This window comes from Rhineura floridana, chromosome 5 (genome assembly GCF_030035675.1).
Source record: "Rhineura floridana isolate rRhiFlo1 chromosome 5, rRhiFlo1.hap2, whole genome shotgun sequence".
Taxonomy (NCBI): domain Eukaryota; kingdom Metazoa; phylum Chordata; class Lepidosauria; order Squamata; family Rhineuridae; genus Rhineura; species Rhineura floridana.
The window spans coordinates 180,666,339-180,788,234 of NC_084484.1; the positions used below are offsets into that span (position 1 = coordinate 180,666,339).

General features: G+C 43.8%; 1 protein-coding gene and 1 pseudogene across 1 annotated transcript; both read left to right on the forward strand.

The window, feature by feature from the left end:
* The first annotated feature begins 30,240 nt into the window (after positions 1-30,240).
* On the forward strand, positions 30,241-113,763 carry GUCY2F (guanylate cyclase 2F, retinal). The gene is made up of 20 exons (XM_061629734.1): positions 30,241-30,976; positions 34,169-34,470; positions 36,335-36,706; positions 37,305-37,362; positions 45,698-45,705; positions 49,286-49,322; positions 53,101-53,174; positions 54,244-54,375; positions 66,281-66,361; positions 68,111-68,287; positions 70,316-70,472; positions 72,174-72,323; positions 73,552-73,700; positions 77,219-77,382; positions 84,112-84,304; positions 84,961-85,135; positions 95,256-95,354; positions 108,751-108,845; positions 110,171-110,256; positions 113,670-113,763. Exons 1-20 carry the CDS (start codon positions 30,241-30,243, stop codon positions 113,761-113,763), a joined length of 3,339 nt encoding a protein of 1,112 aa, XP_061485718.1.
* LOC133386431 (5S ribosomal RNA) lies at positions 89,216-89,334 on the forward strand (annotated as a pseudogene).
* Positions 113,764-121,896: the final 8,133 nt, after the last annotated feature.

Sequence of the window (121,896 nt, forward strand, 5' to 3'; positions counted from 1 at the left end):
TCGTTCATTTTGTTTGCTGGGAGGTGGGGTTATAGATCCATGAGTGTTCATCCTGACTTTCTTGTGGCGTTAGTCATTCACTCACCTGACATGCTCCGTTGCATTTCCCTGTCATTTTCCAAACTGCAAAATGTCTTTTTTTTAAAGAAAAAGTGGATTTGTTGTGCTAAGGCGACAGAACCCTTTAATCCACTTTAGACGCAAAAACCTATAGTTCTGGTATGTAACTGAATCCTTCCCACAAAATAGTCACAATCAGAGCTGCTGACAGCTCGCACTGGGGCCAGGGGAAGATGCAGGATCAGACCCCCCCCAAATCTCCATAATCCAAATGTTACTCCTTTCTTTAGGGATGTTTTAAAGTGACTTAGGTTTAACTGACGTGTAATAGTTCTGTGAACGGGAGTCTTGTAGTCAGGGCTGGCGAGAGGGGGTTCCGGCCCCAGTGAAAAAAATTTTTGGGTCCCCCAGAAAGGGCAAACTGTCTAAAAATCTTTACATGGGATTTATTTATTTAAAATATTTCTACCCCACCCTTCTACCCTACAATAGGGCACTCAGGGCAGTTACAATAAAATTGCAGACATAATAAAATACACAGTAAAAACACAAACATTACAGTAAATTAAAATGTATAAAATACTATTAAATTACATAAAATGCATTATGCATAAACATACAAAAATAAAACATGTATATATGTGCATACACATATGAGGGAGTGAGAATAAAAGAACTTAAAAGATAAAAAATAAAAGATAAAAAACTTAAAACAGTGTCAGGCTGACCCATCAGTCCCAACCAAAGGCTCTCTGAAACAAATAGTTTCCGGAAAACCATCAGAGAGGGAGCAAAGCGGGCTTCTTGGGGCAGGGAATTCCAAAGTCTGGGAGCCACAATTGAAAAGGCTCTCTTCCGCATGCCTGTCAGTCTAGCTTCTTTCATTCCAGGCACGCAGAAGAGACCCGAGGGAGATGATTTTAAAAGATTTGTAATGACGTGCCACCCCCCCCCCAAATATACCCTGCCTGGTATACATATGAAACATGGAATATGTAAAGAAAACATTTATTCTTAAAGAACATATAAAAATAAAAAAATAAAGTTATAAAAAACAAATCAAAATTACATATATCACATAACAATTCACATAGATATGATAAAATCCGTACCTATTGAGAATACGAAGATCCTAACGACTAATATCAACAATGTAAGCACCCACACGATCATTGCTGAACTAACCATACACTTTAAACGTTAAACGTGTATGTGCAACGCGACACGCATGTCACACAACAACTTTGTTGTATTCGCACGGTGTTCGCTATGACAACATACAAATGCGGCTGCGCATAATGAGATGAGACTGCGCTGTCATACTGTCAAAGTGCAGAAGCGAATGTTCGTATAGAGTCGGAAATACTAGGAAATGCTTGGTTCACGGCACAATTTCACAAGCCATTATTTAGAATTGTGCGTGCATTGAACATGAAACATCTATTTTGTTAAGAATTACATTAATATATAATTATATTCTGTTCTTAACATGTAATTTGTAGTTCTTTGGTTGATTAGAGTCTATATTGGCCGATAACTGACAGAATTTTGTATATCATTATTATTGTCTTTGAAATTCACCGATTTTACAATGGATGTCAAAAACAACCAAGAAATAATGATACTACCCAGAAAGACAAAAGCATATGCAACATAGTCGGGCGCCGGGCTCCCTTCCAGACTGCCGCCCCCTGGTAATTTGTACTGGGTTCCCCCCGTCTTGTCGGCCCTGCTAGTAGTTCTGCACTCATGGTGTACATTGCACCTTTGCATGTCTGAATCATATTAATAAATGTTGGTGCTTATAGAAGACTTTGATATGCTGAGATTTAGCAGCAATTACTATAGCCACTTGCTGGTCTGTTGAGACACCAACATTTATTTCGTTATGTATTGTTTGTTTTTTCACGATCCAGGCCCCCAGAAGAGGCCTGGGGCCCCAGGGGCCCCAGAAGAGGCCTGGAGCCCTGAGGATTTTGCTGCCCCCTGTCCCCCTTCTCTTCAAGCCTGATGACAGTCTGCTGACCCGAGTGGTGTGTGAGAGTGAGAAGGGATAGGAAAGGAGGGGGAAGAGCCTGATCTTTTATTATCTATTTAGTTATTTATATTTTTAATCAAATTTATATTATATCATGGCCTTCCTCCCAGAAGGAGCCCAGACTGGCAAACAAGTGATAAACACTAAAAATCTATAAAACTTCTTAAAAACAATTCCAACAGAGATGCAGACTGGGAGAAAGTCTCTGCTTAAAAGGCTTGTTGAAAGAGGAAGGTCTTCAGTAGGCACCAAAAAGATAACAGAGATGGTGCCTGTCTAATATTTTAGGGGAGGGAATTACAAAGAGAAGGTGCCACTACCTAAACGTCCATTTCCTATGTTGTGCAGAACGAACCTCCTGATAAGATGATATGTGCAGGAGGCCCTCACCTGAAGAGGGCAGTGATCGACTGGGTATATAAGACAATCTTTCAGGTATCCTGGTCCCAAGCTGTATAGGGCTTTGTACACCAAAACCAGAGCCTTGAACTTGGCCAAGTAGCTAAGTTCTATTCTAATGCCTTTTAATATAGCAGCTTGGGCATTTATTGAAATCAGCAGGTAAAGCTTTTTGCAGCATGGAAATAAACATGACCACCTCCATTCATGAAGCTAGTGCTTAAGATAAAGAAACTGGTTGGAAATTTGGCTGCCGTAAATAATTTTGCCCCGTCACTCACAAACACTGGCTTTCATGGCCTCTGTTCAGGCTATGGTCTGCAGGACCCCAGTTGGGTCCCTTTTGCCCTCAAACTTTAAATTCTTCAAGAGCAACAAAAGGTAGGGTTTCAGTCCTCGTGGATGTGCTGATGACATTGTCAGCATGCAGCAGAACAATTATGGAGCCAGAACATTCAGCCACACCTGGATTGTCCACCTCCAGTTTTGGATTCAGTCAGTGTGGCAAAAAAAGATATTCTGAGAAAACTGGAGGGCCATAATCAAGCCGAGGGAATAATTTATGATTCATATGTTGAAGGATAAGTGGCCATTAGTCATGATGGCTCTGTTCATAGGGTTTTTGTGGTAAAAGGTATTCAGAGGTGGTTTACCATTGCCTTCCTCTGAGTCTGGATGCATCTTAGTCTGGTGTCTCAGCTTTGACCATTCCGCCTTGGGTGCCCCTGCTAGGAGTCTAGCCTCTTGGACTAGACTCCTGACGGCATTGCTCTCAGCTTCTTCAACACTCTCAAACCCCCTCACCACATTAAGGTGTGCATCCTAGAGGGGGTGTCAACATATTTGTCAACAAATATGGAAAACTAAACAATGGCCCACAGACTGGAAGCGTTCAATATGTATCCCAATTCCAAAGAAAGGGGATCCCATGGAATGCAGTAATTATCGAACTATTTCCTTAATATCCCATGCAAGTAAAGTAATGCTCAAGATTCTACAACAATGGCTCTTACCATCCAAGCTGGATTTAGAAAGGGAAGAGGCACCAGAGATCAAATCGCAAACATACGTTGGATAATGGAACAGAGCAAGGAATTTCAGAAGAAAATCACCCTGTGCTTTATAGACTACAGCACAGCCTTTGACTGTGTAGATCATGTAAAACTATGGAATGCTTTAAAAGAAATGGGGGTGCTACAGCATCTGATTGTCCTGATGCGCAACCTATACTCTGGACAAGAGGCTATTGTAATGACAGAATATGGAGAAACCGATTAGTTCCCAATAGAAATGGGTGTGAGACAGGGGTGTGTTTTATCACCCTATTTGTTTAATCTGTACGCAGAACATATCATACGGAAAGCGGGATTGGACCAAGATGAAGGAGGTATGAAAATTGGAGGGAGAAATATCAATAATTTAAGATATGCTGACGATACCATACTAGTAGCAGAAACCAGTAATGATTTGAAACAAATGCTGATGAAAGCTAAATAGGAAAGCACAAAAGCAGGACTACAGCTGAACGTCAAAAAGACTAAGGTAATGACAACAGAAGATTTATGTAACTTTAAAGTTGACAATGAGCCACAGACCTGAACTTACAAGATCTGAACAGGGCGGTTCATGACAGATGCTCTTGGAGGTCACTGATTCATAGGGTCGCCATAAGTTGTAATCGACTTGAAGGCACATAACAACAGCAACAAAGTCATGATGACCATGTTCTCCCTCCACCCTTGGAGGCAGGATGCCTCTGAATACCAGTTCCTGGGAATCACCAGTGGAAAGAGTGCGGTTGTCCTCAGGTCCTGTTTGCAGGATTCCCATGGGCATCTGGTTGGGCACAGTGAGAATAGCAATGCTGGCCCAGATGACCTGTGGCCTCATCCAGCAGCCAGGCTCTTCTAATGTTCTTATGATTTCCCACCCATCTTAATCAGTCATGGTTGCTTTTTCCAATAGTCCAATTTTATATTGCAACTGTATAAATGCAACTGATAAACCTATTTCGACAATGGCTGAAATTTATTTCACTTGTTTTTCTAGAGTGCAGTTTTCGAAAAGTGCCAGTCATGGTTCCTGCTTCCCCCCCCCTTCTTTCCAAAACCCAAGTCTGGTTCTCATTTTGCAAGAAAAACGGTTTTGGCTGATGGTGCTTCTGTTAAGTAAATGATTTCTTACAGCCCAGATGATTGGCCGCTGCGTTATTCCGTACGGATCCAGCAGCTCTACTGAGAATAATAGCTCCTTGCTGCTGGAACAGCCCAAATGAAAATGTTATCTTGCTCCAACTCATGAAAGTACACGTGCCCACAGTGGAACATTGTGTCATCTGCCAAAAGAGAAGAAATGAATCCCCAAGCCATTCAATTGTTTGAGAAGCATCATTAAGTGAAGACTGGCCTGCCAAATGTGTGGGACTGATCTTTCTTTCTTTTGCTTCAATAAATCAGGAATTTCTCACAGTTTTAACAATCACATTCATATCCCATCTTTCCTCCAAGGAGTACATGGTGCTTCCCCCTTCCCCATTTTATCCTCACAACAACCCTGTGAGGTAGGTGAGGCTGAGAAGCAATGACTGGCGCAAGGTCACCCAGTGAGTATTGTGGCTGAGTGGGGATTGAATCCAAATCTCCTGGCTCCTAGTCTGACAACCTGACCTCTACATCACACTGCCATGTCCATTGCTTTGTCCATTCCCCTCATGAAGAAATGTGAGCAATGGGCACCCTCACCTCAAATCTGTGTTTTATACCAGGAAACTCAGCTTCTATTATCTTAATTATGCTGACTCGGGAAGAATCTGACATAGGACATGGTAGATCCACAAACAGGATCTCCCACTTAAAAAAAAAAAGATCAAAGCTGCTGAATTAAGTCCCTTGTGAAGCTGGCTTTGAACTCTTTTCATCATAGAGAGAAAACAGCTGCATAGATCAGTCCGTATTTCCCAATGTGTCTGAATATATATTTTTTGAAGAGAGAAAAAAGTAGCATCACACAAAACTGCATTTTGCATGTCCAGATGTTAACCATTCTTGCATTCTCAGAAGTAACTTGACTGTCATTTCCCTTTGCAGGAGAAGCCACACTCCCAAGCAGAAAGCCTAATGCTGTGCTTCTCACCTGTCAAGACAATGCTCAGTGATCAATAACACATCTATTCACAGACCAATCAATTTAATTTAATGGGCTCATTTCTAGAGCCTATTGTTCAGATGAAAAACGGCCTGCTTTGCAGGTGATATGCCTCATTACCCATATTCACAATAAACACACACATCCATACACACACCTGCTTTGAAGATGGTATATATTTTCTCGCATGTCAGTGGGCAAAAATGGCCAAAGAACCATGAAGATTGTTAATAGAAGGACAAAGCACAGAAATTAGTTCGGATAATCTTATGCCTGCATCAGAAAGAGCTTAGCTTGGATCAAGACAGCCAGGCATTAAAGAATCAAAATAAATCACCAACAAGCCTGTTGCACTGGACTCTGGTCTATTGTTGGAATCAAAGTGATGTTCCATTCAAATTCTTGACCCCTGAGCAGAGCTATCAGCTGGACAAGGGGGAACAAGGGCTTGGGATGACCTTAAAGGTCAACAGAGGGCAACATCAATCTGCCAGGCTACCCTAAAGAGCTCTTTGGATGTCAGTTTATGAAGTAATGACTATTTAAGGCAACATTTCTCTTTGAAGTCCAGCAAGGGAAAGAGGATTGGGAAGCAGTGGGAGGGCCTTGTGGAGCTCTGGTTAATCCCGAATGCTTCATTTTCTGGACACATGGGAGGCTGGGATGCGTTCCCTGTATAGCATGCAAAATCCGTACAGGAGCCACTTGGCTGAGGTTCGAGCGGCATCTTGGTATGGGCTGACAATGCCCACATTGTCACCATGGATGGCAGTGCTTCATTTACTGAGCCAAAGGGTTGCCATGCCATCCCTTCTCTCCCTCTCTTTGTGAGATAGCTTTCGCTATTGTGGGGCGGGATTCCATCAGGCACAAACCAATTTAGGTTGCACAATTAAAGTGGATTTAGAGGACTGGTGCAAAAACCTTCCGTGAAACGACTGGACTTTTTGCGAGAAGGAAAGTGACTGGAAAGTGTGAAATAGAGATGTGGGAGAAATTTGATTCAGTTTGCATTTAATGGCAAACTTACCAAATTCGCAATTTCCAAAACAACGCATGAACCAAAATATAGCTATCCTTTGGAATTCACAGTTCTCTAAATTTTACCATGCAGTTATCCAGGCAACTAATGTTTACAAAAATGCGCATATATAAATGCATATTAGCAGTAGTGTAGAGGCGAATTTAGAAGTGCAGGGTCCCTTCATGATAGCCACAACCTCATCCCCTCCTACGTTCCCCCCCTTTTTTTTTCTTGTGGATGAGAATGAGATCCTCTTCTCCCACAACAAAAAATGCCCCAGGAGCCAATAAGTATTAAAGGGGAGAGTGTTAGCTACTGAGAAGGCTCATCTCAGTGAGAAGAGTCTTCTCAGTGGCTGACTCACTCACCTCTTTTCACTCTGATTGGCTCCAATTAGAAGCATAAGACTCTTCTTGGTGGCTAACACACTCCCCTTTCATAGGATGCTGGGACCCTGCTCCCCCAAACATAAGGGGTCTAAGATCCTCTGAGACTCTAGATGACTATACCCCTGCATATTAGTGAAAATACCTTTCACCTTTACCATTCCTTTCTCTCAGCTTTCTGATGATCCCTGTCCTGCCCACAGCAACAAAGCAATTGAGGAAGACAGATTTAACAAACGCTATTACAAAGGATAAGAGACCAGATTCTGTTTTTGCTAAAACGTGGTGGAGGGGGGGCTGGGTTATAAATGCAGAAGAATTGGATGGAAAGCTATGAGTCCAATAGGACTGAGCTTGTAGGTCATGTTCACTTGTACATTTTTTTAATTGCTTGATTATTGTAACATCAAGTGACACTGTGCATATATGAATGGAACCATCACAGAGTCCTTTTCCACAGGAGACAGTTTGCTCTGGAAGTTATCAATGAGTTGCCAAGTGGTTTCCATGCACGTGTGAGCCAGCCCTCCATTTCTCAGATTTCGAAGTCCCTGGAGAATGGTTGTGTTGAGTTCAGATGCATCCCCTGAAGGTCCACAGAAAGCTTGCTGGATGACTGTGTGCATCTCCCATCCCAGTGGCAACAAATTGCTCCCCGAGGAACACTCGGCTGTTTGACGATTGCAAATGAGTCATACTCACCTGCAGCTTTCCTCAGTGCACATCCTTGCTCGAGCACACAACTGGCCCAGGAACACTTCCAATTATCTGCATACAATAGTGTATCCAATTCTGATTTTGGCATTGGCAACAGCCTGGAGACTTGTATCTCCCCCTAAAGATGTTGGCTTGCTGTTCCTTCTCTGCAAGCAGTGGGGAATTCATGACACAGTAATTAGAACACTGGTCTAGAACCCGAAAGGTCAAGGATCAAGTCCCTGTTTGGCCATAAAGCTCCATGGGTGGACATCGCTCAGCCTGGGTGTATGTATATATATTCCCCAACAAATAATTTAAACACAGGCTGATATAATGGCTTATAACTACAGCCAGCATTGGTGAGCTGGTCAGCGATACATGCAAGAATTTCCCCCCTCTTTGTTACTCCATGTTATGATATTTTAACATCAAAGCCTAAGGAGAGCCTGGCTGCTGGATCAGGCCAAAGGGGGCCCATCTAGTCCAGCATCCTGTTCTCCCAGTGGCCAACCAGATGCCTCAATGGGAAGCCTGCAAGCAGGACCTGAGTGCAACAGCAACACACTTCCCACTTGGGATTCCCAGCAACTGGTGTTCAGAGTCATACTGCGTAGTGTGAAGCAGGCTTTGCCAGCCTGGTGCCATCCAGATGTTTTGGACTCCAACTCCCATCAGCCCATGCTGCAGGTGCTGATGCAGTCCAAAACCTCTGGAGGGCACTGGGTTGACAAAGGCTGTACTAAATTACTTCCTGATTATAGTTAAACTAGAGAATTTGTTCACACAAGAGGTATTGATGGCCACAGCGTGGATGCTGCTGCTGTTAAATTTATTATCTGATCTTCACCAGAAGGCCCCAGGGCAGGTCACAACAATGTAAAGGACAATATTAAAACAGTTTTTTTTAAAATTACATTCACAACTAGAGAGGGTTTTAAAAATATACTGTACGTATCATACGTCAAAAGTCAGGGTGAAGAAATGTGTCTTTAAAAGAGGTTTGGACAATTTAATGGCAAATAAGGCTATCAAAGGATCCTGGCCATGATGTCTTTGTTGTCTCTCCACTTACTACTATTATTTTAATAAATTAAATTTATATCCCACGCTTCCTCCCAAACAGGAGCCCAGGGCGGCAAACAACAAGTAATAAAACAATAGAAACATCTTTAAAACATATTCAGTAGTCCAATATAGAGGCAGACTGGGATAAGTTCTCTACTTAAAAGGCTTGTTGAAAGAGGAAGGTCTTTAGTAGGGATTGAAAGGAGGGAATTTCAAAGGGTCGGTACCACCACACTAAAGGTCCACTTCCTAGGTTGTACGGAACGGACCTCCTGATAAGATGGTACCTGCAGGAGGCCCTCACCTGCAGAGTGCAGTGATCGACTGGGTATATAAGAGGTAAGACAGCCTTTCCCAACTAGTGGGCCACCAGATGTTGTTGGACCACAATTCCCATCAGCCTCAGCCAGCATTGCCAATGGTCAGGAAAGATGGGAATTGTGGTCCAACAACATCTGGTGGCCCACTAGTTGGGAAAGGCTGAGGTAAGACGATTGTCTTTGAGATAAACTAGACTTTCTAACAAGAGAATTCTCGGTCTCCTGATGAAACAGTTCCCAGGATTGTTTGAGGGAATCTCAACAATGTTTCCATTCCCCCCTTCAATTCCTTTACGGTCCCTGCATCCCTGCAATCTCTTCCTCCTGAAGGCCAGTTGAACCAGAAAAATTATTTCTGGAATTAGAGTGCACACCATTTGCTGCAGTGTTTCCCCCCCAGTGAACAGCTTCTCTTTTTCCTTCACTCATAACCATCTTATATCCCGGCCATTAACGCTGCTGTATATGTTTAAACTGTAACGAATAAAAACAGCTATTCTGTTGTAAGTACTGCCAGATTCATTGTGAAGGTTCAGCATTTAAAAGCCTTTTTAAAAATAAAAATCTTATGATCTTGAATTAATGATGCATCCCCAGCCCTGCTATGAAGCTGACTGGATGGTGGCTTGCGAAGATTCAGGGTCTGAGCTGAAGTTCTGGGGTGTCTTCCTCCTACTCAGGAAATGAGTAACATCTCGAGGTGAGGGGAAAGCTATTTTCTAATTAGCTTGAGGGGTTTTGTGATTAGCCCAGACTCCACCCCTGAGGTACCAGGCACAGCCAGGCTCCGCCCCTTGAGTTTGCCATGTGCTTCCCCCTCTGTCCACATCAGGTGCCATTAGGTGCCACCCCCATCTCAACAGGCCACACCCAAGGACTTCAGCAGCAGGTCCCAGGCACTATGTAGGGTTGCCAGGTTCAGGGCCTGAGACTTGATCCTGTATCTTTAGGAGAAGAGAAAGTCAGCCAAGTGCAGGTGTTCTTGCAACACTGTAATGGGAAAAGCCACAAGGTGGAATTCTCCCTTCCCCCCCGCACAACTTTTAAAGATCCTCTTGGAGACTGGGCCTGGCAACTAAGAGGTCTTCTGTATCTTTACTTTCTCTTCTCCTAAAGATACAGGATCAGTCTCAGGCCCTGAACCTGGCAACCTAATCCTGGGGTGTATACATCAAGCATGGAGAGCTTTTTCAGCACATTTCCTCCTGGGCTACCTTGAGGAGGCCCCATGGGAGTAGTGGGCAAAAGCGGGCAGAGCAGTGAATGCGAATTTTATCTGCATGCAGTTGGCTAGTCTCTATGCACACTCTCTCTCCTCTCTCTGTCACTAATCCAGGAAGCAAGTGGCACTATCAGTGTTCAAGGATGCATTCTAGCCTTGCAAAACCACTAAAGAAGAGTGTGAAGGTAGACCAGTGGGAGGTGTGTCCTGGGAAGAGAGGGCGTGGCTAAGGAGGGGTGTGTCCTGGGAAGAGAGGGTGTGGCTAAGGAGGGATGTGTCCTGGAAAGAGAGGGTGTGGCTAAGGAGGGGTGTGTCCTGGAAAGAGAGGGTGTGGCTAAGGAGGGGTGTGGCCTGGGGAGAGTCCCAATGGCCAAGTAGAGGGACCCAGAAGGCTACATTTGGCTCCCAGCTCTGATGTTCCCTACCCCTGGTATACATGACATGTGTACACACTAAGGATGGGGGAGAAATTCCATTCACTTTGCATTTAAAGCTAAATTTGTCAAATTCACACCTCCAGAAACGATATGAGAACCGAGACACAGCCATCCATTGAAATTTGCACTTATCTGAATTTTTCGATGCAGTTCTCCAACCAAGCAATGTCTACAAATAAAAAATGCATGTATTAGGGGCATGTGTGCACAAAATGAACATATTGGTGAAAATAACACACAAATATGCACCATGTTAGGATAAATTGCTCGCAAAAATGTGTACGTTAGACAAAACTGCAAGCAAAAATGTGCTTAGTAGGAGAAATTCACACTAAAATGCTGACGAATTTTCATGAGGATTAAAAAAAAAATCGGAAATTGCTGTGGAAATGTGAAGTGAATTTTAAGATTGGAAAAATGTGAGATTGAAAGAACTGAAATTGACAGATCATTCCATCCCGAGTACGTGTACACACACACACACAGATTTTGCATGTAATCTGAGGAAAGAATTGCTCTGGGCAATTAATGAGTGTTAAAGCATGTTACAGCAGAAGCAGCAGGAAAGAGAAAATTGAAGGCTGGCAAACTGCTTCTAGCCCATTAAGCAAGACTGAGAGACACCCTGCTTCTCTCCTGACTCCTTTGGCTCCTGGTCTTAAAGCGCAAATGCCCCCATGAAATACTTTCAGCAAAAATCTTGCTGTGACTGTAAGAGTAAGAAAACAACCCTCATCTCAGTCCAAATTACGCAAAAGCATTCTGCTTAAGGGATTGAGCGCCCTCTGGTGGCTGAGATGAGGAACAAAAGCAGCCATTATTCACAGGAGAAAAGGGCTTCTTCGCACGATGGGTTGTGGAGCCAGTTCCAATGCAGGCATCTTAGGGGCATGTAGGACAGCCCCTGCGAGACCACTTGCTGAAGAACTGGTGCATCCATGGATGTCTTTGTGTGTGCATTTGGTTAGTGGGACTGTTGTAGCCCTAAAAAGGGCTCCTGTTGGTATGCAGATTCTAAGAACATATGAAAAGCCCTGCTGGAACAGACCAAAGATCTGTCTAGTCTTGCATCCAGTTTCCCACAGCAGCCAACTAGATGTCTGTGGGAAGCCCACGAGCAGGACATGAGCATGATAGCACTCTCCTGCTGTAGTCCCCCAGCAACTGGTATTCAGAGGCAGGGATGGAAAGATCTATCAATTTTGGTTTTCTCAGTTTCACATTTTTCCAATCTTAAATTCAGTTCTCTTACCACGAAGACCCTATGAACAGAGTATCTAAAATGCAACACAGGGTGGTTCATGACAGATGCTATTGGAGGTCGCTGATTCATAGGGTTGCCGTAAATCGCAGTCAACTTGGAGGCACATAACAACAACAACAACAAAATTCAGTTCTCCACATTACTGTGATTTTTTTTTTAAAAAACCCTCATGAAAATTCTTCAGCATTTTAGTGTGAATTTCTCCTAAGAAACACATTTTTGTAGGCAGTTTTGACTAACTTACATAGTTTTGCAAACATTTTCTCCTAATATAATGTTTTTTGTATTGTCACTAATGCATTCATTTTAATGCACCCTTTCCCCTAATATCTGCATTTTTGTAAACATTGTTGGAGAACTGCATTGCAAAATTTGGAAATGTGTAAATTTTGACATACGGCTGTATTTCAGTTCTCACATTGATTTGGAAAGTGCACATTTTATAGATTGGGCTCTAAATACAAAATGACAACTCCCACATTGAGGCTGCGTACACACTATGTGTTTAAAGGACATTCGAAGCACATTGGTCCCCTAAAAGAATCCTGGGGACTGTTTGTTAAGCGTTGCTGGGAACTGTAACTCTGTGAGGGGTAGACTACAGGGGAAAAATCCTTTGAATGTGCTTTAAAGGTATAGTGCAGGGGTTTTTAACCTGTGGTCCATATTCATGCATTGAGCAGAGGATGGACTCAATGGCCTTCTAGGCCCTTTCATAGAATCATAGAATCGTAGAGTTGGAAGGGGCCTATAAGGCCATCAAGTCCAACCCCCTGCTCAATGCAGGAATCCAAATCAAAGCATTCCTGACAGCTGGCTGTCCAGCTGCCTCTTGAACAGCTGCCTTCCAACTCTACGATTCTATGATTCCCCCTGGGCTTCAGTTGGTCCATGAACCAGGTGCAAAGAATTTTTTTTTCAAATGCAATAAAATAAATTGTATTTATTTATTTATGGGGGTGCATAGCTTTCACCAGATTTTCAAAGGAGTCCGTGCCCTGAGAAAGGTTAAGAGCCACTGGTATAGCGTGCATGCATTTTCTTTTGCCTGTGCACTCTCCCAGCTTCTTCTCCATTCTCGCTGCTTCCGTAGTTTCCATGTATTGAATCTCCACTCCTTTTAAGTGCCTTGTTGGCCTCTTTTTCCTGCTCGGGACCTTCTCCCATCTTGCCACCAGCTGTGGCTTTATTCTTCTGAGGAAGGCAGAGCCTCTTCTCCCTGGCACTCCTGGTCTTTCCTGCTCATCTTCCGGGGGGACCTCTGGGTTCTAAGAATGACAGACGTCCAGTTTCTAAGAATGACGGAGCAGCCTCTGATCCTCTGCCTACCGCCTTCTTCACCCACACACAGCCAACTCTGCCACTCCACAGAACTTCAGCCATGGATTGCCTGCCTAAAGCTCATAGGCCATGGACCACATTTTGAGAACCCAAGTCCTTGCTGTACACTAATCAATGCCATTTAGGGTTTCAGTAGGGGTGAGGGGGCAACGAGGTTTCAGTGTGGGTGGGGAAAGGCTCCACCAAAGCTCAAAGGCTAACCTTGGATATATCTAGGATTAAAATGACAAAACAAAGTGTACTTTAAGAGCTTAAGTTGTGTTTACTTTTTTCAGTGCTGGGAATAAGGAGAGGTGCTTTATCTAGAAAGAAATGCTCTGTCAGCACTGTGTATCTCCTGTCAGAAAACCATTGCTGATGAGCCACCCTCTGCATCAAGCTCCGGAGTTTCCTCTTAATTCTCAGAAACAATGCCTGCCTCTAATCTTCTTTGACTTGTTTAGCCAGATTCTTGAGTCAACATAGCTTATGCACTTAATATCCTTCCTCCTTTGGGATTGCTGCTAAATTCTCGGGTTCTGACTCCATTCCAATTTAAATTCCAATTTAAATATTTTCCCAAACATTCTCAATTATGGACATCATTTTTTTTAGGAACCCCCCCCCCAAACCACCCTAGAATTTGGTCAGCTGATACATAATATAAAGCCTGTTCTTCTGATTTTAAATTGTTTAAACAGATTTTAGTATTGTATTTTTACAATGTTGTAACCCACCTTGGAACCTTACGGTGAAGAACAGCTTTGTTGTTGTCATGTGCCTCCAAGTCGACCACGACTTATGGCGACCCTATGAATCAGCGACCTCCAATAGCATCTGTCATGAACCACCCTGTTCAGATCTTGTAAGTTCAGGTCTGTGGCTTCCTTTATGGAATCAATCCATCTCTTGTTTGGCCTTCCTCTTTTTCTACTCCCTTCTGTTTCCCCCAGCTTTATTGTCTTTTCTAGTGAATCATGTCTTCTCATTATGTGTCCAAAGTATGATTACCTCAGTTTCATCATTTTAGCTTCTAGTGACAGTTCTGGTTTAATTTGTTCTAACACCCAATTATTTGTCTTTTTCGCAGTCTATGGTATGTGCAAAGGTTTCCTCCAACACCACATTTCAAATGAGTTGATTTTTCTCTTATCTGCTTTTTTCACTGTCCAACTTTCACATCCATACATAGAGATTGGGAATACCATGGCCTGAATGATCCTGACCTTAGTGCTCAGTGATACATCTTTGCATTTGAAGACCTTTTCTAGTTCTCTCACAGCTGTCCTCCCCAGCCCTAGCCTTCTTCTGATTTCTTGACTATTGTCTCCATTTTGGTTAATGACTGTGCCAAGGTACAGTATTGATAATCTAAATAATAATAATAACAATAATAATAATTTCTTCCTAGAAGTTTAGGACTTGGCATCTCTCTTGTTTTTCTTCGTCTAAGCTCTAGGTGCCCTGGGCTCCTACTGGGAGAAAGGGTGGCATATAAATCAATCAATCAAACAATCAAACAATCAAACAAACAAACAAACAAACAAACAAACAAATAAATAAATAAGTGGGAGACTGATTTTGCAAATATGAAGAACAGAGCAGAACAGAGAAATGCTTGTTACTTAGGAGGGCAAGTTTGGACTTGTTTGTGCTTCAGTCTCAATTGTAATCAAACTGCAGCAAAAAACACCGAGCACAAAACCTTACAGGACAGAACCTAAAGGCCCCATTTTTTTTTTTTAAACCTTAATGCAAGAAGCAATACTCATTATCAAGCCTCATAACCTGCTGGAAAATTAGCTTTTCAGAACTCCTTAAGCACCTGCTTCTGTTTAATGAAAACAATATTGGCCCAATCCCTGCAGACGTTATTAAAATATCCTAAGAAACGTGCTGTTTAGGCAGAACAGACTTCTTTCACCACCACTCAGCCTTTATTAAGTTGCTTTGTAGCGTTTTGAAATCTTTTTTTTAAAACGATTTCAGCCGCTCTTGAGTGTTGTGTGTGATCTCTAGGTGCTTCTTGATTGCTTTACAGCATGCTGTGCAGGCAGTACTGACCTAGATAGAATAACTGTCTGACTCAGGGCTCTTCCAAACGACTGTTTAATCAGTGATATGATTGCTTTGTGTCTTCATTAATTTTCCATGGTCCGTACGACGTCACCCGTTTTTGCAGATGTTATAGCGTTTAAATCCGCATCTGCAGTATCGCAAAAAATGCGATTTCCTTTTTTTAAACCGGGAATCACCCGCTTCAACATAGCGCTAGGATGCAATACCCCGGACTTTAGCGACGTAGGCGGTTCATGGGTGGTCCTTGGCAATTTCCCCACATCCCTTCCGTCATTCCCGTCCAATCACTTTTGCACATGTGCGCAGATGTCCGGGGGAACAAGCCCGGGAAAAGTGAACCAATCAGGAACGGAGCTGGGAAAAAGCGAGAAGAAGTACGGGTCCTCCCCGCTGCATGTGCGGGCGCAAAAAAAGCGTTGTTTTTATATCGGCAAAGAGCGAACAAACAGTCTAGTGGGGACTGTCAGATGACAAAGCGCATATGGAAAACATGGATTATCAAGGTCAGTTTGGACGAGCCCTCAGTAAAAGGCAACTTTCTAGCTTCTCATGGGCAGCAGAGGAGGTCCTATTGATGGTGCTACCACTGGGTGCTCCTTGGTTGGTACTGGCGTGGCCTTCTTGGTGACGGTTCCCCATTTGTGGAATGTTCTTCCTGGTGGGGTGCATCTGTCTCCCGCATTGGTGCTGCCCTGGGCTCCTTTGGGAGGAAGGGCAGGATAGAAATATTATTTATTTATTTATTACATTTATATACCGCCCCATAGCTGAAGCTCTCTGGGCGGTTCACACTAATATTAATTCTAATATTAGAATTAGTAGTATGAGTAACATGCAGGAGAAATTTAAAAACATTCCAGTTCACCCAGGCATTTGATGGCTGAAACAGACTCTTCACGACAACCTTGAAATTATTAACTGTGAGGGTATGCAACTGATTTAACATGTTTCTAGTTGTTCTTAATATAATTGAATGTTTTTAGATGCTCTCAATTGATCTTAATTGTTTTAAAAATATTTTTATCCATTCTGTCAAATATGTACAATATTAATCTGAGAGAACAGTTTTTTAAAAAATAATAATGGCAACTTAATGTGCATATTGCTTTCTTGATCTACATTAACTCTCTGTATAACTATACAGAAATGATTGTAACTAATAAAATGTGTAGATTTACATTTTCCTGCACTTTATTGCACCAGTATATTAAAAACATGCTCCATTTTTCTATAAAACAATCATAAAATTGTCTGCCTGCTCTGACTTTAATTAAATTAGTCAATTTTAACATATTTACTATGCCCCACACTCTGATTATCCAGTCTTTAAATGAAAGGGTCCTTATTTCCCCCCAGTTATGACATATGGTTATATGGGCAGCAGTTAATAATTTGATAATCTGTTCTTCATCATCTGCTAAAATATGGTCTTTAATTTATTGGAACCAATTACCTAGAGAGGTAGTGGGCTCTCTGACACTGGAGGCATTCAAGAGGCAGCTGGACAGCCTTCTGTCAGGAATGCTTTGATTTGGATTCCTGCATTGCGCAGGGGGTTGGACTCGATGGCCTTGTAGGCCCCTTCCAACTCAACTATTCTATGATTCTATGATTCTATATCCAAAAAGTATAACCAGTCGATCCACTGAAAGTGTGTTCCCTGTGAATCTTCCTATTTCTTTTATCACCATACAGCCAAATTTATTTTTGGGCAAGTCCAGAACATATAGTGAATATCAGCACTATTCATTTCAGAATGCCAGTACATTGCTTGTTATTCTTTAAATATGATTGTGCTGGCATCCCATTGCACAATTTGTTTATAAAAACATTCTTTAACACTTACTGTTTGTTATGGAATACTTAACCAAAACCATTTCCATACATCTGTTGATATAGGGTGGCCCAAATCTCTATCCCATTTAAGTTGTTGAGTATTTTTTTCCTGATTCTATATGGTGAATCAGTTCATATAATTTACTCAACATTTTTGTGATTTCATTTGACAGATTCAAATTCTGATACTTCTTGAACAGGTACATCTGTTACAATTAAGGATTCCAGCACTGAGCAGGGGGTTGGACTTGATGGCCTTATAGGCCCCTTCCAACTCTACTGTTCTATAATTCTATTCACTAATAGGCAAAAACCCTTGTGGTTTAAAAACTTACCTATAGCCAGCAGATATTTCTATCCAATTTTAAAAAGCAGGGGAATTGGGCAGCTATAGTGAATGCACCAGGGGAGCAGGAGACCTGACCTCCTCTCTGAGATATTGGACTGCCCTACAAATTTGTCAAAATGCAACACAATTTGGGTTGGTCTTTCACAGTCCAATCCACTTCCTGTGTAGCTTGGAAGAATTTGGTAACATGTGCCTCTGAGCATATGGGGAGTGGTGGTAACACCTGCCATCTCCAAAGTCTGAGAATTACATTTTTGTATGCTTGTTGGTGTTCTTCTTACTTTGCTTCTTTCCTGTGTTACTACTGTTTCTACAGAAAATCTAACCTAGAAAATTATATATTTCTTTCATTATTCATCATAGAAATCTGTGTCAAATTTATTTTTATTAATTTCAAAGCCTTTTTATTGGTCAATGTCATATGATGGTGAAGATAGCCTTTTGTGTTTCAAACTGGAGCTTATGCTCTATTTCTATTTTGGGCGCGTTGACAGTTGAATCTGAGTTTGATGTAAAATCAGACTGATTATAATATGTTGCTACTTAAGCAATGACTCTAGCTGTTGGAAAAAACAAATTTGGCCTGCCCAAGGTGCATGTTTTCAGCCTGCTATGCTTAAACCATTCCACTTAAGGAAAGGTAGGCATGGTCAATTAAAAATATAGAGCATACCTAGAATTTTGCTAGAATATATTTCACCTCCCACTGTTTTATATTGTGCAGCCTGAGACACTCCTCATGTCCATTGGAAACTATTCTGCAGAACAGTCAGTGCTGTTATTCCACAATTGTGTTTGGAGCTTTTTTTTTTTAGTGTTACAAAGTGTTGTTGTACTTCACATATTCACAGAAACAGAAGCAAAAGAAAATGATTCACTATAGGAAACGTCACTAAAATTGAAAAGTAAATCAAACATTTAAAGTGACTATCTGAACGATATCAACTGTTTTAATCTTGTTTCCTCCCTGCTAAAACAAGATAAGCACAGTACATGTCTTGTTTCTGTTATTTGGGCTGATTGCAGGTGTTGCCACCACTCGCCATATGCTCAGAGGCACATTACCAAATTCTACACAGGAAGTGGATTGGACTGTGAAAGACCAACCCAAATTGTGTTTGAATTTTGACAAATTTGTAGGGCAGTCCAATATCTCAGAGAGGAGGTCAGGTCTCCTGCTCCCCTGGTGCATTCACTATAGCTGCCCAATTCCCCTGCTTTTTAAAGTTGGATAGAAATATCTGTTGGCTGTAGGCAAGTTCTTAAACTGCAGGGGTTATGAACATAAGAACATAAGAAGAGCCTGCTGGATCAGACCAGTGGACAATCTAGTCCAGCATCCTGTTCTCACAGTGGCCAACCAGGTGCCCAGGGGAAGCCCGCAAGCAGGACCCGAGTGCAAGAACACTCTCCTCTCCTGAGGCTTCCGGCAACTGGTTTTCAGAAGCATGTTGCCTCTGACTAGGGTGGCAGAGCACAGCCATCACGGCTAGTAGCCATTGATAGCCCTGTCCTCCATGAATTTGTCTAATCTTCTTTTAAAGCCATCCAAGCTGGTGGCCATTACTGCATCTTGTGGGAGCAAATTCCATAGTTTAACTATGCGCTGAGTAAAGAAGTACTTCCTTTTGTCTGTCCCGAATCTTCCAACATTCAGCTTCTTTGAATGTCCACGCGTTCTAGTATTATGAGAGAGGGAGAAGAACTTTTCTCTATCCACTTTCTCAATGCCATGCATAATTTTATACACTTCTATCATGTCTCCTCTGACCCGCCTTTTCTCTAAACTAAAAAGCCCCAAATGCTGCAACCTTTCCTTGTAAGGGAGTCGCTCCATCCCCTTGATCATTCTGGTTGCCCTCTTCTGAACCTTTTCCAACTCTATTATATCGTTTTTGAGATGAGGTGACCAGAACTGTACACAGTATTCCAAATGCGGCCACACCATAGATTTATACAACGGCATTATGATATCGGCTGTTTTATTTTCAATACCTTTCCTAATTATCCCTAGCATGGAATTTGCCTTTTTCACAGCTGCCGCACACTGGGTCGACATTTTCATCGTGCTGTCCACTACAACCCCGAGGTCTCTCTCCTGGTCGGTCACCGCTGGTTCAGACCCCATGCGCGTATATGTGAAATTCAGATTTTTTGCTCCAATATGCATAATTTTACACTTGTTTATATTGAATTGCATTTGCCATTTTTCCGCCCATTCACTCAGTTTGGAGAGGTCTTCTGGAGCTTTTCGCAATCCCTTTTTGTTTTAACAACCCTGAACAATTTAGTGTCGTCAGCAAACTTGGCCACTTCACTGCTCACTCCTAATTCTAGGTCATTAATGAACAAGTTGAAAAGTACAGGTCCCAATACCGATCCTTGAGGGACTCCACTTTCTACAGCCCTCCATTGGGAGAACTGTCCGTTTATTCCTACTCTCTGCTTTCTGCTTCTTAACCAATTTCTTATCCACAAGAGGACCTCTCCTCTTATTCCATGACTGCTAAGCTTCCTCAGATGTCTTTGGTGAGGTACCTTGTCAAACGCTTTTTGAAAGTCTAAGTACACTATGTCCACTGGATCACCTCTATCTATATGCTTGTTGACACTCTCAAAGAATTCTAGTAGGTTATTGAGACAGGACTTTCCCTTGCAGAAGCCATGATGGCTCTGCTTCAGCAAGGCTTGTTCTTCTATGTGCTTAGTTAATCTAGCTTTAATAATTCTACCAGTTTTCCAGGGACAGAAGTTAAGCTAACTGGCCTGTAATTTCCGGGATCCCCTCTGGATCCCTTTTTGAAGATAGGCGTTACATTTGCCACTTTCCAGTCCTCAGGCACGGAGGAGGACCCGAGGGACAAGTTACATATTTTAGTTAGCAGATCAGCAATTTCACCTTTGAGTTCTTTGAGAACTCTCAGGTGGATGCCATCCGGGCCCGGTGATTTGTCAGTTTTTATATTGTCCATTAAGCTTAGAACTTCCTCTCTCGTTACCACTATTTGTCTCAGTTCCTCAGAATCCCTTCCTGCAAATGTTAGTTCAGGTTCAGGGATCTGCCCTATATCTTCCACTGTGAAGACAGATGCAAAGAATTCATTTAGCTTCTCTGCAATGTCCTTATCGTTCTTTTTGCCTGTTACTGAATTTATCTGCTTTTTAATCCAGAAGGTAAGAAATGGGATCCTGTGCAAGTTTGCTGAGAATGGATTGATCATTTGCATGCTTATTGAGTTCAGTGGGATTTACTCCCCTGCAATCATGCTTTGCGATAGGTGAAACTGACCACAGGGGATGGAGAAAGGAGGAGGGGGATGGGAACAGGCAGGAGGGGGAGGGGGAGGGCAGGTTTGATCATTTGCATGTTTATTGAGTTCAGTGGGATTTACTCCTGTGCAGTCATACTTAGGATACGTAAAACTGACCATGGGGAGGGAGGCCTGGAGTGGGCAGGGGAGGAGGAATAGGGAAGAGGAGAGGAGTGGAAGAAGGGAGGAAGAAGGGAGAGGGGAGGGGAAGGAGGGGAAAGGCAGGTCTGATCATTGCAGGCTTATTGAGTTCAGTGGGATTTACTACCATGCAATCATGGCTAGGATAGGTAAAATTGACCATGGGGGAGGAGGAGGGGGAGGAGAGAGTAGAGGGAAGGAGGAAGGGGGGAGAGGGGAGCAGGAGGAGTGGGAAGGGGAAGGAGGGGATTGAAAGTGGAGGGATGAAGGAAGGGGGAGGGAAGGGGCAAAAGGGAGGTTATGGGATGGAGGAGGAGGGGAGGGCAGGTTTGATCATTTTGATGCTTATTGAGCTCAATGGGATTTACTCCTGTGCAATCATGCTTAGGACAGGTAAAACTGACCATGGTGAAGGGGGACGGGGAGGGGGGAGGGCAGAGGAGAGAGGAAGGAGGAGATTGGAAGGGCATGGGGAAGGGAAGGAAGAGGTGAAGGAAGGGGAGGGAAGGGGCAAGAGGGAGGGGATAGGAAGGGAGGATGAGGGGAGGGGAGGTTTGATCATTTGCATGCTTTTTTACTTCAGTGGAGTTTACAATCATGTGCAATCATGCTTAGGATAGGTGAGGTTGACCTGGGGAGGTGCAGGGTGGAGGAGGAGGGCAGGGAGGAGAGGGGAGAGGGAGGGAAGAAGGGGGAGGAAGGAAGGGGGAGGAGAGGAGATTGAATGGGTTGGTACTGGGCAGAGGGGAAGCCCCTTTCCTTTCCAAAAGGAAAACATTGTGAACAGTATAATTCTTTTTCAGGGTTTTCCCCACCTTTTTATTCTACAGCAGGCACATGTAGCCTCCCACCCAAATTTAAACCAAAGCTGTCCCTGGCCACATCCACACCAGACCTTTATTTCACTTTAGGCAGTCATGGCCTCTCCCAAAGAATCCTGGGAAATGTAGTTAGTGAAGGGAGATGCCCTGTTCCCCTCACAGAGCTTCAATCAGAGCGGTTGACTGTTCAACCAGTCTGGTAACTGAAGCTCTGTCAGGGGAATAGGAGTCTCCTCTCATCACCCTTCACAAACTACACTTCCCAGGATTCTTTGGGGGAAGCCACGACTGTCTCAAGTGAAATAAAGGTCTGGTGTGGGTGTGGCCCCCTGATTATGCAAGCCAAGCAGCTGTGAGTCTGGCTTTTAGAACACTGACAGTTGGTTCTTGCTGACTTGCCTGATGTTATCATTGAGTTCAATGCAAACTTTCTTAAATTAATTAAAAATCAGCCAGGCATTTTTTCAACTTTTAAACTGCAGAAGGTGAAGATCAGAGTATGGGGCAAGGTCAGTAACAGGATTACAGGTACTCTGTGAAGATGGCTGATTTTTAATTAATTTCAACAAATTATGAGAACTCTGACAGAAAAATTCCCAAAGGGGTCAAGTTTTTTCTCTCTTTTTACCCTTTGAACTCTCGATTCTCTCTGACTTTTTTGTGTATCGCCATAAAAATCGAAAGGGTTGTTAAGCAAGCATTTCTGAGTTCAGGACTATAAGTTTTGTAAGGTTTTGTTTTGAAATAAGCTTATGGGAAGCTTCAGAATGGCATGGGGGTATTTTCAATTTAACATTGTGGAATGTGAAAAATCCATACTGACTATAGTATACAGCCACTCTCGTAGGCTGTATAACGATTCTATGATTTTTAGTTTGATCATGTCAGACTTGTATTCTTAAGGATTTTATGGAAGTGATACCAAAATATGAAAAAATGCCCCACTAAAATCCATCTTCAGATTTGCACTGCCGTCCAACCATTGCAATGAAACCTATATTGTACAAATTAAAACCTTCTTAATCCAAGTACAGAGTTTTAACATGTTGTTGCTGCTATTACACTCAGAGATGTCCTGGGGCATGCTTTTACAAGGAGTTCACAAATGCTGCCTTACTTGCAGTCTCAATGCGTGGATGAAACGATGGTGTCGGGTGGAAGGGTTTGGATTTGTTAGGCACTGGGGAACATTTTGGGACAAGCCGGGCCTGTACAAAAGGGACAGGCTCCACTTGAACCAGAATGGAACCAGACTGCTGGCACTTAAAATTAAAAAGGTAGCAGAGCAGCTTTTAAACTGACTGAGGGGGGAAACCCGACAGGAGCTGAGAAAGTCCCGGTTCGGAATAAACCTCCCCCCTGGGATAAAAACCAAAAAAATGATGAAATTTTAAAAGGGGTAGGCCTAGAAGTAGGCATTGTGAGAGCAGGGGCACAGGATATAAATTCAGAAGAGCAAAATTACCACAGGCCTAACCACAAGTGCCAAAGACACTTGCAGAGAGACACTGCTTATAAGTGCCTGTACGCTAATGCTAGGAGCCTGCGAACCAAGATGGGAGAACTGGAGTGCTTGGTCTTAGAAGAGAGCATTGATATAGTGAGCATAACGGAGACCTGGTGGAATGGAGGAAACCAGTGGGATATGGTTATCCCTGGATATAAACTATATTGGAAGGACAGGGAAGGACGTATTGGTGGCGGAGTCGCTCTATACGTGAAAGAAGGCATTGAATCCAGCAAGCTCGAAACCCCAAAAGAGGCAGACTCCTCCACAGAATCGTTGTGGGTGGTGATACCATGCCCCAGGAGGGACTTAATACTGGGAACGATCTATCGTCCCCCTGATCAAAATGCTCAGGGAGACCTTGAGATGAGATATGAAATTGAGGAAGCATCCAAACTAGGAAATGTGGTAGTAATGGGTGACTTCAACTACCCGGACATAGACTGGCTGCATATGTGTTCCAGTCATGACAAAGAAGCAAAGTTTCTAGATATTCTAAATGACTATTTCCTAGACCAGTTGGTCATGGAACGGACCAGAGGGACGGTAACCCTGGACTTAATCCTCAGTGGGGACCGGGACCTGGTGCAAGATGTAAGTGTTGTTGAACCGATTGGGAGCAGTGACCACAGTGCTATTAAATTAAACATACACGTAACTGGCCAATTGCCAAGAAAATCCAACACGGTCACATTTGACTTCAAAAGAGGAAACTTCACAAAAATGAGGGGATTGGTAAAAAGAAAGCTGAAAAACAAAGTCCAGAAGGTCACATCACTCGAAAATGCTTGGAAGTTGTTTAAAAACACTATATTAGAAGCGCAACTGGAGTGCATACCGCAGATCAGAAAAGGTACCGCCAGGGCCAAGAAGATGCCAGCATGGTTAATGAGCAAAGTCAAGGAAGCTCTTAGAGGCAAAAAGTCTTCCTTCAAAAAATGGAAGTCTTGTCCAAATGAAGAAAATAAAAAAGAACACAAACTCTGGCAAAAGAAATGCAAGAAGACAATAAGGGATGCTAAAAAAGAATTTGAGGAGCACATTGCTAAGAACATAAAAACCAACAACAAAAAATTCTATAAATACATTCAAAGCAGGAGACCATCTAGGGAGACAATTGGACCCTTGGATGATAAGGGAGTCAAAGGTGTACTAAAGAACGATAAGGAGATTGCAGAGAAGCTAAATGAATTCTTTGCATCTGTCTTCACAGTGGAAGATATAGGGCAGATCCCTGAACCTGAACTAACATTTGCAGGAAGAGATTCTGAGGAACTGAGACAAATAGTGGTAACGAGAGAGGAAGTTCTAAGCTTAATGGACAATATAAAAACTGACAAATCACCGGGCCCGGATGGCATCCACCCGAGAGTTCTCAAAGAACTCAAAGGTGAAATTGCTGATCTGCTAACTAAAATATGTAATTTGTCCCTTGGGTCCTCCTCCGTGCCTGAGGACTGGAAAATGGCAAATGTAACGCCAATCTTCAAAAAGGGATCCAGGGGGGATCCCGGAAATTACAGGCCAGTTAGCTTAACTTCTGTCCCTGGAAAACTGGTAGAAAGTATTATTAAAGCTAGATTAACTAAGCACATAGAAGAACAAGCCTTGCTGAAGCAGAGCCAGCATGGCTTCTGCAAGGGAAAGTCCTGTCTCAGTAACCTATTAGAATTCTTTGAGAGTGTCAAGAAGCATATAGATAGAGGTGATCCAGTGGACATAGTGTACTTAGACTTTCAAAAAGCGTTTGATAAGGTACCTCACCAAAGGCTTCTGAGGAAGCTTAGCAGTCATGGAATAAGAGGAGAGGTCCTCTTGTGGATAAGAAATTGGTTAAGAAGCAGAAAGCAGAGAGTAGGAATAAACGGACAGTTCTCCCAATGGAGGGCTGTAGAAAGTGGAGTCCCTCAAGGATTGGTATTGGGACCTGTACTTTTCAACTTGTTCATTAATGACCTAGAATTAGGAGTGAGCAGTGAAGTGGCCAAGTTTGCTGATGACACTAAATTGTTCAGGGTTGTTAAAACAAAAAGGGATTGCGAAGAGCTCCAAAAAGACCTCTCCAAACTGAGTGAATGGGCAGAAAAATGGCAAATGCAATTCAATATAAACAAGTGTAAAATTATGCATATTGGAGCAAAAAATCTGAATTTCACATATACGCTCATGGGGTCTGAACCAGCGGTGACCGACCAGGAGAGAGACCTCGGGGTTGTAGTGGACAGCACGATGAAAATGTCGACCCAGTGTGCGGCAGCTGTGAAAAAGGCAAATTCCATGCTAGGGATAATTAGGAAAGATATTGAAAATAAAACAGCCGATATCATAATGCCGTTGTATAAATCTATGGTGCGGCCGCATTTGGAATACTGTGTACAGTTCTGGTCGCCTCATCTCAGAAAGGATATTATAGAGTTGGAAAAGGTTCAGAAGAGGGCAACCAGAATGATCAAGGGGATGGAGCGATTCCCTTACGAGGAAAGGTTGCAGCATTTGGGGCTTTTTAGTTTAGAGAAAAGGCGGGTCAGAGGAGACATGATAGAAGTGTATAAAATTATGCATGGCATTGAGAAAGTGGATAGAGAAATGTTCTTCTCCCTCTCTCATAATACTAGAACTCGTGGACATCCAAAGAAGCTGAATGTTGGAAGATTCAGGACAGACAAAAGGAAGTACTTCTTTACTCAGCGCATAGTTAAACTATGGAATTTGCTCCCACAAGATGCAGTAATGGCCACCAGCTTGGATGGCTTTAAAAGAAGATTAGACAAATTCATGGAGGACAGGGCTATCAATGGCTACTAGCCATGATGGCTGTGCTCTGCCACCCTAGTCAGAGGCAGCATGCTTCTGAAAACCAGTTGCCGGAAGCCTCAGGAGGGGAGAGTGTTCTTGCACTCGGGTCCTGCTTGCGGGCTTCCCCCAGGCACCTGGTTGGCCACTGTGAGAACAGGATGCTGGACTAGATGGGTCACTGGCCTGATCCAGCAGGCTCTTCTTATGTTCTTATGTTCTTAATGGAGTTGAGATTTAAGACACAGAACATTTGGGGCTACTTTGAGACACGCAGGCTGGTGACAGCCTTCCAAAGGAGAACAACTTTGAATTAAGACAGAGAAGAAAGAGAATCAGCACACAGCACGGCTCTTGCATTTGCTAATACACTGCCAGTGCATAGTTAGCCTTCTGTTTCTAATTGGGAGTCCCAAGGGAGGAACTGTCCTTTGTGCTGAATATGCATTACTGTTGTCTACAATCAAATTCAGGACAACTGCTGGCGCATCATCTGTGGATTAAGGATAGGTTATGTGTATGGCTATTTCTTCCAGAAATTATTTTCTTCCAGCTGTAGAAAAAAAAATAGAGGGGATCCTTTGATCCTGCTGTTAAGAAGTATTCCTTCCAAACTTTGTGCTGATTGCATTGTGGTGGTAAGTATTGGTGTAGAATTACTTTACTCTAGGATTCTACTGGGGACCTGGTAAGTAGATTAATGTGGCTTTCTTGTCGATGAGTGAAATTTGATTGAGAAAGGAGACCTGCTGTAACTAACCAAATGTGGGCTCATTCTACATATTTCTGGTCTCCAAATCTGACTGTGAGAATGCACGTCCAAATATTCCATTAGTGTTTTTTAAGGAAACGATTGAGATGCTAATAGAACAGTGTCAGTTATGTTGTGGCTGTCTCTGCATGTGGCTTTAAAGCTGGGTTTATTGTCTTGAGCACTTGTTAGAAAGGTGATCTGAAATAATAATGACATTGCTGGATCGCAGTAAAAATCCACAACCCCGTTTGACAACAGCGGCTTGTAAACAAAGCAGCATTAAGCCTCTATCCCGTCAGGGCAAGCATTTACACTACAGCAATGCAACTTCCCCCTCTCTCCCCGCCATGTGCCCCCTAAATCTCTTCTGGAGTTTCCCCCAAACCTCTGCAGCAGATCTGGGGAGGGTCTGGGGCACGCACAGGGGAAGGAGAGGGGGAAAAGTTCTGTTGCACAAGAGTAAACCCTTGAGCTAATGGAACAAGGGCATCAGAGACCATACATGCTTCCCATCTGCACAGCTAGCTATCTATTTAAAAATAGCAATGATCACTAAAAATGATTTGTTTTCATGACCAGAACATTCTGATGCTTTCTGGGCCAGTACCACTATTACTTTATCTCATTCACTTTCTAGAGCCTAAACCAATGAGTTCAGAAAAAAGAAAGTGGATTTTGGCTAAACATCAGGAAAGATTTCCTGGTGGTCGAGGCTGTTTGACAATAGAGCAGACTGCCTTAGAAGGCAGGGGCCTTTCCTTCATTCGAGGTTTTTCAGCAAAGGGTGGATGGCCACTCGTCAGGGATGCTGTAGCAGATTTCCCGGATCTGCAGGTGATAGGATTATTATTTAGTTTTCTTACCTGGTCCTCACCAATAGGCCCCAGAACAGTTTACAACAATTTACAAATACAATATTAAAAACAGTTATAGATTCAAATCAAGAGAATAGGGTGTGTCCTAAAATATGTCTCAGGTCCTGCTTCAAAGGCCAGGCTAAAAAGGTGCAGGGCACAGAGGCAATAGCAACTGATTTTCAGAGGTAAGCTTCCACTGAACTTGGAGGTTCCATACAGCTGTCAAGACTGTTAGCCATTGGCAGAACTCTCCTCCTCCTCCTCCTCTATTAATTAATTACTTAATTATTAAATTTATATCCCGCCCTTCCTCCCAGTAGGAGCCCAGGGCGACAAACAAAAGCACTAAAAACACTTTAAACTATCATAAAAACAGACTTTGAAATATAATAAAACGAAAACATCCTTTAAAACATATTAAAATAAAACATCTTTAAAAACGTTTTTAAAAAAGCTTTAAAAACATCTTTAAAAAAAGGTTTAAAAACATCTTAAAAAGCAATTCCAACACAGACACAGACTGGGATAAGATCTCTGCTTAAAAGGCTTGTTGAAAGAGGAAGGTCTTCAGTAGGCGCCAAAAAGATAACAGACATGGCACCTGTCTAATATTTAAGGGGAGGGAATTCCTCACAGAAGGAGCCCAGGGTGGCAAACACTAAAAGCACTTTAAAACATCTTAAAAACAACAGACTTTAAAACATAGCAAAACAAAACACACACACACACAATATAAAAAATAAATTGAAAAATATATAAAATATAAATTGAAAAATGGAAATGGACTGCCTTCAAGTCGATTCTGACTTATGGCAACCCTATGAATAGGGTTTTCATGGTAAGAGTGTTCAGAGGTGGTTTACCATCGCCTCCCTCTGAGGCCGAGAGGCAGTGATTGGCCCAAGGTCACCCAGTGAGCTTCATGACTGTGTGGGGATTCGAACCCTGGTCTCCCAGGTCATAGTCCAACACCTTAACTACCACACCACATAAAATATCTTAAAAAAAAAATCTTTAAAAACATCTTGTAAAGCAATTCCAACACAGATGCAGACTGGGATAAGGTCTCTACTGAAAAGGATTGTTGAAAAAGGAAGGCCTTCAGTAGGTGCTAAAAAGTTAACAGAGATGGCGCCTGTCTAATATTTAGGGGGAGGGAACGTCGCCCTGGGTTCCTACTTGCCACCCTGGGCTCCTACTGGGAGAAAGGGCGGTATATAAATCAAACAAATAAATGCCAATTGCTAAAGGACCACTTCTCTTATGTTGTGGGGAATGGACTTCCTGATAAGATGGTATCTGCAGGAGGCCCTCAGCTGCAGAGCGCAGTGGTCGACTGGGTCTATAAGGGGTAAGACGATCTTTCCGGTATCCTGGTTCCAAGCTGTATAGGGCTTGGTAGACCAAAACCAGACCCCTGAACTGTTGAAAGGTGCAGTCCACCATCTTTATTCAAAACGATATCTAACAGTAACAGTATATGCAAGGAATAATGACAAGGGAAACAAAATAGATTAGGAATATGCAATTTGACTACTGCAAACAATAATTATGGCAGGAAAAACCAGCAATAATTTTAACTACTATTCAATTCTACTTTCATTTGCTCCCGTAAAACCTTCACCAGTCCAAACCAGTTAAAAGTGTTGCTATTGTGGAAGGAGAAACCCCAAACCAATTGTTTCCAAGACTTCCAGAAGGACAGAGTTTATTCAAAGGCAAGAGAAACATACTCTGATGTACATCAGGAGAGAGAATCAGAGTCTCTCTCTTGAACCATATATAGTTATACGTGTGTCACAAAGAACCTCCTAGCTCTATCCCATACTTGAAGAGGTGCTCAGGGCATGTGTTGAGTGCATGCAATCATCACACTCCTGGGTGGTTCTTTACACGTGTCAGGTGTTACATACTCCTAACCCACTGTTTAGTTGGAAAATAACTTAAACCTCTAACAGAAAGATTTCACATATCTCCGTTGCCCACAACGTCCCTTTCCCTCCTCTGCCAGCTGGCATCACACAGAACTTCCTCATTTTCCTTTGTGAAGATGTACCTTAAGGTGTGATAGAAAGCCACTCAGCTCTTATAAGCAGATAGAAGCATACTTGATCATAGAATCCTCCTTATCAGAAAGGTCAAAGATCATTTTTCTTTCACATTATGTTACAGCTATACAGAGCTGTATAAGTATGCTTACACATGTACAGTATATGGTTGCCTCTTATATGCATGTATTGTTTTCCTGCAAATGTAGCATTAGGCATGTGATCTGCAATCTATTTATAGGCCATGCATCCTTAAAGACTCTCACCTGGAACTGATCTTTCCGTACCTCCTGCAACGTGCTTTTCCTGTTGACAGGTCCGTGTGGCCTTAAAGAGTCTCCCTTGCCACTAATCAGCTAGGAGACAATGCCCAGATCCCCACAATGTTTTAGCTCCTGTCTTCTGGACATCTCCAGGAGCACAATATTGCAACTGTGTGCCATTCCAAAGCCTTGCAAATGGTTTGGGGGACTGTGGGCGTCAACTCTTGGAATCATGCTCCTTCCTCTTCCGATACACTGCACGGTCTTTAACGTCGGCCTGGTAGGGCCGTGGGCCTGTGATTCTTTCTATGCCAAGGCCTTTCCCCAAGTTGCTGCTAAGGTAGCTATGGAGCGAATAAAGAAGGATCCTTCCGTTAATTATCCTCATCAGCTGGACTGCACATTACTCGAGGAAGACTGCCAGACCTCTAAAGCTCTAGCTGGATTCATTGGCCATGAAAAACATTTGTCAGCTTTCATAGGGCCTCTGAATCCGGGCTACTGTGACATGGCCTCTTTGCTAGGCCGGAGTTGGAATAAAGCCATATTTTCCTGGGCCTGCATAAACGACGAATTGGACAATCCAAGTTACCACTCTACTTTTATAAGGACATTGCCCTCTCCAACTGGCGTCCTCTTTGCTGTGTTGAAACATTTTAACTGGGCTCATGTTGCCATCATCTATTCCAAAGAGGACCTTTGGATGGACACGGCTAATAAACTGGCAACCACTCTGAGAAACCACGGGCTGCCTGTAGGCATTGTTACATCGACTGGGAAAGGAGACGGAAATGTGGCAGGGACTTGGGCAAAGATCCAAGCTGTTGGCAATGTTAAAGGTAAGCAAAGTGAAAATGATCCTGGGCATGGTGGAAAGAGAGATGGCCTTGTGGCTCTTCCTGGCTCTTGCTATTTTTGGATGAGATTTGATCACATGCAGGCAAATTCGAAGTTACATAGTTATCGTTGGTCGGGAGGTCTTGTGTACCAAATCCGCTTCCTCCAAAAGATCTGACTTTTTTTGCAGTAAGGACCCGATCTGCACTATCCATTTAAAGGACTTCCCCAAAAGAATCCTGGGAACTGCAGCTTATTCAGGGTGCTGAGAGTTGTTAGGAGACCCCTCTTCCCAGAGTAGTTTAATGATCAATTCCCAGAGTAGTTTAATGATCAATCCTCTTCCCAGGGAACTCTGGGAGTTGTAACTCTGTGAGGGGAAGAAGGGTCTCCTAACAACTATTAGCACTCTTAGCAAACTATAGTTTCCAGGATTATTGGGGTGGAGAGCCATGACTGTTTAAAGTGTTATGATGCTGCTTTAAATGTATAGTGCAGATGCAACCTTGGCGAGTGATGGGAAAAAAGCGCTGTAAAGTGTGAGAGAACACTTTAACCTTCCTGCAAACAAATGAGGATGAATGCCAATATTGTCTAATCTCCCTGAAAACAAATCAGGGATTGCTCTTAGAATGGAGGTCAACAATCAAGATCCAGCCCCTTGTGCATGCCTCTATCTCTCAGCCTCTGTTCCCCATTGATCTACCTCACAGGGTTGTTGTTTTGGTGGTTATCACATGTGTGCAGTGCAATCTTGTGCATGTCTCCTCAGATGTAAATCCCATAGTGTTCAATGGGGTTTAGTTCCAGGAAAGTGTGCATAGAACTACAGCCTCAAAATCTTGTGTATCTGATTTGTATGATGACTGAACAGAGGCCTCGGGATTCTATCCTCCCGTAAATGTGAACGTGTAGAATAAAAGCTATTTTGGAATCCTGCTTTATCCAAGAAATATATCTCATTCTCTGGGACCAATTTGACATGACGCCTCATGAATCATAGCATGTAGGGGCTTTCAGAACACAAGAACTGCCTGGCTGCTGAATCAAGCCAATGGCTCATCTAGTCCAGCATCCTGTTCTCACAGTGGCCAATCAGATGCCACAATGGGAAGCCTGAAAACAGGACCAGAGTGCAACAGCAGGTCTCCCCACCAGTCTTTTTCAACAGCTGGTATTCAGAAGCATATTGCCTCCAATTATGGAGGCAGAGAATAGCCATCATGGCTAGTAGCCGCTGGTACCCTTATTCTCCTTGAATTTGTCTAACCCTCTTTTAAAGACCCACATCTTCACCCTGGCCTTTGACACTTGAGAGAGATATTTTTAGGACCTTCAAATGTGAATTTGATGTTCTCATCAAAATTTTATTTTCTCCATTGCATAACAGAAAATGTTAGAAACAAGACTGTGGAATTTACTCCGACAATATGCAATGATGGTCATCAACTTGAATGGCTTGAGAAGAAGATTAGACAAATTCATGAAGGATAAGGCTGTCAATGGCTGCTAGCTATGGTGGTTCTATTCTATCTCCGCGGTTGGAGGCGTTATGCCTTTGAATAACCAGTTGATGGGAATCACAAGTAGAATGCTGTTGTGCTTGCAGACTTCCCACAGGGATCTGGTTGGCCACAGTCAGAACAGGACACGGTACTTGGTGGGCCTTTCATCAGATCTAGCAGGGCTCTCATGTTATAACAATGATAATATTGTCACCACTGTGCTGGAGAGGATGTGATTGATTGATTGATTGATTGATTGATTTGGTTTATTTATATGCCACCTTTCCACAGTGACCTGTGCCCAACGTGCCTTACAACAAGCACTCAAAATAAAAGCACTGGGGTAGGTTTACAAGACATAGCAATACAGTTTACAAGACATAGCAATACATTCCAATAAGACAAAAGTAAACAATTTAGCAAACATAAAATAAATTCAATAGTACAAAAGAAATAATCTAAACTTAAATACATAAGTACAATCCATCTCTTTGGCTTTTGTCACTTCCTGAGGACTGGTGGAGTTCCATTGTTTGAGGCAGCTCTTTTACTCTTCTTTCCTGGAAGTCATACTTGAAAGGACAGAAACATGTTGTAGACCCATCCTTTGGCAGAGCTTGGAAAAGTTACTTTTTTGAACTACAACTCCCATCAGCCCCAGCCAGCATGGTCACTGGATTGGGCTGATGGGAGTTGTAGTTCAAAAAAGTGACTTTTCCAGGCTCCTCGGCAAGGATATGTGAGCAATCATATTGCCATCCTGGGCTCCTGATTTGGCTACATTGTGTCCTTCAGCACAAATAGTGTCCTTGTGCACAAATAGGTACACGGTATCATATGTGATGGCCGTGTAACTCAATTCAAAAATTTTGGAATGATGTATTTAAAGAAATAACATTGACTAGTGCTCAAGAGGTCACTTGCACTCCACAGCTGGCATTACTAACACTTTTTTAATGATCAAAGTAAACTGCTACACAAAGAAATAATTAGCTGCTACTAGTAGCTTCCTACTGGTAGCTGCAAGACAAGCAGTCACTCAACACTGGAAATGGTTGGATGCTTTAAGTTTGGACATACAGAGACAAAAGGGCTGGATATTAGCTCTGATGGAAAAACTGACAAAACAAGAATGTGCTCTCAAAGAAAACCAAGATGAAGATGACTTTATTGAAACGTGGTTATTCTTTCTGTCCTATGCAAACACGCATAGCCAAATAATGCACCCTCCAGCGACTCATGTACAATTGTGGAGAGGAATTTTGGGTTAAGAATGAACTATATTGATGAATAACCAGAGTCATGCATTTGCTTTCTAATCTGCAAAGGAATAGGAGTCAAAGTTGTTAAAATGTAATTATAAGGGGATGAAGGAGGGAAGGGAGGTGGGGATAAGTTTTAAATACTTACCTGTTTGTAAAAATTCAAGGAAACATTTTTTTTAAAAGAGCAATGATAATCTTGGCCTGCCTTACATGGCTGTTGTAAGAGCTACAATGTCCTGCTTCCACTGCTGGGGGCAGTATGGCTCTGAATACCAGCTGCTGTGGGGAGAGTGCTGTTGTGCTCCCATGGAGGCATCTGGTAGGCCACTGTGAGAACAGGATGCTGGCCTCGGTGGGCCTTTGGCTTGATAAAGGAGGGCTCATGTTACGTTCTTAAAGTGTCTCTTTGATTTCTGCATTTCAGTTATCATTTTGTGCATGCATTCAGCTCTCATTGGAGGGGAAGACCAGGCCAGCTTGCTTACCAAAGCCCAGGAAATGGGGCTGGCAGATGGGAGATACGTCTTTGTGCCGTACGACACTCTGTTCTACAGCCTTCCATACCAAAACCATTCCTACTTCATTCTTGAAAATGACCGCGCGTTCCAGAAAGCTTATGATGCAGTGTTGACTATTACTCTACAGTCTGGGGAGAAAACCTTTTATGAAGCATTCGGAGCAGCGAAGCAAAGGGGCGAAATCACACTGGATTTGGAACCCGAACAGGTCAGCATTGTTTAGCACAGAAGCCCTTCAAACCGTTTAGCTCCACGGCCATCACTTGCCAAGGTGATGCCATTTTATCATTCCACCCTGTTCCGTAACATTGGAACCAGAGCCTGCCAAATTAGGAAACAGGATGACTTTTCTTTCCAGTTTGGTTGGTTAATTGCTGTCACATAGGGGTAGGAACAGGGAATTGTGGTTGTTGTTTTTTTAAAAAAGAAAATTGTTAGTCATCTCTTAATATAGTTCTTTAGGCTAGGAATGAGGAATCTGACCCTCCAGATGTTGTAGGACAGCAGTTCCTGTCATCATTGACCATGCTGGTTGGGGTTGATGAGAGTTGGGAATCCACAAACATCCCAAGGGTCATAGATTTTATTTATTTATATAACAAAATTGATATACTGCTTGATTTTTTTTAAAAAAAACCCCTCTAAGTGGTTTACAAAATCATTGACATCATCAAGGAAACAGTTAAAAATAAGTAATTCCCCATCTCTGCTCTTGATGTCTTCCTCCTTTCTACTAGACACAATGCCTATGTACTATCTGCACGGTTGGAGGCCATTGGCCCAATCAAGCAGGGTCTTCTTATGTTCTTAAGATTCCCCACCCATCCTAATAAATCATGGCTGCTTTCTCCAACATTCCAATGTCACATATACAACTGCGTAGGAGGCAGTACACCTCTGAATACCAGTTTATGGAAACTGCAGCAGTATAGTGGCAAATTCAGAAGTGCAGGTCCCTTCATGTTAGACATAGCTACACCCCCTCCCCCCCTTTTTGCTGCAGGGTTGAGAATGTGATCCTTGATAATGCCGTCTCCCACATTAGACATTCTTAGGAGCCAATCAGCATGAAAAGGGTGTTAACTACTGGGAAGAGTCTTCTCAGTGGCTGACTCACCCTTCTTTCACTCTGATTGGCTCCAATCAGCAGGAAAGGTCAAGGACGCATGTTAGAAGACTCTTCCCAGTGGCTAATACACTCCCCTTTCATGCTGATTGGCTCACAGGATGGTAGAGAGACTGAGTCCCTGTTCCACAAACAGTAAAGAGTCTAAGACCCCTTCAGACTCTGTATGGCTACACCCCTGTGCAGGAGGGCTGTTGCACTCATGTCATGCTTGGGGGCTTCCCATTGGAGCATCTGGTTGGCCATTGTGAGAACTGGATAGGCCCCCTTTGGCCTGACCCAGCTGTAGGGCGCTTCTTATGTTCTTACGAGCTGATATCTGCAGACATTCCTGGCAGCTGACATTTTATTTTCCCAGAATGCTTCATATGTTCTATCATTCCAGGACATTCTAGACGGGGAAAATGTTGGCTCTTCTTATTTTCTAAGTTCTAAGGATAGGTGAGAGGCTAGCAAGCTTTTGTATTTGTCCATTTGGTACTTTGGAGTTGTGAACACCTTCATGCTGGTCTGGTCCCACCTTCACTGGGTCAACAAGACCCAATCTTGTTGAAAATTCCTCAGCATTTTAGTGTGACTCCCCCCCCCAATAAAACACATTTTTGCATACCATTATGACTAATATACACATTTTTGCAAGCAATTTCTCATAATGCAATGCATTTTTGTATGCTTGTTTCACAAATATATTCATTTTGTGCATGCTTTCCCATATACATGCATTTTCTAAAGCACTGCTTGGTTGGAACACTGCATCGCAAAATTCAGATAAGTGCAAATTTCAAAGGATGGCTGTGTTTCAGTTCTCGTATTGTTTCAGAAAGTGCAAATTTGATAAATTTTGCTTTAAATGCAAATTGAATTGAATTTCTCCACCATTCCTATCCCTGAGCCAGACTGTTTTCCAGGTTTTGGAAGCATCCAAACTTCCCGCTATATTTTTCAGGTCTCTCCACTCTTTGGCACAATCTATGATGCTATTTACCTCGTCGCGAAAGCTTTAGCCAAAGCTCATCAGGATGGGGTGTCTGAGGTCTTGGGGAAAACACTGACCCAGCACATAAAAAATCTTGACTTTGCTGGATTCAGCCGCAGGATACAGGCTGATAGCAAAGGAAGACCTCTGGCCAAATATGTTATCCTAGACACGGATGGCAGCGGGAGCCACCTCTTCCCTGTCTACTTGCTGGTTACATCCTCTGGCCTGGTCCAGTCCCTGGGAAGAGCGATGCACTTTCCTGGAGGAAGCCCGCCCACAGCTGATTCCAGCTGTTGGTTCAACCCAGATGTTCTCTGCATTAGAGGTAAGGAGTGGGTCGTATTGCCTATTTCTAGTATGCTTACATTTCATCCACACTATCTTCTTCTAATCCAGCTTTTCCCAACCTTTCAGTCCCCAGATATTGCTGGGCTGCAATTCCCATAATTCCTCGTCATTGGCCATGGTGGCTGGGGCTGATGGGAGTTGTAGTACAGCAATATCTGGGGACCCAAAAGTTGGGCAAGTCTGTTCAAATCCATGGGTCACCAACCTTTTTAGTCCCATGGGCACATTTGGATAATTGAGCAAGTGCCGAGGGCACTACCCCCTCTGGTCAGTGTTGAAACAATGATCCTCCAACATCAACTTCGCTGGGCCGGCCATGTTGTTTGAATGCCTGATCACCGTCTTCCAAAGCAGCTACTTTACTCTCAACTTAAGGATGGAAAACGGAATATCCATGGACAGCAAAACAGGTTTAAAGATGTTCTCAAAACTAATCTAAAAAAATGTAACATAAGCATCGAGAACTGGGAAGCCTTGGCCCATGAGCGTCCCAATTGGAGGTCGGACATTATCAAAGGTGCTATGGACTTTGAAGAAGCACGAGTACAGGGCAAAAGGGACAAACGAGCTAAGCGGAAGGCACGTCAAGCAAATCCTCATCATGACCATCTTCCATCTGGAAACCTATGCCCTCACTGTGGGAGGCTGTGTGGATCCAGAATTGGCCTCCACAGTCACTTACAGACCCACCGTTAAAGACCTTATCTTGGAAGACAATCTTACTCAGCCACGAGTGATCGCCAATTAATGAATGACCCCCTCTGGTCACCTCTTTCCCTCCTACCCCAGATCAGCCCCCCACCCCATCTCGAGACACAGAAAGACACAACATGGTACATATACACTTTGCTTTTCCAAGGAATTTGTGTAAAAGTCTGACCTGAATACCTCTAGGAACATAGGAAGCTGCCTTATACGGAGACAGACCATTGGTCCATCCAGCTCAGTGTTGTCTGCACTGACTGGCAGCAGCTCTCCAGGATTTCAGGCAGGGGATGCTCCTGGCCCTACACGGAGATGACGGGGATTGAACTTGGGACCCTCTGCATGCAAGGCAGATGTTCTACCACTGAGCTACAGTCCTTCCACTGTAGAATCAATCTGAGTCTTGAAAAGCACATAGAGTTGAAAGAGGAACTGAGGAAGTGCATCACTCTTTCAACTTCCTCCTTCAGCTCTATGCACTTTTCAAAGCAACCACTCTGACCGCTACATGACCGAGGGGGCAGTGAGAGGGTTGGCTCTAGAGGTGTTGAGGATGCAAGGGGAAGATGTTAAGGGCACCATTGCGCCAATGGGTGCTGGACTGGTGAGCTTTGTTCTAATCTTTTCAACAAGCTATTCTTGAGATCTCCACTACCACTGGCTGAGATTCCGTGGGTGGCTACAAGCGTCAGGGGCTTTTTAGTGGCGGCCTCACATCTAAGGAATGCCCTTCCCACCGAAAGGCACCTGGTGCTTATGCTAATGTCCTTTTGACACCAGGCAAACCCCTTTTTGTTCTCCCAGGCTTTTTAAAGCTGAACCTTTTAACATCTGCTGCTTTAAAATGTTCTATTTTAATTATCTGTCCCTGTATTTATTCATGTTTAAGAACATAAGAACAGCCCTGCTGGGGATGGGTGGGCTAGGAGAGGGCCTCCTCTGTAGCAGCCCCTAAGCTGTGGGACCCCCTCCCCACTGAGGTGCATTTGGCAACTTCACTGTACAACTTTTGGCAAATGTTGAAGCAATGCCTTTTTACCCAGCCCTTCGACACCTAAGATGTATATTTTTAGGACCCACCCTGTTTTCTGTGATGTTATTTAGGTTGTTTTTAACTGTATTAATTATGCATTTTGAAATGGTTGTAACCCGCCCTGGGACCTCTGGTTGAAGGGCGGGTGATTCATCCTAATCCTAATCCTGATGATGATAATGATGATGCCAGTGGCACATCTTGTCCAGCACCTCAAACAGATTTTCCTGGAAAGTTTAATGATGCTTTGATATTTGCTATTGTTGCTTTAGATTTTATTTCAGTAGGTCTACTCTGAGTATAACTTAGTTGCGTATCACCTTCTCCATTTACAACACGGTGGGGAACCTTTTTCACCCAAGGGCCACATTCCCTCCTGGGCAATCTCCTGGGAGCCACATGCCTGTGGTGGGTGGGGGCAGAGGTAAAGGTGTCTGGAGCAATTAATGTCTATTACATTTATGTTGATTTGCTTATTTAAAAAGCCTTTCTAAACCTCTGAATTTATTGAAGACCTTCCTCTTTCAACAAGCCTTTTAAGTGGAGACCTTACCCCAGTCTGCGTCTGTGTTGGAACTGCTTTTTAACGTGTTCTTGAACTTTCTTTTTTAAAATGCTTTTAATCTTAGAAGGTGTTTTCATAGCTTTTTTAAAGTAACGTTTTTGAAGATGTTTGGTTTTAATGTGTTTTAAAGTTTGTTTGTATGATGTTTTAATTTTTTTAGTGCTTTTGTTTGCCGCCCTGGACTCCTGCTGGGAGGAAAGACGGGATATAATAATAATAATAATAATATCAATTTAAAAATGCAGCCTAAAACTAATATAACAGTATAAAATTGTATAAAAGCAAGTAAAACAGGGATTCATGGGATTTATACATATAAATCAGGGTCCATCTTATGGGTCAGGGAAAGCCTGGGTAAAAAGGTGAATCTTTGCAAAATATCTACAGCAACAGATGGCTGCTGTTTCGCGAAATTTTACCTCTCTTTAGAAAGCTTGTTCCTATGCACATTCACACACTCCTCTCCAGCCCACATCCAGACCAGCAGGAGGCTCACAAAGTCATCCCAGCCAGGCAAAAACACTCAGGGAGGGCCTGGCTCAGGGCTAATGAGGCTTGGGGAGAACCCCGGGGGCCACATTTAGTTCCCCGGAGCTCAAGGTCCTTCACCCCTAGTTTACAAGAAAGCAAACTGGTGTATTTGAGCCGTGCAGAAAGGCTTAAAGGCTGTGAAGCTTTTTGCTCAGTGCTGTTTTGTATTAGCGCTTTCTGACAATTAGGAGAGCTCCTGGGGAATACTCAGCTTATCTCAGCGAGAAAAGACCAGAGCCACTTAACAGAATTTCGGTTGTATCCAGAGATAAATGTGGCAGCCTCCACTGGGAGTATGGCGGATTGTTCTTCCTTCAAGATTTACTGGGTTCTCTGGGGGAAATGAATGACTTTTCAAGCATTTTGTTTAGAGGTAACTTTTGGGGCAAAAGTCAACATCTTAATAATGTTGGAAACCTCCAAGGAGAGGAGCTGTAGAGCACTTGCATGCCAAGGGGCCCAGCTATGGTCCTTGACATTGCTAGGTCAAAGGACACCAAGGAGCTCATGTTGGGAAGAGAGGCCTTTGCCTGGGACCTCGGAGAGATGCTGCTTGCCAGTATAGACAATACCTGCAAACTTTCACATTTAGGATTTCTTTCAGCAACACTGAGCATGGATACTGCTGAATTAACAGCACAGTCCAAACCCAAGGTCTACCAGGATGAGAGAGTTTGGATTTGGTGGTCTTCGGCTTTCCTGGCTGAGCTGGTCCTATGCTGGCATAAGTCCCTAGCCCTGGTTTAGCTGGTGAACTTCAGCTGTTGAAACTTCTGCTGGTGGAAGTTCCCAAAAAGGGGTGTTCTGGGGACCTGGCAGGGGCAGGATGGGGGTGGGATGGGGCAAGGAGAGACTTACACCTATTTCAAACCCCTTTCCCCTGGGTCACATGCCCTAGCAACCTGGCAGAACTTAGCTGGCAAAAAGGGCGGTGTGAGTCAAATTCTTCCAAATTCCTCCCGAACAGAGCTTGGAATAGGGGTAATATACACTGGAGTAAATTATGCTGGTGTAATTTACACCGTGTTTCTATAGTTAGGATTGTTTTGTAAGGGTTTGTTGGGGAGGGGTGGGAGAATCAAGGAGCAAGTTATTATTTTTTGCTTTGAATGTCATCAACAAGACTTCAAGATTTGGGGCACAACGCAGCCCAGTTGAAGCACCTGCTAGTCCTATTTATTTCAGTGAGTGAGAATGAAATGGAAGCTTAATTTACTCATTTAAAAAAATAATGGGACTTAAGAGATCTTCCCTTTGGCTGATTTGGGCCCTGACTTCCACATGCCCCCTTTCAGATTTCAAACTGAGATTTGGAAATTTCCAGCAATCTGAAATGCAGTGCAATTTGTTTTCATATGTCAAGTTTGGGCTGCTTTTTAATTCACCTCTCCATAAAATTGTAAATGAAATCTGAAATTGGCCCCAGCCTTGTGTTGATGTCAGTCCCGCTGCCTGCCTAAGGGTGGTTTCCAGACTGTCACTATTTTGGGGTGAGATTCAATAACATACTGGCAAATTCAGGCTATGCAATTAAAGCTGATTTTGAGCTCTTGTGAGCCAGAAAACTCTCTTCCCCAAAAGATTGGACTTTTTGAAATAAGAAAAGCAACAGGAAAATGTACTGGAAAGTGCTGGATAATGCTTGCTTGATGCAACATTGATCACCCCCACACCATACATTTAAAGCACATGGCTTCCCCAAGGAATCCTGGAACTATAGTTTACCCTTCACAACGCTACAATTCCCAACACCCCAGGATTGTTTGGGGGAAGCCATGTGCTTTAAACGTGCATTAAATGTGCTTTAAATGTATGGTATCTCCCAACAAACAAATCAGGATGAATGCTCATTAAATAGCTGACATCATCTAACCTCTCTGCAAACAAATCAGGCTGAATGCTCAATAAACTGGCTGTCTATTTTTATTTATATATTATCAAACCCTTTTAACACTGCTCTTTAGTCAAAAAGGCTCCCAGAACAGCATACAAAGATCAGTAGTCTGATAATCCCTGCCTTTAGGTTTAAAAACTAAAAAGCCATGACGCACAAGGAAAAACGGATGGGGAGGGAAGAGGAAAAAACAAGCTCCTTAAAAGTTACAGCTCTCGTAATGACCACCTGGGATAGAAACAGTGTTCTTAGCCCAGCCTTTACCAATCTTTTGTCCTCTTTCCTTGACTAGCTCTGGAGCCTCCCACTGTGGTCTTGGTCTTGCTGCCGCCACTCTTCCTCCTGCTCTTTGGTGTGTGCCTGGCGTATCTCATCAGGTCAGAGCATTTTATTCTCTTTCTAGTTTTGAAAAAGGCCTCCCCTTATCTCAGTAGCCAGAAAGCCCACTGACAAAGCTTTTTTATTTATTTATTAATTATTTGATTTATATCCCGCCCTTCCTCCCAGCAGGAACCCAGGGCGGCAAACAGAAGCGCTAAAAACACATCAAAACATCATAAAAACAGACCCTAAAATACACCACAACAAAACAACTGTAAAAACATTTTTTTAAAAAAAAGCTTTTAAAAACATCTTTAAAAAAGTGTTAAAAATACTGCTTTTTTAAAAAAAAAAAAATTAAAAAGCAATTCCAACACTTTTTGAGTCCGAGGGCCTCATTCCCTTCTGGGCAACATCCCGAGGGCCACATGCCAGTAGTGGATGGGGCCAGAAGGAAAAGTAGGCAGGGCAACACATGGGTATTTGACTTTTGTACATTAGCCTAGTTTCTACAAGCACTCACATACCTGTCTCTGTCCATCGAGGCAATTATCAGAGTCTAAGGACAGATTCCAGCTAGCCAAAGGCACTCAAGGATGGTGCCGATAAGGGCTGGGGAAGGAGTGTGGCCTGGGGAAAGTCATAGAGAGGTCTGGAGGCCCTCATTTGATCCCTGTGCCTGAGTTTCCTTGATCTAAGGGTCCAGTGTTGTTTAGTGATTTGAGCATTAGATTCTAAGCGTGTGTGCTTGTGTGCCATTGGCTGTATGCCAGAAGAAATGCATTAATTAGAGACTTTGTGAGCCCAAAGTACCGACGTAGAGAAGAGGCTGCCTGGAATACCTCTGTGTGATTTACTGTTCTATGATATTCCCGATCTCTATGTATGGATGTGAAAGTTGGACAGTGAAAAAAGTGGATAAGAGAAAAATCACTCTTTTGAAATGTGGTTTTGGTGAGCTTTGCAGATACCATGGACTGCAAAAAAGACAAATAATTGGGTGTTAGAACAAATTAAACCAGAACTGTCACTAGAAGCTAAAATGATGAAACTGAGGTTATCATACTTTGGACACATCATGAGAAGACAGGATTCACTAGAAAAGACAATAACGCTGGGAAAAACAGAAGGGAGTAGAAAAAGAGGAAGGCCACACAAGAGATGGATTGATTTCATAAAGGAAGCCACAGACCTGAACTTACAAGATTTGAACAGGTTTACAACATATGCTACTGAAGGTCGCTGATTCATAGGGTCTCCATAAGTTGTAGTCAACTTGAAGGCACATAACAACAACAACAGAACAAATTAAACCAGAACTATCACTAGAAGCTAAAATGATGAAACTGAGGTTATCATACTTTGGACACATAATGAGAAGACGTGATTCATTAGAAAAGACAATAATACTGGGAAAAACAGTAGAAAAAGAGGAAGGCCAAACAAGAGATGGATTGATTCCATCAAGGAAGCCACAGACCTAAGATCTGAATAGGGTGGTTCATGACAGATGCTCTTGGAGGTCACCGATTCCAGAGCTTTGAAAAGTTACTTTTTTAAACTACAACTCCCATCAGCCCCAGCCAGCATGGCCACTGGATTGGGCTGATGGAAGTTGTAGTTCAAAAAAGTAACTTTTCCAAGCTCTGTGATTCACAGGGTCGCCATAAGTCGTAATCGACTTGAAGGCACATAACAACAACAAATTGTTTTGGAAAGTGCAAATTAGGAAGATGCACCTTTAAATGCGAAGTGAATTGAATTTCTCCCTATCCCTAAGCATAACTCCCCACAATCAGATTCCACTGGGGGCAGAGTTGTCCCTGCATCGGATGAGATTGGAGTTGCTCCCAAATCAGAGAAGCAGCAGAAGTACCTGCTATTATTATTATTTTGTATTATTGTTTATTAGATGTATTAGTTGCTTGATACCCAAAGGTCCCCAGCGACTTACACAATGTTAATACAAAAACAAAAGAACACACTATAAAAGCATAACAATAAGCAACTACAAAACAATAACAATAGCACCCCCACGCAGCCACAGGAAGGTCTGGCAGTGTATTAAAACAAAACATCATCTCAATCTATCAAATGCCTGGGAGAAAAGGTATGTCCTTACTTGGTGCAGAAAAGATGTCAATGAAGGCGCCAGACGGACCTCACTGGGGAGCATATTCCAGAGATGAGGAACCACAGCTGAAAGGGCCTTCTCCCTTGTCACCACCCTCCAAGACTCTCTCACCCTTTCTTGGAGGAGGTTGCCTGTTGCATCTATGCATGAGTCACTGCTCTGGTCTGGTCTGCCAGTCTAATCAGATTCCAGAGAGGGTGGAACAAATCCACCCATTCACACATTGGACCTTTCAGTCACTCCTGGTACAGAGAAATGCTTGAATTTCCAGTCATATGAGCCTACCTACCACATTTCAGTTTAAATCTCAGGAGATATGCTCAGAACAGTGACTTTACTCAGAAATGCAGTGGGTAAGCTTCACGGAGGTTGGGTAATTCTTACTGTTTCACACTTGAAAGTAGCAATGCATGTGGAATCTGCCCCTGCCTGATTCCTCCTCAGTATCTGAGATTCGACCATACTGCTTATGTTTAGGATTCGACATATCAGAATTCATGCCATTTCTGAAGATATATTTTTGGAATATGCAAGACATTCAAAAATTGTGAAAAGGGTTTTTTAAAAAATTTTTTAATACTATACAGTTGTTTCTCTTATATTTTATTTATTTTTAATAGATTGTCAGAATTGCATAATTGTAATAAGCTTTTTTGTTGCTTTTAAAACACACACACATTTTTATCAATTTTATTTTTCTTCTCACAGGAATGAAAAGAGTGGACGGAGAGTTATCTTCTTTTTCAATTGTTGATATTATTATTATTGTTGTAGTGCATGAAAGTGCATGTTTATAATCTGTTATAAAAAGGTAAAAGTGTCCCTGCCCTTATAGTGCGAGTTGTTTCCGACTCTTAGGGTGACATCTTGCGACGTTTACTAGGCAGACCGTATATATGGGGTGGGATTGCCAGTTCCTTCCCCGGCCTTTCTTTACCCCCCAGCATATGCCGGGTACTCATTTTACCGATCACGGATGGATGGAAGGCTGAGTGGACCTCGACCCTTTTTACCGGAGATTCGACTTCCTCCTTCCATTGGAATCGAACTCCGGCCGTGAGCAGAGCTTCGGCTGCGTTACCGCCGCTTACCACTCTGCGCCACGGAGAGTCTTTATAATCTGTTATAAACATTCCAAAATCCACAATTCCTGCCAGAATTCAGTCTGAGCAGAACACAAGGCAATGTAGAATATCACGGGGAAATAACAGAATGGAAGTGAGGGAACCTACTTTTCACTGTTCAAAACATAAACCTTCCCAGATGCCTTAACTATTGGAAGGGCGAGTAAACCAGAGGCTGGGAAACATAAGTTGATTTGGACTTGGCCGGTGAATTTTGGGTTCAAATCCTCACCCAGCCATGAAGCTCAATGTATGATCTTGAGCTTGTAATTTATCACTCCATTATACCTACCTTACGATTATGCTCCATACAGGAAAAATGGGTTATGACTAGGGATGGGGAAATCTGCTTCTTTCAGTTTCTCAGTTTTACAGTCTTATGTCTGGTGTTCCACATTTCTATATCAGTTTGCCTTAAAAAAAAAAAGTCTTCCTGAAAATTCATTCGTTTTTCTATGCAAATTTCTCCTAATGTACATTTTTTTCTGTGCAATTTTGCCTTGTACAGAAGATTTTTCAAAGTAATTTTCCCTACTGTAAAGCATTTTTGTACATCATTTTCACTAAAATATGCATTTTTATGCACACTTGACCTGAGTATATGCATTTTTGTACACATTACTGCACTGCAAAATTCAGAGAAGTGCAAATTTTGAAAAGATGGGTGTGTTTCAGTTTATATAGTGTTTTGGAAAGTGCAAATTAGGTAGTCTTGCCTTTAAATGTGAACTGAATTGAATTTCTCTCCCAGCTCTATATACAAATATGATTAATAATAATGGGGGCTTTGTGCCTTTAACAGGTGTTTGGCGAGAAACTCTTTCTCAGATTTGGCTGGCTATCCAAATTTTCACACAAACTCTGGCTTAGTACAAACTTTCAAATCCGTTTCAGCACACAGTATATCCAGGCCCTGTTTGGCTTTTCTCATTCTAACCCAATCATCACCAGGAATCTGCTCCGCGTTTTGTCCACTGTCTAGTCTGAGGCTTCCACTGCTGTCTATCTCACAAAGGGAGAGTTACTCGGAGGTCTAGTCGGTTAATGACTGCAAACCTCAGGAAATAAATTGTGCTAACTAAGTGTTACACATGGAGCAATTATGGCACACCAGGTGTTCAGAATCCTCTGATGATTCAGGCCATTACAGGAGTTTGCCGATTTCCTGCTTAGCTCTTTAAAAAATAACATTGCTGAATTATTAAGACACAAATGTGAACAAAAACCCAAGGGCAGTTAGTCATACTTGTTAGCATTTTGCATTGAACCCAAAATGGGCTTGGCTAGGGATGGTGAACCTGTGGCCCTCCAGGTGTTTTTGGACTGCAGGTTGTGATGTTCCTATATATTAGTGTATATATGGTAAGTGCTGGTTGTTTAGAGTATACATGGTAAGTAGTGAAAGAGGAGGGGGAGTGAATGGGCAATAGAATGCTTGATGATTGGCTGAATGTTTAAAATGGCTGACAATATAAATGAAAGGATGACAGGTAAATCTGGGTGAATGTGAGGCGGTGAATTGTGGAATCTGGGGGGAGAAGAGAAAGAGTGGATTGCTTGGTGGGGTTTAGAGAGTTGTTTGCCAGGAGGGAGGTGGAGTTCGGATTAGTATTGAGTAAAACCATATGCTTATGTGCCTTAAGAAGAAATCTTGTCAATCTTGTTAGCTTTGTTATCTGTAATAAATACTTAATTTGGTTTACCAAAGGCCTGATCCTTGGCTGGGGTTTCACAGACCAGAAGGGAGGGTAAGGTAATGACCAAGGCTGAAGGGGAACTGTAACAAATGGTGGCAGCGGTGAAGAGAATAACAATACCAGTATTCAGAGTCTCTGGGAATACTAGTATTGGGACGTTACTGGTGGTTGCCTAGCAGGGGGATCTGTTGAGATCTGTGCTAGAGCGGGGAGAGAAATCATAAGAGAGAGCGGCCCGGACTGGTGGAGTCCCTGGTGGTGCCTAGAGACAGGCAGTAACCACGAGCAGGTAGGAACCTGACAGGGAGAGCCAGGGAAGGACGCATCACACAGGTCCCATCAATACGCCTGACCGCTGGCCATGTTGGCTGGGGCTGATGGGAACTGGAGTCTGACAACATCTGGCAGAGTAGTCACGATGGCTATATACTACCTCCAGGACCAGAGGTACCATGCAGGGATCCATGCAAGGGAACAACAGCAGGAGACGGCTGCAACATGACTATGTAGGCCTTTGGCCCAATCCAACAGGGATCATTGTATGTTCTTATGAAACTCAGAGGTAAACCATCTCCAGATGTGGACATTCCATTGAGCAGTCATGGCTGATCGCCAGGAAGAGACAGATTGCAATTAGGGTTGCCAGGTCCGTGGCCTGAGACTGTATCTTTAGGAGAAGAGAAAGTCAGCCAAGTGCAGATGTTCTTGCAACCCTGTAATGGGAAAAACCACAAGGTGGAATTCTCCCTTCCCCTTGCACAACTTTTAAAGATCCTCCTGGAGGCTGGGCCTGGCAACCAAGAGGTCTTCTGTATCTGTAACAGTTGTTAAAGTTGATTTATTTATTTATTAAATTTATATCCCACCCTCCCTCCCAGAAAGAGCCTAGGGCGGCAAACAAAACCACTAAAAACCACTCTAAAGCATCTTAAAAACAGAAGAGTTTAAAACATATTAAAACAAAACATCTTTAAAAACATTAAAACAAAGCGTCTTTAAAACTTTTTTTACAAAAGCTTTAAAAACATATAAAAAGTATGTACAGTATATACCATTTCATTTAAAAACATGAAAGCAGTTTACACAAAAAACCTGTGTAGTAAAAACATTAAAAATACAGTGACAACAAAGGTCACCTATTGCGTAAGTGTGTTGGTGTGTGTATCTCTCTCTCTCCGATCAGCACAATTACTACCTGCTTCCCAAAATTTTGGAAAACTCCAGGGTTAGCACTGCAGGGTTTTTGTTTCCTTTGGAGGCAAGAGACTTAAGGTGCAATCCAAGCCCCGGATGATACCTAGTGTGGTTAACAGAGGAGGAGGGCTACTGATGCATCTGCAGCCCTGTTGCGCATCCGGCTGGAGCAGAAAGTGAGGGATGGAGAGGCAGATTGCTGTGCCAGCCGGGAGCTCAACCCCTCTCTGCAATGCTGCATTTTGGGCAAGCTCCACAACAGCAGAGTGATGCTGAGATCACTCTGTTAGCAGTGGTTGGCAGAGGCCAGGAGGGCAGAGACACCATCACCCCCAGATTGGCGCAAAGGGGGGTGGATTGTGCCCTGAGGCTACAATCCTATATGCAGTTACCTGGGAGTAAGTCCCACTCAACTCAATAGGGCTTACTTCTGAGTATGCATGTCTGGTATTACACTGTTAAGGTACCTTTGTGAGATTTCCATTATGTACAAATATATAAGAAGGGCATATTTGGGAGTTTTGGCTGACGGGCGGCATTAGGTGTATAAAATAAATTGGTGTGGATAGAAACTGCTCTTTCTGTTGGCTCATGTTTAAGCTGAGTCATTCCCCATGTTGGGAATGGGTTAAAAGCTATGCAAGTAGTCAAGGACACACAGCTGCAACTGACCTAATCTACAGGCTATAAATTAGAAGCCTAGAGAGCCAGGCGGGGGGGGGGGATAGTAGGAGCATGTAATGTTGGTGAATGTATTTGTTAACTACATGTTGATAAAGATTTCTGTTACTGGCACGAAGCTGGACTGTGTTGGAGTTCTTCATTCCTGTTTGCTGCCTTACTGGAACTGTGTTGGCTGTAAACCTCTGTGTCCTGTGCAGCAAGCTAATTCTGCCTTGCCTGTGTAGACTAGAGCTCAACAAAGGGTTATGGGCCCAGTCATTGCAGCTGACACAATGATCTTGTGAGGTTGTGCTACAGGCAAAGAATTACAAAGTGCAACAGAACAGAACAGCCGAGAAGGGTGAGAAGAATGGCAGCGTTTGGAAACGCGTCTTTTCCCTTGGAGAGGCTGGGAAGCACCAACTACTCCTACTGGAAGGTAAAGACTAAAATGCTGTTGGTGAAGGAGGGCGTCTGGCACACTGTTGCAGAAGACACCCCAGCAGCCCCACCGGCAGAGTGGATAAGAGCAGCAGAGAAAGCTAAAGCTCTGCTTATCCTAGCTCTGGAGAATGAACAGTTAATACATATCAGAGGCTTAAACACAGCAAAGGAAGTTTGGAATGTTTTACGTGCTGTACATGTGAGAAAAACTGCAGGCTCTAAAGTTTTACTTGCTAAAAGACTGTACCAGACCCGATACAAAGAGGGTGAGTCCATGCAGAGGCATTTACAGAACTTACAACGTTTGTTTGCTGACCTGCAAGAAATGGACATGCAGCATACACAGGAACAGATGGCATATATTACGCTGTCTACTCTAAATGATTCCTGGGAAGGAGTGATAAGTGCGTTAGAAAGTCTCCCGGACGCGGACCTCAGCATGACGTACATCACAAACAAACTACTTCAAGAAGCAGAACGCCGACAAGGGAAAAGTAAACAGAGCAACAAAGAAAACCCGGAGCGGAATGCGCAAGGACCGAAGGCGTATGGAGTGAAACGTTGCTACAGATGCGGCTCCACAACTCATCTACACAGACAATGCCAGGCAGAGACGAAAAGAAGATTGCAACAAAGCGAGAAAGACCCATTTAAAGTGCATGTCGTTGGCACTAAAGACAAGGACAATGAACTGCAAAACACCTCCTGGGCCGTAGACTCGGGAGCAAGTCATTTTCTAGTAAATAATGAAAAACAGTTTAAAATCCTGACCCCAACAAAGAACCAGAATGTTTATTTGGCGGATGGAAGCTGTCGGCAAGTTAAAGGGGTAGGAGTAATATATTTAAAATGTTTAAAAACGCTAGTTACAAATGTGCTTTATGTTCCCAGTATGGACAGAAATATTATGTCAGTAGCCAAGTTAAATGCTATGAATTATGTTGTTAACTTTGACAAAGGGAAATGCACAATAGCTAAAGGGAATAAGATTTGTGTGATAGGAAAGTTCAAAGAAGCCTTGTTCATAGTAAATGATGAAGCCCCACAATGTGTAAACACAGTAAGAAACAAACAAAAGCATGAAAAATGTATACATTTGTATCATAGAAGATTGGGACATGTAAGTTATGCTACTCTACTAAAAACAATGAATCATAGTGAAGACTTACAGTTTAAACCTTGTAAGCAGTATGAGGACTGTGATGTTTGCAGTGAATGGAAATCAACTGCAGCTCCCATACACAAAGAAAGGCTAATTAGCACTCAAAGGCCATTTCAGTTAATCCACATGGATCTGGCCGGTCCCTTTAAACAGTCAAAAGGAAATGCAAAATTTTATTTTGTGTTGGTCGATGACTTTTCAAGATACACTTTTGTTTACCTATTGAGTAACAAAGCACAAGCCGCTGGGAAGTTACAGCATTTTGTGGAATGGGTAGAGGCGAGATTCAAAACCAGGATAGCTACACTCAGGTCGGATAGAGGAGGGGAATTTCTCTCCTCAACTCTGCAAAAATATCTGTACAGAAAAGGAAGAAAACACGAATTAACAGCTCCTTTTGCGCCACACCAGGACGGTGTTGCAGAGAGATATCATAGATTTTTACAGGACGCTGTGAGAGCAATGTTAGCAGACTCTAAACTTACCAGGGATTTCTGGGGTGAATGTGCAATTTATGCTAATTTTCTGTTGAACAGGGTATATAAAAGTACTGTGGATTGTACACCTTATGAAAAGATGTTTAACAGAAAGCCTTATCTAAATCATGTAAAGAAATTTGGAGCAATATGTTGGGCACATATTCCCAAACCTCAACGTAAAGGCAAACAAGGTCCGAGAGCGTTAAAGGGTTACTATCTCGGCTTTGAGGGGGCATATCACAGAGTCTGGTTAATGAAAGAAAAATGTTTACTTGTGTGTAGAAGTGTAAAAACGCAGGAGCAAGACTGGGAAGACAGTACTCATCATGGAAAAATACACATAGATAGCACACAAGATGAGACACAGGACAGCATTCAACATGTAGAAATACACATAGATAGCACACAAAATGAGCAACAGGAAATAAACATTAAACCTGATCCCCAGGAAGAGAGGGGAGGGGGAATTGTAGAAACTGCAGAAACTGAAGTTAAACAAGAGGCAGAGGAAAGAACAGATGAATGTCAGAATGTGGAAGAGATAGAACAAAACATAGCACAGACAGAGTCCAGAAGTACCAATAGAAGAACCTACACCCATACCAAGGAGATCAAAAAGAGCTAATCTGGGGCATCCTCCAGAGAGATTTAAAGTGACAACTGTAAAAGTAAAACAGGAACACAAAACACCAGCAAAGTGTCAGAATGGGGAAGATGACTGGACCGAGCAGGATTTTCAAGAATGGTTTGCAATGCTGGATGGGGGTAGAGATTGGCGCGATAAGTTACATAACATAAATGCTGACCAAGACATGTAATCAACTGACGTTAATGTTTAATGTAAATGAATATGAAAATGTAACTCAAATAGGACTGAGACTGTATGTATACAACTGTATTACGTATGTGTTCTAAAACGAAATGTAAATGTAAAATGAAATGTAAAGGAAAAATACAAAATTATGTAAAACAAGAATTGCGGAGCAACAGCAACACCCAACATGTGGAATGAGGTGGGGGCTGTTGGCTCATGTTTAAGCTGAGTCATTCCCCATGTTGGGAATGGGTTAAAAGCTATGCAAGTAGTCAAGGACACACAGCTGCAACTGATCTAATCTACAGGCTATAAATTAGAAGCCTAGAGAGCCAGGCTGGGGGGGGGGATAGTAGGAGCATGTAATGTTGGTGAATGTATTTGTTAACTGCACGTTGATAAAGATTTCTGTTACTGGCACGAAGCTGGACTGTGTCGGAGTTCTTCATTCCTGTTTGCCGCCTTACTGGAACTGTGTTGGCTGTAAACCTCTGTGTCCTGTGCAGCAAGCTAATTCTGCCTTGCCTGTGCAGACTAGAGCTCATCACTTTCTGCTGTCCTGTTGCTGACTGTTGAGGGGCAGCATCAAGGTCTTGGGGTTCTTTATTTTTAAACCAGATTGGACAGCCCTTCAATTAAACAACTCCTCCAATGGCCACCTTTGTCCCCTTCCCAAAGTTAGATTTCAGAAGGATCTCTCCAGCCACCAAGGACCATTAAGTTTCTTTTCTGAAAGTCATTCCCAGTGATCGAGATCATAACAAAACTATAAGATCTGTATGGTCTGCCATGATCCTCACTCAACCTCTGCACCTTTCTCCTATGCTTCAACAGCACCACCGACACACCTGAATTATGCCATTGAAGCTTTTCCCATTGCTGTGTTTCAAGACCAGGAAGGCCTTCATTGGCTCGGGTTTGGTATGTCCAGTTGTTTTCCAAAGTACAGAAACAGGGCCAGTGAAAGAGGCTGGCAACCAACTTAGACAGCTGACCACTAGGGGTGGGTGAGATGTTTGATTCAGTTTGCATTTCAAGTCAAATCTATCAAATTTGCACTTTCCAAAACAACATGAGAACGAAACACAGTCATCCTTCGAAATTCGCAGTTTACCAACCAACCAATGTTGACAAAAATGCATACATTAGCAGGAAGTCTGCGTAAAAATGAAGATTCAAGTGAAAATAACATAAAAAGATGCATTTTATGACAAGAAATTTCTTGCAAAAATGTGTATGTTAGTCGAAACGGCCTATAGAAAGTGTTTATTAGGAGAAATTTGCACTAAAATGCTAGAGAATTTTCATGAGGATATTTTGAATTAAAAAAAATCACAGATTGCTAGAGAAATGTGGAGAACAATTTAAAACTGGAAAAATGAGGAGCTGAGAGAATCAAAACTGACAGATTTCCCCATTCCTACTGCCCACTCACGCCCAACTCAAAGATATTTATCCTGAATTACAGAATATTCATCCAAAGCATTCCATGTCTAGATTGGACCTGCTGCCTACTGGACAACATCCGGCAGTCCCATGTAAGGGTGGTGCAATTAGCTATAATCCATAATAGATAATGGCACTCTCCTGACTCTTTTTCAGACATAGCACCCTCTATCACCAAGTCACCAAAGGGTCTAAGAAGTTACTGCTGACTCTGAATGACCTCACTTTTGTAAACATCAAACTCAGCAGAATGGTAGGTAGCCCGAGTCACGCATCAGATACCAGCTGCAGCTGGCACTGAAATTCCACCCAAAGTAAATCTGAAGCAAATTAAAGACCTCCTCTTTAGGCGAAATGTTAGAGGAAGGGTGGCCTAGAAGTATATCTCTATACGCTCAGCCAAATGCTCACCAGGTCCGATTGCTGCCCTCAGGGCCATTAATCTTTTCTTATGCTTTCAGTTGGATTCCTGCATTGAGCAGGGGGTTGGACTTAATGGCATTAGAGGCCCCTTCCAACTCTACTATTCTATGATTCTTTTTGGTGTTGTTCACAGCTTTTTGCATCCATTCTTTTCCTATTGCTTTTCCCCTCTGCTGCCGGTTTGGGAGCCATCCCCCCATTTTATTCCTTCTTAAATAATCCCAGCCAATCAGGGATCATGTCCAAGACATGATGATGTCACAATGCAATATAGCCAGAGTTAGCTATGTGCTGATGTCACAAAGAACAAATAAAGCCAATGAGAGTGAGGGCAGTGCTTCCTGTATTGGCCACATAGATGGTCTTAGCCAATCAGGGATCACAATAAGAATCAAAGAATTTCTTAGCCTATTCATAATGAAAAAAATTGCATTGAAAGGGGTCCCACAAAGTCAAGGGCCAGAATTTGGCTCTGCATTACTTTAGACCCTGTCTCTGGGCAAGGGCCTAACCATCTTAAGGGGAAGGAGTTTTCTTTCTTTTGTTACACTCTCATGGGATTTCTTCTCATGTTACATGTGGCTTCCTCCAGCACTGCTGAGGTAACACAAGGAGTGTTGGAGCACATTAAATAATCCATTCTGTGGCTCCTTCACTTGTTGGAGTGCACCACTTTCCAAGAGGAGTGATGCTGACATAGAGAAAGGCCACAGGGTGGCCAAACAATGTGGACAATAGCCACGTGACAACCAGCCATACCACACGGGCCTGATAATCCTGACATTTTGAATTGGAGGAAACCTTTACTGAACGTCCAACTCACAGTTATATATCAACATTGAATCTGATATCAGCTCTGATAAGCATTGGTTAACCTCTGGCTATACTTACTTTCACAGAGACTGACTCTGGATAACTTCAGCGATTCCAAGAGCATCTCAGAAGGCCGAAGTTTGAGATCTGCGACACATTCCGTGTCAGTGAAAAGCACAACTGTGACATATGAAACTTCCAATGTGGCTGCATACCAGGTAGTGGGAACCTTCATCAAATCATTCTTTGATTTCAAGGCAGCTTGTGTATAGGGATCAAAAAGTGATTTTCTTAACACATATGAAAAGGGATGACATAGAATGGCCATGGAAATGAATTTCCTTGTTCCAAATTGCCCTATGAGTAGAATGAGTATAAAATTATGCATGTATGGAGAAACTGGATGTGGGAAAGTGTCTCCCTGTCTTATAGGACTAGAGCCCAAGGCCATCCAATGAAGCTGAACGTCGGAAGATTCAGGTGTTTCTTCAAGAGCACACAATGAAACTATGCAACTTGCTCCCACAGGATTTAGTGATGGCCACCAACTTGGATGGCTTTAAAAGAGGATTAGACAGGTTATCAACAGCTATTAGTCACAATGGTTATGTTCTGACTCCATCATTATTATTATTATTATTATTGTTTATTAAATTTATATACCGCCCGACTAGCGATAGCTCTCTGGGCGGTGAACATAAAATAGTATAAAAATACAATGAATAACAAAATAATATTAAAATACAATCAACAATACAATAAACATTATTAAAATTAGATCAATGTAACTTAAAATGCTTCAGAGAATAGGAAGGTTTTGACCTGGCGCCGGAAGGAAAGCAGAGTCGGCGCCAGGCGTACTTCCTCAGGGAGACTGTTCCATAGTTCGGGGGCCACCACTGAGAAGGCCCTAGATCTTGTCATCACCCTCCGGGCCTCCCTGTGAGTTGGAACCCGGAGGAGGGCCTTCGTAGCAGAACGTAGTGCACGGGCCGGTTCATATCGGAAGAGGCGTTCCGCAAGGTATCGTGGTCCCGCACCGTATAAGGCTTTATAGGTTAATACCAACACTTTGAATCTAGCCCGGAAACATATTGGCAACCAGTGCAAGCTGGCCAGAACAGGTGTTATATGCTCGGACCGCTTGGTCCTTGTCAGCAATCTGGCCGCCGCATTTTGCACTAGTTGTAGCTTCCGAACTGTCTTCAAAGGTAGCCCTACGTAAAGCGCATTACAGTAATCCAAACGTGAGGTTACCAGAGCATGTACCACTGATGTTAGGTCCTCTTTACTCAAATAGGGACGTAGCTGGGCTACCAACCGAAGTTGGTAAAACGCATTCCTAACCACCGAGGCTACTTGAGCCTCAAGTGAGAGGGAAGAGTCTAAAAAGACTCCCAGACTACGAACCCGGTCCTTTAGGGGGAGTGTAACCCCATCCAGGACAGGGTATATATCCACCATCCGATCAGAGAACCCGTCCACCAACAGCATCTCAGTCTTGTCTGGATTGAGCTTCAGTTTGTTAACTCTCATCCAGTCCATTGTCAAGGCCAGGCAACGGTTCAGCAAATCGACAGCCTCACCTGAAGAAGATGAAAAGGAGAAGTAGAGCTGCGTGTCATCAGCATACTGATGACAACGCACTCCAAAACTCCTGATGACCTCTCCCAACGGCTTCATGTAGATATTAAAAAGCAGGGGGGACAAAACTGACCCCTGCGGGACCCCATATTGGAGAGCCCGCGGTGTCGAGCAATGTTCCCCAAGCACTACCTTCTGGAGACGACCCGCCAAGTAGGAGCGGAACCACTGCCAAGCAGTACCTCCAACTCCCAACTCCGCGAGCCTCTCCAGAAGGATACCATGGTCGATGGTATCAAAAGCCGCTGAGAGATCAAGGAGAATCAACAGAGTTACACTCCCTCTGTCTCTTTCCCGACATAGGTCATCGTACAGGGCGACCAAGGCTGTCTCAGTGCCAAAACCGGGCCTAAAACCCGATTGAAATGGATCTAGATAATCAGTTTCATCCAATAGCGCCTGGAGCTGGCCATTCCAAGACCTTGCCCAGGAATGGAACATTCGCCACTGGCCTGTAGCTGTTAAAATTGTCTGGGTCCAAGGAAGGCTTTTTCAGGAGTGGTCTCACCACTGCCTCTTTCAGACAGCCCGGGACCACTCCCTCTCGTAAAGAGGCATTTATCACTTCCTTGGCCCAGCTACCTGTTCCATTCCTGCTAGTTTTTATCAGCCAGGAGGGGCAAGGATCCAGTACCGAAGTGGTTGCACGTACCTGTCCAAGCACCTTGTCCACGTCCTCGAGTTGAACCAACTGAAGCTCATCCAACAAAACAGGACAAGACTGTGCTCCGGACACCTCACTAGGATCTACTGCTATAACTTGAGAGTCTAGGTCCCGGCGGATACATGAGATCTTATTCTGGAAGTGATCGGCAAACTGATTACAGCGGGCCTCCGATGATTCCACCCTGTCCGGAGGATTTGAATGGAGAAGCCCCCGGACAACTCGAAAGAGCTCCGCTGGGCGGCAAAGAGATGATTTAATAGTGGCAGCAAAATGATGTTTTTTAGCTGCCTTCACTGCTCCTACATAGAGCTTAGTCGAAGCACTAACCAGCGCATAATTGTATCCGTCGGGAGTTCGTCTCCATTTCCGCTCAAGCCTCCTCCTATCTTGCTTCATCGCTCTCAGCTCCGGAGTATACCATGGAGCTGTATGAGCTCTACACAGGAGAGGGCGTGCAGGAGCGATCGTGTTTACAGCCCGGGTCATCTCCGTATTCCACAGAGCGACCAGGGCTTCAGCAGGAGCGCCAGTCCTATCAGCCGGAAAATCCCCCAGAGCCCTTTGAAAACCTTCAGGATCCATTAGTCTCCGGGGGCGGACCATTTTAATAAGTCCCCCACCCTTGCAGAGGGAAGAGGTTACTGAAAGTCTAAACTTCAGCAAGCAGTGGTCTGTCCATGACAAAGGGAGTGTTGTAAAACTCCCCACATCCAGATCACTTTCCCCATGCTCAGTAGCAAAAACAAGGTCTAGAGTGTGCCCCGATACATGTGTTGGACCACTAACATATTGAGACAGCCCCATGGCTGTCATGGAAGCCATGAAGTCCTGAGCCGCGCCAGACAAAGTGGTCTCGGCATGAATGTTGAAATCCCCCAGTACTATTAGTCTGGGGGACCTCAACAATATATCCGAGACCACTTCCGCCAGCTCAGTTAGGGAAGCCATTGGGCAGCAAGGTGGGCGGTACACCAAAAGGATTCCCAGCCTGTCCCTCTGGCCCAACACAAGGTGTAAACACTCCAGGCCAGTAACTGAATGAACATGGTGCTTGGTGAGTGAGATGGAACTCTTATAGACGACAGCAACCCCACCTCCCCGACCCTCAGATCTACCATGATGCTGGACCAGGTACCCCGGTGGGCAGAGCTGAGAGAGACCAACTCCTCCCTGCTCACCCACCCAGGTCTCGGTTATACATGCCAGATCGGCTGCCTCATCCACAATCAAATCGTGGACGAGGGAGGTTTTATTATATACCGATCTGGCATTTAATAACAGCAACTGGAGATCTGAGAGTTGGCTGATAGGACTACCAACGACCTTGCGGGTGTGGGAAGGACCAGAACAAGGCACAGCCACAACATGTCTGGACCGCGTTCCCCTTACCTGGCACGTCCTTCTCACAGCGCCATACCTTCCTTTGCCCGTCACTACGGCAATTGGGGCCCCCTCAAGTCTCCCCGCCTGATGGATAAAACTCTCTCTGAAGCACATAATACAACTAAAATATACAACAATTAAACGTATAAAAACAGCTATATATACAGCCATATATACAGCATATAAACAAACATACATTCATATAATCAGGCACCCATTCATCTCAAATTGCATCAACACACCAACAAAAAGTAAAAAAAAAGAAAAAGAAAGGAGCAGCACAGCAGCAGCAGCCTCTCCTTCCCTTGGGGCGATGCTTTCTTTCTCCTGCAGGGCCTGGGTCTCCCAGGCCACCTCAGCCAGTCGGCTTATGTATCCCTCCAAAGAGGAACAGGTGGTAAGAATCAGTCCTGGCTGGCTGGGTACCTGGGGCCTGGTCCTGCCAGGCAGAAGTCCCTCTGGGAAGGGTGGTGGAGGTGGTGGTCCCGCAGCAGCAGCAGCACAGCAGCAGCAGCGTCTCCTTCCCTTGGGGCGATGCTTTCTTTCTCCTGCAGGGCCTGGGTCTGGCTGTATGCCTCTGAATACCAACTGGTGGAATTGCAAACCAGGAGATTGCTGTTGCGCTCAGGTCCTGCTTGTGGGCTTCCCATTGATTTCCCTAAAAATCTAATTTTAGCCTTAAAGTTCACTGGATTCATTTTTCAGCTCAAAAGTAGCCAACTGCTATATTTTGTGCTGACTGGCAGCCATACTTTCTCTGTTTTATTCTTCCTCAAGTGATCCCAGCCAATCAGGAATCACATACTGGACACAACGTCTTTACCAATAAGATTTGGCTATTTGCTGATGTCACTAAAGTCAAATGAACAACATTTTGTTGTTGTTGTTATGTGCCTTCAAGTCGATTTCGACTTATGGTGACCCTATGAATAAGTGACCTCCAATAGCTACTGTTATAAACCACCCTCTTGTAAGTTCAGGTAAGAATCAATCCATCTTTTGTTTGGCCTACCTCTTTTTCTACTCCCTTCTGTTTTTCCCAGCATTATTGTCTTTTCTAGTTAATCCTGTCTTCTCATTATGTGTCCAAAGTATGATAACCTCAGTTTCATCATTTTAGCTTGGCTGGTTTAATTTGTTCTAAACTCAATTATTTGTCTTTTTTGCAGTCTATGGTATCCACAAAGCTCTCCTCCAACACCCCATTTCAAATGAGTTGATTTTTCTCTTATCCGCTTTTTTCACTGTCCAACTTTCACATCCATACATAGAGATCGGGAATACCATGGTCTGAATGAGCCTGACTTCAGTGTTCAGTGATGCATCTTTGCATTTGAGGACCTTTTCTATTTCTCTCATAGCTGCCCTCCGCAGTCCTAGCTTTCTTCTAATTTCTTGACTGTTGTCTCCATTTTAGTTAATGACTGTGCCAAGGTACTGATAATCCTTGTCAAGTTCAGAGCTTGGAAAAGTTACTTTTTTGAACTACAACTTCCATCAGCCCAATCCAGTGGCTATGCTGGCTGGGGCTGATGGGAGTTGTAGTTCAAAAAAGTAACTTTTCCAAGCTCTGGTCAAGTTCAATGTCCTCATTGTCCACTGTAAAGTTGCATAAATCTTCTGTTGTCATTACTTTAGTCTTTTTAACGTTCAGTTGTAGTCCTGCTTTTGTGCTTTCCACTTTAACTTTCATCAGCATTCGTTTCAAATCATTACTGGTTTCTGCTAGTAGTATGGTATCGTCTGCATCTCTTAAATTATTGATATTTCTCCCTCCAATTATCACACCTCCTTCTTCTTGGTCCAATCCTGCTTTCCGTATGATGTGTTCATATGAAAAATGGAAATGGACTACCTTCAAGTCTATTCTGACTTATGGCGACCCTATGAATAGAATTTTCATGGTAAGCGGTATTCAGAGAGGGTTTACCGTTGCCTTCCTCTGAGGCTGAGAGGCAGTGACTGGCCCAGGGTCACCCAGTGAGCTTCATGGCTGTGTGGGGATTCGAACCCTGGTCTCCCAGGTCCTGGTCCAGCACTCTAACCACTATACCACACTGGCTCAAATAAATACTCTAGGAGGAGCGGCTCATCACATCTGACCATCTTGAGAAAGCCAAAGTGGAATCAGTTGAGGAATGGGTCTATGAAATGGAAATGGACGGCCTTCAAGTCGATTCTGACTTATGGCGACCCTATGAATAGGGTGTCTATGGTAAGTGGTATTCAGAGGAGGCTTACCATTGCCTCCCTCTGAGGCTGAGAGGCAGTGACTGGCCCAAGGTCACCCAGGGAGCTTCATGGCTGTGTGGGGATTCGAACCCTGGTCTCCCAGGTCCTGGTCCAGCACTCTAACCACTATACCACACTGGCTCAAATAAATACTCTAGGAGGAGCGGCTCATCACATCTGACCATCTTGAGAAAGCCAAAGTGGAATCAGTTGAGGAATGGGTCTATGAAATGGAAATGGACGGCCTTCAAGTCGATTCTGACTTATGGCGACCCTATGAATAGGGTGTCTACGGTAAGTGGTATTCAGAGGAGGCTTACCATTGCCTCCCTCTGAGGCTGAGAGGCAGTGACTGGCCCAAGGTCACCCAGGGAGCTTCATGGCTGTGTGGGGATTCGAACCCTGGTCTCCCAGGTCCTGGTCCAGCACTCTAACCACTATACCACACTGGCTCAAATAAATACTCTAGGAGGAGCGGCTCATCACATCTGACCATCTTGAGAAAGCCAAAGTGGAATCAGTTGAGGAATGGGTCTATGAAATGGAAATGGACGGCCTTCAAGTCGATTCTGACTTATGGCGACCCTATGAATAGGGTGTCTATGGTAAGTGGTATTCAGAGGAGGCTTACCATTGCCTCCCTCTGAGGCTGAGAGGCAGTGACTGGCCCAAGGTCACCCAGGGAGCTTCATGGCTGTGTGGGGATTCGAACCCTGGTCTCCCAGGTCCTGGTCCAGCACTCTAACCACTACACCACACTGGCTCAAATAAATACTCTAGGAGGAGCGGCTCATCACATCTGACCATCTTGAGAAAGCCAAAGTGGAATCAGTTGAGGAATGGGTCTATGAAATGGAAATGGACGGCCTTCAAGTCGATTCTGACTTATGGCGACCCTATGAATAGGGTGTCTATGGTAAGTGGTATTCAGAGGAGGCTTACCATTGCCTCCCTCTGAGGCTGAGAGGCAGTGACTGGCCCAAGGTCACCCAGGGAGCTTCATGGCTGTGTGGGGATTCGAACCCTGGTCTCCCAGGTCCTGGTCCAGCACTCTAACCACTATACCACACTGGCTCAAATAAATACTCTAGGAGGAGCGGCTCATCACATCTGACCATCTTGAGAAAGCCAAAGTGGAATCAGTTGAGGAATGGGTCTATGAAATGGAAATGGACGGCCTTCAAGTCGATTCTGACTTATGGCGACCCTATGAATAGGGTGTCTATGGTAAGTGGTATTCAGAGGAGGCTTACCATTGCCTCCCTCTGAGGCTGAGAGGCAGTGACTGGCCCAAGGTCACCCAGGGAGCTTCATGGCTGTGTGGGGATTCGAACCCTGGTCTCCCAGGTCCTGGTCCAGCACTCTAACCACTATACCACACTGGCTCAAATAAATACTCTAGGAGGAGCGGCTCATCACATCTGACCATCTTGAGAAAGCCAAAGTGGAATCAGTTGAGGAATGGGTCTATGAAATGGAAATGGACGGCCTTCAAGTCGATTCTGACTTATGGCGACCCTATGAATAGGGTGTCTATGGTAAGTGGTATTCAGAGGAGGCTTACCATTGCCTCCCTCTGAGGCTGAGAGGCAGTGACTGGCCCAAGGTCACCCAGGGAGCTTCATGGCTGTGTGGGGATTCGAACCCTGGTCTCCCAGGTCCTGGTCCAGCACTCTAACCACTATACCACACTGGCTCAAATAAATACTCTAGGAGGAGCGGCTCATCACATCTGACCATCTTGAGAAAGCCAAAGTGGAATCAGTTGAGGAATGGGTCTATGAAATGGAAATGGACGGCCTTCAAGTCGATTCTGACTTATGGCGACCCTATGAATAGGGTGTCTATGGTAAGTGGTATTCAGAGGAGGCTTACCATTGCCTCCCTCTGAGGCTGAGAGGCAGTGACTGGCCCAAGGTCACCCAGGGAGCTTCATGGCTGTGTGGGGATTCGAACCCTGGTCTCCCAGGTCCTGGTCCAGCACTCTAACCACTATACCACACTGGCTCAAATAAATACTCTAGGAGGAGCGGCTCATCACATCTGACCATCTTGAGAAAGCCAAAGTGGAATCAGTTGAGGAATGGGTCTATGAAATGGAAATGGACGGCCTTCAAGTCGATTCTGACTTATGGCGACCCTATGAATAGGGTGTCTATGGTAAGTGGTATTCAGAGGAGGCTTACCATTGCCTCCCTCTGAGGCTGAGAGGCAGTGACTGGCCCAAGGTCACCCAGGGAGCTTCATGGCTGTGTGGGGATTCGAACCCTGGTCTCCCAGGTCCTGGTCCAGCACTCTAACCACTATACCACACTGGCTCAAATAAATACTCTAGGAGGAGCGGCTCATCACATCTGACCATCTTGAGAAAGCCAAAGTGGAATCAGTTGAGGAATGGGTCTATGAAATGGAAATGGACGGCCTTCAAGTCGATTCTGACTTATGGCGACCCTATGAATAGGGTGTCTATGGTAAGTGGTATTCAGAGGAGGCTTACCATTGCCTCCCTCTGAGGCTGAGAGGCAGTGACTGGCCCAAGGTCACCCAGGGAGCTTCATGGCTGTGTGGGGATTCGAACCCTGGTCTCCCAGGTCCTGGTCCAGCACTCTAACCACTATACCACACTGGCTCAAATAAATACTCTAGGAGGAGCGGCTCATCACATCTGACCATCTTGAGAAAGCCAAAGTGGAATCAGTTGAGGAATGGGTCTATGAAATGGAAATGGACGGCCTTCAAGTCGATTCTGACTTATGGCGACCCTATGAATAGGGTGTCTATGGTAAGTGGTATTCAGAGGAGGCTTACCATTGCCTCCCTCTGAGGCTGAGAGGCAGTGACTGGCCCAAGGTCACCCAGGGAGCTTCATGGCTGTGTGGGGATTCGAACCCTGGTCTCCCAGGTCCTGGTCCAGCACTCTAACCACTATACCACACTGGCTCAAATAAATACTCTAGGAGGAGCGGCTCATCACATCTGACCATCTTGAGAAAGCCAAAGTGGAATCAGTTGAGGAATGGGTCTATGAAATGGAAATGGACGGCCTTCAAGTCGATTCTGACTTATGGCGACCCTATGAATAGGGTGTCTACGGTAAGTGGTATTCAGAGGAGGCTTACCATTGCCTCCCTCTGAGGCTGAGAGGCAGTGACTGGCCCAAGGTCACCCAGGGAGCTTCATGGCTGTGTGGGGATTCGAACCCTGGTCTCCCAGGTCCTGGTCCAGCACTCTAACCACTATACCACACTGGCTCAAATAAATACTCTAGGAGGAGCGGCTCATCACATCTGACCATCTTGAGAAAGCCAAAGTGGAATCAGTTGAGGAATGGGTCTATGAAATGGAAATGGACGGCCTTCAAGTCGATTCTGACTTATGGCGACCCTATGAATAGGGTGTCTATGGTAAGTGGTATTCAGAGGAGGCTTACCATTGCCTCCCTCTGAGGCTGAGAGGCAGTGACTGGCCCAAGGTCACCCAGGGAGCTTCATGGCTGTGTGGGGATTCGAACCCTGGTCTCCCAGGTCCTGGTCCAGCACTCTAACCACTATACCACACTGGCTCAAATAAATACTCTAGGAGGAGCGGCTCATCACATCTGACCATCTTGAGTAAGCCAAAGTGGAATCAGTTGAGGAATGGGTCTATGAAATGGAAATGGACGGCCTTCAGCCTTCAAGTCGATTCTGACTTATGGCGACCCTATGAATAGGGTGTCTATGGTAAGTGGTATTCAGAGGAGGCTTACCATTGCCTCCCTCTGAGGCTGAGAGGCAGTGACTGGCCCAAGGTCACCCAGGGAGCTTCATGGCTGTGTGGGGATTCGAACCCTGGTCTCCCAGGTCCTGGTCCAGCACTCTAACCACTATACCACACTGGCTCAAATAAATACTCTAGGAGGAGCGGCTCATCACATCTGACCATCTTGAGTAAGCCAAAGTGGAATCAGTTGAGGAATGGGTCTATGAAATGGAAATGGACGGCCTTCAAGTCGATTCTGACTTATGGCGACCCTATGAATAGGGTGTCTATGGTAAGTGGTATTCAGAGGAGGCTTACCATTGCCTCCCTCTGAGGCTGAGAGGCAGTGACTGGCCCAAGGTCACCCAGGGAGCTTCATGGCTGTGTGGGGATTCGAACCCTGGTCTCCCAGGTCCTGGTCCAGCACTCTAACCACTATACCACACTGGCTCAAATAAATACTCTAGGAGGAGCGGCTCATCACATCTGACCATCTTGAGAAAGCCAAAGTGGAATCAGTTGAGGAATGGGTCTATGAAATGGAAATGGACGGCCTTCAAGTCGATTCTGACTTATGGCGACCCTATGAATAGGGTGTCTATGGTAAGTGGTATTCAGAGGAGGCTTACCATTGCCTCCCTCTGAGGCTGAGAGGCAGTGACTGGCCCAAGGTCACCCAGGGAGCTTCATGGCTGTGTGGGGATTCGAACCCTGGTCTCCCAGGTCCTGGTCCAGCACTCTAACCACTACACCACACTGGCTCAAATAAATACTCTAGGAGGAGCGGCTCATCACATCTGACCATCTTGAGAAAGCCAAAGTGGAATCAGTTGAGGAATGGGTCTATGAAATGGAAATGGACGGCCTTCAAGTCGATTCTGACTTATGGCGACCCTATGAATAGGGTGTCTATGGTAAGTGGTATTCAGAGGAGGCTTACCATTGCCTCCCTCTGAGGCTGAGAGGCAGTGACTGGCCCAAGGTCACCCAGGGAGCTTCATGGCTGTGTGGGGATTCGAACCCTGGTCTCCCAGGTCCTGGTCCAGCACTCTAACCACTATACCACACTGGCTCAAATAAATACTCTAGGAGGAGCGGCTCATCACATCTGACCATCTTGAGAAAGCCAAAGTGGAATCAGTTGAGGAATGGGTCTATGAAATGGAAATGGACGGCCTTCAAGTCGATTCTGACTTATGGCGACCCTATGAATAGGGTGTCTATGGTAAGTGGTATTCAGAGGAGGCTTACCATTGCCTCCCTCTGAGGCTGAGAGGCAGTGACTGGCCCAAGGTCACCCAGGGAGCTTCATGGCTGTGTGGGGATTCGAACCCTGGTCTCCCAGGTCCTGGTCCAGCACTCTAACCACTATACCACACTGGCTCAAATAAATACTCTAGGAGGAGCGGCTCATCACATCTGACCATCTTGAGAAAGCCAAAGTGGAATCAGTTGAGGAATGGGTCTATGAAATGGAAATGGACGGCCTTCAAGTCGATTCTGACTTATGGCGACCCTATGAATAGGGTGTCTATGGTAAGTGGTATTCAGAGGAGGCTTACCATTGCCTCCCTCTGAGGCTGAGAGGCAGTGACTGGCCCAAGGTCACCCAGGGAGCTTCATGGCTGTGTGGGGATTCGAACCCTGGTCTCCCAGGTCCTGGTCCAGCACTCTAACCACTATACCACACTGGCTCAAATAAATACTCTAGGAGGAGCGGCTCATCACATCTGACCATCTTGAGAAAGCCAAAGTGGAATCAGTTGAGGAATGGGTCTATGAAATGGAAATGGACGGCCTTCAAGTCGATTCTGACTTATGGCGACCCTATGAATAGGGTGTCTATGGTAAGTGGTATTCAGAGGAGGCTTACCATTGCCTCCCTCTGAGGCTGAGAGGCACTGACTGGCCCAAGGTCACCCAGGGAGCTTCATGGCTGTGTGGGGATTCAAATCCTGGTCTCCCAGGTCGTAGCCCAACACCTTAACCAAACAAATAGGGTGATAAAATACACCCCTGTCTCACACCCTTTCAGACTGGGAACCGATTGGTTTCTCCATATTTTGTCCTTACAGTAGCCTCTTGTCCAGAGTATAGGTTGCGCATCAGGATGAAGCACATTTACAATAAGGATAATAATAATCATATGAAGGTCACATTGGGAATTGTAGGTAGTCAAGGACCCAAAATGAAACTTCCACACCCACTTCACACTGATCCCTGAAAAATAATTGAAAAATGGGATTTTGATATATTCCCTTTTAATATATTTTCATATAACCACCATCCTCTTTCAGGTCAGCCCTGTCCAGTTTCCTAAAGTGAAATTTGGAAACATTCAACGTTCAAGAAGTATAAATCTGATTAGGGAAATTTTGCAAAATTGGAGATGTGTGCATACTTTTGTTTCAATTGTAGAATTAGCCTAATCGTTCACCTATGCCTTTTCTGGCCAGGGAGACTGCGTATGGTTGAAGAAATTGGAATCTGGAGCAACCAGCCACATGAGACAGCGGACTGCCTGCTTCTTAAGCGAGGTAGGGATTAGTATTAAACAAGTGGTAACCACATGCATGCACAGATGTGTATAGTTCGTCTGTATCCATCCCTCTGCTACTCTAGGGAGGTTCACATAACACCTTTCCCAGTGCTTGAAAAGGTTGTGTAAGGAGAGGTCACAAGGCTAGCCCCACCTACAGCATTAATGCATGTCATGGCCACGCACCCCAAAGCTGTTCACAGAATAAACACTTCCACACAGTCCATACATTCAGCTAAGTTTGGGGGACAGCTGCAGGTACATACTGATATCCATGCTTAAGGGTCCTGCAACCCAATCAAGATCTCTTCTCACATGCAGGATCTCTGAGCTATTTTCCATGTGGAGCCGTGGATATGGGAGAGAGTGTATGCTGCAGGGGCAGCAGAAGGTGTGGGAGTGGGGGAAGGGCGAGCCCACATGTCCGTATGTCCCCTCACACATTCCTTCCCACTAAGAGAACACCATACCCTCTTCCCCATATTTTGTGGAACTCACTTTTAAATACTGTAGAGCAGTGGAATGCTCATGAACATTCCATAACATTCTGCTTCAGCTGAGCTAATGGCTAAGAGAGTCTCATTCCAATCAACTGAAACCAGAGCTCTTACACCCTAGCAATGAAGTTTTCAAAAGCTGCAGCAAATACTTGTGGTGGTGGTGGGGAGGCAAACCCGGTATTTTTCTCCAAATCTGTGTCTTCTTTGCTTTAACTTTATGTCTTTGCCCATCATAAAGCTCAGCTTTGGATTAATAAATAAATATAATAAAAATGAATGAATGAATGGGTTTTTGTGGAGGTCCATGCTGCAGCCAGTTGACATATTCAGCCTATGGCAATAGAGAGGGTAGCCTTTAATCTGTGCTGTGACCACTCAACATTATCATTTGCCATCACCAGACAGTGGGACTAGCCCTCAAGTTTCTATCTGATTATCACATTATTTTAATGTAACTGCATTATGCAATGTTGATTTTCTGAATCTTCTTGTGCATGCATTCTGAAATGGGAAGGTGGGAAGCAAATGAAATAAACAAAGAAATGAACTGAATAAATCTTATTATTATTAATAATAATATTGTTTAGTCGCTTTCCTCACAGAAGTGACCCAAAGCTACTTACATTAAAACCATTTAAAACAAACACCACCAATAAAAACACATCTATACAGATAAAATATAGGCCTTGCAGTTCCTGTCCCATTAAAAGAGGCCACAAAGATGGACAGATAGATGGACGGACGGGTGGACGGGTGGACGGATGGACGGATGGATGGACGGATGGATGGATGGAAACTCTTCAAATAAGAGCCAAATGCCTCAGTAAAGAGGAAAGTATTTGCCTGACGCCTAAAAATAGATAAAGATGGTGCCAAGTGTAGTTCCCTGGGGAAAGCACTCCACAAGTGGGGGGGGCACCAATGAAAAGGCCCATTCCCATGTTGCAACTCTCTGGACCTCGCATGGAGGGGGCAGACGAAGAAGTGCCTCAGATGAGAATCGCAGGTTCTGGGTCAGTTGTAGGGAGAGGTGTTCCTTGCGGTCATTATCATAAATGCCAATAAAACTGCAGAATATCTGTGGATCATACTATACCTTGTATCCTTGCAGTCCCCACCCTCAGCAATGGCATGATGATACACTTATTTTGCATGTGGGCATCGGAACCTGAGTAGGAAAAAAGAAGAAAAAAGAAAAAAGTCACGCGTCCTCATTCTCTCTTGTGGTTTGCTTTTTGCATCCCCAGATGAAGGACGTACACCACGAAAATGTGAACCCAATTTTAGGCCTTTTATCCGATGGGGGCCTCTCTGCCATTGTGATGGAGTTCTGCTCCAGAGGAAGCCTGGAGGATTTGCTGCAAAATACAGACATAAAGCTGGACTGGATGTTCAAATCATCTCTGCTGATGGACTTAATTAAAGTAAGGCCTCTTACTTTATGCCAGAGATGCTAAGGGAGGCTGATTTACAGTTTTATCAAAAATGCCGAATTTAACATGTGCCCCACAAAGAGACAGAATCTATGATGTGATATTATTCTCAGCTCAGAGAATGAGTGTTGGGTTCAGCACAAATCCTTGGAATGCTCACAATGGAACCTTATGCAGGCCGGCCCGAGACATTTTGGGTTGTATCCAGCTAAGCTTCACTCAGAGTAGACCCACTGAAATTAACGAACCTAAATTAGTCATGTCCATTAATTTCAATGGGTCTACTTTGAGTATGACTAACTCTAGATTCAACCCTTTGAAACAATACCCTTATAATTCATAATAAATTTCAACAATAAAATAGAAAAACAGAATTTCAATGAAAGCAAAAATAACTGACCAGAAAGATGTGCAGGGGCCCACCCAAAGGTAGCTGGGCTAGCTTTCCACGTTTGAAGTAAAGGAGGGGGAGAATAAGACTATTAAGCGGATGCACTTCCTTATGTTAGTTATGATGATGATGATGATGAATCTTACTTCAACACTGGCAATGGGAGATCATCATCCTCTGCACCTGAGGGCAGCAGCCGAGCTGAATGGGTGTATGAGAGACTTGTGGCAAACATATCTCTGATCTGCAACAGTGGGGAATAGTCGAGAGGGTCAGGAGAAACAGCTGATGGGGCTGCCATTGCATTGTTGTTGTTGTTGTTACTGTTATGTATTAGATTTATTAGTTGCTTGTTACCTGAAGGTCTTGAAACAACTTATGGCGTTATTAAAAACAAGAGTAAATATATCATATTCTATTCAATTCAATCATTTATTACGGTCAATGACCAGCACTATAAAATGTTAAAACAACAAACAATACAACATGTCAATATTATACAGAGAAGGAAACAAATGGCAGCAGCCTAAGATAATATGGAACTGTGGTATTAAAATTAGGGCAACAATGGGGAATATATCATAGAATCATAGAATAGTAGAGTTGGAAACAGCCTATAAGGCCATCAGGTCCAACCCCCTGCTCAGTGCAGGAATCCAAATCAAAGCATTCCCGACAGATGGCTGTCCAGCTGCCTCTTGAAGGCCTCCAGTGTCGGAGAGCCCACTACCTCTCTAGGTAATTGGTTCCATTGTCGTATGGCTCTAACAGTTAGGAAGGTTCTCCTGATGTCCAGTCGAAATCTGGCTTCCTGCAACTTGAGCCCATTATTCCGTGTCCTGCACTCTGGGATGATTGAGAAGAGATCCCGGCCCTCCTCTGTGTGACAACCTTTCATGTACTTGAAGAGTGCTGTCATATCTCCCCTCAGTCTTCTCTTCTCTAGGCTTACAGTTCTTTTAGTCTCTCCTCATAGGGCTTTGTCATCTCATAAAGCAAATTAAGAAAACAACCACCACCCCCATACAGCCACAGAAAGCTTTTGCAACACACTAATACATCATCTTAGGGTGCAAGCCAATACATGTCTACTCAGAAGTAAGCTCCATTGGGTTCAATGGGACTTACTCCCAGGTAAATGTGTATTGGATTGCAGCCTTAGTCTATCAAATGCCTGGGGAAAAAAGATGTCTTTATCTGGTGCCGAAAAGATGTCAATGAAGGCATCGTCTCTGAGGGAAAGTAGGAAGACAGAGAGAACGAAAAGAGGGGAAGGTCTCCTCGTTCCAGGGGAAAAGGAGAGGAGGATAGTGATAGGCTGAGATTAACAGTGCAGCAGACAATAAATGAAACAGGATAGGATCTAGTGATGACAAGAGTCCCAAGCTTATAAAGTAAGGATTCTATGAGGTACTGAAGATCCCTGGGACCTAAGGGGAGGAGCGGAGCAACTCTGGCAAATGGAAACAGCAACTTAAAAATAGTAGACACCAGCCATCATGCTCAACTCCTGAGTCTCCAAGTAGCATGTGGCTAGTACAGAACGTTGGACTAGAGAGGTCTTTGGGTTTATGTCCCTATGTTCTTGTGATGCCCAAATTGAAGCACTAAATCCCTTTCTTTTTCAGGGAATGAAATATTTACACCATCAAGATATTCCCCATGGGCGTCTCAAGTCCCGCAACTGTGTTGTGGATGGGCGGTTTGTGTTGAAGATCACCGACTACGGCTATGGCAAGCTCGTAGCAACACAGGACACCGTATGTATTCAGCTCCCTGCAGAAGGTAGGAGGCAGCTGTAACACTCTCCCTGGGGGGCTGCCCTTGGAAAGGGTCCAGAAACTTCAGTTTGGTCCAAAATGCTACTGCCTGACTATTCTCTGAGATAGTATAGTCAGACAGAGTATACAACTCTAGTCCTATTTGAATTGCATTGCTTATCCATTCCATTTCAAAGCTCATTCAAGGTGCTGGATTTTACCTTAAAAGTCCTAAACCAGGGGGTGGGGAGCCCTTTTCAGCCTGAGGGCCACATTCCCTTCTGGGCAACCTTCCAGGGGCCACATGCTAGAAGTGGGCAGGGCCAGAGGCAAAAGTGGGTGGAGCAATGAAAATAAATTTTATCTGTGTGCAGTAGGCTAATTTCTACACGCACAAACACACCTCTTTCTATCTTCCATTCATGTAGGATGTGGCCTGAGGAGAGTTCCAGTGACCAGATAGAGAAGCCTGGAGGGCTGGATTTGGTCCCTGGGCCTGAGGTTCCCCATCTCTGCCCTAAATTGGCCTGGAATCTGGATCTCTTTAGGACCATCTTCTCTCATATGTGCCTTTTCATGCTTGGTTCAACCTCTGAAGTTAGGTCCCTCTGCCAACTGAGGTTGAGCACAAGGAACATGGCCTTTTTGGTGGTGTCAGGGTTGGCGCTAGAGGTAGGCCTGCCCAGGTTCTGACCAAGGGCCCCTGAAGGGGCCCCCTTAAGGTTGGTGGGTAGCTCTCCTGTTCCGTGATCTGCGGCAGCATCGGCTCCCTACCCCCACCTACCTCTCCCGTTGTGGTGAATACTAGATGCACTGCACGTGCCATCAACCAAGATGGTGGCTGAGGCTTCCCTAAGGGGCTGGTGCCCCTGCTGCCATCTTGGTTGATGGCAGGCATACACACACAGCACGGCTAGCATTCATTGCAGCAGGAGAGGGAGGTGACACATGTGAGCGGGTGCCATGGGCGCAGGGCAGGCTGGTGCCCAAGGGCCTAGTCATGCCTGGTGCCGGCCCTGGGTTGTGGCGTGAACTTTCTGATGTTTCCTACCTAGAGAAGCCTGCAGGGCCCTGTCTCTACATGCGCCTGGTGGCTATTAAGGGAGGCCTTATGGAGAGGCTGAACCAATAAACCAACTGCTGATTTGATTATTGTAATATTTTCATAGAATCATAGAGTAGTAGAGTTGGAAGGGCCTATGAGGCCATCAAATCCAACCTCCTGCTCAATGCAGGAATCCAAATCAAAGCATTCCCGACAGATGGCTTCCCAGCTGCCTCTTGAAAGCCCCCAGTATTGGACAGCCCACCACCTCCTTAGGTAATTGGTTCTATTGTTGTATGGCTCTAACATTTAGGACATTTTTTCTCATGTTCAGTCAAAATCCAGCTTCCTGCAACTTGAGCCCATTATTCCATGTCCTGCTCTCTTATCGTGTTACCTTTGAAACAGTCAGCTTGGCTATTTCCTATTTCTGTGCTGTTAACTGCTTTGAGTTGACCTAAGGGAAGCAAAGTAGCATAGAAGTTTCACAAATAAAAATAAAATAAATCCTAGGATTCTTTGGGGAAGCCATGCTAATAAAACTATAGGTAAAAACCAATAAAAATCTGCAGAGCAGATGGGTGCCAAACGACTCCTTTGCTGCTGCAGACTAAAAGGATTATCCTTCAGAAATTTTCCTGTAAGTATAGAACTGAGCAAGTTGATCTTTTTTCCCTGCAGAACTGCTCTGGACAGCGCCTGAGTTACTGAGAAATCCAGCAATGTTCACAAAAGGCACCCTAAGAGGAGATGTGTATAGCTTTGCCATTATCCTGCAAGAAGTTGTTCTTCGGGGGGCCCCATACTGCATGTCTGAAATATCATCTGAAGGTGGGCGATTGTGTTATCAAATGTTTCTTCAGGATTTGAAGGCATGCAGCAAAATGGACACTTGTGCACTCATTATGTCTGGCTGGCCATTGTTGAAAAGTCACAATTTTATTCCGTTTTTATGGTTAAAAATTATATTAAAAAAGCCCAATGCGTTTCGGCTAATCACATGTAGCCTTCATCAGGGGATGCTTGTTTAAATTCTTTCTTCAAAGTGATGGTATTGTTGATGTTATTCAAAAGATTACGAATTGTCAATAACTGACGAACATGTTATTGACAATTTGTAATCTTTTGAATAACATCAACAATATCATCACTTTGAAGGAAGAATTTAAACAAGCATCCCCTGATGAAGGCTACATGTGATTAGCCGAAATGCGTTGGGCTTTTTTTATATAATTTTTAATCATAAAAACAGAATAAAATTGTGACTTTTTATCATATTGTTTTGTCATTCTGGGCACCTCCCTCCTACCACTTGTTATATTGAATGACATCCACTTTTTTTCTACCTCTGGCCATTGTTGAAGACAGAGCACGAGGCTAGATGCTGATCCAACATAGGCTGGATCTCCCAGTCGTCCCCCAGCTGTTGTGGGTCAAGTTTGATGGGGCAGCCCACCTGTCAATCACCTGGCATCATTAGGACATCAAGTGATGGCTTCAAAGGGGCTGCCTCTCAGCTGATCGGTGCTGAGAGCCAGCTGACAAATCACCTTCGAAGGAGCTCCTCTCAGCACCAATCAGCACCTTTGAAGGAGTGCTCTCAGTGCCAATCAGATGGAGCAAATTTGGTTCCTTTTGTTCCAGAGGGTAAGATCCATACCATCGTGTTCAAATGACAATAACCGTGATGGAATAGACTGCCTCAGAAGAGCATGGACTCTCCTTCATTTAGAGGCTTTTAAGCAGAGCCTAGATAGCCACCTGTTAGGAATGCTATAGTAGCGGATTGCCTGCACTGGCAGAGGGTTGGACTAGATGGCCTTTGAGAACCCTTCAAAAAGTGATCATATGGCAGCCTCTGCAATATGGGAGCTGTAGTCAAAAACACCGAGAGGGAACCCTATGATATCCTTTTATTGCTTTTTAAAAATGTGTTTTTAAATTTGTATATTTGTTTTTAATGTTTTTAATTGTTGTAAACCACCCAGAGAGCTTCAGCTATGGGGTGGTATACAAATGCAATAAATAAATAAATAAATAAATCATCCCTTTGTTCCAGAAATCATACGCAAGGTGAAGAAGCCTCCGCCCTTGTATCGCCCGAGTGTTTCTCCAGAAAATGCCCCCCTGGAATGTATCCAGCTGATGAAGCAATGCTGGAGTGAAGGACCAGACCGAAGACCGACGTTTGATGAGATCTTTCAACAGGTCAGGACTTGTGAAGGTCCCTAGCTCAATGGTAGAGCACCTGCCTTGTATGCAGGAGGTCCCAGGTTCAACCCCCACCATCTCCAGGTAGGGCTGGGGAAGCCTTCTGTTTGAAATCATGGAGAGCCGCTGCCAGCCAGTGTAGATAATACTGAGCTAGATGAACCAGTCGGACTCAGTTTTGGGCAGCTTCCTATGTTCCTTGTTCAGCATGCAGTCCTATCTGCTTTGGGGGGCAGTTGCATTAGTGCATAGAATAGAGGGGGGAGAAATTACCCTCCCCCCCACACCCCTTCCACTTCTAGGGCCCCTGTGAGGCTGCTATTTTTTAATGAAATGTGCACATCCATTGCATTCACTCAATTAACATCTCATATAGTTTTGCCTTAAGTTAAGGCTATTGGTGCATTTGTTGCTGCACGTGTTTGCCATAACCTAAAAAAATAAAGTATGGATTGCATCCAATGCTAGTTTTACTCAAAGCAGGCCCACTTAAATTAATGGACGTGACTGACAAAGGTTCATTAATTTCAGTGGGTCTACTCTGAGTAGGACTTAGTTTATTTTATTAAATGTAATTGTACTGCCTTCGATTCCGACTTATGGTGACCCTATTAACAGGGTTTTCATGAGGCAGTGACTGGCCCAAGGTCACCCAGTGAGCTTCATGGCTATGTAGAGATTCGAACCCTGGTCTCCTGGGTCCTAGTCCAACACCTTAACCAAATCAATCAATCAAATCAAATCAAGTTTTATTGCGCAGTCATGGACCCAATATACAATTGATTTAGCAAGAAAGTTTAAAAAAGCATATACTATAAAATAGGAGGTAACAAAGCTCATAATAGTACAGCGTTAAAATAGAGCATGGATGTCTAAAGAAGGATCTTGTGTATAGTTTGGGCAGCAAAGATGAACTTAGCAACAGATAAGGTGGTTAGCTTATCTGTACCGGCCAGGAGATATGTCAGTAGGCAGTCTGCGAGCCTGCCAGGGAAATTTTTTGTAATGGGGTTTAGGTACCTAGCGTATTCGGCGTTATAAAAGATGCAGACGAAAAAGACGTGGGACAGCGATTCAATGTCTGCATGCCTGCAGGGACATAGGCGGAATTCGTGGGGGATACCCTGGTAACGGCCTTCTAAGAGTGTAGAAAAAAGGCAGTTGAATCTGGTCTTAGAGAAGGCTTGGCGGTATTTGGGTATAATCAAATTTTCCAGATATGTGGCAGAGTTAGGGAATGTAAATCTTAGGTCTGAATGGATTGGGGAACAGGTTTTAGCAGCATTTGACATTGAGTGTTGGAGATCTACATCTTTAATCCGGGTCTCGATGATCCGTTTAGCTGATTCAGGATCTAATGAGGATAGGAAGTCCAATGAAAAACCTAGCCTGGCCAATTTAGCATGAAATGTTTTGGACCATGAGCTGGAAAAAGCGTCTTTTCAGAGGAGATATAGGTATCCTGAAGAGGGACCTGCGTAAGCTAATTTGGTCCAATATTTGAAAGCTTAGAGACCAAGCTAGGCATTCAAGTGATGGCAAGCCGGACTCTAAATGGAGGCCGGCAGCCGGCATGCATCGAGGCACACCAAAGATTGATCTTAAGAAAGTTGATAAAATTGATTCGACTTTGGGATTAAAGCACTGAGCCCAGAGCGGAACACCATAAAGCAGTTGGGGAAAGATCTTAGTCTTAAGTGGATGGCAGCAGGTATGTACTGCCCACCCTTAGTATGGAAGTAACGAAGGATGGCCTTTGACGCAACACCTTAACCACTACACCACACTGGCTCTCAGTTTATTACTTATTTCTAAATATACGTGTATACTGCTATTTCATTTTTTAAAAAAGTCTAAGGTGCAGCCAGCACAGATGTTTTCAGAGCGGTGGGACATGTTGTCAGCCATGTGTCACACCAGCAGTCTGTCCACTGCATTTTGCATTAGCTGGAGCTTCTCAACCAGGCCCAAAAGCAGCCCCAAACTGAGCACATTGCGGTAATCCAGCCTTGAGGTTATCAATGCATGGGCTACAGTGGTTAGGCTATCCCTGTCCAGGAATGGCTGTAGCTGACAAATCAGGCAGAGCTGGTGAAAGGCACTCCAAGCCACGAAAGATACTTGGGCCTTTTGACCAAGATGAATCCAGGATTACCCCAAGCTATGGACCTGCTCCCCCAGAGGGCACATGACCCCATTCAGAACAAGTAGCTTGCCTGTTGCCTGGACATGGGAACCACCTACCTGAAAGAGCCTCCATCTTCCCAGGATTCAAGCACAGCTTATTAGCCCTCATCCAGTCCATTACAGCACTCAGACACCAGTCCAGAGCATTCACAGCCTCTCCTGATTCAGATGTGATGGAGAAATAGAGTTGCGTGTCATCAGCGTACTGATGACACCTTGCTCCAAAATTCCTATTGACTGCTCCCAATGGCTTCATATAGATGTTGAATTGTTGGATGTTGGATCGGGCGCAAGCAGATGCCCAGAAGGTAGAACAGAATAGTGACAGGCTAGATCCAGTGCACAGCAATGAGCCAGACCAGTAATAAGTTTTAAGAGTCACTTTACTGACATGAAAAGTTTTCAGGATACAAAATACAAGCTCTTTCTCTCTACTAACAAACTCCTTGACCCCCACACCGACTGGCCAGATCTGCCAAGTCTTATAGATAAGGCCAGCTGGTTGTCTTGGATACTTGTCCTTGAGATCTGCACGGACTCTGGGCTTCTTGGCCTTGTTGCTCTCTTATGGAAATTTAACTCTTACTTAGTTCTTTAACTGCCAACATGAATTACACTGGGAAGAGAATAGTATCCTCCAGAACACCATCGCCCAAGTGCCAGGGGGCTAGGAACACTCACCCAGTGCTGCTGTCTGGACATGACCCTGAAGGTAAGAGCTGAACCGCCGTAACACAGTGCCTCTACCCATCCTACTGAGTCGGTCCAGGAGAATACTGTGGTTGATGGTATCAAATGTTGCTGAGAGATCAAGCAGAAGTGGCAGGGTCACACTCCCCCTGCATCTCTCTCGATAAAGGTCATCCATCAGGGTGACCAAGGCTGATTCTGTTCTGAAACCTGGTCTGAATCTGGATAGTGATGGCTCTTGATAACCAGTCTCATCCAGGGATACCTGCAATTGCTCTACAACCACCTTTTTCACCACCTTTGCCAAGGAAGGGGTGTTGGTGACTGGTCTATATTTGTTACACACCATTGGGTCCAGTGTGGGCTTTTGAAGAAGTGAACTCACCACCACCTCTTTAAGGGCAGTGGGCATCACACCATCACACAAAGATTTTTCACACCTGTGACTTATACAAGTTCTATATAAATTCTATACAACCTTACGCTCCCCCTCACACCTGCCCAGAATTATGTTTACTTATTTTAACTTATTCTTTAACCAATAAAAGTTCCTATGATCAATCAGTTCAGTTTTCTTGAGTTGGCTGATAACCTTTGTACCCAAGAATCCTGTTTTAATTCTTTCCCATGCACCCCAGTTCAAATCCATCAATAAAGGCAAAAGGACTAACATCGTCGATTCCATGCTGCGGATGCTGGAACAGTATTCCAGCAACCTGGAAGAACTGATCAGGGAGCGGACTGAGGAGCTGGAGACTGAAAAGCAGAAGACAGAGAAGCTCCTGACCCAGATGCTTCCCCTGTGAGTAGTACAAGTGTCAAAGCAATGATGGTGCTGTGTGGATGCTGTGCCCCAAAGCACTTCCAAGTGGATCAAGTGCCACTGCAGACTGCGGGGCCAAGGAGATTGCGTTGATCACTGCTGCCTTTATTATTATTATTATTATTATTATTATTATTATTATTATTATTATTAAAGTTTATTTATATACTGCATTTTCCACAAATAATGTGCTCAAAGCAGTTCACACAAATAATCAAATACAATAACACAACACATAATAAAGAGTATAATCACTAAATTAAGAAAATATATCTATATACAGTACATCAAAACATAATGAGCATAAAGCTCAACAAAGCCAAAGCAAAAATATTTAAAAACTAACCCCCAAGCTGATACAAAAATCTCCCCTACCCCCACAGCCCAACCCAAAGGGCCAGAAAGTCCTCCAAAATAAGCTGTGTTTGAAGGCTGGAGGGTGGGGCAAGGCAGGTGGAAACAGCCTTCCCTGATGGCAAACCTAGTCTCTCTCCCCTCAGAGCCTTAGCTCTGTTGCATGTTATCTGCCATGTGTATGTGTTGGGAATGGCGTCAGAGAATTTTGTATATTCAGCACTCAGCAAGCCGTACTTGGAGTACTACAACCAGCTCTGGATGCCACATTTTAAGGGAGACACTGATAAATTGAGTCATATCCAGAGGAGCGTGACATGGATTTGGAGGGGTCTGGAAACCAGGTCCTATGAGAACATAAGACAAACCTGCTGGGCCAGTGGCCCAACTAGTCCAGCTCACTGTTCTCACAGTGGCCAACCAGATACCATGGGAAACATGCAAGAAGGACCTGAGTGCAGCAGCAACTCTTCCCTCCTGCGGTTTACAGTAGGTGGTATTCATAAGCAGAACATAGCTATCATGGTTAGTAGCCACTGATACCCTTACTCTCCATGCCTGTGTCTAATCCTCTTTTTGTTGGAAGTGGGGCAAGAACAACTCCTGTTTTGTTCTTTTCTTTATGTTCCAGAAGGGAGATAGAGTTCGGGTCCTCCAGATGGCTAGGTTTGATTACCTTTACCTGCGATGCTCTGATTGACTTCCTTCCGTTGTTAGATTGATATGTCTTACGGAAGTTTATCTGCCCCTCCTCCTTCTGCACTTTCCTTCTCTTCTTCGACTGTCCGAGAGAGAGGAGACACCTTTTGTCTCCACTCTCTCTCTCCTGAGCCATGAAGGGCTCCCTAGCCTGGGCGTTGCACCGCCAACTTAGGTAGTTAGTTAGAACTAGGTATGCCTTTCTTTCTACTATGTATTTCTATAAATAAAGTAGCTTGTCTTATTTTTACTAAATCTTAAGTCTCAGTGATCTCAATGCAGGGTAAAAGCCTGCTTTCTTAGGTAAACGCACACACACACTGGCACACACGCATTTCAGACTGCTGTTGTTCTCTGCTTAACAAATTTACACAACACTTTCAAAGCCATCCGAGTTGGTGGAAGCGACTGCCTCTTGCGGGAGCAGATTCCATACTTCCGTAGAATGCCATAGAGGAGTGGTTGAAAGAGCTGGGCATCTTTAGCTCCAAAGAGAAGTCCAAAGGGAGACATGGCCACCATTTTCAAATATCTGAAAGCCTGTTGTGGCAGCAGATGGAGCAGACTCATTCTTAGGGGCTGCAGCGGGTAGGGCTAGAACCAAGGAACAGAACTTTAAGGAAAAAGAAAAGATTTTAGCTAAACATTAAGAGAAACTTCTTAATGGTGACAGCTCCTACAACAGTGGAACAAACTGACCTGTGAGGTCTTGGGTTCTCCTTCACTAGAGGTATTCAAGCTAGATGACTTAACTGTCAGGGAGCCTGCGTTGCAGATCTTTCATTGAGGAGAAGGATGATCTACACCAGGGGTTGCCAACTCATCACCTTTGGCACCATGACACCCACCACAAAAGCAGACAGTGTGGAATCTGAATGTTCATTAAAAAAAAAGTAAGTCTGTAGCCCTCCTAGAAAGATAGTTATGGAACAAAATGTGCAGGTACTCTTCTAAGTGATTTGTGTGAAATGAGCCCATCTGGCTGCTCCTGCCTGTCAGTGTTATTCACCAGGGAGTGAATCAGAGCTGTGATTGATAAGTGAGCTATTTGGACACCAGACAGTAAGAATCCCTGGGGTCATAAAGATCAGTTGTTTTGTCCTCCCTTTTAGCTTGCCCTTCCTTTCCCCCTAGCAGCCAGGATGCATCTTTCCTGTGCTGGGTTTGTTGGCGAGTGCGTGAATAGATCAAACGTGGTTTGAATCCAAGAGCTGTTTAGAACAGGAATAAGACAGGCCAGGCAAGTTTCTTGTAAGAGTCTTTACTAGGCAAAGACATTAGACACAGCTCACTCCATTGACATTTCTTCCCCCACTCTGAGTTCCTGCCAGTTTCCCACCTTATCACACTCTCAGCCAGCCACTGACCTTGATAGTCTGGCACTCTGTTCTCACAGCTTAACCCTTCTGCTTCAGGTTTCTCTCTCTCTGCTAAAAACCTTGTCTGTGAGTCTCACAGCCTGCGTCACTGACCAACAGCCCCCACCTGAGACTTACAGACTACAAAACTTCATGTTACAATTATTACATTTCTACAACATTAACATTTCATTACAAATACATTTCAGTACATGGTTTGTTTTCTTACAGTTTACATTTACAGTTTCAGTTCAGTTCAGTTTCTCTTTATTCTTTATTTACACAAGTTTCACAGATTCATGTTTGTTCACTTTTATTTGACAATACATTTATTTCATTCCTCAACACAAAACTTCCACATTAGATCCATTGTTTCTTTATCTATTGGTCCTTCTTTTTCCCATTCTACTGGAATTTCATCTGTCTCATTATTCTGTTGTGTAACATTAAATGCAAATCTCTGAGGAGGTTGACCTTTCGTTTTTCTCTCTGATTTCCTGACATTATCTATTTCCATTTCTTCTTCACTCTCAATTTTATTCGGACCTGCACCACTAGTACTTGGCATTTCTGTATCATGTGTTGTTATGTCTTCACCTCTCAGTTTTTTAACGGTACGTTTGCCACTGTGTATTAAATCTGTTAATGCAGTTTTTAATGGAATTTGTTGTCCAAAAGGAACATCCGCAGCTTCCTGCTTGCTTTCACTATCTAGGATCACTGTTTGACTGTCTCTCCAAGGTTTATCTATCACCTTTATGTTTCTGCTTAACACCACTTGTTGTTTCTCAGGCAACCAAACTCTGTAATATGAATTCTGAAATCCCAAAATGCGTCCTGCCTGCGCTCTTGAGCCTAATTTACCATGTCTTCTTTGTTTTACTACATGTACCCAGCATTTTGCTCCAAAACGTTCTATGTGTTTCACCCTGGGTTTTCTTCCAGTCAGTTTCTCATAGGGAGACATGCCTATTGTTCTGTGCATTAGGCGGTTCTGAATATAAACAGTGTACAGAATACATTCACCCCAATAAGTGTTATTCATATCAGCATCTGCTAGCATTGCTCTCAATGAATCCTGCAATGACCGGTTCCTCCTCTCTGCTGTTCCGTTGGAGGATGGGCTGAAGGGAGCAGTGAGACTTTGAATTATCCCCTTCTTTTCCAAATATGTTTGAAATTAATTACTGGTAAATTCACCACCTCTATCTGATCTGATATTTTTGATAACAACCCCATGTTGTGTTTCTGTTCTCTGTATGAATGTCTTTAATTTCTCTTCTGCATCACTTTTCTTTTTCAATAAGAACACATGTGTAAATCTGGAGAAATCATCCACAATCACTAAATAAAACCTTGCTCCACCTTTTGAGCACTGAAAAGGTCCAGCTAGATCCACATGTATGAGCTGATAGGGTTCAGAAGTCGTGCTTTCACAGCTCTTATTTACTGGATTTACAGTCATTTTTGTTTTATAGCATACCTCACACTCATCCACATGCTCACAGTGTGTTAACTTCAAATCTTGACTATATTTTGGGGTGTTTTGTATCTTTTGGAAATGTGCGTGTGCCAGTTTTCTGTGCCATTCATGTACACAATTATCATGTTTCTCTTTATTTACTGCTATCCAAGCACACATGTGTTTATCAAGCTTGCACTCAACCATAAACATTTTATTCTGTAATTTCCCTTGCATGCATATTTCACCATCTTTTCTCACAAAACATCTATCCCCTTCAAATGTAACTTTACAACCTATTTGAGCCAATTTTCTCACTGATAGAATGTTATATTTTAACCCAGAAATCAATAATACATCTGTTAAAATTCCCAAATTACCCATCTTCAGCGTTCCTCTCGCAGTCGCGTCCTGAGTCGATCCGTCAGCCAGATAAAGCTTCTCCTGCGTCGGCTTTGAAGTGTAAAATAAACTAGAGTCTGTGATTAGGCAATTAGACGCTCCACTGTCAAGAAGCCATTTAGAGTTAATGAGTTTATTGCTCTCCTTAGAAACAAAGTTCACGCCTGCTCTCTGACTTTCAAAGTTTCTGTTATTCCTCTTCTTTAAACAATGTCTCTGTATATGCCCACGTGATCCACAAAAATAACATGTTTTAGTCTCTTGCCTGCTTCTTTGATTTTGGTGTTGCTCAGTCATAGTCTCAGTTTCTTTTAATTCTATTTTCTTATTCTCTTGTCTCCTATACCACTCTTGTTGAAGTTTCTGTTCCACAAAGTCCAAAGTCAGATTCCCGTCAGGTTGGATTTCCAGGCTAGAGACCAGCACTTCCCATTTTTGATCCAATGAAGATAACAGGAGATAAACCATCTGTAAGTCACTATGATGCACGCCTCGATCTTGGAGCTCAGCATTTAATCTACGAAATTCAGCCAAATGCTCTTCCATAGTCACATCATCTGTAAAACGCATCTGATATAGCTTCCGTGCTAAACACAGCCTGCTTCCCGCAGTTTGCTGTACATGCGCGGCTCTTAACTTTTTCCACATCTGATTAGCCATCGGCTCATTACTCACCAGCAATAGTTGTGAATCTGATAGCCCCAGAGTAATAAAAGCCTTCGCTTTCTCGTCTTTCTTCAGCCACGCTGCTGAAGGAGCTGCCGGAGGGGTTTTTTCCACGACATCATTTAAATCCTCTTTAATCAGAACTGCTCTCATTCTCCACTTCCAGCTGGAGTAATTTACAGCATTCAGCCTCTCCATCGGCATCCCGGAAGACAGATTTACAGCCATGTTGCCCACTCTTACTTGCCTCTTACTTGCGCTTTGTTTCTCTCTGCAACTACGCCACTTCACCGGCTCTTGAACCCGCTACCACGCCTGATAAGCTGGGCCCATAACCCCTGTTGGCGAGTGCGTGAATAGATCAAACGTGGTTTGAATCCAAGAGCCGTTTAGAACAGGAATAAGACAGGCCAGGCAAGTTTCTTGTAAGAGTCTTTACTAGGCAAAGACATTAGACACAGCTCACTCCATTGACATTTCTTCCCCCACTCTGAGTTCCTGCCAGTTTCCCACCTTATCACACTCTCAGCCAGCCACTGACCTTGATAGTCTGGCACTCTGTTCTCACAGCTTAACCCTTCTGCTTCAGGTTTCTCTCTCTCTGCTAAAAACCTTGTCTGTGAGTCTCACAGCCTGCGTCACTGACCAACAGGGTTCACCTGAGATCAAGTAGCGCCTAGAAATTATTTTCTGCAAATACCACTACACAATAGGGTTGCCAGGTTCAGGGCCTGAGACTGATCCTGTATCTTTAGGAGAAGGGAAAGTCAGCCAAGTGCTGGTGTTCTTGCAACCCTGTAATGGGAAAAACCACAAGGTGGAATTCTCCCTTCCCCCTGCACAACTTGGAAAGATACAGAAGACCTCTTGGAGGCCAGGTCCGGCCTCCAAGAGGATCTTTAAAAGTTGTGCAGGAGCAAGGGAGAATTCCACCTTGTGGTTTTTCCCATTACAGGGTTGCAACCCTACTACACAATAAGCATGGGTGAATGTTAAATAATCCCCTTCCCTCCAAAAGCCAAATGTGAAAACTTTGCAAAGAGGCTTAGACATGTGTCCTGCTTTGCAGAAGCTAAAGACCAGGCACTCATTAGGAACTTGCTGTATCGTTAACTTACAGTACAATTGTATTTGTGTCTACTCAGAAGTAAGACCAGACTTCTTACTTCTTTGTGTTTAATGAGGCTTATGCCCAGGTAAGTGTGTTCAGGATAGCAAAGGCTTTGGTTTTGGACTGGCCTTGGGGAAAACCAGGGTTATTATGCCTTTCAACTTTCAATTTCAACCGTCAAGCCTTTTCTAGCATGGAAACACAGTTATGAGAAAAGCTTCACCACGACTACTCTCTAATCAGCCATTTTGTGACTGATGCCCCCAGCACTTTCTCAAAATTCAAAATACGCACTCTGGTCTGAAAAGGTTGGTCTAGACAACCTCCAAAGTCCCTTCCAACTCTGTGGTTCTATGAATTCTGTGGCTAATTAATACATGTTTGTTATGCCCTGACTCCAATGAGCTCAGGAAGATGTATATGGTGCTTACCCATCCATTTTAACATCACAACAAGCCTGTGAGGTAGATCAGGCTGAAAGACAGGCACTGACCCAAGGTCACCAAAAGAGCTTTGACAGCACTTACCCGTGTGTGTGCGTGCGCGTGTGTGCATAATGCTCTGTCTGCCATGAACATCTAAATGTTCTGGCTGCTGTGCCCTCAGAAGGTTCCCCATTCCAGATTGCTCAGACTGACATCCTCATGCCATTTTAGGTCGGTGGCAGAAACACTGAAAACCGGTGCTACCGTTGAACCCGAGTATTTTGATGAGGTCACCATCTACTTCAGCGACATCATTGGCTTCACAACCATCTCTGCCCTCAGTGAGCCCATTGAGATTGTGGACCTTCTTAATGATCTTTACACTCTATTTGATGCTATCATTGGCCACCATGATGTTTACAAGGTAAGGTCTTGGGAAGTGGCGCAGGACATGTATATGTGTGTACAGGGGGACATGAAGTTCTAGGGAAAGATCCAGAGACAGGTGGGGTCTTAGGAACTTAGGAAGCTGGCCCACTTAGCTCAGAGTCATCTCCACTGACTGGCAGAAGCCCTCCAGAGTTTTTTTTTAAAAAAGAAGTCCTTATGAAAATATGGTAGCGTTTTAGTGTGTGTGTCTCCTAATATGCTTATTTTGTAAGCAATTTTGCCTAAAATAATGCATTTTTGTTTTATGCATTTGTTATGCAGACCTTCCCCTAATATGCACTTTTTTTTTGGTTAAAGAACTACATTGCAAAATTCAGAGCAGTACCTTCCTGAGCCTGGTGTCTTCCAGATGTTTTGAACAACTGGCAATGTTGGCTGCGGGGGCAGATGGGAGTTTAAGTCCAAAACGTCTGGAAGGCACCAGGTTGGGGGAAGCTGCTGTAAATTAAGTTTCTCAGTTTCAGAGCCATGGAGGTGAGGAAGAGGCTAACATTGCACCTTGCTTGATGCATATTCTGCTCCACTGCAGCCAGCACAAGATCCGACCATTGGTTATTCTTCATTTCCAAGTTTTCACATTTGCAGCTCTACTTGCACTTTGGGGGATAAAAAATACTTCTTGATTTCCAGGTGGAAACCATTGGTGATGCCTATATGGTTGCTTCAGGGCTTCCGAAACGCAATGGCCACAGACACGCCGCCGAAATCGCCAACATGTCATTGGACATCCTCAGTTCTGTGGCATCATTTCGAATGAAACACCTTCCCAGCGTGCCTATCCGGATTCGGATGGGGCTGCATACAGGTAACATTGTCAAATTTCACCCTGCTTTATCTGGGCTCGAAATTAAAAAAAAGAGAGAGAGAGAGGAATGGCCAGTCTTTAGGAAAAGAGGAAACTGACTTATATCAAGTCAGACCATTAGTCCATCTAACCCAGCAGTGTCCACACTGACTGGAAGCAGCTCTCCAGCACTGCAGGCAGGGGCCTTTCCCAGCCTTACCTGAGATTGAACCTGAGACAAAGCAGATGTTCCACCACTGAGCTATGGCCCTTTCACTGCTTCCTCATCAGGGTTCTAGAGGGACACAACCAGTTCCCCAAATTCTGCTAGGTTCCAGAGCCCCCCCCCAACTCTGTGTGACTGTCAGTTTTCAAAGTCATCACCTCCAGGCAGGAGATGTGGAAAGAAAGATATTAAAAGTCCACGTCCTAATAAATGGGCACTTAATGATATACACAGAAAGTCATCTGGCAGCAGCCATTTCATCCTGCTGTAGCTGAGGAGGGAAGAGAAGGGATGCAGGATCACTCCATCAGGGCAGCTGAAAGATCAGTGGCTTTTGTCACTTCCTCTCCTTCAAAGTTTCAACCCCAGGTGGTCATTCAAAGTCCTTTTAACTCAGAGCTTGCTGATCTGAGTTTACTTCTTTCCTTCTCCCTCCCAATCCATTTTTCTTTTGTGTTGTTGTTGTTGTTGATAATAATAATAATAATAATAAACTTTAATTTATAGGCCGCCTATCTAGCCAATGGCCACTCTAGGCAGCGTACAATAAAACGTAATAAAATACAATAACAATATAGCCAGTACAGTACAGTAAGAATTACAGTATTTAGTAGATTGTTCGTATTACAGTTCCAGAACTAATTCATCTTGGAAGTCTCAAGGATCGTAAAGGCCTGATGAAAAAGCCACGTTTTCAGGCCCCGGCGAAATATGTCTAGGGAAGGGGCATGTCGAAGATCTACTGGGAGGGAGTTCCAAATCGTGGGGGCCGCCACAGAAAAAGCCCTCTCCCAAGTCCTCACCAACCTAACTACCTTAGTCGGCGGAACTGAGAGAAGGCCCTGAGTGGCAGATCTTGTAGGGCGTCATACTTTATGACGTTGGAGGCGCTCCTTCAGGTATACTGGGCCGGAACCGTATAGGGCTTTAAAGGTTAATACCAACACCTTGAATTGAGCCCGGAATACAACTGGAAGCCAGTGAAGATTGTATAACACTGGGGTAATATGATCATAATGGCGGCTATTTGTAAGTAAACAGGCCGCCGTGTTTTGTACCAGTTGTAATTTCCGGACTGTTTTCAAGGGTAACCCCACGTAGAGCGCATTGCAATAGTCTAAACGAGAGGTGACCAGCGCATGTACTACGAGTGGGAGCTGGTGGGCAGGAAGGTAGGGTTGCAGCCTCCGGATGAGATGTAGTTGACCCCAAGCTGCCCGGCATACTGATGAAACCTGAGCCTCCATGGTCAGCCCGGAATCAAGAATCACCCCGAGGCTGCGGACCTGGTCCTTCAGGGGCAGTTTTACCCCATTAAACACCAGGTCAATATTTCCCAACCCTCCTTTGTCTCCCACGAGCAGTACCTCCGTTTTATCAGGATTCAGCTTTAGCCTGTTCCTTCCCATCCATCCACTCACGGAGTCCAGGCACTTGGACATGGTCTCCACAGCCAACTCTGGTGAGGACTTAAATGAGAGGTAGAGCTGAGTGTCATCCGCATATTGGTGGCACTGCAGCCCAAACCTCCTGACGATAGCTCCCAGCGGCTTTACATAAATGTTAAATAGCATGGGAGAGAGGATAGAACCCTGTGGCACACCACAGTTGAGGGGCCAAGGGTCTGAAACCTCATCTCCCAATGCCACCTGCTGGTGTCTATCGGAGAGAAAGGAACGGAACCAGTTTAATACTGTGCCTCCTATTCCCAATCCCTCCAGACGATCCAGTAAGATACCGTGGTCGACGGTATCGAAAGCCGCTGAGAGATCAAGGAGGACCAGAAAGGTGAATTCTCCCCTATCTAGTGCCATCCTCATATCATCCACCAGGGCGACCAAGGCCGTTTCAGTTCCATGTCCAGTCCTGAAACCCAATTGGTATTGTTATAAATAATCCATTTCATTCAAGTGCGCTGACAGCTGATTGGCCACCACTCGTTCAATGACCTTGCCCAAGAATGGTAAATTTGAAATTGGGTGAAAGTTGTTTAGATCTTGGGGATCCAAGGAGGGCTCTTTCAAGATGGGCTTTATAACTGCCTCCTTGAGGGCTAATGGCAATACACCCTCATTCAAGGATGCATTTACCACCGCCTTGATCCCTTTGCCCAATCTCTCTTTACAGCTCATCACGAGCCATGATGGGCATGGATCAAGGAGACAAGTGGTAGGCTTCACAGTTGATGATGTAGTAGTAGTAGTAGCAGTAGTAGTAATCATCATCATCATCAAATCATAGAATAGTAGAGTTGGAAGGGTCCTATAAGGTCATCCAGTCCAACCCCCTGCTCAATGCAAGAATCCAATTAATAATAATAATAATAATAATAATAATAATAATAATAATAATAATAATAATAATAAATTATATCATGCCCTTCCTCCCAGAAGGGGCCCAGGGTGGCAAACAAAAACAGTAAAAACACTCTAAAACATCTTAAAAACAGACTTTAAAATATATTAAAACACCTTTAAAAACATATTAAAGCAAAACAAAAGCACTAAATTAACACGCCATAAAACAGACTTTAAAATATATTAAAACACAACATTTTAAAAAATGTATTAAAACAAAGCATCTTTAAAAACATTTTTTAAAAAGCTTTAAAAACGTCTATTTTTTCAAAAAGCGTTTAAAGCATATTAAACAGCAATTCCAACACAGACACAGACAGAATAAGGTCTCAACTTAAAAGACTTGTTGAAGGAGGAAGGTCTTCAGTGGGTGCCAAAAAGATAACAGAGATGGCGCCTGTCTAATATTTAAAGGGAGGGAATTCCAAAGGGTCGGTGCCACAACATGAAAGGTTCATTCCCTATGTTGTGTGGAATGGACCTCCTGATAGGGGTATCTGCAGGAGGCCCTCATCTGCAGAGTGCAGTGATTGACTGGGTATATAAGGGGCAAGATGATCTTTCAGGTATTGTGTCTCTTTATATTATAAGCCTGAGGACAGAGACTGATGCTTTGTTTACATTGATCTGGGAGTTGCTCTGGAAGGCTGGAGACTGGGATTTTAAATAAACAAACCAATAAATAAAAACAGGTTTAGGGATATCTTGTGCTCAAGATGAAACAAAGCATTGTTTGCAGAGACTGGAATGTTTACTGGGAGATTCACACAGAATTGTTTGGAGAAGCAGATAAGGAGAAAAGATGAGCCCTGCTTGATCAGATCAGAGGCCCATCTAGTTCAGAGTTCTTGTAGCGCTGGACAACCAGGTGCCTATGGGAAGCCTGAAAGCAGGGCCTCAGAGCAACAGCAGTGAATCCCAGCAACTGGTATTCAAGAGGTATTCTGCCTCCAGTGTCATACATAACTGTCATGACAAGTAGCCAGCCTTATCCTCCATGAATTTGTCCTACTCCTCTTTTAAAGGCTCCCACACTGCCTCTTGGGGGGGGGGGCAAATTCTATAGTTTAACTTTGCACTGTGTGGAGAAGTCCTTTCTTTTGTCTGTCCTGAATCTTCCAACATTCAACTTCATTGGATGTCCATGAGTTGTAATATTATGAGAGAGGGAGAAAAACTTTTCTCTATCTACTTTCTCCACGCCCTGCATTCTTGTATACACCTCTGTCTTTATGCACCTCCTCTTACTTGCCATTTCTCCAAATTAAAAAGCTCAAAATGTTGCAACCTTTCCTTATAGGGAAGTTGTTTCCTAAAGGAAAGTTGCTTGGTGAGCATCACCCGCGCAGGATCGCCCCCTCTGCTCAGCAGTTGTTCTGCGGAGGGGTCGATTCTGCAGTGTGTGCAATGCCTTCCCCTGAATCCATGCCTCTGCTGAGGCATTGATCTGGGGAGGGGGGATAGCAGCACCTTGCAGAATTGACCCCTGACACTCGTTGTGGGTGTACGGCTGTATAGCTCTATGGCCATACTTCCCTGAACATGCCCGATCTTGTCTGATCTCGGAAGCTAAGCAGGGTCAGGCCTGGTTAGTACTTGGATGGGAGACCGCCTGGGAATACCGGGTGCCATACGTAGGCTTACAGGAAGGCAATGGTAAACCACCTCTGAATACCTCTTACCATGAAAACCCTATTAATATATCCAAAAAGATTCATAGGGTCACCATAAGCCATAATCGACTTGAAGGCACATAACGACAAAAAACCTGTGGTGGCTGTATGTTAAATTAGGGTTTTAAAACTTATTCAGAACCAGATCTGGGGTGGGGCAGTAGTACCCAGGTCAACCCACAGCATGTCAGTCTGATGCCCCCAGGTCAGAGGCGGGGGGGATGGACGGGGGCTGTGCACAGCCCTAATTTTTGTTTGGTGTTTTAAAAATATAAAATGAAATAGGAAATGGTTTCATGGTCCTATTTCTTAGCAGAGATATAAACGCAAGCAGCAGAGTGAGAATATAAACCAGCCCACCTTTCCCTAGGCACAAATAATAGCAGACACAACCTTCTTAGGTAAAAAAATAAAGAATATTTACTCACGACCTTTCATATGTTCAGGAAACATAGGCTCTAGCTTAGATGAAAGAAAAATAGAAGTCTTAGTCCATTTTAGTCTTTGGTAGTGATGCTCTCAGGAGAGCATCTGCCATGCTGCCTCTCCCAGAGGTAAAAAGCTCAGTGATGGAGATTACGCAGGAATCTTCAGGACAAAGGAGGAGGAAACCAGGTAACTAACCCCACCCATTAGGAAGTTACATCATGGTAAACAGGTACATGGGATATTTCCCAAATATCCCTTAAAGGGAACATCTCCCTTTTACAGGGGAACATGCAACTTTGCCTATTCCAACAATTTTTAGGACCTGTGTGTGTTGGTAAGTAACTTATATCTCTCCATTGAAAAAAAGGAGCCCATGGTTTGGGTTTTTCTGGACTACCTCTGAAAGGGATGAAGCCTTCACTGAGGGATAAGATACAAGGCAAATAAACACAGCTTGTCTGGATGATTAGTTAATTAGATTCCCAGTCCCCAAAATGGGAGGCTGGGTGGTCCAAGGCTTTGCCAAGAATTGTAAAGAGTTTTAACTCTGACTTTCAGCAGTCGGTGGGAATATGCACTTTGGCTCGAACATTCACATATTCACGGAACAGCTGATGTCTGCATGTGATGTCCTGCGAAGTCTGAGTTCAGTGTTTGACATTCGGAAACTGATAATTGGGCATTATTTGATAGATGGTAGGAAATGCTGTGTAGTATCTGAGAGTACGGAATAGCTGTCTGATGTGCAATGGTGTTTACCAGCTGACAACACTTACTGCTTGACATGCCTGGTATTTGACAGTATTTAGTGGCTGACATGCGAGGGCAGTTAGTTGCCTGATGTGCAATAACATTTGACAGTATTTAGCAGCTGACATATAATGCTGCTTAATATTTGACAGTATTTGATAGATTACGGTGTAATCAGGGCTGGCCCAAGATATTTTGCTGCCTGAGCTTAAAGGAAAAGATGATGTCTCACCCCCATTTGAAATGAATCAGCTGGAAGTTGCATCTTACTACAATAGCGGTGTTGGGATAGCGTTCTCCACTGCACCTGGAGTTAGCAAGGTACCCTCAGGACCGCCTGTGAATAGAGATGGACAAATCTGTTAATTTTGTTTTCTCTCTCAGTTTCTCATTTTCCCATTCTTAGTTCTCCATATTTCCACATCAGCTTGCAAAATCCTCATGAAAATTCATCAGCATTTTGGTGCAAATTTCTTCAAATATACACACTTTTGCATGAAACTGCCTAATACACACATTTACATGATATATTGTATTTTATCTTGTTTGTTCACCGCCCTGAGAGCTATTCTGCTAAGGGCGGTATATAAATTGAAATAATAAAATAAACAAATAAATAAATAAAATGAATGTATACATTTTTAGGCATAGGATGGCTGCATTTCAGTTCGCATATTACTTTGGAAAGTGCACACTAAGTGGGTTCAGCTTTAAATGCAAACTGAAAGAAATGTCTCTCCCCCTCTTACCTGCGGCGCATGTCCAGATCTGTCCTCCAGCTCTTTGCCATTGTTCCCTGTCCGCAACACCTGCTCCTGAGACAATCCACCTCACTCTGCCTACTGGTAGGGGTGACCCTGAAGGCAATCCTATACATCAGGGATCATCAACATGGTGCCTGCGGGTACCAGTATGCCCACCAGTACCTCTTATGGCATCTTAGGGTAAATATCCCCTGAAAAATCTGCAATGCATGAGATACAGTAGGGCCCCGCTCATGCAGCAAGTACCGTTCCGGACTACCACCATGTGAAATCCACCGCCAAGCGGAGCGCATTGGCTAACATTGACAAAAATGGCGCCCGACGCCCGACAAACACCGTAAAGCTGGAACAAGTGGCATAGGAGTGGGGCCTTTCTGCAATTGACAACCGCTGTATTGGTGGAAGGCTGCAAAGCAGAGCGCCGCAAAGCGGGGCTCTACTGTACTGTTTGCTCTTCCTGCTCAGTTCCTGTTGGCACTGGCTCAGCCTCTCCTACACTGAACATGCACCTGTTTCTTTCGATGCCAGAATTGGACACCTATCCACCCCCTTCCATTCTGAACAGAGAAGAGGTGCAAAGAGTATCTCTCTGTGAGTGAGTGTGGCAGTGGCTGATGTAGATGCCCTTTTCCCATCGATGGATCTGATGCCCATGTCATTTTGTGGTCCTGTCTCTTTTTCTGTCCTTTTAGATATGGAAGCCATTTTGTGTTATGCCATGCCTACATGCCAGCCATTTCATGGCTAGTGCCCATGCTACTTTCTCCAAATTCCAGATGTGCCCACTGCCCCCCCAATGTTGGTGACCGCTGCATTAGATTCTGCCAGGTGACACCCCAACCTACCAGGTTCTGGCCTTGCACCTTCTCTGATCTAACAGATTCAGCTATGCCATGTCCTGCACTTTCTTCTGTTAGGCTTTGCTAATAACCCATGAGTGTGTCTGCCCTAGCTTCAATTTGTAGTCCTGACTCTTTTTCTGCTCTTTGAGATGTGATCACCATTTTGTGTTATGCTGTGCCCCCCACAGCAGCCACTTGGTGACTGGTGCCCACCGCACTTCCTTAAAACTCCTAAATGTGCTCACTAGGCCAAAGCTGTTGGCAATCCCTACTATTCACGTTTACTCAGAAGGAACTCGCACAATGTTCAGTGGGGCTTACTCCCAGGTCAGTTACATAGAATTGTAGTCTCGGTAGCTGACAGGGAATGGCATGTAGTATTTGCTCATATGAAATACTGTATTTAATTAATTTAATTTTAATCATTTTTTTTATTTGCAAATGGAACAAAAGCAAAAGAAGGGAAAAGATTATTGGGGGGAAAAGGAAAGGAAAGAATATATAGTAACAATAAACCACCTCAGCTCACATTATGGATACAAGAACCATCAGTATGTGCATTTTAAGTTAGACATATAAGTTAATATAAGCCTTCCAGATGTTCTGGAAGAAGAGTGGATTTGGTTGTTTAAGAATATCCCAACCACATTATCAAATAGTAATCTGAAAGAGAATATTTTTAAAGCAGTTTATCAAGGGTACTTAACACCACATAGATTAAGCAACATATTTAATCAAAATATGTACTGTTGGAGATGTAGAAGAAGTAACGCGGATTTTATACATCTCTTTTGGAGCTGTGTTAAAATAAAACCTTTTTGGAACGAAATTTTAGATATAATACAGAATATTACTGGTCAAACGTTATCCAGAAATCCTAAAACAATTCTTTTGTGCTTATTTTGTGAAGAAATTATTAATGTAGATTTGCAATTAGTAGCAACTTTGCTCACAGGGGCAAAAATAAATAAATATGTATTGCTCAAAAATGGAACAATAACAAACCCCCAATATTGATGGATTGGTTGAAAAAAACTTGGGAGACAGTATTAACGATAAAAATGACTTATAATAGAAATGCGATGAATTATAACCATCCAAATAAGTTTGTAGAGAAATGGGCTTTATTTATACAATTCTGGAATGATAACGTGATAGATGAAATAGCCCCATTTAATATATTTACCTCAATATAGGAAACTGTTGTATTACATTATTACGCTTAAATATGAAGGGGTAAGAAGTTACCCTTAATAGTTGCATATTATTTTGTTCATTTCATATTTTGTTTTTGCTGTTGATTTATTTTGTAACGCTTCTATGTAATCGAATTGGAACATTTTGTACTTTTACTTTATCTTGAATAAAATTTAAAAATATATATATAAGCCTTCCAGATGTCCAAACAGGTATCTACATGAACTTAATGTCTATATGAAATATGTTCAAATGTAGCCAGGGGAGTAATGTCCTCAAACCATTGTGAAATAGATAGTGGGTGTTTATCCATCTATGCTGGAAGTATAAGGGCTTATCCACATGGGAGCATTTCTTCATACTAAATACACTGCTTTTACCATCATAATAGATTTGCAAGGTTCCTACTTCATGGTCAATAGTAGCTTCAAATGCTTTGTTTTCCATTCACACAAGTAGGTGTTCCTCTAGGAAGGAATAGTGTTGCTGTTTCCTTGTGGCACCGCCCTCTGATTATACATTTTTACATCCTCTGGTTGCTCAGTTACTGGGCATGTGCAAATATTTTTGACCTGCACAGTATTTCCACTCCCTCCTGCCTCCACTGCTTCCTGAAGTTTGGCGGCCGAAAAGAAGATAACTTTCAGGCACCTTCTTTCTCTGCTGCCCCTTGCTTTTTCTGAGTTAATTTTTCCCAGCTGGAAAAACAAATCAATATAATATCAATATTTTGAGAAATTATCAATGTCAATATTTTTTCAAAATATCAATATTAATATTGATATTTGTAGGTGACTTTTTTTTTAAAAAAAAATCCACTTTAAATTTTTTAGGACAAAAAATCGGAAACCAGGCATGGACAGATGTTACTTCAAATTTATCTCTGCAAAGATTGAGAATATGAGAAAGAATTATAAAATCCAGTGGCAATTCCCATTGCTTATTACAAGGAGTGAAGGAAGTTTACTCGGGAAGAAAGGGAGGACAGAAAAGAGGGCTGCAGAAAACTGTGAAGGGGGGAAGACAGAGCAGACAGAAGTTGCTGGATAAACCACCGGGAACAAAATGGAATTCACTGGAGAGTTAGTGGGCGGAGAAAGGGGACTAGCCGAAAGTGATGATTCACCCACCCACTAAAAATCAGCGAAGCAAACCATCTGCAAAGACTTGTGGGGTGGAGTGGAGCCATATTCTAAACTTTTCGTATTATCAGCGGAACGGGTTAGTACAAATTTACAGGGGGAATACTGTGTGATTGCTTCTGTTTGCCATTGACATCATGTGAACCGTGCGAATTAAAAGATGTGAGAAGCACCAAACACACACCAAACCACCGTGTAGATGCAGCCATAGGGCTTGCAAAATCTACTTTCATTCTCCTGCTGTTAATTCCTATGCTACTGTAGTATCTAATTTATCTTAATGTTACTGTTCAATTTTTTAAAAAAAAATCCACTTTGGGTGCTCTGTGGAAAGGCAGGATCGAAAGCTAAATAAGGAAATAAATCAATAAAATAAGTATTTGATGAGTGCTGCAATGATCAAAAAGTATCAATAAATTTTAAGCCTGTCATGGGGCTCATTTTCCCAGTAAACATGCTTAGGGATGCAGTGGATAGCATTTGTGTTTTGAAGAAAATATTCACATTCAATATGTGAGCATCGAGATAAGAATAGTCACCAAGCTGTCTATTTGAGGAAGGGCCATTGCTCAGTGGTGGGGCATCTGCTTTGCATGCAGAAGGTCCCAGGTTCAAGCCGTGGTGTCTCCAAGTCAGAATAGGAGAGACCCCCTGTCTGAAACCTTGGAGAGCTGCTGCCATTACTGACAAGGATGATGATGTTCCTATCTGTTTCAGCTAAAGAGAAGACCACTTTCACCAAAATTATTTTTCTTTTCTAGGTCCTTGTGCCGCAGGTGTTGTGGGCCTCACTATGCCCCGGTACTGCCTGTTTGGGGACACGGTGAATACAGCCTCCAGGATAGAATCCACTGGATTGCGTAAGTCTTCTGTGGAGTTTTGAACAGATGCTGGCTTGGCTGCCATTACTGAAAAAGTTCATGAGCGGGCCTGCTCCTCGCACAACTCCTCGCCCCCAGGGAGCTCAAGAAAGCTTCCATTTTGGTGCCTGTCAGGGACTGCAAAAATAGAGGAACCTTCAGTTTTGGCACCTGACTAGGCCTGCAGATTTAACTCGCAAACAATATTTTTGTTTGTCAGTTCAATTTGCATCTTGCCTTTCTGCCAAATGGCACTCAAGGTAACTAGCAGCAACAGAACTAAAAACAGAACAAAATGCAATATAACGGCAACAATTTACAAATGTAAAAAAAAAGCACACACTTGTAAAAACGAAGCAGGTAAAAGATCCATAACCAAGCTTCCTCTCACCAAATTCACTGCAGAAAGGGGGGGCACCTTTAGCCTCCCCTCCAACTGTGTCCCTGTACCTGTAGCGCTCCGCGTGTGTAGGTGAGACGTGGTATGAATCCAAGAACCGTTTAGAACAGGAATAAGACAGGCCAGGCAAGTTTCATGTAAGAGTCTTTACTAGGCAAAGACATTAGAGACATCTTCCTCCATTGACAATTCTTCCCCCACACTCGAGATCCTGCCAGTTCCCAGCTTATCACACTTTCAGCTAGCCAGACTGACCTTGATTGTCTGGAACTCTGTTCTCACAGTTTAACCCTTCTGCTTCAGGTTTCTCTCTCTCTGCTAAAAACCTTGTCTGTGAGTCTCACAACCAGCGTCACTGACCAACAGCCCCCACCTGAGACTTACAGACCACAAAACATCAAGTTACAATTATTACATTTCTACAACATTACCCTTCATTACAAATACATTTCAGTACATGGTTTCTTACAGCTTCTATTTACAGTTTCAGTTCAGTTCAGTTTCTCTTTATTCTTTATTTACACAAGTTTCACAGATTCATGTTTGCCTTTATTTGATGGTACAATTACATTTCATTCTTCAACACAATACTTCCACATTAGATCCATTGTTTCTTTATCTATAGGCCCCTCTTTTTCCCATTCCTCTGGAATTTCATCTGTTTCATTATTCTGTTGTGTAACATTAAATGCAAATCTCTGAGGAGGTTGACCTTTCGTTTTTCTCTCTGATCTCCTGACATTATCTATTTCCATTTCTTCCTCACTTTCAACTTTAGTTGGACCAGCACTCGTACTTGGCATTTCTGTATCATGTGTTGTTATGTCTTCACCTCTCAGTCTTTTAACAGTACGTTTGCCACCATGAATCAAATCTGTTAATGCAGCTTTTAATGGAATTTGCTGCCCGAAAGGAACATCTGCAGCTTCCTGCTTGTTTTCACTCTCTAAGATCACTGTTTGGCTGTGTCTCCATGGTTTATCTATCACCTTTATGTTTCTGCTTAACACTACTTGTTGTTTCTCAGGTAACCAAACTCTGTAATATGAATTCTGAAATCCCAAAATGCGTCCTGCTTGTGCTTTTGAGTGTTTTGCAACATGTACCCAGCATTTTGCCCCAAAACGTTCTATGTGTGTCACCCTGGGTTTTCTTCCAGTCAGTTTCTCATAGGGAGACATGCCTATTGTTCTGTGCATTAAGCGGTTCTGAATATAAACAGTGTACAGAATACATTCACCCCAATAAGTGTTATTCATATCAGCATCTGCTAGCATTGCTCTCAATGAATCCTGCAATGACCGGTTCCTCCTCTCTGCTGTTCCGTTGGAGGATGGGCTGAAGGGAGCAGTGAGACTTTGAATTATCCCCTTCTTTTCCAAATATGTTTGAAATTAATTACTGGTAAATTCACCACCTCTATCTGATCTGATATTTTTGATAACAACCCCATGTTGTGTTTCTGTTCTCTGTATGAATGTCTTTAATTTCTCTTCTGCATCACTTTTCTTTTTCAATAAGAACACATGTGTAAATCTGGAGAAATCATCCACAATCACTAAATAAAACCTTGCTCCACCTTTTGAGCACTGAAAAGGTCCAGCTAGATCCACATGTATGAGCTGATAGGGTTCAGAAGTCGTGCTTTCACAGCTCTTATTTACTGGATTTACAGTCATTTTTGTTTTATAGCATACCTCACACTCATCCACATGCTCACAGTGTGTTAACTTCAAATCTTGACTATATTTTGGGGTGTTTTGTATCTTTTGAAAATGTGCGTGTGCTAATTTTCTGTGCCATTCATGTACACAATTCTCATGTTTCTCTTTATTTACTGCTATCCAAGCACACATGTCTTTATCAATCTTGCATTCAACTATAAACATGTTGTTCTGTAATTTCCCTTGCATGCATATTTCGCCATTTTTTCTCACAAAACATCTATCCCCTTCAAATGTAACTTTACAACCTATTTGAGCCAATTTTCTCACTGATAGAATGTTATATTTTAACCCAGAAATCAATAATACATCTGTTAAAATTCCCAAATTACCCATCTTCAGCGTTCCTCTTGCTGTAGCGTCCTGAGTAGATCCGTCAGCCAGATAAAGCTTCTCCTGCGTCGGCTTTGAAGTGAAAAATAAACTAGAGTCTGTGATTAGGCAATTAGACGCTCCACTGTCAAGAAGCCACTTAGAGTTAATCAGTTTATTGCTCTCTTTAGAAACAAAGTTCACGGTTGCCCTCTGACTTTCAAAGTCTCTGTAATTCCTCTTCTTTAAACAATGTCTCTGTATATGCCCACGTGACCCGCAAAAATAACATGTTTTAGTCTCTTCCCTGCTTCTTTGATTCCGTTGTACAGACACAGTCTCAGCCTCTTTTAAGTCCATTTTCTTGTTTTCTTGTCTCCTACACCACTCTTGTTGAAGTTTCTGTTCCACAAATTCCAAAGATAGAGTCCCGTCTGGTTGACTTTCAAGACCAGCAACCAGCACGTCCCATTTTTGATCAATGAAGATAACAGGAGATAAACCATCTGCAAGTCATTATGATGTACGCCTCGATCTTGGAGCTCAGCATTTAATCTACGAAATTCAGCCAAATGCTCTCCCATAGTCACATCATCAGTAAAACGCATCTGATATAGCTTCCGTGCTAAACACAGCCTGCTTCCCGCAGTTTGCTGTACATGTGCAGCTCTTAACTTTTCCCACATCTGATTAGCAGTCAGCTCATTACTCACCAGCAACAGTTGTGAATCTGATAGCCCCAGAGTAATAAAAGCCTTCGCTTTCTCATCTTTCTTCAGCCATGCTGCTGAAGGAGCTGCCGGAGGGGTTTTTTCCACGACATCATTTAAATCCTCTTTAATCAGAACAGCTGTCATTCTCCACTTCCAGCTGGAGTAATTTACAGCATTCAGTCTCTCCATCGGCATCCCGGAAGACAGATTTACAGCCATGTTGCTCACTCTTACTTGCCTCTCACTTGCGTTTTGTTTCTCTCTGCAACAACGCCACTTCACCAGCCCTCGAACCCGCTACAACGCCTCATAATCTGGGCCCATAACCCCTGTGGCGCTCTGCGTGTGTAGGTGAGACGTGGTATGAATCGAAGAACCGTTTAGAACAGGAATAAGACAGGCCAGGCAAGTTTCATGTAAGAGTCTTTACTAGGCAAAGACATTAGAGACAGCTCACTCCATTGACATTTCTTCCCCCACTCTGAGTTCCTGCCAGTTTCCCACCTTATCACACTCTCAGCCAGCCACTGACCTTGATAGTCTGGCACTCTGTTCTCACAGTTTAACCCTTCTGCTTCAGGTTTCTCTCTCTCTGCTAAAAACCTTGTCTGTGAGTCTCACAACCTGCGTCACTGACCAACAGTACCAAGCACACAGCTGGTATAGCACAGTGGGAAGGAGAGCCTGGTTGGGAGTCCAGAGCCTGTGAGTTCAAATCCCGCTCATAAGAGCATAAGAAGAGCCTGCTGGATTAGGCCAGTGGCTCATCTAGTCCAGCATCCTGTTCTCACAGTGGCCAACCAGGTGCCCGGGGGAAGCCTGCAAGCAGGACCCGAGTGCAAGAACACTCTCCCCTCCTGAGGCTTCTGGCAACTGGTTTTCAGAAGCATGCTGCCTCTGACTAGGGTGGCAGAGCACAGCCATCATGGCTAGTAGCCATTGATAGCCCTGTCCTCCATGAATTTGTCTAATCTTCTTTTAAAGCCATCCAAGCTGGTGGCCATTACTGCATCTTGTGGGAGCAAATTCCATAGTTTAATTATGCGCTGAGTAAAGAAGTACTTCCTTTTGTCTGTCCTGAATCTTCCAACATTCAGCTTCTTTGGATGTCCACGAGTTCTAGTATTATGAGAGAGGGAGAAGAACTTTTCTCTATCCACTTTCTCAATGCCATGCATAATTTTATTTATTTATTTATTTATTTTTCATTTCTAGACCGCCCATAGCTAACAGCTCTCTGGGCGGTGTACAAACAGGATTAAAATACAATATAGAATAAAATCAGTAACAGAGGAACACATTAAACTAAAAACATTAAACATAAAGCATTAAACATTAAAATGCCTGGGAGTACAGCCAGGTCTTAACCTGGCGCCTAAAAGAAAGAACCGTAGGCGCCAGGCGTATTTCCTCCGGTAAGCTGTTCCACAATTCGGGGGCCACCACAGAAAAGGCCCTAGATCTAGTAACAGTTCTCCAGGCATCCTGGTGAGTTGGTACCCGGAGGAGGGCCTTAGATACAGAACGAAGTGAACGGGTAGGTTCATAGCGGGAGAGGCGTTCCACAATGTATTGCGGTCCCACACCGTGTAAGGCTTTATAGGTCAACACCAGCACCTTGAATCTAGCTCGGAAACAAATAGGTAGCCAGTGCAAGCGAGCCAGGACAGGTGTTATATGCGCAGACCGATTGGTCCTTGTCAACAGCCTGGCAGCCGCATTTTGCACTAGCTGAAGTTTCCGAACAGTCTTCAAGGGCAGCCCTACGTACAGTAATCCAGTCTAGAAGTTACCAGAACGTGAACAACCAAGGCGAGATCATCCCTGTCCAGATAGGGGCGTAGCTGGGCTACTAAGCGAAGGTGGTAAAATGCATTCCGTGCCACCGAGGCCACTTGAGCCTCGAGCGACAAGGAAGGGTCAAAAAGGACCCCCAAACTACGAACCTGTTCCTTCAAGGGGAGTGTAACCCCATCTAGAACAGGATAAGCATCCACCATCTGGGCAGGGAAAGAGCTCACCAACAGTGTCTCAGTCTTGTCTGGATTGAGTTTCAGTTTGTTAGCTCTCATCCAGTCCATTATCGCGGTCAGGCAACGGTTCAGCACATCAACAGTCTCACCTGAAGAAGGTGAAAAGGAGAAGTAGAGCTGCGTGTCATCAGCGTACTGATGGCAACGCACTCCAAAACTCCTGATGACCGCACCCAGAGGCTGCATGTAGATGTTAAAAAGCATGGGGGACAAAACCGACCCCTGAGGGACTCCACAATGGAGAGTCCAGGGTGTCAAGCAATGTTCCCCAAGCACTACCTTCTGGCGACGATCCGCTAAGTAGGAGCAGAGCCACTGCCAAGCAGTGCCCCCAACTCCCAACTCCGCGAGCCTCCCCAGAAGGATACCATGGTCGATGGTATCAAACGCCGCTGAGAGATCAAGGAGAATCAACAGAGTCACACTCCCCCTGTCCCTCTCCTGACAAAGGTCATCATACAGGGCGACCAAGGCTGTTTCAGTGCCAAAACCGGACCTAAAACCGGATTGAAACAGATCCAGATAATCGGTTTCATCCAAGAGCGCCTGGAGCTGGCCGGCAACCACCCGCTCCAGAACCTTGCCCAAAAAAGGAACATTCGCCACCGGTCTGTAGTTGTTCAAAACATCTGGGTCCAAAGGTTTCTTTAAAAGAGGTCTTATTATTGCCTCCTTGAGACTACCAGGGACTACTCCCTCTCTCAAGGAGGCATTTATTACCTCCCTGGCCCAGCCGGCGGTTACAGCCCTGCTAGTCTTCACCAGCCAAGATGGGCAAGGGTCCAGAGCAGACGTGGTTGCCCGCACCATTCCAAGCACCTTGTCCACTTCCTCGAGCTGCACCAACTGAAATTCATCCAATAATAAAGGACACTTCAATGGATTCATCATTTTATACAATTCTATCATGTCTCCTTTTCTCTAAACTAAAAAGCCCCAAATGCTGCAACCTTTCCTTGTAAGGGAGTCACTCCATCCCCTTGATCATTCTGGTTGCCCTCTTCTGAACCTTTTCCAACTCTATAATATCCTTTTGGAGATGAGGCGACCAGAACTGTACATAGTATTCCAAATGCGGCCGCACCATAGATTTATACAACGGCATTATGATATCGGCTGTTTTATTTTCAATACCTTCCCTAATTATCCCTAGCATGGAATTTGCCTTTTTTCACAGCTGCCGCACACTGGGTCGACATTTTCATCGTGCTGTCCACTACAACCCCGAGGTCTCTCTCCTGGTCGGTCACCGCCAGTTCAGACCCCATGAGCGTATATGTGAAATTCATATTTTTTGCTCCAATATGCATAATTTTACACTTGTTTATATTGAATTACATTTGCCATTTTTCCGCCCATTCACTCAGTTTGGAGAGGTCTTTTTGGAGTTCTTTTTAATCCCTTTTTGTTTTAACAACCCTGAACAATTTAGTATCATCAGCAAACTTGGCCACTTCACTGCTCACTCCTAATTCTAGGTCATTAATGAACAAGTTGAAAAGTACAGGTCCCAATACCGATCCTTCAGGGACTCCACTTTCTACAGCCCTCCATTGGGAGAACTGTCTGTTTATTCCTACTCTCTGCTTTCTGCTTCTTAACCAATTCCTTATCCACAAGAGGACTGTGACGCCCTTCCCTGGCTCTCCCTGTCAGGTTCCTACCTGCTCGTGGTTACTGCCTGTCACTAGGCACCACCAGGGACTCCACCAGTCCGGACTGTCCTTTTTTATGGTTTCTCTCCCCGCTCTAGCACAGATCTCAACAGATCCCCCTGCTAGGCAGCACCACCAGTCACGTCCTAATACCGGTATTCCCAGAGACTCTGAATACTTGTATTGTTATTCTCTTCACCGCTGCCACCATTTGTTACAGTTTCCCTTCAGCCTTGGTCATTACCTTACCCTCCCTTCTGGTCTGTGAAACCCCAGCCAAGGATCAGGCCTTTGGTAAACCAAATTAAGTATTTATTAAATATAACAAAGATAACAAGATTTCTTCATAAGGCACATAAGCATATGGTTTTATCTAATACTAATACGAACTCCACCCCGCTCCTTCTCCACGCTCTCCTGGCAAACAACTCTCTAAAACCCACCAAAACAACCCACTCACTTTCATCACATCACATCCACCCAGATTCCACTGTCACTCTTCCTTTTATACGCTCAGCCATTTTAAACACTCAGCCAATCATCCAGCATTCTACTGCCCATTCACTCCCCCTCCTCTTTCACTCCACTTACCATGTATCTTCTATTCAAACAGCACTTACCCTATTTACACTAATACAGGATCATCACATTTCCCCCCCCCGTTAACATAACGGCAGAGTATTATTCCTGCTCCAGGATTTATACGTCGCGTTAACAATTAAAACAAGTCTCTCTGGGGAAAGTGTCTTTCTTTGTTCCTCCGTCTGGTCACGTCACTGCAGTCCCAGCCGCCTGCCTTGACAGTCCATCGGCCAATACATTGTCCTTGCCTTTGATGAACTGGAAGTCCACTTGATAGTCTTGTAGGGCCCAGGACCACCTCTGCAGCATAGTATTATGGTTTTTCATAGTCTGTAACCATAACAAGGCCCGATGATCCGTTGTTACCGTGAATCTTCGTCCCCACACGTATGGGCGCAACTTGTTCAGTCCCCACATGACCGCTAGGCACTCCTTTTGGACCGACGAATAGTTTTTCTCCCTCGGCGTCAGCTTGCGACTCAGATACGCCACTGGATGTCTGGTGCCTTCTCTCTCCTGCAGCAAGACGACTCCCAGCGCGAGGTCTGACGCATCTGTAGCCATGATGAATGGTTGCTCATAGTCTGGTGCTATTAATATGGGTCCTTTGCACAAGGCTTGCTTCAGCAGATCAAAAGCCTTCTGACATTCATCCGTCCATACCACACGCTCAGAACACTTTTTCTTTGTCAATTCATGCAAGGGGGTTGCTATTTCCCCAAAATCTTTCACAAACTTTCCATAAAAACCAGCCACACCTAGAAATGCCCTAACTTGCTTTTTGGTTAAGGGGATAGGCCACACTTGTATTACCTCCACCTTGCTCCATAAGGGGGTGATTTTCCCACTCCCCACCTTATGTCCTACACAGATTACTTCACTCACAACTTTCCCATTCACACAGCACGGTACAGATCTGATTGGGGCATGATCTCCAGTATTAATGGAATGTTTGGCTATACTGGTTCGGCCAGGTTTATTACTAAAGAGATTCCCATAGTTTTTCAAAACTCTCAGAATCTCCTCTTTTACTTCCTCCTTCACCTCCTCTGACCATTCCACTTGATCTACCCCTCCTTTGTCTTTGCTTTCCTGTACCAGATCCGGAAGTTCAGGCCCACTTCCCTCAGGGAATAAGGTCACTTGCAACACCTTTGCATCCCTGGTATGGTAAGGCTTTAACATATTTACATGAACCACTTTGCTTTTGTTTAATTGGTCTGTGGTGATTACATATGTCACTGTGTCAAGCCTTTCTCTGATGGTATATGGTCCTTCCCAGTTAGCCTGTAATTTGTCATGTTTCCTGGGTATGAACGCCATAACCATATCTCCCACATCATACACACGTTCCCTGGCTGTTCTGTCATACCAGTAACTTTGCTTCTGCTGAGCTTGACTGAGATTCTCTTTCACAACTTCCATCATTGATGTTAATTTATTGCAGAATTCCAATACAAAATCTACTACAGATGTTTTGTACTCTCCCAGGGTTCCTTCCCATGAATTTTTTAACAGTTCCAAAGGTCCCCTCACTTTTCTAGTGAACATGAGTTCAAAGGGTGAGAAGCCTGTTGACTCCTGAGGGACTTCTCTGTATGCAAATAAGAAGCATCCCAAACGTTCATCCCAGTCTTGTGGGTGATCTTGCACATAGCTTCTTATCATGCCCTTCAAAACTCCATTGAATCTCTCAGTTAGCCCATTAGTGGCGGGATGGTAAGTAGTGGTCTTTAGATGTTTTAGACCACAACATTTCCACATACATTGCATCACTTCTCCCATGAATACACTGCCTTGATCCGTCAGCACTTCATGAGGGAAACCCAGCCTCTTAAAGATTTTTAATAAAGCCTCTGCCACTACAGGGGCTTCTACAGATCTTAGTGCTTCTGCGTCTGGGTACCTGGTGGCAAAATCCACCACCACCAATAGATATTTCTTGCCATGCCTTGTGGGTTTGGAAAAAGGCCCCACCAAATCTATTCCCACTCTATAAAAGGGTTGTCCAATTATAGGAAGGGGCTTTAAGGGTGCCTTAGTCTTTACTCCACTTTTTCTCACCTTTTGGCATATACCACAAGATAGACAATGTTGTTTTACATCTTTGGAGATGTTTGGCCAATAATAGTGTGGAGCCAATCTCCTCTTGGTCTTTTTTATTCCCAGATGTCCTGCAGATGGGACATCGTGGGCTACCTCTAGCAATCTGGTTCTGTATTTGCTAGGTACTATCAATTGCTTCACCGGTTCACATTCATTCTTTCTCTCAGCAGGCATCCACAGTCTATATAAAATCCCATTCTCACACACAACTTGATTCCTCAGCTTGTCAGTGAAAGGAATCTGTTGGGTCAGGGCTTGTTCCTTTATTTGGTTCAAACTTATATCTTTATGCAACTCTTCCCTGAATTGCTCTGCTTCTTCCCCAGAGACCACTTGATACAGTTTGTCTCCTTCAGCAGGCCTGCTAGTGGTTGCTATGGTGACCTGAGGCTGGCTAACAGATTCCACCCTGTTCTTTTCAGCCTGTGTTAACATGGCTTCTGTTTCTTTGCCCAGCTGCTGTCTGGTCACCACATATATTTTTCCTTGTGCCCCCATAACATCTCTTCCCAGTATCTCTGGTTCTTGTTGTTGGGCATTAATACCAGAGCTTGGAAAAGTTACTTTTTTGAACTACAACTCCCATCAGCCCCAGCCAGCATGGCCACTGGATTGGGCTGATGGGAGTTGTAGTTCAAAAAAGTAACTTTTCCAAGCTCTGAACCGACTTTATATTCTCCCCCTTTTCCTCTCCACTCCATTTTCACTAGGGCCATAGGCAAGCTTTCTGGTTGTCCCCTCACTCCTTGGATAGTCACAGTTTCCTGAGGTAATATTTCCTCAGATTTTATTAAATCTGGCCTCAGTAATGTCTGAGCGGCACCAGTATCAAGCAATGCCCAATAATTTGCCCCTTGAACACACACGTCCTCTCTTAGACTCGAATCCAAGTCTGTTACTTTTGTCCAGTTTATCTGGCAGAACTGAACCTTTTTCGCTGTTTCTAAAGCCTTGGGCTCTGTTTTCACTGCCCTTGTCTGAGCAGGATTACTAATGGGGTTGGCAACCTCACATTGAAAATGTAGGTGCCCCGGTCTACCACATTTGTAGCATAATTTCTCCTCACTTTTAGGGTACACAGATCCACTCTGGGGTGTCCTGTGCCCTTCAGATTTTATTGGAGGACTCACTCGCTGTGGTACCACATCCCTTCTGCCAGCATTATATGGTCTGGGTTTAAAATCTCTTGATGTTTTCCCCACCCAGCCAGTTCTATTGGAGGCAAAGTGATCCGCCATCTTGGCAGCCTCCTGCACCGATGTAGGGGAACGGTCTTTGACCAGGAGCCTTATTTCTGGTGGTAACTGATGGTATAATTGATCCAGTATCATGAGGTTTTTCACCTCCTCCACAGACTGAGCTTTTGCACTTGTCAGCGATTTCCCAAATATGTCCATCAGTTTTGCCCCCAGCTCCATGAAAGACCTCCCTGTCTGTATCTGGTAGTTTCTGAAAAGCTTTCTAAAATAATCAGGCCCCAGTCTGAATCTTTTGTAGACTGCCTCTTTAAACTCAGCATAGGTGACGGGCCTGTCTGAGGGGAAATATTGGTATACCTCTGCCAATTCCCCTTTGATCAGGTTTGATAAATACTGCATGTATTTATCTTCAGGTAGCCCCCACAACTGAGCTGCCCTTTCAAAGGTTGTGAGATAAATTTGAGGATCTTGTCCAGGCTCATAGACAGCAAAGTCCTTTGGAGTAATTTTTATTTTTGCTCCATCTCTGTCTTTCCTTGTCTCCTCAGAGTGAAATTTCTCTCTATCCAATTTTAATCTTTCCCCTTGTATCTCCGCATCCACTCTCATTCTCTCAGTTTCCATCCTCAATCTCTCAGTTTCCAACTCTCTCTGTTTATCTTTTTCCTCAGCTTCCATCCTCAATCTCTCAGCTTCCAACTCTCTCTGTTTATCTTTTTCCTCAGCTTCCATCCTCAATCTCTCAGTTTCCAACTCTCGCTGTTTATCTTTCCCATCTGCTTCCATCCTCAACTTCTCTCTCAAATACTCTATATAAGCGGGATTGCTTAAGTATCCTTCTGGGGTCTCTTCCCTGACAGGTTGTTTTTGCTGCGCAGTTGCAAATCCTATAAGTGCTACTCTCAATTCATCTACCCCTTTACCCTCGTGAGGTAAATTGAATGTTATGCACTTCTCCACCAGCTCCTCTCTTTTCATTTTTATATATTCAGCCATGGTGTTTGAGTTCACTCACTCTTTGCCACACACTCTTTGCCAGTCACTCTCACAAGTAATCTTGTTTTGTTATTTCTGTTTGCCACACCACTGTTAGGGATTCTCTAGTATTCGTCCCACCACTACAGCCAACACCTGTGACGTAGTCTCCTTTGTTCGGATCCCACCGCTACTGCCACCACATGTGACGCCCTTCCCTGGCTCTCCCTGTCAGGTTCCTACCTGCTCGTGGTTACTGCCTGTCACTAGGCACCACCAGGGACTCCACCAGTCCGGACTGTCCTTTTTTATGGTTTCTCTCCCCGCTCTAGCACAGATCTCAACAGATCCCCCTGCTAGGCAGCACCACCAGTCACGTCCTAATACCGGTATTCCCAGAGACTCTGAATACTTGTATTGTTATTCTCTTCACCGCTGCCACCATTTGTTACAGTTTCCCTTCAGCCTTGGTCATTACCTTACCATCCCTTCTGGTCTGTGAAACCCCAGCCAAGGATCAGGCCTTTGGTAAACCAAATTAAGTATTTATTAAATATAACAAAGATAACAAAGATAACAAGATTTCTTCATAAGGCACATAAGCATATGGTTTTATCTAATACTAATACGAACTCCACCCCGCTCCTTCTCCACGCTCTCCTGGCAAACAACTCTCTAAAACCCACCAAAACAACCCACTCACTTTCATCACATCACATCCACCCAGATTCCACTGTCACTCTTCCTTTTATACGCTCAGCCATTTTAAACACTCAGCCAATCATCCAGCATTCTACTGCCCATTCACTCCCCCTCCTCTTTCACTCCACTTACCATGTATCTTCTATTCAAACAGCACTTACCCTATTTACACTAATACAGGATCATCACAAGGACCTCTCCTCTTATTCCATGACTGCTAAGCTTCCTCAGAAGTCTTTGGTGAGGTACCTTGTCAAAAGCTTTTGGAAAGTCTAAGTACATGCTCGTGTCTCCTGAGTGTCAAGGGCCAGCTAAAGATCATCTCCACAGGGAATGGCTCAGGGGTTATGTGCCCTGCCACCTGTGCAGCCGTGGGCAAGTGGCAGAGTCCCAAGGAGCCCAGTTGCTCCCCAGCTGGCAGTTGCGGACAAGGAAGGGGCTGGCTTGTGCAGCTGTGGCAAGCTGAGCAGGCCCTAGCCAGCTCAGGAGGACTAGCCTCAGAGGGAGGCAGTGGTAAACCCCCTCTGAATACTGCTTACCATGAAATCCCTATTCATGGGGTCGCCATATGTTGGGATCGACTGGAAGGCAGTCCATATACCAAGCACAGTAAAGCACTTGGGAATGCCAGTTGGTGCCCTGACTCTGACACTTAACCAACCTCTAATAAGAAGGGCCTTGGCTGAATGGCAGAGCAGGTGCTTTGCATGCAGAAGGTCCTGAGTTCAATCCCTAGCATCTCCAGGTACAGCAGGAAAAGGTCCCTGCCGGACACCCTGGAGAGCTGCTGCCGGTCAGGGTAGATTATAGTGAGCTAGATGGACCAATGGTCTGCGTTCCTATTAAAATGTGAACAAAACCGTTGTTCTCTCCCCCATCCCTAACGCCGCTTTTTGAAAATGTGCACCAGTTGCATTTGAAAAGGGCGCTGACACTTAAGAGACACATTCCAAAGATATAACTTTCCCCCCCTTTCTTTTTTTAAAAAATCTCAGCATACAGGATTCACATCAGCCAAAGCACAATGAAAACACTGAAGAGCCTGAATGAAGGATATAAAATAGAGTTCAGGGGGAAGACCGAGCTGAAGGTAAGGAATCGGAGCTGGGAAACCCTTTGTCTCCTGGCCAACCCTGATGTTTTGCCAAAGGCAACATTTTATACTTCAGAAGGTTGGTAGAACATTTGCTTTGCCTGGTAGCTCAGTGATAGAGCATCTGCCTTACATGCAGAAGATCCCAGGTTCAATCCCCAGCATCTCCAGGTAGGGCTGGGAATCTTCCTGGCCTGATACCCTGGAGAGTTCAGTGTAGGTAATATTGAGCTAGACGGATCAAGGGTCTGGCTCTGTGAAGGTAACTTCCCACCCACACTCCAATTAAAAAAGAGAGAATGGCCACTGCTCAGTGACAGAGCATTTGCTTTGCATGCAGAAGGTCCTGAGTCTAATCACACAATCATAGAGTTGGAAGGGGCCTACAAGGCCATCAAGTCCAACGCCCTGCTCAATGCAGGAGTCCAAATTAAAGCATACCCAACAGGTGGCTGTCCAGCTGCCTCTTGAAGGCCTCCAGTGTTGTAGAGAGCCTACAATTTCCCTAGGTAACTGGTTCCATTGTCATACCACTCCAACAGTTAGGAAGTTTTTCCTGATGTCCAGTTGAAATCTGGTTTCCTGCAAATTGAGCCCATTATTCCGTGTCCTGCACTCTGGGATGATCAAGAAGAGATCCCGGCCCTCCTCTGTGTGCAAACCTTTTAAGTACTTGAACAGTGCTATCATATCTCCCCTCGGTCTTCTCTTCTCCAGGCTAAACATGCCCAGTTCTTTCAGTCTCTCCTCACAGGGCTTTGTTTCCAGTCCCCTGATCATCCTCATTGCCCTCCTCTGAACCTTTTCCAGTTTGTCCGCATACTTCTTAAAGTGTGGTGTCCACACTTCTTGGTCATCTCCAGCTGAAGAATCTTAGAAAGCAGTTGATAGGGAAGGCCTTTCTGGGAGGACCACAGAGAGGTGCTGGCATTCAGAAGGGCAACACTCAGCTTGGCGGACCAATGTTCCCTGACTTGGTAGAAGACAACTTCAAATGAGATTTGAGAAGGGAGCAAAACTATACATCAGCCTTTCCCAACTGGAGGTAGTTCCAAACATCTGGTGGGCACCCGGTGGGGAAGGGTGCTTGTGACGCTAAGGAACCCTCTGAACTGCTTTAGAATCCTGGGAACTGTAGTTTGTTAAGGGTGCTGACAGTTGTTAGGAGATCCCCCAATACCCCTCTCAGATTCACAGAGTGGTTTAATGATCAATCTCTCTTCCCGGGGAACTCTGGCAGTTGTAGCTCTGTGAGGGGATCATTTGCAAAAATTGCATTGATGTTTCAAATGTTTGATGAGCTTCTGTTTCCATGCTTATAGGGTAAAGGTTTAGAGGAAACATATTGGTTGGTAGGGAAGAAAGGCTTCACAAAGCCACTGCCACGCCCTCCCGAAATGAGGCCAAGGTAAGTAACCTGAACCGGTGGGGGCAACAGACAGAATGGCAACCTATTTTTCCCTTGCTGATTTCTCCTTTATAAACCCCTTGTTGATATTCAGATTGCTTTTCTCAGGCTTCACTTCCTCCTTCATCTGGGCCATATCCACACCACACATTTATTCCACTTACTTATTTATTCCTCTATAAACAGCCATGGCTTCCCCCACAGAATCCTGGGAAGTGTAGTCTGTGAAAGGTGCTGAGAGTTGCTGGGAGACCCCTGTTCTCCTCACAGAATTGTCTAGGTGGTTTAAAGGTCAGTCCCTCTTTCAGAGAACTCTGGGAACTGTAACTCCGTGAGGGGAGCAGGGATCAATTCTGTGGGGGAAGCCATGACTGTGGCAAGTGGGACAATAGTGGAATAAATGTCTGGTGTGAATGCGGTCCTACTTAGAAAGACAGTCTCATGGCTCTATAATGGCTATACATCTGCCTGTATTCAGAATGGCTTTGTTTCCAGTAGAAATAAACCTTAAAATGTAAATGTACTGCCTTCAAGTCGATGCCAACTTATGGCGACCCTATGACTCGGGTTTTCGTGGTAAACGGTATTCAGAGGGGGTTTGCCATTGCCTTCCTCTGAGGCTGAGAGGCAGTGACTGGCCCAAGGTCACCTAGTGAGCTTCATGGCTGTGTGGGGATTCGAACCCTGGTCTCCCAGGTCGTAGTCCAACACTCTAACCACTATACCACATTGGCTCTCTTATGTTTCAATTAGGGTTGCCAGGTTCGTGGCCTGAGACTGATCCTGTATCTTTAGGAGAAGGGAAAGTCAGCCAAGTGCAGGTGTTCTTGAAACTCTGTAATGGGAAACACCACAAGGTGGAATTCTCCCTTCCCCCTGCACAGCTTTTAAAGATGCAGAAGACCTCTTGGTTGCCAGGCCCAGGGGTGACACCCAAAGCCGCCCCCCCAGGCACCGCCTAGGCACTGAGAGCCTTCGCATGGCGTGCTGGCTGCCTTCCTCGGCTGTTAGAAGGTGGAAGCGGCGGCAGCAAGGCGGCGGTGCGCTCCCGGGCTGTTGTTCGGCTGCACGCTCCTAGAGGCCGTGCATGCGCTCTGCACGCGCGATCGCTCACAATCTCAGAGAGAAGGCGCTGCAGGCCACACCGGGTGACACCAACCCTAGTGACGCCACTGGTGCAGGGGGAAGGGAGAATTCCACCTTGTGGTGTTTCCCATTACAGAGTTGCAAGAACACCTGCACTTGGATGACTTTCTCTTCTCCTAAAGATACAGGATCAGTCTCAGGCCATGGACCTGGCAACCCTAGTCTGGAGTACTGTATCACTTCAGACTGCAGAAGCTATTCCAGACTGAATGCTATTCCCGACCAAAAAGTGAATTCTTGCATGTAGAAAACAAGGGCCTAGCCTAGCCTTCTCCCTGACACACTAGTTTTCTACATGCGGGAATGTTTCCTTGCCCCCGTGGAAGGCATTTTATCATATGAGGCCCTTTTACCATTTTAAAATGGTGCAATCCAGACACAGGTTTCCCATCTCAGTGAGAATGAGGCCAGGGAGTAAATCAGTAAGATGATGTGTGTGCTTGTGTGTGTGTGTGAGGAGAAAATAGGGGGTGGGGAGTGGGGGTGTAGATGGGGCATAAATAACTAAAATAAAACAAAATGAAAGTGGTTTTGGTGCTGCAAGTTCAAGTTAAAAGGCAAGGCCCAGATCTGGATACTTGGAAGTTTCCGGGTTTAGCTGGTCTAGTTCCAGCTGCGCAGTCCCACAGGGAGAGATGCAGGATTTGGAAAGGCCCTTAGAAATACTGTGTGTGCTTGACCTCACATGTCTGCAGTTTGAGGATCCCATGAACCTCAGAAGGGTTATTAATGTCCTCCGCATTGAGCCTGACACTGAGATATTCCAGGTCTCTGGTTCTGAATAACACTCCACAGAAATCAAGACAGGCCCCGTTTGTGCAGGCTATTTTTATAGGGTTCCCCCCCCCTCCCACTCATATCCCAGCAGCAGAGGGAAAAAAGATGTTTAGACTACAGGAATGGGATTGACCCCTCCCCTACAAAGGTTAATCCATTTCCACCACCCTGTTCCCATCAAGAGCCAATTCATCTGTCACAGACAGAGCATGAGAGCCGCTTAGTCCTCCTGAATCACATTGGTTGTGTTTTCGATTCAAGAACCATGTGGCTCCAAAGTCAGTGGGGCAGTGAATCCGCTCCAGGTTTTAGTCTGAACTTTCAAGGAGCTGTCCAAGCTGACACTGGAGCCACCAGCCTCCACTGTTTGAAGGTATGGCGTGTACACAGCCCGTGTAATGTGACAGTTCTTAAAATTTCATTTTTTGTGTGAATTATTTATTTTACTCACAATTTGTTGTTTCTTCCTTTAACTGTTTTTCCGTGTGTGTGTGTGTGTGTGTGTATCAGCAGATCTAATTTCTGTGGCCATTCCAGGCGGGTGTCATTTTATTTACCCAGAATGCCCTGTGAAGTTTGATCTTTTGGGGGCATTGTGGATGCTGAAATGGCACAAGCAAATAATGGTCCGTGCTGATGGCCACTCTTCCTTACTCTTCACCCTTCCTGGTATGTGCTAGAACATCCAATGTTCAAGGCATTCTGGATAAATGGCCACAGAAATGACCTCTTCTGCCTCCACTGTCCAGTGGATATGAACTGGTGTTGCAGACATCCCAATTTGTTTCAGAAATTTGTTTCAGAACAAATGAAAATTGGACCTAATGGTCCTTGTTTGGTGCAATTTTCCATTCATTCAAAAATGAATACTTGTCTTTAAAAAAGTTTTGTGGATTTTAGGTCTGCTTTATTGATGTTTATTATGCCCACTGCTTAGAGAGTTTTGTGGTTAAGCCACAGGTCGCCAACCTTTTTAGGATTTTTGAAGAAAGTTCTGTGGGTGCCGTTCCCTAAGGCCACTCCTCTCCCCCTTCCCGCAATCAGCCCCCCTCCCCTGCTCCAAGAGACAGAAAAAGAGAAAGGGCAGAGACATAGACTTCATCTTCCAAAGGAATCTGGCTAAAAGTTATAACTATTAGAATTAATCTGAGCCTTGAAAAGCACAAGGGGCGGAGCGGCTCTCAAAGGCTTTGTGGGTGCTAGGGGAAAGCCTCAAGGGCTCTGTTGCACCCATAGGTGCCACATTAGTAACCCACAGATTAATTTATGGAGTCTACTTATTTATTTATTTGGAAAGATTCATAAATTCATATTATCTCAGGATAGGAACTTTTGTTTGTTGATTGTGCAAGCTGGTTTTGTATTGGGAGTGGGGTGTTACGGGCAGGGCTGTCCCTGCCTCCAGTGGGACAAGCTTTAGCCCCGCAAAGTCCTTACCACCCACCCAAACCATAGAGCTAGTCTCTACATTTCCTGCTCATCTTTTACAGCCAGCCGTGGCAGAACACAGTAGCTCAAGAAATCAAGGCTGTCTTGAGAGACTCCAAGAGAAAGTTCATCAGCAAACCCAACAAGCAACCCTAAAGAGGCAAGAAAACAAAATGCATCTGAGGGAAAAGCACAGTCATGCGGTAGATTCTGTTCCTTTCAAAGTCATGACTGATCATCATGATTTGCAAATTTATGGGTTTTCTTTGTTTTAAGTGGAAATCTGGGCCAGAGCAAGTGGGCGGAGGGGGGGTATCACCTTTGTATTTGCTTCAGTTTTACCACTGGAAATAATTTTTGCATCCAGATTATTGGATGGAACTCTAATGGAAATCTGTGTGTGGGATTCTATGTGCTGGGGAAATGCTACATAGGGTTAGGGCTGGTTAATAATAATAATAATAATAAAATTTTATTTATGAGTCGCCTATCTGACTGAACCAACGGTCACGCTAGGCGACGTACACTAATACAATAAGATACAATATAAAACCAGAAAACCACATTCAATGGTTAAACTAAACAGCATTAAAAACTAACCCATCCCAGAAATCCCATAGGCCTGCCTGAACAGCCAGGTCTTCACGGCCCGGCGGAAACCTATCAGGGAGGGGGCATGACGAAGATCGAAAGGAAGGGAATTCCAGAGGACGGGGGCCACAATCGAAAATGCCCTCTCTCTGGTCCGCACCAGCCTAGCTGTTTTAACTGGTGGGACCGAGAGAAGGTCTTGTGTGGCTGATCTTGTCGGGTGGCATAATCGGTGATGCTGGAGGCGCTCCTTTAGATAAACTGGACCGAAACCGTATAGGGCTTTAAAGGTCAATACCAACGCCTTGAATTGTGCCCGGTAGACAACTGGTAGCCAGTGTAGATTTACTAACACTGGCATGATATGATCACGGCGACGGCTGTTCTTAATCAAACGTGCTGCCGCATTCTGTATCAGCTGTAATTTCCGGACTGTTTTCAAGGGTAACCCCACGTAGAGCGCATTACAGTAGTCTAAGCGGGTTGAACTCAGTGTTGCCCCTGAGGCAGGGGTGGGAACCTGTGGCCCTTCAGATGTTTTTGGACTCCAATTCCCATCAACCCCAGCCAGCACAGCCAATGATGGGAACTGTAGTCCAACACCATCTTGAGGGCCACACGGTCCCCATCTTGGCTCTAAGGCAGCCTTTCCCAACCAGTGTGCCTCCAGATGTTGTTGGACCACAACTCCCATCAGCCTTAGCCAGCATTGCCAGTGGTCAGGAAAGATGGGAGTTGTGGTCCAACAAAATCTGGAGGCACACTGGTTGGGAAAGGCTGCTCTAAGGCCTCGTTCTCCTTAGAAATGGGATCTGCATTTCAGGGCTGGTTCTATTTTTGCTGCATCAAACTTCCTTCCAGTACCACTTCATAAGGGATCAATGTTCGTTATTTGCAGTAAATAACAATTCCATTTTTTCCCTGTGAAAATATTGATATTAATATCAATATTTTCCATAGATGTTTAAAAATATGGATATTTTCCTCAAAATATCAGTACTGATATTGATATTTTGAGGAAATATTAATATCGATATTTTTGAGGTTAATTTTTTTTAAAAAATCTGCAGCCACAGAAAACTGTTAGAAAAAAACCTGATCCAAGAGGACCCCCCCCCCGAATAAACAGGAAATCTGGTGTCAAATTTGAATTTTGTAAAATTTGAGCACATCCCTGAAGTGGTATATAGGAAGCTGCATTATTCTGTGTCAGATCATTAGTCTTTCTAGTCCATTTAGTGATGGCTCTTCAGGGTTTCTGGCAGGCAGTCTTTTTCAGCACTACCTAGAGATGCTAGGAATTGAAACTGGGACCTGCCATTGAGCTACTATCGCCCTTCCTCACAAACCTGCATCTCCAGCTACTATACCACTTCAGGTGGGGAATCACATGACCAAATGCTCCTCCCTACAGAACAAAAGCCCCTTTCTTTCCACGTAGAAATGTAGTGCATCAGGGAGAAGGCCACAGAGGTGGAAGCCCCGCAGCAGTCACAGTTGGTACAGCTGAGACCCACTTTTACCACCTCAGTGAGAACTAGGCCTTTAATCCTTTTTAACCTACGGACAGGCAGAGAGGACTCTTTGAGTATGCAGCTGCCAATGCTCTGCACTGTGTTTCCCTAGCCAGGGGGACTGAGCACCATGAATCCAAAAGTTAAAACCACAATAAAAGAGAGAGGATATGCTAAAACGGTTATATCTGGCACAGTGCTGCATTTCTACAATTTCGGAAATGCAATGCAGCGCTATGGCAGCTGCTGGAACAGAATAATTGCAAGTCTGTCTTCTTCAGACAGACCTATCTCTGCAACCATGAGGGCTAGAAACATGCGATTGGGGAAAATAAATGTTAGGCTATTATTATTTGTATTATTATTATCACTTTTAAAGGAAAATATGCAAAACGAGTAGGTATTTAACCATTTAGAAATGTATGCCTGCAAAATTGCAGTTGCTGATCTACTGAATACAGACAATAAGAAGCGACCTTACATCAGGTCAGGCTATTTATCCTTCTCGGCCAGTCTTGTCTGTTCTGACTAGGGATGGGTGAACATTTCGATTCAGTTCACATTTCAAGTAGAATTTATCAAATTCGCAATTTCTGAAACTGTACGAGAACCAAAACCCAGCCATCCTTTGAAATTCGCATTTATTAGAATTTTGGGATGCAGTTCGCCAACTAACCAGCATTTACAAAAATGCATATATTAGGGGAAAGTGTGCATAAAATGAATACATGAGTGAAAATAACATGCAAAAAGGCATGAAGTGATAAGAAATGGCTTGCAAAAATGTGTACATTTATCAAAACTACCTACAAAAATGTGTTTATTTGGACAAATTCCACAAAAATTGAGAATTTTCATAAGGTTTTTTGTAGAAATGTAGAATTTAACATTGGAATTTAACATTGGAATTTAACATTGAAGTTTCCCCCATCATCTGCTTTGTGATCCTTCTAATGGGAGATGCCAGGGATGGAACCAGGACCTTCTGCGTGCAGACCCATGTTCTACCACTGAATTATGGCCCCTACCTTCAGCTGAAGACAAATTTCCTTTGAGAAAGGGTTCTAGCTCTGTGGCAGAGTGCATGCTTTGCAAGCGGAAAGTCCCAGATTCAATCCCTGGCATCTCCAGGTAGGGCTGGGAGAGACTCCTGCCTAAAGCCTTGGAGAGCTGCTGCCAGTCAGTGCAGACAGTACTGCTAGGTGAATCAATGGCCTAACTTGGTATAAATCAGCTTCCTATGTCCCTATGTCATAAGCCTTCCCAATTCTATGTATGTTCATGTCACACTCTTATAAAATGGATATGTTGAAATAGCTGGTGGTTTTTGACATTCTTTGACAGCTTTTGACTGACTGGTTCGTTGTCCTGCACTCAGTGCACAACATCATTAAAACACCAGTGTCTAGCATCTTGGGTTGGGCTGCTTGGCATCTGCGATAACTCCTTTGTTACTAAGGATGAAAGGATTTTCCTTGTTCCATTCTGTTTCACTCTGCCCTGGAAAACTCTTTGCACCTCAAACAGTATTGGAGAGCTGGAAAAGTTTCAGAAAAAGGCAACCAAACTGATCAAGGTGATGTGGGGGTGGGGGACAGGACCTGTGGCCTTATTCATTATATTCATTTAGACCATTTCTACACTGCTTAATATATAAGAATATCCATAAGCAGTTTACAGAAAACGAAAACAACAGACAACTTAAACAAATGTTTTACAAAAATGCACAGTGTTAAATACACAGATGTTACATTCATGGAAATGGAAATGGACTGCCTTCAAGTCGATTCTGACTTATGGCGACCCTATGAATAAGGTTTTCATGGTAAGTGGTATTCAGAGGGGGTTTACCATTGCCATCCTGTGAGGCTGTGAGGCAGTGATTGGCCCAAGGTTGCCCAGCGAGCTTCATGGCTGTGTGGGGATTCAAACCCTGGTCTCCCAGGTCGTAGTCCAACACTCTAACCACTATGCCACACTGGCTCTCTTACATTCATACAAATCACTAATAAATATAAACCAGTACAAATTCATAGAATCATAGAGTTGGAAGGGGCCTATAAAGCCATCGAGTCCAACCCCCTGCTCCAGATTAAAGCATACCCTACAGGTGGCTGTCCAGCTGCTTCTTAAAGCATCCACTTTTGGAGAGCTCACCACATCTCTAGGTAATTGGTTCCATCATTGTAGCACTCTTAACAGTTAGGAAGTTTTTCCTGATGTTCAGTCGAAATCTGACTTCCTGCAACTTGAGCCCATTTTTCCATGTCCTGCACTGTAGGACGATCGAGAAGAGATCCTGGCCCTCCTCTGTGCGGCAACCTTTCAAGTACTTGAACAGTGCTATCATATCTCCCCTTGGGCTTCTCTTCTCAAAGCTAAATATGCCCAGTTCTTTCAGTCTGTTCTCACAAGGCTTTGTTTCCAGTTGTTTCCTGATCATCCTGCTTGCTCTCCTCTGAACCCGTTCCAGTTTGTCTGCATCCTCTTTAAAGTGTGATGTCATTCTTCTGATATCGGTCCCCCACCCCTAAGCTGCCCAGGACTCAATGTATCCACCTGGGCTCTCCCCCAGGACCTTCCAGATATTGATGGTCTACAGCTCCGATCATCTGTGACGATTGGCTACGCTGGCTGCAGCTGACGGGAACTGAGGTTGAACATCTGGAGGGCCACAGGTTTCCCACCTCCTGTTTTACAGAAAATGTAAGTTAAGGAGGAGGGGTGTATGCAACATGATAGAGGTGTATAAGATCATGCATGGTGTAGAGAAAATGGACATATACATTTTTTCTCCCTCTCTTGTGGACATCCAATGAAGCTGAATGTTTTTATTTATTTATTTATTAGATTTCTATCAAGCCCTTCCTCCCAGTAGTGAGCCCAGGGTGGCAAACAAAAGCACTAAAAACCCTTTAACACATCATAAAAACAGACTTTAGAATATATTAAAACAAAACAACCATTCAAATTAAAACAAAACATTTTAAAAAACATTTAAAAAAAATGTTGGAAGATTCAGGACGGACAAGAGAAAGCACTTCTTCACATGGTGCATACTCTGGCATTTACTCCCACAAGATCTAGTGATGGTCACCAACTTGGATGGCTTTAAAAAGTTTGGATAAATTCATGGAGGATAAAAGAGATGGATTGATTCCGTAAAGGAAGCCACAGACCTGAACTTACAAGATCTGAACAGGGTGGTTCATGACAGATGCTCTTGGAGGTCACTGATTCATAGGGTCGCCATAAGTCATAGTCGACTTGAAGGCACATAACAACAACAACAAGATGACTATTGGTGGCTACTAGCCATAATGGCTATGTTCTGCATCTGCTGTCATGGGCAGTATGTCTGTGAACACTAGTTGCTCAGACCATAAGTGGGGAGAGGCTGTTGCACTCAGGTCCTGCTTGTGTGCTTCCCTTTGGGGCATCTGGCTGGCCACTGTGAAAACAGGATGCTGGTCTAGGTGGGCCACTGATCTGATCCAACAGAGCTCTTATTTTGTACTTATGTAGAATGGTAGCTGGAGGCCATGTGGTGCATAGCCAATCCCCCCTTTTCCTGTTTTAGAGCAAAGGTAGCCCTGTTAGCCTATATGAAAACATTTAAAATCCATATCTGAACAATACCTTTATTAGGCCAACCAAAATGTTCCAAAGAAGTGTGCAACCTTTTGAGTTCTCCAGAGGTTTTCATCAGGCTTGTCATCTATCATGATGAAGAGTTCTATAGAACTCAAAACCTTGCAACTTTGTTGCCCTAATGTCAATTGTGGATTTAAAAAAAAAAATCCTAAAAAGAAAGACTTACCAAAGATATATACTAGAAAATATGTACTATTAGGATGTATGTAAAAGCAGTTAAATCCAACAGCTTAAAAAAAGAGATGATTTGGGAAGGGTGGGAAGAGAAGATTTGTACCTGAATCAGCAAAGGCACATGAATATCTTACCATTAGGGGGCAGGCAAGATGTACTTAATTAAATCCACATTGAGACAGAGAGAGAGAGAGAGAAAGAGATACATGCACATAAGGCTCCCATCTGCAGTTTCTGAACTGGTGGACATTGCTCAGCTGCCAAATATTTCCCTTTTTAAATTCTTACCCCCAGTAGCTTTCTCATCCTTGCCACGCAGCCTTTGCACTCACTCTGCATGCTGAGTAACAGAGGCTGAACCTTTTAGAAGCCCCTATTTAGGAATTCCTTTACATTTCTCAGGGATGAGAAACTTCTTTCCAAGCTGTAAAACATCTGGTAGGAAAACTCCATACGGACAAGTCTAGGAGACTGGACTGCATTCTGCCAAATCGTAATCCGCCGGGACCTGGTCATCAGTTAGTTTGCAGTTGGCATATATATCTGCTTGAGTCAATGCAGACGTAGACATCCCATTACATACCCAGCCAACACATCTCTGCTTCTCTCTCTGAGATGCAGCAGAACCAATTTCTGTTCATTTGCTTAACAGCGCTGGCCAGTCAACTGGCCAATTACTTATTCACTTAAGTTTCAGCCAGTCTCATTTTTCTTTAATGGAGATGATTGAAATGAATGGAGATGATCTGAAATGATTTGAAATGGGGGAGGGAATCTGGTCAATCAAGTTGCGTTCATTAATTCTTCATATTTATTAAGACCATCAGCTGATTAAGAAAAAACTGTATTGATTGAATGCCTCAGTTTGAACCCATCCATCCATCTATCCATGCATCCATTTCTAAAAACAATAATTCCAAAGAGAAAACTCCCCGACTTGCTTGTTGTTTGCTGATACACATGCCACACTTTACTTGTTTATTAATTAAATTTATTGTCCACCCTTCATCAGTAGTTCCCAGGGTGGCTCACGACAATATAAAATACAATATTAAAAATAGTTTACATTTCAACAAATTTCACAACAAATTTAGAAGAGAGGTGCTTCCTTCCTGTGTCTGAGAGAAAGGGGACTGCCTCTTCTAAAAAGGGATCTGCTACTTGCAGTGAATGCATTACTAATAATTAAAATTGCTGTTTTAAAAAAACCGCTCAAGGATTAAACAAGGACACTTTAATTGACCAAAAGGTTTAATTGATTAATTACATTTTAATTGGATCAGGCTGTAATCCTATACTTAGGAGGAAGCCCTACTGAACTTAATGGGACTTATTCCCAAGATGAAATATATAGGGTTGTAACCCTATTACTTACCTACATTTTATTCATTGATCTGCCCAGGGAGCTGGTGTGGTGTAGTGGTTAACAGCAAGAGCTATGTGACTATTTTACTGGTGCTATTATTGATAGTGCTATATTTGATACTTCACATGATTTTAAATTGTTTTTATTGTATTTATTTATTTATTTTAAATATTTCTATCCCGCCCTTCTACCCTACAATAGGGCACTCAGGGCAGCTTACAATAAAACCACACACATACATAATAAAATTATACACAATAAAAACACAAAACATTACAGTAAATTAAAATACATCAAGTACAATTAGAATACATAAAATACAATATGCATATGCATACATACATACATATGCATAAATATATGGGGGAATGATATTAAAAGGACTCAAAAGATAAAAATTAAAAATAAAGAGCATAAAAACAGCCTGCAATTATTAACCTGCAACGTGCTTAATTTTTTTTCCTTTTAAGTCTTTGGGCTTTAATTGTGTCTTTTACCTGTTCTTGCTGTTGACTCATTTGTGACCATTTTGACTTGATTAAGTTTTAGTGATTGTATCCCACCTTGATATGATGAAGGCTGGTTTAGAAATAAATTAGCATACATATATGCCTCTGTATAATAAAAAGTTCTCACGTGGTTCACACAATGAGAAAACAGGTTAGCAACAACAAAATAATAAATATAATGCAGCATTAAAACAACTCCACATTATGATCAAAACAAGGTGAAAAAGGAAAGGACTGAGAATAAAAACAAAATATATTAACAGCTGTATCAAAAGAAGGATGCAGACAAACTGGAACAGGTTCAGAGGAGGACAACAAGGATGATCAGGGGACTGGAAACAAAGCCCTATGAGGAGAGACTGAAAGAACTGGGCATGTTTAGCCTGGAGAAGAGAAGACTGAGGGGAGATATGACAGCACTCTTCAAGTACATGAAAGGTTGTCACACAGAGGAGGGCTGGGATCTCTTCTCGATCATCCC

Coding starts and splice junctions, on each gene's coding strand:
- GUCY2F (XM_061629734.1), top strand. CDS start 30,241: ATGCCCAGATCCCCACAATGTTTTAGCTCCTGTCTTCTGGACATCTCC. Junction 54,376..66,280: donor CCAATGTGGCTGCATACCAG/GTAGTGGGAACC, acceptor TTTTCTGGCCAG/GGAGACTGCGTATGGTTGAA. Junction 73,701..77,218: donor TTGATGAGATCTTTCAACAG/GTCAGGACTTGT, acceptor CATGCACCCCAG/TTCAAATCCATCAATAAAGG.